Genomic DNA, 121729 nt, shown 5'->3' on the forward strand with positions numbered 1-121729 from the left:
TCACCACTCTCACAGCTGTGCCGGGACAATGGCACAGACCCACCCATTCTAAAGTTACCATCTGATATGTGTGGGCTCATCCAGAAAGTATGCTATAATGTGAAGACATAAATCAGATGGAAAAACACATTGATGCCAACCTTTTTTTTTTTTTTTTTGAGACAGAGTCTTGCTCTGTCACCCTGGCTGGAGTGCAATGATGTGATCTCGGCTCACTGCAACCTCCACCTCCCGAGTTCAAACGATTCCCCTGCCTCACCCTCCTGAGTAGCTGGGATTACAGGTGCCCACTACCATGCCCAGCTAATTTTTGTGTTTTTAGTAGAGATGGGGTTTCACCATATTGGCCAGGCTGCTCTTGAACTCCTGATCTTAGGTGATCCACCCGCCTTGACCTCCCAAAGTGCTGGGGTACAGGCTTGAGCCACTGTGTCCAATGCCAACTTTTTAAAAATGCACACTCCCTCAAAGGGTTAACAGCACAGGAGAGGTTGTTGCTGAAGGTTTGCAAGACAATTGCTCTGAAATCATATTAGAAACCAAAGCAGTAGGTGTGCTTCCCCAGTAGAGAGTGTTGACAGGGACTTGGGTTTAGAATAAGAAGGGAAGAGTTTCCAGCATGTCAATGGGCACGGTGGTAATGGTTCATGATGGGTCATTGAGTCTAGGCTGACAGAGGGCAAAGGGCTGAAATATAGGGAGGAGTGGCGCTGAGGAGCTGTGGAGACTCCAGGAGCAGGAGGCAGGGAGCTGGGAGGGCCATCACACACAGCTGTCCCCCTTAACCACAAGGATGTGTTCCAAGATCCCAATGGATGCCTGAATCCGTGAGTAGTACCAAGCACTATATATACAATGCTCTTCCCTATACATCCATACTTATGAGCAAGGTTAATGTGGCCGGGCACGGTGGCTCATGCCTGTAATCCCAGCACTTTGGGAGGCCGAGGCAGGTGGATCACTTGAGGTCAGGAGTTCGAGATCAGCCTGGGCAACATGGTGAAACCCTGTCTCTACTAAAAATAAAAAACTTAGCTGGGTGTGGTGGCGTGTGCCTGTAGTCCCAGCTACTCGGAAGACTGAGGCATGAGAATAACTTGAATCCAAGAGGCGAAGACTGAAGTGAGCCGAGATGGTGCCATTGCACTCCAGCCTGGGCGACAGAGGGAGGCCGTGTCTCAAAAAAAACAAAAAACACACACACACACAAAAACATGGTTAATGTATAAATTAGGCACGGCAACAGACTAACAATAACAACCAATGGTAAAATAGAACAATCATATCAAGGTACTATAATAAAAGTTATGTGACTGTGGTCTCTATATATATACCTCTTTCTCAACTTATTATAGTTCTGAGCCGGGCACGGTATGGCTCACACCTGTAATCCCAGCACTTTGGGAGGTCAAGGTGAGGGATTGCTTGAAGCCAGGAGTTCAAGATCAGCCTGGGCAACATAGTGAAACCGACCTCATCTTTACAAAAAAATACAGAAAATTAGCCAGGCATGATGGTTTGTGCCTGTGGTCCAGCGACTTGGGAGGCTGAGGTGAGACGATCTTTGCAGCCCAGGAGGTCAAGGCTGCAGTGAGTGCTACACCACAGGTAGTTACCCTGTGGAAAGTGAAACCACAGGTAAGCCAGGGGGGCCACTCTAACATGGAGCAGAGAAGGAAGCAGCAGTGAGGAAATGAAAGTATTCTGAGTCATCAAGGAAGGTGACAGTGATTCCTGATTCTGCATGGCGTGGCCCTCCAAGTCATCATACCACCACCACGATACCTCAAGGATGGTAAGGATTTGGAGAGAAGAGGGAGAGAGGAAGGAGAATCGAACAAGGAGAAGCAAGAGAATTCCCCCAAGAGCCTGCCTTGCAGACCCCAGTGAGCCTAAGGACCAATTTTGTAAGTGCATCGCCTTTCACAAAACTCCTTCATGCGCACCACCACATCTGCTCTTCACAAGTGTCATATCCTGAGAAACAGATAGAGATGGTGTCACACCCAATGCACAGAACAGGAAACCAAGGCCCAGAGAGGTCAGGTGACTTGCCTATGGCCACAGGTTTGCTCATTGGTACATAAGGGAAACCAACAAGGCCAACCACAGTGGAATCTGGGTTCCAGGCAGGGCGCCATGCACAGAGACACTCCATGCCTTTGGGCCACCTGTCAGCCTCCTAGAAGGCAGCTCAAGTGAGGACGGAGTTTGTTGATGTTTTGTCTGCTGCGCTGCATGCAGAGCCCACACCAGAGGAGAAACACCGACGACAGCGTGCTGGCCAGGAGGGATTGTGGTGGCAGTTGCATGTCCTGTGGCTTCCTGGAGCTCAGGCCGCCCCTGCAGATGCTGCGGCTGGTCCCCAAGGCAGAAGGGGCAAGTGGGGCTCCTGTCTCCGCAGAACATTCCTGAGACTTTGCATGATATTTCCTCCTGCTTGCTCACTCATAATGGGAACAGAGACCCCTTTCTGAGTCCCACAACTGCCCCTTGTCTCCTCTGGGGCCTTCTGTGCCCATGTCCCAGTCAGGAGCCCCCGGCTGAGCACAGAAAACATTGGTCTCAGTGGCTGCAGCCTCCTAGCCGGAGGGCAGGCGCCAATCCGGAAAGCTGCAGCTGCGGTGGCACTTTGCCCTCACAGCAGACTCCACCCTGCGGGGCCAGGACAGGTGGCCCATTTTCCATCCCCACAGATGCCAAAGGCATCCCCTGGCCAGAGTCTTTAAGTTGTCCCTGCAGATGTTGGCAGCCTCCTGGCCTGCGCTCAGCCACTAGGATGTCAGAGCAGCAGGAGGTTGTGCTCCGGAAGGGCAGAGCTGTCCTGGCTGTGCCACAGGGCCAGGAGGGGAAGCCATTTTCCAGCTGAACGAGGCTGGAGGAGGCCAGTGGGGGAACAGGCCCACACGTGGAACACATCTACCCAAAGGCCCTGGCATCCCGCACTAACATGAACATGATCCAGAGGTCAAACCACACCCGAGACCATCTGCCGTGAGCCACTGAGCAAGCCACTTCGCTTCTTGGACCGAGTTTCCTCATCTGTAAAATGGGAATGTGAGCGGGGCACAGTGGCTCCTGCCTATGACCCCAGGACTTTGAGAGGCTGAAGCAGAGGGATCACTTGAGCTCAGGAGTTTGAGACCAGCCTGAGCAACACAGTGAGATCTCATCTCTACAAAACATTTTAGAAAATTAGCCTGGCTTGGTGTGTGCCTGTGCTAACAGTGACTTGAGAGGCTGAGGGTGAGGTGGGAGAACTGTTTGCTTGAGTCCAGAAGGTTGAGGCTGCAGTGAGCCATGTTCATGTGACTACACTCCAGGCTGGGTGACAGAACAAGACCCTGTCTCTTAAATAAATAAATAAAACAAAATTAAATAAAATGGGAATGCACCTGACACTGTCTACCCTAAAGGGGGTTTAGAGGATCAAAGGAGATTTTGTGCAACATTGCTATAATCAAGCATACATTAAATTATTATTCCCTAATAAGTAACTTTGTAAAGTGCACAGACCAGAAAGGAGGATCGGGAGCAGAGACGGTGGGAAGGAATGCAGCTACCTCTGCAGCTCCGCCTGGGAGCCCAGCTGCATGGGATGTTGTTCAGGCTGCCCTGGGGTCCTCCAGTTGTGCTAGTGGAAGCCCTGGGGGTTTAGGGGATCAACAGTGCAGGGAGAAAAGCACTCAATGGCTGAACGGCACCATTTTCCTGAAGCACTCCTGTCTCCCCTAAAAAGGAAGTGGTGCCTGACTGCCAAATTCCTATAAACGATTCAAGGTAAAGGAATAAACAAAAATACATCTGAAGTGCTCCTATACGGCAGCCAGGAGTTGGATAAAAAGTCAGACTCAAGTGTTTATTAATATATTAAGTCACCTACCCTCCCAAGCTGAAAGGAGAATGTGTTTCAGTGGATGGTCCAAACTTCCTCAATTGTGACAGAAGACATCAAAGGACCATGGCTCCCCTGTTGGTGTGTGCTGGCATGCCCACTGCAGAGAACGTTTTGGGAACCCAGGAACCTGCATGGTGGTTTCAGGTCCCTGGGAGAGGCTGTGTTCCTGAGAGTGACTGCCATTAGCAAATAAATGCATGTCTCTGTGATTCTGTGTGGCTCTCTTGTGCCCCCGACAAGATTATCCAGCATGCAGGGGAGGCCTCTGGGGTCTTGCCTCTTGCTGTAACCAACAGTGACCACTGGCACTCCTGTTGTCAAGGTTTCAAACATTTCACCACCATCGGTTCCCTTGACCTGACTATAATTTTAAAAACAGGCCAGGTGTAGTGACTCCCGGCTACAATCCCAGAGCTTTGGGAGGCCAAGGTGGGAGGATTGCTTGAAGCCAGGAGTTTCAGACCAGCTTGGGCAACATAGCAAGACCCCATCTCTACAAAAAAAAAAAAAAAAAAATTAAAAACTAGCCAGGCATGGTGGCACACACCTGTAGTCTCAGCTACTCAGGAAGCTGAGGTAGGAGGATTGCTTGAGCCCGGAAGATTGAGGCTGCATTGAGCTATGATTGCTCCACTGCACTCCAGCCTGGGCGACAGAGCAAGACCATGTCTCTTGAAGAAAAAGGGTAGGGAGAGGCGCAGTGGCTCACTCCTGTAATCCCAGCACTTTGAGAGAGTGAGGCAGGAGAATTGCTTGAGCTCAGGAGTTTGAGGCCAGCCTGGGCAACATAGGGAGATCCCATCTCTACACACACAAAAAAAGTCTCAGCCAGTTTAATGTCATCATCACTTCCTAAGAAGCTGATTTGATCATTTGTCAAAATCTGACATTTATAAAATCTGACTGTATAACACTTCCTTGGACAGAACTTCTGCCAGGTTTCCCTGCTGTTCTCCTGTCCCCAGAGTCTTCTCTCTGGTTCTGGGACGTCCTGGAAGCTGTCCTCAGGAGCACTGTGACAGGAGGGGAATCTGTCCTTACGGAGCTTTTCCTGATCCAGAGAGGCTGCTTCACATGACAGTTCACTCTGGTCTACTTATTAGGACCCAGGAAGCCTCGCTTCCATCAGACAGAACCTATGCCTCTAATTCAAGGCACAGGAGGGGCCTTCACTCCCCTAGGAATGAGAAGGACAAAGATGAAAACACGCATATGATTATGTGCTCAGCCTTCTCCTCCTCAGCGCTGGGTTCTGCTAGGCCAGGTAGTGTGCTGCAGAAGCTAGTGACATTTGTTCTCGGCCCTCAGAACAAATGTCTCAGAAGTCTAGGGAAAGGAGACAAGGAAGTACTAGAGCTGGCGGGTGGAAACACTTTCCTGGGAAGGGTCGGGTGGTGAATAGTGTAAGCTTTACAGGCCGCATAGTCTCTGTCGTAACTACACAATTGTGCCCTTGCAGTGTGAAAACAGCCAGGGACCCTATGCAATGAGTGTAGCTGTGTTCTATAAAACACATTTCATTTTATAAAAAATAAAATGTTATTTCTAGGCCAGACACAGTGGCTCATGCCTGTAATCCCAGCATTTTGGGAGGCTGAGGCAGGTGGATCACTTGAGGTCAGAAGTTGGAGACCAGCCTGGCCAACATGGTGAAACCCCATCTCTACTAAAAATGCAAAAATTAGCCAGGAGTGCTGTCGTGCACCTGTAATCCCAGCTATGCAGGAGGCTGAGGGAGGAGAATCACTTAAACCCGGGAGGCAGAGGTTACAGTTAGCTGAGATCGTGCCACTGCACTCCAGCCTGGGTGACAGAGTGAGAGGTTATTTACAAAATCGGGTGGTGATTTGGATTTGGTCCGTAGGCTGTTGTTTGCCACCTTACACTAGAGAGGAGACACACAGGACAGAAGCAGCTCAAAGGAGAGACTGGTCGCTTTTACTGAGCAGGGGGTTAGAATGGGACAGGCTTCGTAGGACAGGCATTGCTGTGCAGACCTGAATAAGGGAAGTAGGCATTTGCCAAGCAGCCTGGGGCGAGGGGCACTGCTGGAAAGGGGGGCATAGGTGGGAGCCCAAGCCCTGCAGCATGGCATCGTGGCGGCCATGGCAGTCTCAGCCCATCAGTGTGGCTGGAGTCGGGGGAGGTGAAAGCCAGAGATTAGGCTAGACAGGGAGGTGGGGCCAGTTCTGAGAGGCACTGGGAGCCATGCTAAGGGCTTTGGTCTTATCCTCAGGGCAGGGAGAATAGGAACTAACGGAGCCTCTGGGTTTCATCGCTGTTCCAGATAGTTTACATAAACGATTAATGATCTCATTCATTCTCACGAAATTCGATGAGGTGGGTGTTACACATCCCATTTTGCAACAGCAACACTAGCTCAACGTTCACTGCTTCCCCTAAGTGGCAGAGTCCGGTCCAACCCGGATCCTCCAGGAGCTGGACCCCTGCTCTCTCCACAGTGCAGCCTCCAACGGAGCCTGAGACCCAGGACGCTTTTCCTCCCTCATCCTATTGCCAGGAACCACCCCCCTCCTCACCCCACCAGCAGGAAGGGTTCAGAGAATGCCACGATTTCCCAGAGTTGGACCCTGGAACCTGGGGTGGTACAGGGTGGGGACCTCAAGGCGTTGGCCACTCACCCCGGGAAGCTGCCTGGGGATGCAAAAGCCTGGCTCCCTTGGGGAGAAGGGAGTGGAGTGTTTGTCTGCTCTGCTCCCTTCATCCTGGCTGAGACCCACCCGGAGCCCACCCAAGGGGTCATGGCTCCACAGCTCTGTGACTGAGGTCACCAGGCGAGAGGAATTCCAGAGATTCCTGCTGAGGCGTCAGCTCCAGCTCATCTCCTCTCTGCACCCAGTTTACTCGGTTGCTTAGTTGCAGAACATTTTGGTTCTTTTCATTCCACTCTCTGAAAGTTGGAGCCATTTGCAAGAACAGGTCCCTTTTCCTCTGTCATATGCACCAGGCATTTGGGGAATCCTCACCGAATATCTGTTGAGTTAAACCATTAATACTGAAGTGCATCATTTGTACAAATGCCTTTTATTTACTCCTTCACATTTACTCCACACCAAGCAAGACCTTCTGCCACCATTTTACAGAGATTTGTCCTTAAAGAAGTCTGGTTCAGCCAAGTGCGGTGGCTCATACCTGTAATCCAGGCATTTTGGGAGGCCGAAGTGGGTGGATCACCTGAGGTCAGGAGTGTGAGACCAGCCTGGCCAATATGGCAAAACCCTGTCTTTACTAAAAATACAAAATTAGCTAGGCATGGTGGCAGGTGCCTGTAATCCCAGCTACTCGGGAGGCTGAGGCAGGAGAATAGCTTGAGCCCAGAAGGTGGATGTTGCAGTGAGCTGAGATAGCACCACTGCACTCCAGCCTGGGTGACAGACTGAGACTCTCTCTCTCTTTCTCTCTCTCTCTCATATGTATATATACACACACACACACACACACACACACACACACACACATATATAAAATAAAAAAAAAAAAGCAAAGAAATCTGGCTCCTTGCAACTCAAAGTGTGGACTCGGGACCAGCAGCAACTGGGAGCTTGTGAGAAATGCAGATTCTTCACCCCAGACCTGTTGAACTAGAAGCTTTATTACAAAAAGATCCTCCAGTGTTTCACGTGCACGTTAATATCTGAGAAGCAATGGAGACGTAACTTTGCACTTGTACCCCGAAACAATCACTAACCCCAATTCCATTCCTTTGATAACTTCTAAAGTGATATTCTTTATATATTCAGAATCAAGTTACATTCCGAGTTCAGAAAACATCATGAGCCCCTACAAATTTCCTCTTCCAAATTCTTCCCCTTGAGTGTACCTGCCCCATCTCTGCTTTTGGCAACAATAATGGTTTTAAGTAGGTAAGAAGGAAGTGCGAGTAGAAAAATGTTGAAATGACACATTTGAGGGTGACAGCCGAACACCTCGTCTCTGAAATTGCCACTCTGCATAGGGTGTGTACATCCTGTGCCCTGTTAATTCATTCCTTTGCCAAGTCTTTAGCCATCTAAAGAGAAGATAAGGTGGTTTTTCCAAGGTCACACACATAGCAGCAGGGATGGGGAGGGGAGAGGGACACGTAAGCCCAGAGGATGCCCTGGTTGTGCCAATGTCCCTGGAAAGACAGGAGAAACCCACGTGCCAGGCCAGTGCTCTCCCTTGCTGCGGCAGGCAGGATTTCTACATTTCTGGCTGCAGCAGCTGCTTCTTCACGGCCACTGCCTGTGGTGGAAGGAAGAATGCCAGCTTCCACATCAGACACCTGTTTTAAATCTTAGTTCCACAATTTACCAGTAGTGTGGCCTTCAGCGAGACACATGCTCTCTGAGCCTGTTCTGACAGGGACAATATTCACTTTGCAGAATAGCTCTGATGACTGAAGAAAGCATGTCAGCTGGGCCTGCAGTGTTTAGCTTGTATTAGATGCTATTTCTCAGAGAGGTGCCCCTAGTTATCTCCCAACCACATGTTGTACACATTGCCACCTCGTTCCACAACCTTCACTCACAGTCTGCTACCTGTGGGAAAATGTGCAGACTCTAGAACTCAAGGCCTCCCCGATCTGGTCCCCATCTCACCCTTCTAGCCTACTTCTATCCTACTTCTCCATTAAATGAAGGTGTGCTAACAAATCTGATTTTCTTATTTCTAATTTACATAATATTATTTCTTCTAGAAATATATAGACAAGTCCAATGGCACAGGAATCCCCAACCTCCGGGCCATGGACTGGTACCGGTCCATGGCCTGTTAGGAACCGGGCCACATAGCAGGAGGTGAGTGGCAGGCCAGCTAGCATTGCCACCTGAGCTCTGCTTCCTGTTGGATCAGCAGCAGCATTAGATTCCCACAGGAGTGTGAGCCCTATTGTGAACTGCGCCTGCGGGGGATCTAGGTTGTGTGTGTGCTCCTTATCAGAATCTAATGCCTGATGATCTGTCACTGTCTCCCATCACCCCCAGACGGGACTGTCTAGATGCAGGAAAACAAGTGCAGGGCTCCCACTGATTCTACACATTATGCTGAGTCGTACCATTATTTCATTATATATTACAATGTAATAATAATAGAAATAAAGTGCATAATAAATGTAATCCTCTTATATCTTCCTGAAACCATGCCCCACAACCCTGGTTCATAGAAAAATTGTCTTCTACAAAACCAGTCCCTGGTGCCAAAAAGGTTGGGGAATTCTTCAACAGACTGTTAAGAGTGCTGGTTGAGACTGGGCTCAGTAGCTCACACCTGTAATCCTTTGGGAGGCTGAGGTGGGCGGATTGCTTGAAGTCAGGAGTTCAAGACCAGCCTGGTCAAGATGGTGGAACCCCATCTCTACTAAAAATACAAAAATTAGCCGGGCATGGTGGCACATGCCTGTAGTCCCAGCTACTGGGGAGGCTGAGGCAGGAGAATCGCATGAACTTGAGAGGTAGAGGTTGCAGTGAGCAGAGATCATGTCACTGCACTTCAGCCTGGGCAACAGAGTGAAACTCCGTCTCAAAAAAAAAAAAAAAGTGCTGGTTGATTATAGGACTTAAGCCACTTAATTGATGACTTCTCTTATGCCTGCTAGGGAATTTTGGTGTTTTTCTTCATGGACGAATAATATTCCTTATTTCCAAATAGCTGTACCTCCTTTTTCTATTAAAATAATCCTAAGGTTATTATTGGTAAAAGTGTATTTAAAGTTTAACCCAAGTTCCATTTAAACAACTATGTCAAAGAGAAGTTGGCCTCTCCCACTATTAATAAATCTTCTCACTATTTTGCAACATAGATGACTTCATTCTGTTAACTGTTAATGAGTTGTTCATTTAGTTATGGGATTTTAAACTGATAAGAGTTGGGTGTATAGTTCCAGTTAATTATTTATGCTGACGATGTAACTTTTTGTCTTTGCTCACTTTTATTATTACTTTGTTATTTTCTTTTGTTGTTGTTGTTTTTTGTTTTGTTTTGTTTTGTTTTGTTTTTCTTGAGAAGGAGTCTCATTCTGTCGCCCAGGCCGGAGTACAGTGGCGCAATCTCAGCTCACTGCAACCTCCGCCTCCCAGGTTCAAGCAATTCTCCTGCCTCAGCCTTGCGAGTAGCTGGGATTACAGGCTCATGCCACCATGCCCGGCTAACTTTTGTATTTTTAGTAGAGATGGGGTTTTACCATATTGGTCAGGCTGGTCCTAAACTCCTGACCTCAGGTGATCCCCCCACCTCGGCCTCCTAAAGTGTTGAGATTACAGGTGTGAGTCACCGCACCCGGCCTACTTTGTTATTTTCATACAGCACTGTTTCTTTTTTTCCTTTTTAAAAATTTACATCACACAGGTAGTGTGCCTACATCTTGATAAGTTTTGAGGGAGGCACATCCACCCATGAGCGTGAAAACTCAACCATCTGCTTATGAGCTACGAAAGGATTATGTAGCACTTCTTCTAGATTCCCAGTGTTGTTCATGTCAATGACTGAATACGAATATTTTGGGAAATGTTAAACACAATTTAATTAGACTCGGGAAAGGACTAGGGTGAATTCAGAGTAATCAGATGTCCCCAAAACTACCCCTAGTAAATTAGTTTCTTGGACTGAGCTATAATTTGATCATCGAAACCTTTTAGCATTCTTACCGTGTTCTGACTCATGTCCTTTAGAAGTTCCAATAAAATGCATCATATTATGAATTACAGATTTTTCATTGAGGAGAGAGAGGGGTGGTGTATGAGCACTTTATGGACCGTTTTATTAATTGTCAAATTCTCCTTTGGACTATTTAACCATGGAGACCTTCATTAACATTGTAGTCTAAGCAAGTGAATGTAGCCTGCTGATTTAAATTTAAAGTCTGCGCTTTTCCTAACAGTTTTTTATTTTTTTCTTTTGTGAGATGGAGTCTCACTCTGTCACTCAGGCTGGAGTGCAGTGGTGCGATCTGTGCTCGCTGCAAATTCCGCCTCCCGGGTTCAAGCAATTAACCTGCCTCAGCCTTCCAAGTAGCTGGGATTACAGGTACATGCCACCATGCCAGGCTAACTTTTGTATTTTTACTAGAGACGGGGTTTCACCATGCTGGTCAGGCTGATCTCGAACTCCTAACCTCATGATCTGCCCGCCTTGGCCTCTCAAAGTGCTGAGATTACAGGTGTGAGCCACTGCACCTGGCCTTCCTAACAGTTTTATAACTACACTTGTACTGACTCTTCTATTCAACCAAGGCTTTGCTGATATGGTGGGCAAATAAGCTGAGGTTATAGGAGAATATCATTTCTAGAAGAGGTTCTCAGAGAGATATTAGCACCACACATTTAATGTTAAGCCATTACTTGTAGTTCTCTGGTAAAAAAAATTCTTTGTCTGTATTTAGGACAAAGCATGGTGAGATATCTACTTCTCGTCAGGGTCTCGACTTATGTATTCTCTAATATTAAAATCATTTTTGTAATATCACCTACTTACAAACCTAAATGTAATAATTTATTTAGTCAAGTCAACACATACTAAAACCATCAGGTGAAAGGTTATGGTAAACAGAATATTTTCATGGCACTAAATAATTATGCACAGATTCATTGCGAGTTGCAAAGAGAAAATGTAGTTTTACGATGGAGAGATCTGGCAGTCACCACTTTAATAAGGCAATCAAAGTTAGCCTCACAGATAGTGGAACAACCTCACCCAATGTGCCTCCTTATGTGATGCAAAAAGTACACCCTATCATTCATGAACTCTTTCTTGTCCACAATGTTTAATCTGAGTCTATTCAAGGTGATAAACGTAACTTCCAGGTCCCTGGAAGCAGAGGGGATAGAGAAAAACTTTAAAAAGCCATCAAGAGATCAATTACACAAATCTAGGCAACTTCAACCTGTGTAACATTCCACAAGACAACTGTCCCAGACTTACCGCAAATTCAAGGTCAACCAGATGCAGTGGCACACACCTGTAACCCTAGCACTTTGGGAGGCCAAGGCAGGAGGGCCACTTGAAGCTGGGAGTTCAAAACCAGCCTGGGCAAAATAGTGAGACCCTGTCTCTACAAAAAAATGTTTAAAAATTAAATGGATAGGGCACGGTGGCATGTGCCTGTGGTCCCAGCTACTCAGGAGGCTGAAGTGCTCCGGAGGATTGCTTGAGCCTGGGAATTCAAAGTGCAGTGAGCTGTGATTGCACCACTGTACTCTAGCCTGGGTGGCACAGCAAGAACCTGTCTCTAAAAAAGAAGAAAAAAAAATTAAAGTTATGGAGGGGAAAAAAAAGGGCTGGGTGTTTCAGGGCTAGGCTGAAAGAGATGATGGAAGAACACACAACTAGCGCTTGCAAACAATGAAAACTACGAAAGACATTCCTGGGATCATTTCAGAAATTGGAATACGGTTTGCATGTAGATGATCTTATGGAAATATGATTTGTTCTCATAGGTCTGATAATAGTACTGTACTTACATAGGAGATTATTCTTAGAAGATTAACACTGGAGGCTGGGAGCTGTGGCCAACACCTGTAATCCCAGCACTTTAAGAAGCCAAGGTGGGCAGATCACCCGAGGTCAGGAGTTTGAGAGCAGCCTGGCCAACATGGTAAAACCCCATCTCTACTAAAAATACAAAAATTAGCCAGGGGTGGTGGCTGGTGCCTGTAATCCCAGCTACTTGGGAGGCTGAGACAGAAGAATCGCTTGAACTTGGGAGGTGGAGGTTGCAGTGAGCCGAGACTGCGCCACTGCAGTCTAGCCTGGGTGATGAGAACGAAACTCTGTCTCAAAAAAAAAAAAAAAAAAAAAAAAAAAAGCCGGGCGAGGTGGTGGTGCCTGTAGTGCCAGGTTTTTGGGAAGCTGGGGCAGGAGCATCGCTTGAACCCAAGAAGGGGAGGTTGCAGTGAGTCAAGATCATACCACTACACTCTAGCCTGGGTCACAGAGTGAGACTCCATCTCGAAAAAAAAAAAGAATATTCACACTGTAATATTTAGGGATGACCTGTCATTCATAATAATGTCTACAGCTTATTTTCAAATGGCATAGCAAAATCTAAACATACATTTTCTATTTATCTATCTATCTATCTCTCATCTGTCTACCTAAGAGACAGGTTGAGAGAGAAAGAATGCACAAATATGATAATATGTCAGCAATTGTTTAATCTGGGTGGAAGGTGTATAGATTTTCATTGTACCATTCTTTCAACTTTTCTGTGTTGGAACCCCTCCCCTTCAAAAATAGAAAAATAATTTTCGCTTCATTTTTACTGCAGCTGGAGTTATCCATGATTTAGTTGAAACTTAACTTCACTTTGTAAATCTTAAACATACTATACATTGGTGAGTACTGGTTTAAGTGAATAGTATGAATTCAGTTACTATGCTAGAATGAAATTTACCATTCTGAGGATAGCTTAGTTAAACCCTCAGGTATCACTTGATTTTTAAAAATCACTGCTCATTTCCAGGTGACACAGTCGAACAAGATACGGTGAACTGCCTTATGGTGTGCTTGCTGCCAGGGCCCTTTAGCTTTTGTTGAATGAGGGGCCCTTATGATCAGTGTGCTCATGCTTCCGTGCATAGTTCTGCTCTATGCTTCTGGGCCTATAAAAGCCCATCTGTGGGTTTCCATTGCCTGGCTCTCATATAAGCTAAGTTAACTCGGGAAGCTTTTGTGTCCTGTGTCTGTATTATTATTACGTTTTGAGGCAGAGTCTCACTCTGTTGCCCAAGCTGGAGTGCAGTGGTGTGATCTTGGCTCACTGCAACCTACGTCTCCGGGGTTCAAGTGTTTCTCTGCCTCAGCCTCCCGAGTAGCTGGGACTACAGGCACCCGCCACCACGCCTGGCTAATTTTTTTTTTTTTTTTTTTTGAGACGGAGTCTCGCTCTGTCGCCCAGGCATTTTTAGTGGAGACAGGGTTTCATCATGTTAGCCAGGCTGGTCTCAAACTCTTGACCTCAAGTGATCCGCACACCTCGGCCTCCCAAAGTGCTGGGATTACAGGTCTGAGCCTCCATGCCCAGCCTGTGTTGTTATTAAAGCATAAAATCAAATAGTTTACATAAATGTAAATCCAATTTACAAGTATTATAGGACACATTAGTAATTTAAACATCGTTTATACTTAACAATTAGCCTTCTCATATAGTGTAATAGCTATTGCTGTTGTAGATACTAACCTTCTTTTAGAGGCTTAACAAGATAATAAAAGTAATAGGGTTAGTAATTCAGGGAGGTGGGAGGATTTGTGGTAAATTAATTAGATTAATTAAATTTTATATTTATTTCTACTTTCTACTTTTTTTTTTTTGAGATGGAGTCTTACTCTGTCACCTAGGCTGGAGTGCAGTGGCCTCAGCCTCCTGAAATGCTGGAGTTACAGGCGTGAGCCACCGCGCCTGACTACTCACAAACATTAAGTAAACAGATTGCACTTGGCAAGTTGTGATCCTATTTTTCGGTCTCCACGGCCATATCAGGATTGCAGCATCCTTCATATTTAATAAGATACCATGTGACCTGGGTGATGGCAAACTGTATCCATATGATTTGTGCACTTTTCTGTTTTTCTGCTAAGGTTTACATTAAAATAAAACAACACAAAAGATATCCAACAGATGAAACCAGTTATGCATGACTATAGACCTATTAGTTATGAATTCATTGTCATAATGTTTTATTTAAGAGAATGAAGGTTAATTTTGGGTTGCATGATCTTGAAGAAAGACTCAGATGCTAGCTGTCTATATTTCAGCCTAGAAATTGCTTTGAACAGTGGCCCAGTGCCAAGAAGAAGGATCCCCGGCCAAGTACCTTGGGGCATATCTGTGGTCCCAGTACTTTGGGAGGCTGAGGCAGGAAGACTATTTGAGCTCAAGAGTTGTAGACCAGCCTGGGCAACATAGTGAGACTTCACCTCTACTACAAATTTTTAAAAAATTAGCTGGGTTTAGTGACACATGCCTGTAGTCCCAGCTACTCAGAAGGCTGAGGCAGGAGGATCGCTTGAGCCTAGGCGAATTGAGGTTGCAGTGAGCTATGATTGTGTCACTGCACTCCAGCCTGGGTGACAGAGTAAGACACTGTCTTAATTAATTAATTGATATATAAATTTCCTACATTCTATTATAATGATTCCATACAATTAGAGAGCTGTAAATAGTTAATTTAGACTTACCAGTAAAACAGTAATGTTTACTTAGAGGAGGAAAGATCATTTTCTATTATTCACAGTTCTTAATTGGAACTGAGAAAATAACTTCTATGTGATGAAAGTGAGCCTTTTAAATTAGCATCCCCAGGCTGTAATCCCAGCACTTTGGGAGGCCTAGGCGGGCAAATCACTTGAGCCCAGAAGTTCAAGAACCAGCGTGGCCAATATGGCAAAACTCTACCTCTAACAAATATACCAAAAATTACCTGAGCATGGTAGCGGATGCCTGTAATCCCAGCTACTCTGGAGGCTGAGGAATGAGAATTGCTTGAACCCAGGAGGCAGAGGTTGCAGGGAGCCCAGATTGCACCACTGCATTCCAGCCTGGGCAACAGAGTGAGACTTTATTTCAGGAAAAAAAAAAAAAAGAAAAAAGAAAAGAAATTATTCAACCCCAGAGAGGCATAAAAATGAGCCAGCAATCATGTCCTGCTCCCCACTGAGCTGTGTTCATCTATTGAAACTACTTGCTAGTGCCACAAGTAGCTATGAATTAACCTAAGAATGGTGCACTGCACACTATGACACATACCCTATACCTTATAACAATATACGGCCAATCACAAATCAGTGCTATTTCTGTAAACAATGAGAATTCTGGACAAGAAACTTTGTATCCCCCTTTTATTGCCTTTAAAAACCCACTTGTAGCCAAGACCAGATGGAGCTCCTATTCGAGGTTGCTTGAGTCTGAGTCCTCCAGGCAGCTGTCCTCACGTTGGCTCAAGTAGACTCTTTAAATTATATTTTGTGTCTCAATCGCTTCCTTTTAGGTGGACAGGATAGACCCCTATAACAAAAGACAGATTAACAAGAGAAAAAGAAGCAGATGTTTAATTACATGTGTGCCTCATGTATACATGGGTGGTACCTAAAAAATGAGTAAATCCCAGGTGTGAATCACTGCATTCAGCTACTTTTTAAATTTTAAACATACTGCACACTGGGGAGTACTTGTTTAAGTCAATGACACCATTGACTTAAATTCAGTTGCTAGGATGAAATTTACCATTCTGAGGATAGCTTAGTCAAACCCTCATGTATCATTTGATTTTTAAAAATCACTGCTGATTCCGGGGTGACATGGTCAAACAAGATGTGGTATGCCTTACGGTGTGCTTGCTGCTAAGGCCCTTTAGCTTTTGGTGAATGAGGGGATCTTATAATCAGTGTGCTGACAGCAATTACATTCTACATATTCTACTCCCCCTCCGTTGAGCTATGTATTCATCTCTTGAACCTGTTGCTATTACCACAGGTAGCTATAAATTAACACAACAATGCTATAACAGACACTATAACCCACACTCTCAGTTTAACGATGTATAGCCAATCAATAACTCATGTTGTTTTAATGTAAATTATTGGTAAACAACTCAGAAACTGCCTCTTCTCTCCCATAAAAATCCACTTGTAATTGCTGCTAAGCAGAGTACATATTCAGGGCAACTTGAATCTGTGTTCCTGGGTTGCAATCCTCAAGTGTGAGTCAAATAAACATTTTACTTGTACTAATTTTGCCACAGCTTCTTCCTTTTAGGTTGACACCATAAGGCCAGGAGCCCTTTTGAGCCAGGTACCAAGTCAATTCTTCCAAAAGGCTTTATTGGTTCCTTAAAGTCCTCTTTAGTTCCCAAAAACAGTCAGGTCATATCTGATTCTGTGCATGTTCTTCCCATGTACGGCTCGGTGAAATAATTGGTAATATCACCAGTGTTTCCAGTTGTGTTCTATTATACAGAGAACAGATTCTTATTGAACCTATGCAAAAAATGACATTGCCATGAAAATAAGACTGCTTCGTAAGAGTTCTGAATTCCAGACGGAACAGGTAGAGAGAAAAAAATAAATGTTTCAATTCTGCTTACAAACGTATAATTTACCAGATTGCTGTAAATTATAGTTAGCTTAAGAAAAAGAAAAAAAAAACATTTCCTTAAATCAGGAAAAACAAAACATTTAAAAAAGCAATGTTTCAAACAAAGAGTCATAAAAATTATAATCAGCCTCCTCAGTTTATTTAGTCCCAGGTAATTAATTCTTGTTCTGCTTTATCCTGGTTAGCAGTTTTAAGAACCCACCAGTTTCATTATCAGAATTCTGGACTGAGGGGCATAAGGCAGAAGAAGAGTCCAAGGCAAGTTTCAGAGCAGGAGTGAAAGTTTATTAAAACGCTTTAAAGCAGTAATGAAAATAAAGCACACTTGGAAGAGAGCCATGTGGACATCTTGGAGGTCAAGTGTGGGGTTTGACCTTTTCATTTTTTTATTTTTTTTATATGATGGAGTTTTGCTCTTGACCAGGGTGGAGTGCAATGGCTTGATCTCAGCTCACTGAAGCCTCCACGTCCTGAGTTCAAGAAATTCTCCTGCCTCAGCCTCCCAAGTGAGTAGCTGGGATTATGGGTGTACACCACCATACACAGCTAATTTTGTATTTTTAGTAGAGACAAGGTTTCACCATGTTGGCCAGGCTGGTCTCAAGCTTCTGACCTCAAGTGATCTGCCTGCCTTGGCCTCCCAAAGTGCTAGGATTACAGGTGTGAGCCACCATGCCCAGCCAGGTTTGACCTTTTGACTTGGGGCTTTATATGTTGGCATACTTCCGGCATCTTGCATTCCTTTTCCAGTGGAATACCCCAAGAAGGTCATATACCAGTTAAACTCCGCCATTTTGCCTCTTAATGTGCATGCTTGAACTCACTTGCCCAACTCCTGAGATCTTATCAGGAAGATGCTGATCACCAGTTTCAGGGTTTTTTTAATCTATAGGGAGACTGCCTTTCCCTGGCAGTGGCTGAGACCAATTATTATTTTAGAGAGGCAGTGTGACAACTGCCTGATTGTAACCACCCAAGGGGTTCACCTTGTTCGCCTCCTAGAGAGAGCCAATTCATCAACACAGGGGAACTGCAATAGAGAAAGACTAATTCACACAGAGCTGGCTGTGCAGGAGACCGGAGTTTTATTATCACTCAAATCAGTCTCTCCCAGTGAGAGGTGATAACATGCTAGCAGCCCTCTCTCGCTCTCTGTGCCTCCTCAGCCTCGGCGTCCATTCTGGCTGTGCTTGAGGAGCACTTCAGCCCACCACTGCACTGTGGGAGCCCCTCTCTGGGCTGGCCGAGGCCGGAGCCAGCTTCTTCTGCTTGCAAGGAGGTGTGGAGGGAGAGGCGTGGGTGAGAACTAGGGCTGTGTGCAGCGCTCGCGGGCCAGCCTGAGTTCTGGGTGGGCATGGGTTCGGTGGGCCCCGCACTTGGATTGGTTGGCCGGCCAGCACCACTGGCACCAGCAGTGAGGGGCTTAGCAGCTGGGTCAGCAGCTGTGGAGGGTGCGCCAGGTCCCCCAGCACTGGTGGCCCACCCACGGGAGTTCTCGCAGGGCCTCAGCCGCCTCCCGGCAGGACAGGGCTGGGGACCTGCAGCCCACCATGCCCAAGCCTCCCCACCGGTGGGCTCCCACGCTGCCCGAACCTCCCCAACGGGCACCACCCGCTGCTTCGCGTGGCGCCTGGTCCCACTGACCACCCAAGGGCTGAGGAGTGCAGGCACGTGGCACAGGACTGGCGGGCAACTCCACCCACAGCCCTGGCATGAGATCCACTAGGTGAAGCCAGCTGGGCTCCTGAGTCTAGTGGGGACTTGGAGAACATTTATGTCTAGCTCAGGGATTGTAAACGCACCAATCAGTACTCTGCATCTAGCTCAAGGTTTGTAAATACACCAATCAGAATTCTGTATCCAGCTAATCTAGTGGGGACTTGGAAAACTTTTCTGTCTAGCACTCTGTGTCTAGCTAAAGGATTGTAAATGCACCCATCAGCATTCTGTCAAAACGGGCCAATCAGCTCTCTGTAAAATGGACCAATCAGTAGGATGTGGGTGGGGCCAGATAAGGGAATAAAAGCAGGCTGCCCAAGACAGCAACGGAAATCTGGTTGCCTCTCCTTCCATGGTGTGGAAGATTTATGCTTTTGCTTTTTGGGTCCGCACTGCCTTTATGAGCTGTAACACTCATGGGGAAGGTCTGTAGCTTCACTCCTGAGGCCAGCAGGACTATGAACCCACCGGGAGAAATGAGCAACTCCAGACGTGCTGCCTTAAGAACTGTAACATTCACTGTGAAGGTCTGCAACTTCACTCCTGAGGCTCAGCGAGACCACGAACCCACCAGAAGGAAGAAACTCCAAACACGTCTGAACATCAGAAGGAACAACCTCCGAACACACAATCTTTAAGAACTGTAACATTCACCATGAGGGTCTGTGGCTTCATTCTTGAAGTCAATGAGACCAGGAACCCACCAATTCTGGACACACCAGAAGACGGGGAGCAGAGTTTTTAAGGACAACTTGGTGGGTGGGAGGAAGCCAGTGAGCCAGGAGAGCTGATTGGTCAGGGATGAAATCACAGGGAGTTGAAGCTGTCTTTCACTGAGTCAGTTCCTAGGTGCGGGCTGCAAGATCAGATGAGTCAGTTTATTGAACTGGGTGGTGCCAGCTGATCCATCAAGTACAGGGTCTGCAAAATATCAAGCACTGATCTTGGGAACGGTTTAGGGAGGGTCAGAATCTTGTAGCCTCCAGCTGCATGACTCCTAAACCATAATTTCTACTCTTGTGGCTAGTGTCAGTCCTACAAAGGTAATCTAGTTCCCAGGCAAGAAGCAGATCTGCTTTGGGAAAGGGCTGCTATCATCTTTGTTTTAAACTATAAGCTATAAACTGAGTTTCTTCCAAAGTTAGTTCAACCTATGCCCAGGAATGAATAAGGACAGCTTGGAGGTTAGAAGCAAGATGGAGTCGGTTAAGTTAGACCTCTTTCACTGTCTCAGTCATTTTGCAAAGGCAATTTCATGACCATCACGTGATGGTCGCCTGGTGAGGTGTGAGGCCCGCTCCTGCCCTGTTCCTGCCCGACTAGCTTCCCACTGTAACAAAAATAAAACAATTAACTGTGGATGATGAAATTCTTAAAATGGTCATGATTAAGATTTTATGAGAGTTCATTATAATGTAATTGATAAGAAAATGTGATTATTTCCATGATACACATTTTAAGGCAATAATGAAATCACCTTTGCAAAATTAAGACAGGAAGATAAATCTGATGTGTCTGACTGCATTTGTCTGTAGCTGCAGAGATTGGCTGTCTGTTCATTCTTGGGCATGGGCCAAGCTAACTTTGGGAGAAATTTATTTTATACTTTATTTTATTTTATTTTATTTTATTTTTTGAGACGGAGCCTCACTCCATCACCCAGGCTGGAGTGCAGTGGTGCAATCTTGGCTCACTGCAACCTCCACCTCCCAAGTTCAAGCAATTCTCATGCCTCAGCCTCCTAAGTAGCTGAGATTACGGGCGTTCACCACCTTACCCGATTAATTTTTGTACTTTCAATAGAGATGGGGTTTCACCATGTTGGCAAGGCTGGTCTCAAACTCCTGACCTCAGGTGATATGCTTACCTTGGCCTCCCAAAGTGCTGAGATTACAGGCATGAGCAATTGTGCTGGCCTATTTTATAGTTTAAATGATGATGGTCCTTCCCCAAAACTAAACTGTTATAAAACTAATGAAAGGCCACCAAGTTAAGAGAAAGAGAAAGGCTCGAATTTCAAATAAAATTACCTGCCGTTATTCCGGAGGTCATAAGATTTGCAACTTCTCCAATTACTCGTGACGATAACATCACTACTCTAGAACCTAACATTGGCTTTTTGATGGCAAAATGTTTTTCTTTTTCTTTTTGATTTTTTTCTTTTTACTTTAGTTACTGTGGATTCTTTCTCCTTCCTTCCTTCCTTCCTTCCTTCCTTTCCTTTCTTTTCTGTCTTTCCTTCTTTCTTTCTCTTTCTTTCTCTCTTTTTTGACAGAGTCTTCCTCTGTCGCCCAGGCTGGAGTGCAGTGACACAATCTCAGCTCACTGCAACCTCTGCTTTCCAGGTTCAAGCGATTCTCGTGCCTCAGTCTCCCAAGTAGCTGGGATTACAGGTGTATACCACCACACCCAGCTAATTTTTTGTATTTTTACTAGAGTCAGGGTTTCTCTATGTTGACCGGGGTGGTCTCAAACTCCTGGCCTCAAGTGATCCGCCCACCATGGTGCCCCATATTGCTGAGATTACAGGCATGAGCCACCGCACATGGCCTGATTGACCTTTTGAGATGACTTTTCAAGTTTTTGCATTTCTGACAACCAGATGGCCCCACTAACCAGTCTTGTGGCCCCCACCTAGGAACTGACTCAGCATAAGAGGACAGCTTCACTTTCCTGTGATTTCATCTCCACCCCAAACAATCAGCATTCCCCCTACTTTACTGGCCTGCCCACCAAACTATCTTTGAAAACCCGCTAACCTCCAAGCCTCTGGGGAGATTGATTTGAGTAATAACTTCATCTCCCATGTGGCATGGCCAGCCTCATATCAATTAAACTGTCTTTACTGCAATGCCATGGTCTGAGTGACTTGATTTCGTTTGTGCAGTGGGCAGTAAGAACCCATTGGCTCAGCCTGGCCAACATGGTGAAACCCCATCTCCACTAAAAATACAAAAATTAGCTAGCCATGGTGGCAGGCGCCTGTTGAGGCAGGAGAATTGCTTGAACCAGGTAGGGGTTGGGGGGCGGAGGTTGCAGTGAGCTGAGATCACATGACTGCACTCCAGCCTGGTGACAGAGTGAGACTCCATCTCAAGAAACAACAACAAAAAAAACCCAAAAAGCTAGAATTATGACTGATAGCATTATACTGGGACATAGCATGGAACATTCATATTAATAACATATATCCATACAAAGGAAACTTTTAAAAGATTAAGCATCACTTCTCTCTCTCTCTTTTTCTTTCTTTCTTTCTTTCTTTCTTTCTTTCTTTCTCTCTCTCTCTCTCTCTCTCTTTCTCTCTCTCTTTCTTTCTTTTTATTTATTTTTTAATATTTAGAGATGGGGTCTTGCCATGTTGCAAAGGCTGGTCTTGAACTCCTGGCCTCAAGCAATCCCCCCACCTTGACCTCCCAAAATGCTGGGATTCCAGGTGTGAGCCACCGTGCCTGGCTACTGCTTTTTCAGTCATGCTTCCTATGTAATTTAACATATCAAATAAGCCTAATTAGTTTAATACCTCTCTGTAAAATCTCAAAGTGAGTTCTAGGTCAAAAAGACTTCATTTAGATTTTAATTTGGGAAAGTTGTCAAAACTGTCAAAACGTTTAAAATTCTTGATTAAAATAAATCACAGGGGCTGGGTGCAGTGGCTCACGCCTGTAATCCCAGCAGTTTGGAAGGCCGAGGCAGGTGGATCACGTGAGGCTGGGAGTTCGAGACCAGCCTGACCAACATGGAGAAACCTCGTCTCTACTAAAAATTAGCCGGGCGTGGTGACACATGCCTGTAATCCCAACTACTTCGGAGGCTGAGACGAGAATTGCTTGAACCTAGGAGGTGGAGGTTGCGGTGAGCTGAGATTGTGCCATTGCACTCCAGCCTGGGCAAAAAGAGCGAAACTCCATCTCTCTCTCTCACACACACACACACAAAGAAATCACAGGTAACTGTGAAGCAATACTTAGTTATCCATATAACCAAAGTGAAAAAAAATTTCAAGAGCAAATACAAAAACTAACATAGCTTTTTAAAAATATTTCAAAATTTTAATTTAAAATATTTTTAAAATTGGAGACAAGGTCTCACCATGTTGCCCAGGCTGGTCTTGAGCTCTTGAGCTCAAGCAATCCTTCCACCTCGGCCTCCCGAAGTGCTGAGATTACAGGCATGAATGACCACACCCAGCCAATGTTTTTTAAAAAAACACCCCAAATCTTACCTCTTTTATGAGAGAAGGCTCAGGTTTTTTGTTTGTTTGTTTTTTGAGATGGAGACTCACTGTTGCCCACGATGGAGTGGAATGGTGCAATCTCGGCTTACTGCAACCTCCACCTCCCGGGTTCATGCAATCCTCCTGCCTTAGCCTCCCGAGTGGCTGGGATTACAGGTGCTCACCACCATGCCCAGCTAATTTTTGTATTTTTAGTAGAGATAGGGTTTCATCATGTTAGCCAGGCTGGTCTCGAACTCCTGAGCTTAGGTGATCCTGCTGCCTTGGCCTCCCAAAGTGCTGGGATTACAGGCATGAGCCACCGTGCCCGGTCTAGTCTTATAATCTCTATTTTAACATTAATACTCATCAGTTGTTGCACCTAAACTCTGAAAGGGAGGGATATAATGGGGCATATCTGACCTGCCTTCCCGTAGTGCCTGGGAATTCAGTTTTTAAGGTTTTTCTAGGGTTCCCTTGGTCAAGAGGGGGCCCATTCAGTTGATGTGGGCCTTAGGATCTTATTTTTAGTTTATACCTTGCCAAACATCGAAGAAAAAATTCTGGACTGACACCCACCCCTACCAGTAAAGGCCAAGTGGGGGACTCTCTCTCTTCTCAGGTTATGATGAGGGGGATCTGCTCCTCTCTTCTGGGGGTTACAGAAGAGCCTGGTGAAAAATAAGGACTGGCCAGGTGCAGTAGCTCACACCTGTAATCCCAGCATTTTGGGAGGCCAAGGCAGGAGGATTGCTTGAATGTAGAAGTTCAACATCATCTTGGGCAACAGAGTAAGACCCCCTTTCTACAAAAATTAGCTAGGTGTGGTAGTGCATGCCTATAGTCCCAGCTACTCCAGAGGCTGAGGTGGGAGGACCACTCGAGCCCAGGAGGTCAAGGTTGCAGTTAGCTGAGATGGTACCACTGCACTTCAGTTTGGGCAACAGAGCAAGGCCCTGTCTCAAAAAAAAAAAAAAAAAAAAAAAGAATAAGGACTTTCACCAAGACCCAGGGGTAACAAGGCTGCCCCACGACTCAGTATCAGTAGAGACCAAGTGGGGAGCAGTAACTAGGAATTCCAATCCCTGCCAGCCAGAGAAGTGTTTGTGGAAACCATTGTCCCTGCCTAGCAGTAAAGAGTCCCCACCCTTGAGAACCAACATTGGCTGAGTGGGGAGCATGTGAAATCATCTTTGCAGAAGTTATGAGAGTGAGAGAAATCTAGCCTGGCTGGGTCCATCTTGCTTCTAGTCTTACAGGCTGGCTGTCCTCACTCATTCCTGAGTGCAAGCCAAGCTAGCCATGGGAGGAATTTAGTTTACAGTTTAACTTCAAAGCAAGGATGATAATAGCCCCTCCATAAAACTGACGCCCTCCTTGTTCAGGGACTGAAACAGCCTTTGTAAGACTAATGAAAGTCCACAAGATGAAGATGATGGGAGGGGCCTGAATTTTGCTAAGATGCAGGTGTAGTTAAATGATAACCAACATGGTTCCTTAGGTGGCTTTCCTATAATCCTTTACTAGTTGGGAGTCATGGCGCCAGAGGTCACAAGATGTGTGACTTCCCCAATCACTTCTATAGATAACATCCCTGTTGTAGAACCTAAGATTGATCTTTTGTGATATTTTTCAGGCTTTTTTTTTTTTTTTTTTTTTTTTTTTGAGATGGAGTCTCGCTCTGTCGCCCAGGCTGGAGTGTAGTGGCCAGATCTCAGCTCACTGCAAGCTCTGCCTCCCGGGTTCACGCCATTCTCCTGCCTCAGCCTCCCAAGTAGCTGGGACTACAGGCACCCGCCACCTTGCCCGGCTAGTTTTTTGTATTTTTTAGTAGAGACAGGGTTTCACCAGGTTAGCCAGGATGGTCTCAATCTCCTGACCTCGTGATCCACCCATCTCGGCCTCCCAAAGTGCTGGGATTGTAGGCTTGAGCCACCGCGCCCGGCCTCATTTTTCAGGCTTTTTAATTCTGGGACCAACTGACTCCACCTGGACCCAAGAGTCATGACTCACACAGTCCTGTGGCCACCACCCAGAGGCTGACTTAGCACGAGGACTCATTTTCACACCCCTGTGATTTCATCCCCTACCAATCAGCAGCACCCATTCCCTAGCCTCTGCTTGCTAAATTAGCCATAAAATCCCTAGCCTCTGAATTCTTCAGGAGACTTACTTGAGTAATAAACTCCCATCCTTCTGCTTGGCGAGCTTTGCATTAATTAAACTCTTTCTCTACTGCAACACTGCTGTCTCTGTGATTTGGTTTTGTCTGTGCAGAACACAAGAAGAATCTCTCTAGTGATTACACCTGGACATGTACCCCCATCTGGCTGTGATGAGGCTGCTCCTCCTCCTCTGTCAGAGTGGTATCAGAGGAAGCAAGCTAAAACACATGCTTTAAGTAAGATCCAGAGACTCATAGTCTAATGCCCCAAATGTCCATGGGTCAATCAAAAAACACTCATCACAGTTCCTTTGGCTGGAGGCTTCATGTCAGCAGCCACAGCCATGGGGCCTCCCCTGTGAGCTGGGGGTGACTGTCCTCGAAGCCCAACAGCATGGCCCTCATCCCCCTTCCCATCTCCTTCTTGCTCCCTTTAGCTGCCCTCCGGGCGACTGCCTCTGTCATTCCTCAGGTGGCCTAGCCCGACCTCCTTGGCTCTCCCCACCAGCCCAGCCTAATTTAACATGTTTTTAAATTGGACCTCCTTTATATTGTATTAAGAGTCAGCATCCAAAATTGACAAATTACCAATTTAAGGCCCAACAACAGTGTATTTGTTTTCCCAAAACAAATACTTTCTTTTGAATGGTTTCAAATGAGCCAACCATTTTTGTAAAAGGCGATTTTTATTTATTTATTTATTTTTGAGACAGAGTTTTGCTCTTCTCGTCGAGGCTGGAGTGCAATGGCGCAATCTCGGCTCACTGTAATCTCTGCCTCCCAGGTTCAAGTGATTCTCCCTCCTCAGCCTCCCAAGTAGCTGGGATCACAGGCACCCACCACCATGTGCAGCCAATTTTTGTATTTTTAGTAGAGACAGGGCTTTGCCATGTTGGCCAGGCTGGTCTCGAACTCCTGACCTTAGGTGATCCACCCACCTCAGCCTCCCAAAGTGTTGGGATTATAGGCATGAGCCACCATGCCCAACTGTAAAAGGCAATTTTTTAAAACCATAAATACAAGATTTTAAACTGAATGATGATATGCTTTCCAGGAAAAACCTTTTTGAATTTCTGTTTTCCTTTATAACAAACTGATTTTTGGATTCCCAAGTCATTTGCATGTTAACAGAATACTTAAATTTGCTTGTTCTGTACATAAACTATGATACAGCCTCTAGACATAAGAAAATTTGAAAAATTAAAGATGGTTGCACAAGATGCTTTCATAATCAAACACGTGACACCACTTGACAATTTGTTAGCCAAATACTGGTTGTTTTGTTTTTTTTTTTTTTTTGAGGAATCACTTTGGTTTTTTTGTTCCCCCATTATTTATAACCTTCTTAGAAGTGTTCATTCTTAGCCTGTCTCTTAAGTTTATTTAGAAACAGCAAGTAATTGGGGCCAGGCATGGTGGCTCACACCTGTAATCCTAGCACTTTGGGAGGCCGAGGTCAGGAGATTGAGACCATCCTGGCTAACATGGTGAAACCCTGTCTCTACTAAAAATACAAAAAAATTAGCCAGGTGTGGTGGTGGGCACCTGTGGTCCCAGCTACTCGGGAGGCCGAGGCAGGAGAATGGTCTGAACCCAGGAGGCGGAGGTTGCAGTGAGCCGAGATCGCACCACTGCACTCCAGCCTGGGGGACAGAGAGAGACTGTCTCAAAAAAAAAAAAAAAAGAAACAGCAAGTAATCTATATTGCCACACACCTTGAAAACAGAATGTGGGCCAGACACTGTGGCTCATGCCTTGTAATCCCAGCACTTTGGGAGGCTGAGGCGGGTGGACCACGAGGTCAGGAGTTCGAGGCCAGCCTGGCCAATATGGTGAAACCCCATCTCTACTAAAAATACAAAAATTAGCTGGGCATGGTGGCACGCGCCTTTAGTCCCAGCTACTTGGGAGGCTGAGGGAGAAGAATTGCTTGAACCTGGGAAGCAGAGTTGCAGTGAGCCGAGGTTGTGCCATTGCACTCCAGTCTGGGTGACAGAGCAAGACTCTGTCCCCGCCAAAAAAAAAAAAAATATATATATATATATATAGTGTGGTACATTTAGGACACCCACAAAATGAATTTTTTCTTATTCCAATTCAACCTTCTTTTCTGTCTGGCTGTGCTAGGAAAACAGATATTACATGATCTTTATCATTTTTGCCATTATAGTCAAATGTTAAAAGAAAAAATCAGATGCTTTTAATCTTTGTTTCCATTGTCTGTCAGGGTTGAATTAAGAAGCTACTGGTTTATTCCCAACTATTGATGCCTTTAGATATGTTGGAATCTTTTTTTTTTTCTTTTTCTTTTTCTTTTCTGTTTTTTTTTTTTTTTTTTTTTTTTTTTTTTTGCTTAGGAAGGGCCAGTTGAAAATCTGTGGCCCGGGAGGCAGAGAATGTAATACCGTTTTCTGGGGAAAAACTGGTTGGCTACTTGATGTTAATTATGGCACAGTAATAGGAAAAGGCTGTGTCTGTGTTTTTAAGCTTTCTTTATTCTGCTTTTTTGTTGCTGTAAGAGTTTTCTGAAATTTATATTTTAAACTTTTCATACACTTTACTGCTTCTAGTTTCAAAATGTGACATTCTTAATAAACAAGGACTTTTCCTTTAAAAAAACACTCATCACAGCAAGAAACAGGAAGATCTCAAACTGAATGAAAAAAGACAATCAACAGAGGCCAATGCTGAGATGTTAGAACTATCTGACAAAGATTTTAAAGCAGTCATCCTAAAAATGCTTCAATGAGCAATTACAAACCTACTGGAAACAAATGAAAACCTAGAAAGCTTCAACCCTTTGTGGTAGAATAGAGTGGAATTGATAGGGATCTATTGGTCCACCTGCTTATAAGTAGCAGTGGTAAAAGTCATGTTAATGCTGGCAGGAGAACACAAAGAGAATGGGTAGAACTGGTTAGTATGAAACTCAAGCTTCAGTTAGATGGTCGAACTAATATCAGAGGAGAGAGATCAGTTAATATGAAAAAAGGTACCCATTTGAAGTAAGCAGATGGCCTGGCGTGGTGGCTTACACCTGTAATCCCAACACTTTGGGAGGCTGAAGCAGGCGGATCACTTGAGGTCAGGAGTTTGAAGTTGGCCTGGCCAACATGGTGAAACCCCATCTCTACTAAAAATACAAAATTTATCCAGGCATGTTGGTGCATGCCTGTAATCCCAGCTACTCAGGAGGCTGATGCATGAGAATCGCCTGAACCCAGGAGGCAGAGGTTGCAGTGAGCTGAGATTGCACCACTGCACTCCAGCCTGGGTGACAAAGCGAGACTCTGTCTCAAAAATAAATAAATAAATATATATATATACATAAGTGAATAAATAAATAAAGTAAGCATATTACGGCATCATCCCTATGGTTAGGATAAAGATTCCTAGCATTGAAAAATAGGATTTTGAATACAACTAGTATTGTGGGGTTTAGATGCTGTTATTAGCAGAGCTCACCTTATAGCAGTATTTTACACTAAAAGTAAATTAGAGATATTAAGGTGGATGTTGTCAAGTGGATGTATCAAGGAAGTAGGATCTCTAACCCATAATTAAGGTATAATGAGAATTCTATGTATGTGGTTGATAGATTAATTGTAGCTGAGTCCTGCAGAGGGTGGGGAGTAGTACTGGTCCACACTATCTTCCGCCACCCTGTACAGCAATGTCCTCCATTTGGCCTGGTTGCTGGTCATTGACCTCACTTGCTGCAGCATCTGCCACTGATGCCTACAGTCCTTCCACGGCCTCTGGCTTGTATAGCCAGTGTCACCTCTGCCCAGTGTCCCCTCATCCATGCTGAGAAGTTGCTGCTGGTGCTCTGAGCCTCCCCCAGTCCCTTCTGATGCTCTACAGGCAGCTGAGGGACACTGGCTCTGGCCACATCCAGTGCCATTTCCACATGATGGCTGTAGGACCAGATTTTACAGTAATGAGCAGGCCACTTGACGAAGGCCCAGATTGTAACCAAAATGCAGGTTCTATTGGTTGCTACTTGCAGAATCCAATTCACAGGTATTCACAGAATACTTCACAGAATCCAAGAGCAAGGTCTGGTATAAAGTGGCTTTTATTCCAAAGCCAGTTTAGGGGAAGAAGTACAGGTTTCCTGGCTTAAGGGTACTGCTTTGCTCTTGGAGCAGAAAGTGGGCACTTTTGAAAGGCAGGGGAGGAGGTGAGCAGGTGGGGGGTGGTCCTCATGCCAGCTTAGTATCTTACCTACTGGGCAGTCGGACTGGCATTTTCATGGGCAGAAATGGGTTGTAAAACTGGCCTAAAACTCTCCAGTAGGGGAGAGAGTTCTGTAGTGGGACTTTGGATTGTAAATCACTGTTATCTCTTGAGGCAGCCTCGTGGTGGGTGAGCGTTCTGCTCGCGTCTAAGCACAAAGTTAGATGAATTTGCGCTCTAAGAAATGTCTGATGAAGAGGCAGTAATAGGCTATTATTGCATTTTAAAGAGCTAAAGTAGGAGGTGGGGAAAAGGAGGAAAAAGAAGAAAGAGAAAAAAATAATTAAACTATTTCTTAGAAAAATTGGAGTACCTGGTTACAGATCTGTGTTCTCAGAGCCCCAAAACATCTCTGGAGGTTTTATATCCCACCACTTTCCTGAGTTTTGGTTAGGATTCATCATAATCTCAACTATTAATTGACCTCATGGACAGTAGAAGAATAACTAGCGTAACTTCACATGAAAGTGTTGGTGCTACTGCTTATAGCACTCCATAAAGCCACTTCGGTTTGAAGTTTGGTCAGATGGTAGAATTGAGTTTAATTTAAACAAACGGTATTCACAGGAAGCCAGTTTGTAACTGGTAGTGAGTAGGGTCATGTTGTTCAGAACATTAAAATAAGGATAAACAGTCCTAGATTCTGGGTTAATCATTTTAAGAGTCTATGTATTTGGACAAGCTCATTTATTGGGTCACATAATATTTGAGGTTTTGCAATTGCACATAGTCTAGAATTTTGTTCATACTGGAAAAATTAGAATATAGGTAGAAACTGGCTGAACTCAGATGATATAGGATCATCTAGGCAGATGTGGATTAATCTACAGCTACCCCATTAGGGAATTCTAATCTAATTCCAAGCCTGTATGCCTGATTGTCCATACAAACTGCAAAACAAGTTCCTACTATCCTTAGGGTAACTGTTTCTGGAAACCAAGTTTTGGTTCTGTCAATTATATTTATGAACATGTTTCACAAAATGCATTCCTTATTTTATTTGGAAGTTTTGCCATGCTTTGAGGTCACCCACCCAAAATGAGAAAATCCAGGCCCATGTGTTTGTCGCACAGGTCAGGTAATTTTATTTGAAAGGATTAATTATTTTTAAATCCTCAGAGTCTTCCAGTCTTACTTGACATAGGGTAGTCAATTATCCTATTTGGGAGAAGAAGATCATGGAACAGAGCTCATTCCGTTTCCCCTTTAGAAAATAAGGGAAGGGGCTTCCCAGGCAGTCCCAGCACTGTGTCATTGATGGAGATGGTTAACAAACAGACACATATGGAGCTATTGGTTATATTTTGGGTAAACAGACCTGATTTAAGTATGCCACATTCCTTTTACTTCTTTTAATCTCCCTTGAGGTATTCCTGTGCTAATTAATAATAATTTGAAAAAGTAATTGAATTTTTTTAATTTTTAGAGATGGGATCTTGCTCTGTCACCCAGGCTGGAGTGCACTGGTGCGATCACAGCTCATTGCAGCCTTGACCTCCTGGGCCTACGTGATCCTTCTGACTCAGTCTCCCAGTTAGAATTTCATTTTATATGTGAAATTGTTGGCTATCAATAGATTATCTATCTACATTGGGATGCCATCTATAATTGGGTCAGGGTTTGGAAAGACCCAATGTCCAAACTGACCACACACAAAAGTGCTGTTTCCTATGCCCTACCAGGCTGAACTGCACTTCAGTGCTATCTCTGTACTCTAGTTTATGACCTATGGAAAAAGCTCTTCTGTGGCATTTGAGAGACTGGTCTGAGAGCATGTTGTTGCCAAAATGATTTACTTTCCAAGGGCTTTTGGGCCCTTTCTTTAGAAAGTCTAGTTTGGGCCGGGCGTGGTGGCTCACGCCTGTAATCCCAGCACTTTGGGAGGCCGAGGCAGGAGGATCACGAGGTCAGGAGATCAAGACTATCCTGGTCAACATGGTAAAACCCCATCTCTACTAAAATACAAAAAAAAAAAAAAAAGCCGGGCGCGGTGGCTCAAGCCTGTAATCCCAGCACTTTGGGAGGCCGAGACGGGCGGATCACGAGGTCAGGAGATCGAGACCATCCTGGCTAACACGGTGAAACCCCGTCTCTACTAAAATATACAAAAAATTAGCTGGGCGAGATGGCGGGCGCCTGTAGTCCCAGCTACTCGGGAGGCTGAGGCGAGAGAATGGCGTAAACCCGGGAGGCGGAGCTTGCAGTGAGCTGAGATCCGGCCACTGCACTCCAGCCTGGGCGACAGAGCGAGACTCCGTCTCAAAAAAAAAAAAAAAAAAAAAAAAAAAAAAATTAGCTGGGTGTGGTGGTGTGCACCTATAGTCCCAGCTACTCAGGAGGCTGAGGCAGGGGGAATTGCTTGAACCCAGGAGGTGGAGGTTGCAGTTAGCCAAGATCGTGCCACTGCACTCCAGCCTGGTGAAAGAGCAAGACTCCATCTCAAAAATTAAAATAATAATAATATTAATATTAATAATAAAAAAAATTCCAGTTTGATGATTCTTTACATGTTGGGAATACCTCTCCCTCACATCTCCAATGACACCATGAGTTTACAACTTCTGGTGTGATGGAAGCAGAAAATGGGTCAGGACACCTCACTCCCTCAGTTCTGCAAACTGATTGTGTTCACAAAGGCTCATTGACAGGCCCCAGGCCATCTGCCAGCAGCTCCCAGGGAGCCACACAGATATGTGTTGGAGAAGCCTTTGAGTGGTGGAGAATCACAGAGCCAGGCAGAGAGTAATGCAGGTTCTGTCTGAACACACTTGGCATGCATTTGACAGCAAGATAAAGAAAGAGTGAAATCCTGTCTTGAGGAGCTCATCGCTTCATCATTCTGTAATCATTATAGAATCAAGTACTCTAAAGCTCAGAAAGGAAAGACAGCCCTTAGTTTACAAGACCCAAGAGCCCTTATCTGGAAAATGTACTGAAAACATAAACATTCTGGAAAGCAGTTGGGCAAGAACTATTACAATATTTATATCTGCTTACTTTTTGAAGCAGCCATTTCACCTCTAGGAACTTCTCTGAAACTCTTGACATGTACAAGGATGTTTACTGCAGATACACGTAAAAGGATGTTTATTGCAGCACTTTTGCAGTAGCCAAAATTGGAAACAACCATAAACAGGGAAATGGTTAATTAAGAAGTGATACATCAATCCAATGGAATATGATCCTGCTGTTAAAAAAAATAAGATCTGATGCAGAGATATTTTCTTGTATGCTTTCTTTTATGTTTTGTTTTTTGTTTTGAGACAGGATCTTGCTCTGTCACCCAGGCTAGAGTGTGGTGGCACAATCACGGCTCACTGCAGCGTCAACCTCCCAGGCTCAGGCAATCCTCTCACCTCAACCTCCTGAGCAGCTGGGACTGCAGGGGCATGCCACCACACCAGGCTAATTTTTGTAGAGACAGGGTCTCGCTATGTTGTCCAGGGTGGTCTCAAATTTCTGAGCTCAAGCAATCCACCCCCCTTGGCCTCCCAAAGTGTTGGAATTACAGGTGTGAGTCACAGTGCTCAGCCCAGATATGGTTTCAAGATATAGTACTAAGTGAAAAAAAATTGCAGAAGAGTTTATCTCTGTGAATGGCTTTATCAGAGTTTAACTTTCTACAAGATTCTCTATTGCTCTGGCTCCCTTCTCCCCAAAATACATTGTCTCGCACTTTAAAAAGTATCAAAATGGGAAAGATATGTATAATAAAACTTCTATGTCAGGATCCAGTGAGATTTATCAGGCCCCTAGCACAGATCAGGCATCAAGCGATGCTCACTAAATCTTAGCTCTGCGATATCAGTAAACATCTATGTGCAATGATACCTTCTTGATCTTGTTGCATAAAACTACAGAATCTCAGGGAGAAGGACCAGGAGAAAACAGCTTCTTAAGCAGCTTTTCCACCCTTTGACTATCCCTACATGGCAATTTCAAATTTTCTGTCTAAGGAAGTTGGGACTGGTTTCTTACAGCAGCAGTCCCTTACCTTTTTGGCACCAGGGACCGGTTTTGTGGGAGACAATTTTTCCACGGACCTGGGGTTGGGGTGGGAGTGAGGGGGAACGGTTTTGGGATGAAATTATTCCACCTCAGATCATCAGGCATTAGTTAGAGTCCCATACGGAGCACACAACCTAGATCCCTCACATGTGCAGTTCACAATAGGGTTCCTGCTCCTAAGACAATCTGAGGCGGCCACTGATCTGACAGGAGGCAGAGCTCAGGCAGCCTAGTGGAGCTATGAGAAGAGGCCACCATCCTTCAGACCCCAGAATGGTAGATTTACTGACAACTTGCACCGTGCACCTGTAGAAGCCACAGATACGCCACAAACACTCAATGCCTGCTTGTGAAAGCAGCTGGTAGTCGGAGGGGGTGGGCTGTACCCTGCAAAGCCACAGGGGCGGAGCTGCCCAAGGCCATGCATCAGCACATTTTGGATGTGAGACATGGAGTCAAAGGATATTATTTTGGAGCTTTAAGATTTAATGACTGCCCTGCTGGATTTTGGACTTACATGAGACCCGTGGCCCCTTGGTTTTGGCCAATTTCTCCCATTTGGAATGGGAAAATTTGCCCAATGCATGTACCTCTGTATCTAGGAAGTAACTAACTTGCTTTTGACTTTACAGGCTCATAGGCAGAAGGGACTTGCCTAATCTCAGATGAGACTTTGGACTGAAACTTTGGGTTAATACCAGAGGGACTGTTGGGAAGACATGATTGGTTTTGAAATGTGAAGGGGCCATGAGATTTGGGAGGGGGCAGGGGCAGAATGATATGGTTAGGTTTTGTGTACCCATCCAAATCTCTTCTTGAATTGTAATCCTCAGGTGTTGAGGGAGAGACCAGGTGGGAGGTGATTGGATCATGGGGGCAGTTTCCCCATACTGTTCCCATGATAGTGAGGGAGTTCTCATGAGAGCTGATTGTTTTATAAGTGACAGTTTCCTCTGGGCTTTTCTCTATCTTTCCTGCTGCCTTGTGAAGAAAGTGCCTGCGCCAGGCGTGGTGGCTCATAGTGTAATCCCGGCACTTTGGGAGGCTGAGGCGAGTAGATCATAAGGTCAGGACCTCGAGATCAGCCTGGCCAACATGGTGAAACTCTGTCTCTACTAAAATTACAAAAATTAGCTGGGCACAGTAATGGGCGCCTATAATTCCAGCTACTCAGGAGGCTGAGGCAGGAGAATTGCTTGAACCCAGGAGGCGGAGGTTGTAGTGAGCCGAGATCTCACCACTGCACTCCAGCCTGGGTGACAGAGTGAGAGTCCGTCTCGAAAAAAAAAATGTGGGCCGGGCGCGGTGGCTCAAGCCTGTAATCCCAGCACTTTGGGAGGCCGAGACGGGCGGATCACGAGGTCAGGAGATCGAGACCATCCTGGCTAACACGGTGAAACCCCGTCTCTACTAAAAAATACAAAAAAAAAAAACTAGCCGGGTGAGGTGGCAGGCGCCTGTAGTCTCAGCTACTCGGGAGGCTGAGGCAGGAGAATGGCGTAAACCCGGGAGGCGGAGCTTGCAGTGAGCTGAGATCCGGCCACTGCACTCCAGCCTGGGTGACACAGCGAGACTCCGTCTCAAAAAAAAAAAAAAAAGAAAAAAAAAATGTGCCTCCACCAGTAAGTTTCCTGAGACCTTCCCAGCTATGTGGAACTGTGAATCAATTAAACCTCCTTCATTTATAAATTACTGTCTTAGGTATATCTTACAATTTATAGCAGTGTGAAAATGGACTAATACAGGTGGTAATGCTCACTTGCCCACCACTCACCTCCTGGTGTACAGCCTGGTTCCTAACAGGCCACAGACAGGGACCTGTCTTCGGTCCAGGGTTTGGAGACCCCTCTCTTGGAGTATTGATACTACCATTTGTCATTCTGGCCATTTTTGCCAAGCAACTGTTCAGTGTATATCAATTGCCGGTGATGTAGAAAGATAGATGTTTTCCAGCAAACACTGATCTTTACCTTAGAGTCCAGTGTTACTGCTCTTTTTACAGAGAGCTTTGATTTTCACAAACATTTTCCATAATGCAATTTGACTTTAATTGGGTGGGTATGCCTCTTTTAAAGAGACCGAAATAACGGGGCGCAGTGGCTCATGCCTGTAATCCCAGCGTTTTGGGAGGCCAAGGCGGGTGGATCATGAGGTCAGGAGTTCAAGACCAGCCTGGCCAACATGGTGAAACCCTGTCTCTACTGAAAATACAAAAAGTGGCCAGGTGTGGTGGCATGCACCTGTAGTCCCAGCCATTCGGGAGGCTGAAGCAGGAGAATCACTTGAACCCAGGAGGCGGAGGTTATAGTGAGCTGAGATCATGCCACTGTACTCCAGTCTGGCAACAGACACTCTGCCTGAAAAGCAAACAAACAAACAAACAAACAAACAAAGAGACCCAAATATCCCCTCCAAATTTGAATCACAAAACAGATAAGCAAAGGTGCAAATTTTACAATTGCAAAAGGACTCTGCTTTACTGGAAGTTCTTTCAAGAATTCTTTTACACTGGTTCATTTGAAAAGGGATTCACTTTACAAAAATTTGACAATACAACTTTTATTCAACATTTCTTACACAGAACAGGATTTTTTTTTATTGGGCTGGGCATAGTAGCTCACACCTATAATCCCAGTACTTTGGGAAACCAAGACAGAAGGATCACTTGAGCCCAGTAGTTTGAGACCAGCCTGGGCAACACAGGGAGACCCCATCTCTACAAAAATATTGAAAAATTGGCCAGGCATGATGGCACATGCCTGTGGTCCCAGTTTCTTGGGAGGCCGAGATGGGAGGGTTGCATAAGCCTGGGAGGTCAAGGCTGCAGTCGGCTGTGTTAGTGCCACTGAACTCCAGCCTGGGCGACAGAGCAGGCCCCTGTTTCAAAAAAAAAAAAAAGACAAAATATCCTTATAATTTATATATGTATGTGTGTGTATATGTGTGTGTGTGCGTGTGTATAGATATATATATTATTTTTCTATTAACTGGGACTATCTAAGACTAACAAGACCAACAAATTACAAGACTTTTGATTGTACCAGGGGAAACCTGACGGCCTTTCTGAGTCTTAGGATGACATGAGAAATCACAAAGCTCTACTAGAAGGCCATGCATTCAAAAAGGCTCTGGAGAGAAATGCAGAGGCCAGCGCAGGTCTCAGGGCTGCACTTAACGTCCCTGTGGTCAGGGACAAGTTGCTTCACTGCTCTTCCATTTCCTCATTTGCAATCATGGAAGAAGGATTTTACTCACTGAATTATTTTGAGGATTAAAGAAAACATGTATTATTCTCCAGATGTTAAGACATTATGGGATGGGCACAGTGGCTCACACCTGTCATTCTGGCATTTTGGGAGGTGGAGGTAGAAGGATCACTTGAGCTCAGGAGTCCAAGACCAGCTTGAGCAACACAGTGAGACCTCGTCTTCACTAAAAATAAATAAAAAAAAAATCCGCTGGGCGTGGTGGTGTAACTGCCCAGTGAATTCTTCTTGCCCCCTGCCCAGATGGAGCCGATTTATCAAGGCAGGGGAATTGCAGTGGAGAAAGAGTTTAATTCACACAGAGCTGGCTGAATGAAAAACTGGAGTTTTTTTTTTTTTTTTTTCCCTCAAATCAGTCTCCTAGAGCATTTGGGGGCTAGGGTTTTTCAAAGGTATTTGAGGAAAGGGGTTGGGGTGACTAGGTAATGAGTGCTTGCTGCTGGTTGGTTGGGAATGCAATCACAGGGGTGTGGAAATGGTCCTTCCCGGCACTGAGTCACTTCTGGGTGGAGCCATCCATATTAGACACGCAAAAAAACCTGAAAAGACATCTCAAAAAGCCAATCATTGGTTCTATGGTAGTGATGTTATCTGCAGGAGTAATTGGGGAAGTTGCATATTTTGTGACCTTCAGAATAATGGCTGGCAATCATTTACATCTACACCCTAGGAGAATTCAGGATCCTCTATCCTCCTAGCCTGGTGCTCTCTCATTAGTATTATAAAGGCAGTTGAGTTTGGGGAAGGGCTACTATTGTTTAAACTATAAACTAAATGTCTCCCAAAGTTATCTTGGCCTAAGCCCAGGAATAATTAAGGGCAGCCAGAAGGCCAAAGACAGGGTGGGGGATGGTGGTGAGAGGGCTTGGCAAGATCAGATCTTTCCCACTGCCATCATTTTCTCACTGATATGCTTTTTGTAATGGTGGTTTCAGTGGTGTGTGTCTGTAATTCCAGCTAGGAGGCTGAGGCAGGAGGATTGCTAGAACCTGGAAGATCAAGGCTGCAGGAAGCTATGATCACACCACTGTACTCCAGCCTGGGCTGGTTTGTCTCACAAACAAACAAACAAAAAACGTATTATGAAGTTACAGTAATTAAAATAGTTCCTAGAGAAACAAATGAAGAGCTGTATGCGGTGGCTCATGCCTGTAATCCCAGTACTTTGGGAGGCCAAGGTGGGTGGATCACTTGAGGTCAGGAACTTAAGACCAGCCTGGCCAACATGGTGAAACCCCACCTCTACTGTTAGAAATACCAAAATTGTTAGAAATAGATAATCAGTGCCACGAAGAAAAGTCAGCACAGAGACAAAAGATATCTCAGCAAGGCCATCTTTACTTTCTGCAGAAAGGGTACTCAATCGCAGATGGAAAAATGACGAGAGCACCCTTGAACAAAGGAAAAGCAGACATATTTATTCCTTACGCATTTGGGTCATCCTTACTGCTGTTTTCTGCATCCATTGGTTGGAGCAGGACATCACAATCTTAAACTGACACCTGATTTGCTAATACCCTAAAACTTTCCTAAATAGGTAAGTGCAGGGAAAAACAAAGAAGTTGCTTACGAAAGGTTTAAGGAAGCAGTAACGTTTCCAAATAAGGAAGGGGCATAGGCTGTGAGCTGGAACGTGCCTGTGAGCATGTCCAACAGTTACATAGGATAGGGCTTAACACAGGGTTATTAGCACAAAGCCAGGAGGCTTGAAGAAAGTTAGTCTTTAAAAGAAACTATTATTTCTAACACTTATGATTTATGCTTTAACAAGAAGGAAAACTTTGAAGAGGAAACTTTTTATTTTCTACATCTACTAAAAATACAAAAATTAGCCAGGCATGGTGGCAGATACTGCTAATCCCAGCTACTACGGAGGCTAAGATAGGAGAATCACTTGAACCTGGGGCAGAGGTTGCAGTGAGCTGAGATTGCGCCACTGCACTCCAACCCGGGTGATAGAGCAAGACTCCGTCTCAAAAAAAAAAAGAAAAGAAAAGAAACAAATGGAGAGATTGTTAGCAGTGACAAATCCATATGGGTTTGCAGCAACCACATTTCTTGCCTCCTCAGAGGAAAGAACTCATTCAAGGGGCATAATGCAGAGTGAGAGACTGAGGCAAGTTTTAGACCAGGAAGGAAAGGAAGTACACTTGGAAGAGGGCCAAGTAGGTGACTTGAGAGATCCAAGTGCACCATTTGAGCTTTGAGTTGGGGTCTCATACATGCACCGTGGCCTGCCAGCACTTAGGAGGGGCCACATGCGCAGTGTGTTTACTGCAGTTGTGTGCATGGTCATGTGGGGCATTCTTCCCTTACCAGTTGAACATTCCTAGAGGAAGGTCATATACCAGTTAAACTCCAGCCTTTTGCCTCTTAGTGTGCATGCTTGAGCCCACTCGCCCAACTCCTGAGATCTTAATGGGAAGCTGCCGATCACCAGCTTCAGGTGTTTCTATCCATTGGGAGACTGCCTTTTCCTGGCACCAGTTGTGACCAATGACTATTTCAGCAAGATGGTCACCTGATATTCCTGGGGTGGTTGTGGTGGAGCCGGGAGGTGGTTTGGGGGAGGTGCTCTCCTGCCCTGCTCATGTCTGACAAATTACCTACTCTAACAAAATGAGTTAAACAAAATAGAGTCAAAAAATAGATTAAAACAAGTGAGAATGAAGTTTATGATACAAGTGGCATTTCAATGTAGTGAGAAATAAGATACATTTTTAGGGTTTTTTTTTTGTCTTCTGTTTTTTTTTTTTTTTTTTTTTTTGAGACAGGGTCTGGCTCTGTCACCCAGGCTGGAGTGCAGTTGCATGTCAAGCTCACTGCAGCCTCGACCTCCCAGGCTCAAGGAAACCTCTCACCTCAGCCTCCTAATGATACAGGAGAGAAATAAATTATTTAGGCATTTAGTCAGGGTAAGAGAGTCCTTGGAAAGGTTTCCCTTTCAATAAAAAGCAGTCCCCAAATCATTTCTTTTCAAACAAAGAGCAGCCAGCAAAATAAAGCTGCAGACATAGATAAGCAAATGAATGCTGGCTGCTGCGCCAATAGGAAAAGGCTGCCTGGAGGCAAGGCACGTTCTACATGGAGGCTCCATCTTCCCTTTTCTTTGTCCCTACATATGCAGTAAAAAAGCAGGCAACATGGCATTGGACAGGTAGAGACCCCATCTACGTAATAAAAGATTAGGGTGGGATGGCCAGCTTCTTTGCACTGTGCAAACAGCACACTTGGTCCGACCAATCTCTTGTGCCATATGTAAATCAGACACCACCTCCTCAAGCTCCTCTATAAATCCCCATGTGTTCCACCACAAAACAGGATGACCCACTCAGGAGTCCCTCTCTCTCTGCAGGAGAGACAGCTATTCTATTTCTTTTGCCTATTAAACCTCTGCTCTTAAACTCATTCCTGCGTATGTCTGCATCCTCTATTTCCTTGGTGTAAGGCAATGAACCTCAGGTATTACCCCAGATGAGCAACACCACCTCACTAATAGCTGGGACTACAGGTGCGTGCCACCACACCCAGGTAATTTTTTAAAGTTTTGGTAAAGACCAAGTCTCACTAGGTTGATGAGGCTGGTCTTGACCTCCTGTGCTCAAGCAATCCTCCTGCCTTGGCCTCCCAATGTGCTGGGATTACAGGCATGAGCCACCGCACCCAGCCAAGACAGATTTTTAAATAAATGTCTGGAATAATAAGCTAGCCTGCTGGGGAAAAGAAATAGTGCTGAATCCCTTCCTCATTCCTCATACAAAGGGAAATTCCAAATGAATCATTACACCTTAACAGGTCATTCCTCTACAAACCATAAATTCTCATCCAATGGGTTTTATTTAACCCTATATATTGTGACTTACTTTCCAATCTGACCCTGGTATAATGTGACAAAGAAGAAAGTTAAAATATTTTAACCCAAAACATGTTTATTTGTCATATTTTGAAATGGCCCTGCTAAGCTGTCCTTCGTGGGGGAAAATTTGTGTCTGTAAAGAATCTCTATTAACAAAGCTAGATCTTTTTTTTCCAGGCCCTCTCAATCCTGAAGAGATTAACTAAGAGTCTAGCACTTTTTAAACATCTGAATAGGAAACATCTATCATCTATTGTCTCTAAGGGCAGCCACTATAAGACTTCAAAAGAACCTTGGTCTCCACAATCTTTTATTTTAACCTGAACATTTCCTTTCTATCATCGCAGGTCTTTAGACAAATTCAACCAATTTTCAACCAGAAAATATTTCAATTTACCTACAGCCTGAAAGCCCCTGCTTTCAGTTGTCTTGTCTTTCTGGACCAAACCAATGTATTTCTTAAATGTATTTGATTGATGATGAATACATTTGACATCAATCAAATGTTTGATTTGATCATCGATCAAAGAGTCTGACTCTTCATCGACACTCTGAAGTTAATATGAAGTCAAGCAGCTTCAGCTTTTGCAGCTTCATGAAAAGAGCAGCTTTTGTTCTTAGTGATTCCAAGTCAGAAGGGTTGGAAAAAAATTGGAATGTTAGTTTGGAGAGTCATAACCAGATATTGGAGGAAACTAGAATTGGGGATCCAGTCCAGTTTGCAGGTAAATAACAAAACTTCAAAGACAATGAACAGAACTAGAATCTAATCACGGTTGTGTTTGAAATGCCTGTTCCCTGGTGCCGTAAAGAAAAAGCACTTGAACATAAATTTAATTTACTCAGCAAGGCCATTTTTATAATTTCTGCAGAAAGGGTACACTCGCCAGCAGTTTTGCCACAAGAATACACCGAACTAAGGAGACAGAGTCATTTACAACCTGCTGCATTCACCCTACTGCTGTGCCCGGTTTCCACTGGCTGCAACAGGACCTCACATTCTGTATTCTAGCAACTTAGAACTTTTTAAAAGAGGCAAAGGCAGAGGAGAACAAATGAAGGAGGAAGTAACATGTGGAATGCTGAGAAAGGTAAAAACACCTTCAAATAAGGAAGAGGAACAGGCTATGACCAATGCTTGCTTGGACCAGTATAACCATGCCAGTGCAAATATTTAGGCTAAATTGTGGGAGCTAAGAACATAAAGTACATTGATTTCTTTATTACAGTTAGCAGATATTTAAGAATGTTAGCACAGGTCTTTGAATAAATTTTGCTTCTGAGAGAAGTTACCATTTATTCCTAATTAGACGGGGAGGAAAGTCTTTGAAGAGGAACCTCTACTTTACTTTCTACAGGTGCATGATAGTTTTTTTACTAAAACAATATTTCTCTCTTTCACTTCCATTTCTTCCAAAGATAGTCACAGTAAAGACAAATTTGCAAAATCAGTCTAGTCTCATTATACTTGCCCTGATTAAGTGCAACAAGAGTAATGATTAATCATATAGGCTCTTGGCCACCGCCCCATCTGGGAAGTGAGGAGCGTCTCTGCCCGGCCGCCTACCGTCTGGGAAGTGAGGATCACATCTGCCCAGCCACCCACCATCTGGGAAGTGAGGATCACCTCTGCCTGGCCGCCCACCGTCGGCAATGTGAGGAGCGCCTCTGCCCAGCTGCCAACCGTCTGGGAAGTGAGGAGTGCCTCTACCCAGCTGCCAACCATATGGGAAGTGAGGAACCCCTCGGCCCCGCCGCCACCGCGTCTGGGAAGTGAGGAGTGCCCCTGCCCGGCTCCCCACCATCTGGGAAGTGATGAGGGCCTCTGCCCAGCCACTGCCCCATCTGGAAAGTGAGGAGCACCTCTGCCTGGCCACCACCCTGTCTGGGAAGTTAGGAGCGCCTCTGCCCGGACAACCCGTCTGGGAAGTGATGAGGGCCTCTGCCCGGCCGCCGTCCCATTTGGGATGTCAGGAGCGCCACTGCCCAGCTGCCCAACTGTCTGGGAAATAAGGAGCGCCTCTGCCCGGCCACCCCGTCTGGGAAGTGAAGTGCCCCTCTGCCCGGCTGCCCACTGTCTGGCAAGTGAGGAGCGCCTCTGCCCGGCTGCCCACAATCTGGGAAGTGAGGAGCACCTCTGCCCAGCTGCCGTCCCATCTGGGATGTGAGGAGGGCTCTGCCCAGTCGCCCCACCGTCTGGGAAGTGTGGAGCGACTCTACCCAGCTGCCCACTGTCTGGGAAGTGAGGAGGCCTCTGCCCGACTTCCGCCCTGTCTGGGAAGTGAGGAGCATCTTTGCCCAGCTGCCCACTGTCTGGGATATGAGGAGTACCCCTGCCCGGCCGCTGCCCCCTCTGGGATATGAGGAGTACCTCTGCCTAGCTGCTGCCCTGTCTGGCAAGTGAAGAGCACCACTGCCCTGCCGCCACCATGTCTGGGAAGTGAGGAGTGCCTCTGTCTGGCTGCTGTGCAACCTTCCAAGTGTGAAGTGCAGTCTTGTGTGTGATCTTTTCTGTCTTCCCCAAGTTTGCATTTTTGACATTAAAGTTTACTTTTTAATTAAAAAAAAACAACAACATATAGGCTATTTTTAAGTCTGCTTTGCTGGAACTTTTAATAAGGAATCTCAGGTTAGACTTTCCTAGTCTCTCAAGAATACAAAGAGAACTTGTCTGGCTTGTTTCAACTTTGCCTGCAATATCCATAGACTTTGATGAATTATTCTTTTCTTGATGTCCCCAATATACCTGAGGTCTGCCAGGAAGTGACCTTTCTTATTCATCTGTAAGGTAACCACATAAAGAAACCACATAAGCAAAGCACAAGGTTGGCTTTTTGGCTCCATAAAGTCAACCTTAGTTCCTTAAAACTGTCTGATCATATCTGATTATATGTTCATTTTCATATTTGATATTCCAGTCAACGTCTTAGCAATATAATCAAGATTTCCAATTGTGTCCCTGTTATAAGGAGGCTAGATTCTTACTGAATTTATGAAAATAACTATATAGTGCCAAGCACGGTGGCTCACACCTGTAATCCCAGCACTTTGGGAGGCCAGCCTGGCCAACATAGTGAAACCCCATCTCTACTAAAAATACAAAAAAATTAGCCAGGCATGGTGGCAGGCACCTGTAATCCCAGGTACTCAGGAGGCTGAGGCAGGAGAATCGCTTGAACCCCAGAGGCGGAAGTTGCAGTGAGCTGAGATTGCACCATCGCACTCCAGCCTGGGCGACAAGTGTGAAACTCCATCTCAAAAAAAAAAAAAAAAAGAAAAGAAGAAAGAAAAGAAAAAGAAAAAGAAAGTAACTATATAGTCATGAAAATAAGAATAGCTAGTAAGAGTTTCTGAATTCTACAGGGATCAGGTAGAGAAAAAGGATAAATGTTTCAATTCTGTTTACGAAGTTATAATTTACCCAATTGCTGTAAATTTTAGTTTGCTTAAGAAAAAAGAGAAAAACCATTAAAGACCCAGAAATGTCCTAAAACAAGAAGTCCTAAGAATTACAACCATCAGTCGGGCATGGTGGCTCATGCCTGTAATCCCAGCACTTTGGCAGGCTGAGGCAGGTGGATCACCTGAGGTGAGGAGTTTGAGACCAGCCTGGCCAACACAGTGAAACCCCGTCTCTACCAAAAATACAAAAAATTAGTTGTGGGTGGTGGCAGGTGCCTATAATCCCAGCTACTAGGGAGGCTGAGGCAGGAGAATCACTTGAACCCAAGAGGCGGAGGTGGCAGTGAGCCGAGATTGTGCCATTGCACTCCAGTCTGGGCAACAAGAGCAAAACTCCATCTCCAAAAAAATAATAATAATAATTAAAAAGAATTTTAATCATCATCAGGTCATCTAGTCCAATGTAATTGATTCTTGTTCTGCTTGATCTTTGGTTAGCAATTTCATGAATGAGTCAGTTTTTCCATTAGTGTTCAGGAAGTTCAGCGATATGATCTTAAATTCATCAGGAATGTGTACTTGTGTTTTCTCCATGAATCTCCTTAAATACAAATGCACTTTCTTGAGATTTCTGGGCCTACCAGGAAGTGACTTTTCTTACTCATTAGCACAGTCGCCATGCAAAGAAACCACATAAGCATGGTGGTTCATATTATAGTTGTTTGCAAAAGCTTTTAGGAATGCATCAAAATAAAACAATTAACTGTCTATGGATGACAAAATACTTTAAATGGCCATGGTTAAAGGATGAGAATTCATTGTAATGCAATTGAGAAAAAAATTCAGTTACTTCTGTCACATACATTTTAAGATAATAACTAGAATTATAACTGACAACATTATATCAGGACCCATCAGATTTCTAGGAACTTCACGCAATTTCTGGAACACATTATAACATAAATACATACAAATATAACATAAAGAAGGTTTAGCATCACTTCTTTTTTAACAATGCTTCCCATGTAATTTAACATACCAAATTAATTTAACAAGTTTGTTTTTATAAGAAGGAAGACAAGGTGCAGTGGCTCACACCTGTAATCTCAGCATTTTGGGAGGCAGAGGCAGGCGGATTACGAGGTCAACCAATTGAGACCATCTTGGCCAACATGGTGAAACCCCAGCTCTACTAAAAATACAAAGATTAGCTGGGTGTGGTGGTGCATGCCTGTAGTCCCAGCTACTCGGGAGGCTGAGGCAGGAGAATCTCTTGACCCCGGGGGCGGAGGTTACAGTGAGCCAAGATTATGCCACTGCACTCCAGCCTGGCAACAGAGTGAGACTCCATCTCAAAAAAAATAAAAAAGAAGGAAGACAAGTCCTTTGTGACTTTTTAGGGGTCTTCAGGAAAATTCCAAAGTTAGTTCAAGGTCAAAGACTTCATGTAGAGTTTGATTTTGCAAAGTTGTCAAAAATGCCAAAAGATGGCTGGGTTCAGTGGCTCATGCCTATAATCCCAGCACTTTGGGAAGCCAAGGCAGGAGGATCACCTGAGCCCAGGAGTTCGAGATCAGCCTGGGCAACATAGGAGGAGACCTCATCTCTAAACAAAGTTTTTAAAGGACAATTAAAAAAAAAAAGTTAAAAGACTAAATTTTTTGATTAAATAGGATCACAGGTCACTGTAAAACATTACTCAGTTATCCATTTAACCAAAGCACTGGAAAATTTCAGAGGTAATCACAGAAAGGTATATAGATTTTGTTTTTTTTAACTTAGCTCTTTTAATAGAGAAGACTGAGTCTTCTTAAGTAATCAAAGATCTGATAAAGACGATATGAAACACAGGAAATTATTCTGATAAGACACATATTTTTTTCCACCTAAGCAAATTCTAGATTTCCTACACAGATTACATAGATGGTAAAGAAAACCCTTCCATAGTATTTTATCAAGAGAAGTCCAATACTCCAATAAAACTTTGTAATTTCAAGAGAGAAGATGAAACTCTAGTTTTGGATTGTACTTTTGATATTAAAGCTCATCTTTGAGATCCTTATAATAAATTGATTCAATTTCAGCCAACTTAATCACACAAGAATCTCTCTCTCTTTCTAACTTTCTAAATCTATTCAGGGTTTATTTTTATTTTTATTTTTGTTTTGAGACAGTCTTGCTATGTTGCCTCAACTGGTCTTAAACTCCTGGGCTCAAGCAATACTCTTGCCTTGGCCTCTTGAGTAGCTACAACTACAGGCATGTGCCACCATGCCTGGCTCCATTCAGTTTTTGTCTTCCTTTTTTTTTTTTTTTTTTTTTTGAGATGGAGTCTCGCTCTGTCGCCCAGCCTGGATGGAGTGCAGTGGCGTGATCTCCGCTCACTGCAAGTTCCACCTCCTGGGTTCACGCCATTCTCCTGCTTCAGCTTCCCGAGTAGCTGGGACTACAGACACCCGCCACCACTCCCAGCTAATATTTTGTATTTTTAGTAGAGACGGGGTTTCACCATTTTAGCCAGGATGGTCTCAATCTCCTGACCTCGCGATCTGCCCACCTCGGCCTCCCAAAGTGCTAGGATTACAGGTGTGAGCCACCATGCCTGGCCTTAATTTTTGTCTTTCATTCATTCTCCTTTTTCATTCTGAAACTGCCTTTATATAAACTCTAAACATGAACCAAATTACTCTCCTTTTTTCTCAACAGAAACACATATTAATGCTTCATGCTTTTTTTTTTTTTCCTGAGATGGAATCTCGCTCTGTTACCCAGGCTAGAGTGTAGTGGCACCATCTCGGCTCACTGCAAGCCTCTACCTCCCAGGTTCAAGTGAGTCTCCTTCCTCAGCCTCCTGAGTAGCTGGGACTACAGGCGCGTGCCACCACACCCAGCTAATTTTTTATTTTTAGTAGAGATGGGGTTTTACCATATTGGCCAGGTTCGTCTTGAATTCCTGACCTCAGGTGATCTGCTTGCCTCGGCCTCCCAAAGTGCTGGGATTACAGGCTTGAGCCACCGCGCCCAACTGCTTCATACTTTATCTTACAGAAATCCCATATCCTATTTTCCTTGCATACAACTTTTGTTCTTTACACTTTCCGGTTTTCACTTGAAACTAAGCAATCATTAAGAAATTAAGCAATCATTAAGAAGTTTCGGCCGGGCGCGGTGGCTCAAGCCTGTAATCCCAGCACTTTGGGAGGCCGAGATGGGCGGATCACGAGGTCAGGAGATCGAGATCATCCTGGCTAACACGGTGAAATCCCGTCTCTACTAAAAATACAAAAAAATTAGCCGGGCGAGGTGGCGGGCGCCTGTAGTCCCAGCTACTCCGGAGGCTGAGGCAGGAGAATGGCCTAAACCCGGGAGGCGGAGCTTGCAGTGAGCTGAGATCCGGCCACAGCACTCCAGCCTGGGCGACAGAGCGAGACTCCTTCTCAAAAAAAAAAAAAAAAAAAGAAGTTTCTAGTTTTCACTAGAAATTAAGCAATTATGAACTGTCACAGTAGCATTCTGTAGACAAGCAAATTTATGAATATACCGTTTTATAATTTTTAGAAACATATATTTTTTCATAGCAGTTTTTCTTTTTTTCTTTTTTTTTTTCGAGATGGAGTTTCACTCTCGTTGCCCAGGCTGGAGTGCAATGGCGCGATCTCGGTTCACCGCAACCTCTGCCTCTCAGGTTCAAGTGATTCTCCTACCTCAGCCTCCTGAGCAGCTGGGATTACAGGCATGCGCCATGTCTGGCTAATTTTGTATTTTTAGTAGAGACAGAGTTTCTCCACGTTGGTCAGGCTGGTCTCAAACTCCCGACCTCAGGTGATCTGCTCCCCTTGGCCTCCCAAAGTGCTGGGATTACAGGCATGAGCTACCATGCCCAGTCTGTAGTGCCCAGCCTGTGTCCACAGTTTTTCAGTGTGGCATGGGACATGTTTACTAACACACTCAAACATCTGGAGTCTCTCGTACTAAGAAGCCAAGAGTAGACAGACATACATTCAGCAATTAACGCTTCAATGTTTTATTATATTTGGAAAATATCCAGGTATGCAGTGAATATTTATCATTTAATTTAACTTAACTTAGCAAAACCCTGAATATAAGTTACCAAAGAGATTTGGGAAACTATTTTTGGTAGACACGTTATAAACCAAAATCATTGTTAAAAGCTCATTTATATACTTTTATCCTATTTTTATAACTTCCTGACAGGTTCTTCCTGCCTGCTGCACAAACGAAGAGCACGGCATTGCAGTAAAGTAAGAGTTTAACTGGCCGGTCTCAGTGGCTCACGCCTGTAATCCTAGTGCTTTGGGAGGCCAAGGTGGGTGGATTGCCTGAGCTCAGGAGCTCGAGACCACCTGAACAACACGGCGAAACCCTGTCTCTTCGAAAATACAAAAAATTAGCCAGGCATGGTGGCAGGAGTCTGCAATCCCAGCTACTCGGGAGGCCAAGGCAGGAGAATTGCTTGAACCCCAGAGGCGGAGGTTGCAGTGAGCTGAGATTGTGCCACTGCACTCCAGCCTGGGCAACAGAGTAAGACTCTGTCTCAAAAAAAAAAAAAAAGAGAGAGAGCGAACTGGAGAGAAGATGAGAGAAGGGAGGAGAAACAGGAGCAACAGGAAGGAAGAGGTTGTCGGGGAGCCGGGGTCGGGAGATCTCAAGTTCTCCAAAGAAGCCAATAAAGTCCCGTATTTATTGGCTCAGCAAAACTGCGCCAGCCAAAGGTAGGCGACAGAGTTGGTTGAACACATAGACAGCGGGGCTTCAGGAAGGGAGTTTCAGGCGATGGAGACATTCCCATGGGAGCTGCAGGATTAGCTCGACAGAACAGAGAGGACTTAAAACAGTAACTCCTACTGGGGTCTGAATATTGGCTTCTAGTCAGGCCACCTTCTGACCATAGAGCTCCTTTAAAAAAAAAGGCTTTCAAGCCTGGGTGCGGTGGCTCATGCCTATAATCCCAGCACTTTGGGAGGCCGAGTTGGGTGGATCAGGAGGTCAGGAGTTTGAGACTGGCCTGACCAATATGTTGAAACCCCATTTTAAATCCTACTTAAAATACAAAAATTAGCCGGGCGTGGTAGCACGTGTCTGTAATCCCAGCTACTCGGGAGGCTGAGGCAGGGGAATCGCTTGAACCTGGGAGGCGGAGGTTGCAGTGAGCCGAGATGCACCACTGCACTCCAGCCTGGGTGACAGAGCGAGACTCCGTCTCAAAAAAAAAAAAAAAAAATCTTATTATCAAATTCTCCTGGACTAACACTAAGTATTCCTGGCAATATTGAACCCCTATTTGAATAGTTTTTCTTTTTTTTCTTTTATAGAAAATGTGCACTTAGCAAATGACTGAAAACCAAAGTCATAAGCCTCTTAGGACTTAAAACCAATGAGACTTTTATGGCTTAACCACAGAAATAAGAGGCCTCTCCAAACAGGATGCAAAGATACAGCCCTTTCCATAGACTATGGGAGCCATTCCCATAGGCAGTCAAGGGAAGAAAGTCTTAGATAACACCCTTAGAGCTGGCAATGGTTGGTAGGATATGAGAAAAAGAAAAATCATTTCATCTGGCTAGATGTTATGGCCTACACCTGTAATCCCAGCACTTTGGGAGGCCGGGGCAGGTGGATCACTTGAGCTCAAGGGTTTGAGACCAGCCTGGGCAACATGGTGAGACCCCGCCTCTGCAAAAAAAAAAAAAACAAATATTAGCTCGATGTGCTGGTATACACCTGTAGTCCCAGTTACTCAGGAGGCTGAGATGGGAGGATTGCTTAAACCTGGGGAGGTCGAGGCTGCAGTGAGCCATGATCACGCCACAGCACTCCAGCCTGGGTGACAGTGAGACCCTATTCACCTCCCCTTCCAAGAAATATACTTCATTTGAGGAATGCGAGCCCCTTTAAATTATGAGACCCAGAAAGGCACTTAAAATGTAATACCAGTCACGTCCCTCTCCCCCTTGAGTGAAATAATTACCTCTAGCAGCCACTTGCTATAGGGGCTCTAGACTAACTGTCACCAAGTAGCCATAAAATGCCATACACCCTGTAGTTCAACAATGCACAGCCAATCACCAATGTTATTTATAAAAATAACCAAAGTTATTTCTGTAAACCAATGAGAATTCCTGACAAACAACTTTTGTAAATCTCCCTCTCCTGATTTGTTATTTTTCTCCTTTAAAAACTTGAGCCTCTCTTTTGTTGTCTGGAGCAGTCCCCAAGGCAACTTGGAAGTGTGTCCTGGGCTGCAGTCCTCAACTTTGTGCTGATGACCTCTCTTTGAACTAGATTCTGACCATTTGATGACTTTAGGTTGACAGACACTGGTCACAGATGGGATGCAGCCCATGCTTCTCTTTCTGTCTGGTTACATTCCTGGGTGTCCCTGACCTGGTGGTTGGCTGGCTATATTCTGGGGTGTCCCTAGCCTGGCAGTTGGTAGCTAGGACAGGTAGCCTGGATAATCTGGGTACCCCAGCAGTTGGATAGCCACGCTATGTTTTTAGGACACAAACAGGAAAGCAATAACTGTCCCTGGGAGTGAAAGGATCAATAACCAACGGTTACCCCAAACCACATTTCACCAGAGTCACTGTCCAAAAAAATTAATTCTTACAAATGATTTCTCCTGCTAATGTGAATTTGAGATAGAAGGCACAAAAGAGAAACTTGTACCTTCCTCCCTTGACTGGTACCACACAGATCCAGAAGTGCTAACTACCACGTTATTTTGCTTATCTATTTACGTATTTATTTATTTTATTTTTAATTTTTTAACTTTTTTTTTTTGAGACGGAGTCTTGCTCTGTTGCCCAGGCTGGAGTACAGTGGCACAATCTTGGCTCACTGCAAGCTCCGCCTCCTGGCTTCACGCCATTCTCCTGCCTCAGTCTCCTGAGTAACTGAGACTACAGGTGCCCACCACCACACACGGCTAATTTTTTTGAATTTTTAGTAGAGATGGGGTTTCACCTTGTTAGCCTGGATGGTCTCGATCTCCTGACCTCGTGATCCGCCTACCTTGGCCTCCCAAAGTGCTGGGATTACAGGCGTGAGCCACTGCGCCCGGCCTACTTTTTATTTTTTTGAGACAGGGTCTCATGCTCATCGCCCAGGCTGGAGTGCAGTGGTGTAATCACCGCTCACTGCAGCCTCAATTTCCTGGGCTCAAGTGATCCTCCTGCCTCACGAGTAGCTGGGACTACAGGTGCACACCACCATGCCTGGTTAATTTTTTGTATTTTTAGTAGAGACGGGGACTTGCCATGTTGACCAGGCTGATCTCAAACTCCTGGACTCAAGTGATCCACCAGCCTCGGCCTCCCGAAGTGCTGAGATTACAGGCAGGAGCCACTACGCCTGGCTAATTTTTTGTATTTTTAGTAGAGACAGGGTCTTGCCATCTTGCCCAGGGTGGTCTCAAACTCCTGGGCTCAAGTGATGCACCTACCTTGTCCTCCCAAAGTGCTGGGATTACAGGTGTGAGTCACTATGCCTGGCTAATTTTTTGTATTTTTAGTAGAGATGGGGTCTTGCCATCTTGCCCAGGCTGGTCCCAAACTCCTGGGCTAAAGTGGTCCACCTGCCTTGGCCTCCCAAAATACTGGGATTACAGGTGTGAGCCACCACAACCGGCCAACACCACATTCTTACCCATTGCCAAATTCTGTCACTTTTCCAGGGATCCCAATTGTAGAGCAGGCAGGGTGTCCCAGAGATCCCATCTGGGTCACCAAAACTGTAGGGGCAGAACAATAATTTTCTCTATATCCTTCCTGTGTTCCCGGCTGAGACCTCCTGTAACAAAATGGCAGATTAACAAGAGAAAAACAAACGGAAGTTTAACAACATGTATATTTCAAGTATTCATAGGAGATTCCCAGAGAAATGAGTAAAATCTAGAAGGGTGACTTAGAATTCGGACTTAAATACCATCTCCAGATGAAACAAAGCAAGAACAGTTTTGGGGTGGACAGTTATGGGGTGGTGTCCTGAAAAGCCTGGTAAGCAAAGCTAAGGTCTGTAGTGCAGATTTATGTTGATGTCTTCTCTAATGATTAGAGTTTCTGGTGAATTAGAGCACACTTCTCTTCCTGGTATAGGGACAGAGAAACCCTTACAAATGGAGATGCGTTTTTCTGTTTGTTTTTTGAGATGGAGTTTCACTTCTGTTGCCCAGGCTGGAATGCAGTGGCATGATTTTGGCTCACTGCAAACTCTGCCTCCCGGGTTCAAGCGATTCTCCTGCCTCAGTCTCCCGAGGAGCTGGGATTACAGGCGCCTGCCTGTAATCTGGCTAATTTTTTTTATTTTTAGTAGAGATGGGATTTCACCATGTTGGCCAGGCTGGTTTCGAACTCCTGACCTAAGGTGATCCACCTGCCTTGGCCTCCCAAAGTCCTGGGATTACAAGTGTGAACCACCATGGCCAGCTGGGTTTTTTTGGTATTTAAGTATATATAGAGAGTTATATTTTATTTTTAAATTAATTTAATTTTATTTTTTATAATTAATTATAAAATTTTATTTTTAATTATATATTTTTAAATTAATTAGAGATAAGGTCTTGCTGGTCTCAAACTCCTGATTTCAAGTGACCCTCCTACCTCAGCCTCCCCAGTAGCTGGGACTACAGGCACGACACCACACCCAGCTACTATTTTGATTTTTTTGTAGAGATGGGGTCTCCCTATATTGCCCAGGCTGGTCTCAAACTCCTGGGCTCAAGTGATCCTCCTGCCTGGGCTTCCCAATGTGCTGGGATTATAGGCATGTGCCGCTATGCCTGGCAAGAGACGTTTTTTGTTGTTTCTGAGACTATCAGAAAACATCAGAGAGATGGTTTCTATAGATGTAAATTTCCCTTACAAAAGGGTAGCTTTTACAATATTTAATTTAATTTTTTGAGATGAGTCTCACTCTGTCACCCAGGCTGGAGTGCAGTAGCATGATCTCAGCTCACTGCAGCCTCCGCCTCCCTAGTTCAAGTGACTCTCCTGCCTCAGCCTCCCAAGTAGCTGGGATTACAGGCGCCCAACACCATGCCCGGCTAATTTTTGTATTTTTAGTAGAGACAGGGTTTCACCATGTTGGTCAGGCTGGTCTTGAACTCCTGACATCAGGTGATCCACCTGTCTCAGCCTCCCAAAGTGCTGGGACTACAGGTGTGAGCCACCATGCCCGGCCTTAAATTTTTTTTTTTTTTTTTTTTTTTTTTTGAGATGGAGTTTTACTCTTGTCACCCAAGCTGGAGTGCAATGGCGCCATCTCTGTTTACTGCAACCTCTGCCTCCTGGGTTCAAGTGATTCTCCTGCCTCAGCCTCCCGAATAGCCGGGATTATAGGCACCCGCCACAATGCCCAGGCAAAAGGGTCATTTTTACTCTGCTTTCAGAGCTGCTTCTTCAGTTGCTGTTTCTCAGAATAATCCATATGCACAAAAGGCCTATCTTGGATGGCATATTCCAGTCTCCTACAGTGATCTGGCCTCCCAGATAGTCACCAGCAGACTCCTGCAGAAAGGAAAAGTTGGGACAGGCAGGTAGGGCCAGGCACTAATGACAAGGGGAAGTGCAGAGAGAGGCGTGAGCCCAGGAGGGACTGGGGTCTGTAGCTGAGTTGCAACACAGCCCAGGGTTTGGTTAAAGTTCCCATCTCCACTGCCTAGTGACCCTTTCCACCATGCTCCCTCCAAACCAGCTTCTTTTTTTTCTTCTGTTCTCTCTTCCTCATTCTTTTTTTTTTTTTTTTTTTTGAGACAGAGTCTTGCTCTGTCCCCCAGGCTGAAGTGCAGTGGTGTGATCCCGGCTCACTGCAAGCTCCACTTCCCAGACTCATGCCATTCTTCTGCCTCAGCCTCCCAAGCAGCTGGGACTACAGGCACCTGCCACCACAACCAGCTAATTTTTTGTATTTTTAGTAGAGACGTGGTTTCACCGTGTTAGCCAGGATGGTCTCGATCTCCTGACCCTGCGATCTGCCTGCCTTGGCCTCCCAAAGTGTTGGGATTACAGGTGTGAGCCACTGCGCCTAGCCTCTCTTCCTCTTTCTCGGCACAGGCTCTGCAGTCTCAGTGATGAGCGGTCCTTTCGCACCATAGCCCAGCCAGCCTCGTGTTGTTCTGGGGTCACTAAGCCTGGATTAACCCAGTTGGGTCAGTCATTTGGTCACCTCTGGCCTCTGATTCCTCAGACAGGAGAAATCCAGCCCAACCCAGCAGTCTGCCCACACCTTAGAAATTCTCTAGAAAGGATATTAAGAAATTATTACATCAAAAACCTCAATAACTCTTGTACCAACCTAATAAATCAAAATTGGCCTTTATCCTGAGGGGAGATGCCATGCTCACGAAGGTGGTTCTCCCAGAGTGAGGCTTATCCATTGCACTCCAGATGTGCTGACCCCTGCCACTTCCCCAAATGTAGATCTTTTTATTTATTTACTTTTTTGAGACAGAGTCTTGCTCTGTCACCCAGGCTCAAGTGCAGTGGCACGATCTTGGCTCACTACAGCCTCTGTCTCCCAAGTTCAAGTGATTCTGCTGCCTCAGCCTCTTCAGTAGTTGTGATTACAGGCACCCGCCACCATGCCTGGCTAATTTTTGTATTTTTAGTAGAGACAAGGTTTTGCCATGTTGCCCAGGCTGGTCTCAAACTCCTGGGCTCAATTGATCCACTTGCCTTGGCCTCCCAAAGTGCTGGGATTACAGGTGTGAGCCATAGTACCCAGGCCAAATGTGGAGTCTTGGCCCTATATTTGGTGGTAGTGGAGAATGACCTTCATGCTAAAAAGTAAACAAATGGAATTGAACCAAGCAGGGTGGCTCCCACCTGAAATTCCAGCACATTGGGAGGCCAAGGCAGGAGGACTGCTTGAGCCCAGGAGTTCCAGATCAGCCTGGGCAACATAGTGAGACCCTGTCTTTTAAAAAGTAGAGCAAATTAGCTGGGAGTGGTGGCACACACCTGTGGTCCCCGCTACTGGGGAGGCTGAGGTGGGAGCATCACTTGAACCCAGGACTTCAAGGCTGCATGAGCTATGATCATGCCACTGCACTCCAAGATGGATGACAGAGTAGGACCTAGACTCCAAAAAAAAAAAAGGCAAAGGCAGTTAAGAGTTTAGCAAAAGTAGAAGGTCAGAGGCAGAGGTGACTAAAAAACATCCAACTGCCTCAACCACCAGTGCACACTGCCACCTCTGACACCAAGGTCCCGGGGAGAGGGGAGAGGTGAAAGGATAGGGGCCTTGCACTGCAAGGGGAGTGGGGAAGATGTGGAGCTTGGAGCCCATTTCATTTTTTAAAAATTATTTTTTGAGACAGAGTTTCACTCTTGTTGCCTAGCCTGGAGTGCAATGGCCTGATCTTGGCTCACCACAACCTCTGCCTCCTGAGTTCAAGTGAGTCTCCTCCCTCAGCCTCCTGAGTAGCTGGGATTACAGGCATGTGCCACTATGCCCGGCAAATTTTCTATTTTCAGTAGAGCCGGGCTTTCTTCATGTTGGTCAGGCTGGTCTCAAACTCCTGACCTCATGTGATCTGCCTGCCTTGGCCTCCCAAAGTGCTGGGATTACAGGCATGAGCTATACCATGCCTGGCCCTTTTTTTTCTTTTTTGAGATGGACTCTTGCTCTGTCACCCAGGCTGGAATGCAGTGGTACAATCAGTACACTGCAACCTCCGCCTCCCGGGTTCAAGTAATTCTCCTGCCTCAGCCTCCCAAGTAGCTGGGATTACAGGCACGTGCCACCACCACGCCTGGCTAATTTTTTTGTATTTTTTAATGTAGAGACGGGGTTTCACCATGTTGCCTAGGCTGGTCTCAAACTCCTGACCTCAGGTGATCTGCCAGTCTCGGCCTCCCAAAGTGCTGGGATTACAGGCGTGAGCCACCGCGCCCAGCCAGAGCCCATTTCACTTGAATCACAGAACAAGAATATCAGCCAACTTCTCGGTTACCGCATTAAAAAAGTAACACATTAATAACTAATATTCAAAGGGGGCTTCACGAGCATCAGGCTCTGCACTTTTATGTATATTATCTCCATGAAGAGTAGGTTTTATTCACCCCTACTTCATGGAAGAGAAAACTCAGGCTCCGTGAGGGTCAGTAAACCACCTGAGTTCACAAAGCCAAGAAAAGACAGAGCCAGGATTGGAACTCCCATCTCTCAAGCTCCAAAGACAATGCATAGCCCAAGGCTAAAGAGTGCTGTTTCACTCTTAGTATTGGCCAGTCTTTGTATTGGCCATTTCTCTCATTCATTTTGTAAAATTTGTATTGAGTACCTATGATGTACCAGGTGCTGGGAATGGAGCAGTGAACAATATCGTTGATCCCATGGGTCAAAAGTAGGCACTCAGAACCAAGGTAAGCCGAAAAGCATACCTGTTGGTTTCTTAGACATCTACATCCAGCCCATATCCTTTGTCTCGGCCACCACGGCCTGAGGTGGCAGCTGCCCTTTCATGACTTTTTCCTCTTTAGTTTGAATTTACTGGAATAAACACATGTGTGTATAAAAGCAAATGGAGCTCAAAAAGTGATTTCCTCCTCCAAGCTCTCTTTTCTCCAGAGAGGGTGACTCAGAGCCCCAAATCCTTGCCTTCTCTTGTTTCTACCTAAGTTTGAGGCACAACAGCCTGGCTGGCCCTGCTCCTCTCAGTTTCTTCATTGGCCCAAGTCCGGTCACAGAGACAGCAGCTGGCCAATTTCCTTCCCTTCCTCTTCTGCAGCCAGCTCTTCATGGAGCCCAAAGGGTCTGCGGCAAGGTTCGTTCTCACCCTCGTCTCCACCAGCCCACCCTCATCTCCCACCAAGGTCCCCAGAACAAAGGCAGACTTCTTCACATCCTCTGACTAAACTAGTTTCTCCAACTTTTCTGGCAGAGGAGTTTTTGTTTGTTGAAGAAGCAAGTCCTGACCTGCAGAGTCCTTTCTCTGCAGGGCTGGGATAAAACAAAATCAGATGGGTCAAGAGTTGCTGAAATTGCTGAACCAGAGCTGACTGTGGGGGTTGGGGTGCTGGGGAAATCCTCCCCATCCTCTGTGGTCTGCCTTACGGCCTCTTATCTTTCAAGCTGTCTTCTCCTTCTATGATTCAGCTCCAGGTTGTGCAGAAAACAATTATTTCTTCACTCGGAGGAGCTCAGTGTTGCTGCGCTTCATTGCCATCAGGTGCGAGAGCAGAGTTTGATCAGTGGATGACATAAAAGACTGAGTAAGAAGACAGTTATCTTTGACTTACTCTGGGAACAAGATTTCATTTTAAATTTAACAGTGCTCAGAAACCTTATCCTTATCACTAGTACTGTCAGAAGCATTTGAACCAGAGCAACTCCATCTTGAATAGGAGCTGGGTAAAATGAGGCTGAGACCCACTGGGCTGCATTCCCAGACAGTTAAGGCATTCTAAGTCACGGAATGAGATAGGAGGTCAGCACAAGATATAGGTCATAAAGACCCTGCAGATAAAACAGGTTTTAGTAAAGAAGCCGGCTCTAACCCACCAAAACCAAGATGGTCACGAGAGTGACCTCTGGTTGTCCTCACTGTTATACTCCCACCAGCGCCATGACAGTTTACAAATGCCATGGTAACGTTAGGAAGTTACCCTATATGGTCTAAAAAAGGGAGGCATGAATAATTCACCCCTTGTTTAGCGTATCATCAAGAAATAAACATAAAAATGGGCAACCAGCAGCCCTCGGGGGCTGCTCTGTCTGCGGAGTAGCCGTTCTGTTATTCCTTTACTTTCTTAATAAACTTGCTTTCACTTTACTGACTCACTGTGAATTCTTTCTTGCACGAGATCCAAGAACCCTGTCTTGGGGTCTGGATCAGGACCCCTTTCCTATAACGGTACTGTACTGTGGTACTAATTACTGCAGAACAAATTCGTGTGTGATTTTATATTGCCTGGCCTTTGTCTGTCCTTACTTGATGGCTCTCTGTGGGTCTTAAAAACCCAATAAGATTCTAAGTGCTTCTGATGAGATCTCATTCCATTGCTTGGATCCCCTGGGTCAGTAATGCCCTGGGCTAAGCTAGGCACTCTGGCTGGTCAGTATTTCTTGATTTCCCTATAGCACAGCTAAATAGTACAGTCAGCCTCAAAGCAGGAAGAAAAAGGGACCTTTTTCTGCTGAATCTGAAAATATCTTTTGTAAACAGTCTGCTCATGTCTCCAGAGCAGGACAGAAACCAGATGCAGGCAGAGATATCTAAACATGTCTTATCTGGATAGAAAATTGAGCTTAAGATAATAAATATCTTGGAATATGATAAAACCCAGAGGCCCCTTCCTGGGCCATGATTAACTGAAGAAAAAAAAAGTCTACTAATACGTGACCTTATCAGAGAGATTTATGTTCAGTTGAAAGCCAAGTTATTTTGAGCTGAGCAAAATGAGGATTCAAATTACAGGAGTGCAGAGTAAACTTTTGGCATATTAGCGGATGTCTCGGTAAGTTTCTCAGGGACAGTGTTTTTCAGAGATGACAGGATTAAGGAGAGAACCTTTTTATGACATTGTACTGGAAATAGACTCTCCACATTGCCCAGCACATACAGATGCTGAATAATATTTTTTCTTTTTTTTTTTTTGAGACGGAGTTTCCCTCATCGCCCAGGCTAGAGTGCAATGGCACAATCTCAGCTCACAGTAACCTCTGCTTTCTGGGTTCAAGCGATTCTCCTACCTCAGCCTCCCAAGTAGCTTGGATTATAGGCACGCACCAGCACGCCCAGCTAATTTTTTTTTTGTATTTTTAGTAGAGACGGGGTTTCACCATGTCAGCCAGGAAGGTCTTGATCTCTTGACCTCATGATCCACCCGCCTCGGCCTCCCAAAGTGCTGGCATTGCAGGCGTAAGCCACTGTGCCCGGCCTAATTTTTGTATTTTTAGTAGAGACGGGGTTTCACTATGTTGGCCAGGCTAGTCTTGAACTCATGACCTCAGGTGATCTGCCTGCCTCGGCCTACCAAAATGCTGGGATTACAGGGGTGAGTCACCGCACCCGGCCTAATTTTTTTTTTTTTTCCGAGATGGAGTCTCGCTCTGTTGCCCATGCTATAGCGCACTGGTGCGATCTCCACTTACAGCAACGTCCAACTCCTGGGTTCAAGCAATTCTTCTGCCTCAGTCTCCCAAGTAGCTGGGATTACGGGCACTTGCCACCACGCCCAGCTAATTTTTGTATTTTTCATAGAGACGGGGTTTCACCATGTTGGCCAGGCTGATCTCAAATTCCTGACTTCAAGTGATCTGCCTACCTCAGCCTCCCAAAGTGCTGGGATTACAGGCATGAGCCACCTCACCTGGCCAATAAATATTTTATTTAAAAAATTTACTTATTAAGCAAACGCTTATATTGCATTTAGACAATGCAGGCACTATTCTACTTGTGTTACAACTATTTACTCATGTTCCTGTTGCTTCCAGCCTCGAGGCTGAGCTTGCCATTTAGCTGGGAGTAATCAAGAAATGCCAGGTCAGGAGCAGTGGCTCGCACCTGTAATCCCTGCACTTTGGGAGGCCAAGGTGGGATGATTGCTTTGAGGCCAGGAGTTTGAGCCGACTCTGAGCAACATAGTGAGACCAAAATAAAATTTAAAAATTAGCTGGTCATGGTGGCGTGTGCCTGTAATCCCAGATAGTGGGGAGGCTGAGGTGGGAGGACCCCTTGAACCCAAGACGTCAAGGCTGCAGTGAGCATCCTGCCACTACACTCCAAAGTGGGCGATAGAGAGAGGCCCTGTCAAGAAAGAAAAAATAAAGAAAAGAAAAGGAAAGGAAAGGAAGAAAGAAAGGAAAGAAAAGAAAGAAATCGAGCAGCCAGGAAGGGAAGGGGAGGGGAGGGGAAGGGAAGAGAGGGGAGGGGAGGGGAAGGGAGGAAAGGAAAGGAAAGAAGAAAGGAAGGAGAAAGAAAGAGAAAGAGAAAGAAAGAGAGAAAGGAAGGAAGGAAAGGTAAGGGAAGGAAAGAAAAGAAAGAAACTAAGTAGCCAGGAAGGGAAGAGAAGGGAAGGGGAGGGGAGGGGAGGGGGGAGGAGGAAGGCAGGCAGGCATGCATACAGGAAGGAAGGAAAAGAGAGAACAAGAAAGAAAAAAAAGAGAAAGGAGAGGAGAGAAGAGGGGAGGGGAGGGGAGGAAAGGAAAGGAAAGGAAGAAAGGAGAAAGAGAGAGGGAGGGGGGAGAAAGAAGGGAAGGGGAAGGAAGGAAGGGAAGGGGAAGGGGAAGGGGAAGGGAGAAAGAAACTAAGTAGCCTGGAAGGGAGGGGAGGGGATGGGAGGGAGGGGAGGGGAAGGAAGGAGGGAGGGGGAAGGAGGAAGGAAGGAAGGAAGGAAGGAAGGAAGGAAGGAAGGAAAAGGAAAGGAGAGAGAGAAAGAAGAAGAAGAGGAGAGGGGAGGGGAGGGGAGGGGAGGGGAGGGGGAGGGAAAAGAAACAGTGTAGCAGCCAGCCTGCCTAGCACAGCCCTGGACACCACTGACCCCTATGTTTGGGTTGAGATCTGTCCCTGAGTTAACTTCAACCCCAGGGCTGTCAGGCACTGCTGCTATCAATACCTCAATACCTCATTTGTCCCTCACAACAACTCTGGGGTGGCCTCCTTTCTATGACTTTCTATGAGCTCGCCTGTCCCTCTGCTATTACAGTGAAGCAGATGAAACTGCTGATCTTTGTCACTGATGTTTTGGCTGTTTTCAATTTCCAAAAACGACAATTAAATGCAATTCAACCTAACACTGCCTAAATTTTAAAAGAGGAAATAGATGCTCAGAGTGTTTAACAAACCAGCCCCAGTGCCTCAGAGGTAGTCAACAGCAGTATCTGAATTCAAAATCCAGTTTGCCTCCCTCTGAACTTCTTAACATGCTACTTTTAACCACCCATTAAGAACCCGGGAACCAGTTGCTAGGGTTTGAGTATCAGTTCATCTACATGGCAGCCCTGTGCCTCGGAAATAATAATAATGCAGACCAGGTGCGGTGGCTCACACCTGTAATTCCAACACTTTGGGAGGTCCAGGCGGCTGGATCCCTTGAGCCCAGGAGTTCGAGACTAGCCTGGGCAACTCAGTGAGTGAGACCTCCGCCACCAGGTATGGCGGCCGCGCACCTGTAGTCAGGAGAATCATTTGAGCCCAAGAGTTGGAGGCTGCAGTGAGCTGTGATCACACCACTGCACTCCAGCCTGGGTGACAGAGCGAAATAATAATAATAATGATGATGATGATGGTGCAGTATTGTCCAATTTACAGGGTTGCCCTGAGGATTGAGTAAGGAAATCTAAGTTCAGAGATTTAGAACAGAGCCCTGCACTGTGTAAGCACTCTATAGATGTGAGCTACTATTATCATCTTCAGGTTCCTTTGGTAGTTTTTTCCTGCTTGAATAAAATATAGCAACACACACACACCTCCTTTGTCCACTAATATAATCCCACAAAACGGAGGAGCTCAGCAGTGAGGACATTCTGACTCCAAGCAGGAAGGAGATGAACGATGAACCTTAGGCTGTGCGCCTCGCGGTTTCCTCCTGTCACCGGGGGTGGGGCTGCAGTCTGGCTTCACACTTCCAGGTCTTTTCTTGTTTTTAAGGGGGCGGGGGCTGTCACCTCTGCGGAGTCAGCTGTGATTGATCCTTCTCCACACCCAGCCAAGCACCCCCCCACAGGGGAGCGCCCGCAGTAGGGCGGGCGGCAAGGGCAGTTCTAGCCAACAGTCCCTAAATCATCCCAGCAGGGGCGCGGGAAATTCCACCGAGGTGAAAGCCTAGGCGGCCGGGTGAGGAAAGCCCCATGCCCGGGCCCAGAAACCGCTCCAGGTGGAAGTCACTCGTCTAAAGAGAACAGGGCGTAACAGGGGTCATTTCAGGGCTGTTCTTTTAAATCGGTGAGCACGGTCTACTTTCCCTCAGTTTATTCTAGAGGCCACACGCCACCCCCGCCCCCCGGGAAGTTGCCCGGTTGCGGGTCCCGGGACAGGCCCACCTGGCCCGCGGCGCTCGCAGCATCCGGACCTGGTCAGCCTCGCGCCCCTCGCGGCCACTTTAAGAGCGGCCGCGGCCCACGTGCTCAGTGATGTCAGAGCAGGAAGTGTTTGAGGAAGTCGCGCCGCGCTGCCCGCGTTAAGATTCCCACATTTTAATGTTTTCAGAGGGGTATCAGAGCCCCGGGTTCGGCCGCCCCAGTCCCGCCTCCCCCGCCCCGGGGAGCCCTCCCCCTGCCCCGCGTCCCTGCCGACAGGTGAGTCCCACTCGCAGTTGCGGCCCGGGTGCCACCTGCAGGCCCCGCCGCTCCGCTGCCTGCAAGGCCCAGAAGAGCCCTCTGTGCCGCTGGAAAGTCGCAGCTTGCGGACTGGGGAGCGTTTCACTCGTGCGGATTGGAGTTCCGGAAGCCGGGAGAAACAGCCCTGGCTGGGGTGGCTTCTTGGGGGTGGGTGGCTTTGAGGGAAACCTGCGATTTATGGGAACATTGTAAAGAAACACGTGACCGAGGGGACGCCCAGAAGTAGGTTCTGTCCCTGCCACCTCGGGCAGAAGGCGGGCAGGCCCGGGCGCCCCTGGTGGAGTCAGCTGGGGATCCCCTCGCTGGGGCAAGGGCGTGGACATCGCCTCCCTCGGTGACTTTCTTCCCTGCCTGATGCCACAGCAACCGGATGGGGGAGGGTGAGAGGGACAAAAGTTTGCCACAAAGTTTGGACAAACCAAACACATTGGTTTCTTTACAAAGTAAAAAACCAGTTGTATTTTTCTTCTCTCCCATTCAAGAGCAGTGGTATCTCTTGCCTTCTCCATCCCTTTGAGCTCCATTTTTTTTCTTAATCCTAACTTTTTTTTCCCCATCCCAAATTGCTTACAGACTTAGCACGACATCAGTATGAGCTGGTCACCTTCCCTGACAACCCAGACATGTGGGGCCTGGGAAATGAAAGAGCGCCTTGGGACAGGGGGATTTGGAAATGTCATCCGATGGCACAATCAGGTAGGCCCTCTGTGCAGCTTGGGGAGGGGCGGGAAGCCAGGCTCCCTCTTCACTGCCTCCACTTTCTCTGATCCTACTGGGCCAAGGGCTCACCTTTGGCTTTGGTCATCTTGGGACAGTGAATAGGGGACTGGGAAGAGGGCTTCAGGACTTCTGAGCTGACTCCAGGTTAGTGGTCTCCAAGCTTTATTGACTATGTCACCTAAATAAACAGTAAAAAAAAAAAAGTTAAGCTCTTAGTCTGTATTATATATATATGGTTACAGTAGAATATCATGTACTAATATATACTGATATATGTTATAAAACATACAGAAATAGGAAAATTTAAAGGATGAAGCTAATTAAATAGTTTAAAATATTTTAATTCCTTGATGCCAGGAGTTCAAGAGCAGCCTGGGCAACATAGCAAGACCTCGTCTCTACAAAAAAGTTTTAAAAATTAGGCAGCCAGCTGGGCGTGGTGGCTTACACCTGTAATCTCAGCACTTTGGGAGGCTGAGGCAGGCGGATCATGTGGTCAGGAGATCGAGACCATCTTGGCTAACACCATGAAACCGCATCTCTACTAAAAATACAAAGAATTAGCCAGGCTTGGTGGAACGTGCCTGTAGTCCCAGCTACTTAGGAGGCTGAGGCAGGAGAATCGCTTGAACCCAGGAGGCGGAAGTTGCAGTGAGCGGAGATTGCGCTGCTGCGCTCCAGCCTGGGCAACAGATTGAGACTCCGTCTCAAAAAAAAAAAAATTAGGCAACCATGGTGCGTACCTGTAGTCCCACTACATTGGAGGCTGATGTGGGAAGATTTCTTGCCCAGGAGTTTGAGGCTGTAGTGAGCTATGTATGATTGTGCCACTGCACTCTAGCCTGGGTGACAGAGGGAGACCTTGTTTCAAAACCATTTTTTAGAAATTATTTAAAACGTCGGGTGCATTGGCTCATGCCTGTAATCCCAGCACTTTGGGAGGCCGAGGAGGGAGGATCACTTGAGGTCAGGAGTTTGAGGCCAGCCTGGCCAACATGGTGAAACCTCATCTCTACTAAAAATACAAAATTAGCTGCTGTGGTGGTACGTGCCTGTAACTTCAGCTACTCAGGAGGCTGAGGCAGGAGAATCGCTTGAACCCAGGAGGCGGAGGTTTCAGTGAGCTGAGACAGTGTCACTGCATTCCAGCCTGGGCTACAAAATGAGACCCTGTCTCAAAAAAAAAAAAAAGTATTTATAATATTTGCTAATTATGATGTCTTCCCAGTATTGCTTGCAATACTGCACGGTACAAAATAAGCAGATCCACATGAAAGTGAGAATTATTTTAATTTTGTAGAGATGGGGTCTTGCTATGTTGCCCAGGCTTGTCTGAAATCGCGTCCTCAGGCAGCCTTCCCGCCTTTGCCTCCCAAAATGTTGGGATTACAGGCCTGAGCCATGGGACATGGCCTCAGCTGAGGTTGTTTTTTTTTTTATTTTTTGTAGTGATGGTGGTCTCTCAATGTCCAGGCTAGTCTAGAACTCCTGGCCTCAACTGATCTTCCTGCCTTGGCCTCTCAAAGTGCTAGAATTACAGCCATGAGTCATTGAACCTGGCCTGTTTTTATTTTTAATTGACACATAATAATTGTACATATTTATGGGGGACAGTGTGATATTTTGATACATAATGTGTAATGATCAAATCAGGGTAATTGGCATATTCATCACTTGAAACACTTATCCTTTTTGTTGGAAACAGTCAAAATTCTTTCTTCTGGCTATTTTGAAATATACAATAATTTTTTTTTTTTTTTTTCCCGGAGATGGAGTCTAGCACTGTTGCCCAGGCTGGAGTGCAGTGGTGCGATCTTGGCTCACTGCAACCTCCACCTCTCGAGTTCAAGTGATTCTCCTGCCTCAGCCTCCTGAGTACCTGGAATTACAGGTGTGCACCACCACGCCCAGCTAATTTTTGTATTTTTAGTAGAAATGGGGTTTCACCATGTTGGCCGGGCTGGTCTTGAACTCCTGATCTCAGGTGTTCTGCCCACCTCAGCCACCCAAAGTGCTTGGATTACAAGCGTGAGCCACTGCGTCCAGCCTGAAATGTATAATAAAGTTTTATTCACTGTAGTCACCCTGTTGTTCTATAGAATACTATAACTTATTCTACCTGACTATAATTTTGTACCCATTAACCAGTCTCTCCCTATTCCCCTCCACACCCCACCCCCAACACCCTCACCCTTTCCTGCCTCTGGTGACCACTGTTCTACTTTCTACTTCTGTGAGATCAGTTTTTTGTTGTTGTTGTTGTGTTTTTGAGATGGAGTTTTGCTCTTGTCATCCAGGCTGGAGTGCAATGGCGCGATCTTGGCTCACTGCAACCTCTGCCTCCCAGGTTCAAGCGATTCTCCTGCCTCAGACTCCTGAGTAGCTGAGATTACAGGTGCCTGCCACCACACCTGGCTAATTTTTGTATTTTTAGTAGAGATGGGGTTTCACCATGTTGGCCAGGCTGGTCTTGAACTCCTGAACTTAGGTGATCCCCCCGCCTCAGCCTCCCGAAGTATTGGGATTACAGGTGTGAACCACCGAGCCTGGCTGAGATCAGTTTTTTTTTTTTTTTGAGATGGAGTCTCGCTCTGTTGCCCAAGCTGAGGTGCAGTGGCACAATCTCGGCTCACTGCAACCGGCGTATCCTGGGTTCAAGTGATTCTCCAGTCTCAGCCTCCCAAGTAGCTGGGATTACAGCCGTGCACCACCACACCTGGCTAATTTTTGTATTTTTAGTAGAGATAGGGTTTCACCATGTTGGCCAGGCTGGTCTCGAACTCCTGACTTCAGGCAATCTGCCTGCCTCGGCCTCCCAAAGTGCTGGGATTACAGGCATGAGGCACCATGCCTGGCCTTTTTTTTTTTTTTTTTTTTAATTTTTAATTTCTTTGGAGATAGGGTCTCAATCTGTCATCCAGGCTGAGAGCAGTGGTGCCATCATGGGTCACTGCAGCCTTGACCTCCTGGGCTCAAATGATCCTTCTGCCTCAACCTCCTGAGTAGCTGGGACTGCAGGTATATGTCACCATGCCCAGCTAATTTTTTGGTTTTTTGTAAATAGGAGGTCTCTGTTGCCCAGGCTGGTCTCGAATTCCTGGACACAAGTGATCCTTCCACCTCAGCCTCTCAAAGTGCTGGTGAACCCAGGTGTCAGCCTACTGATTTTAACCAACTGAGATCTGTTTTTTATTAGCTCCCACGGATAAGTGAGAACATGTGGTATTTACCTCTCTGGGCCTGGCTTAATTCCCTTAATGTAATGACCTCCAGGCTCATCCATGTTGCCACAGATGACAGGACTTCATTCTTTTTTATGGCTGAATAAGAGAGTCCATTGTGTCTATGTACCACATTTTCTTTATTCATTTGTTCATTGATGGACATTTAGGTTGATTTCATATTTTGGCCATTGTGAATAGTGCTGCAGTAAACATGAGGGTGCCAATATCTCTTTGATAAACTGATTTCCTTTCCTTTGGATAGATACCCAGTAGTGGGATTGCTGGATCATATGGTAATTCTGTTATAGTTTTTCTTTTTTTTTTTTGAGACGGAGGCTGGTCTCAGGCTCTGTCACCCAGGCTGGAGTGCAGTGACATGATCTCGGCTCACTGCAACCTCCGCCTCCTGGGTTCAAGCAGTTCTCCTGCTTCAGCCTCCAAGTAGCTGGGATTATAGGTGTGTGCCACCACCTGGCTAATTTTTGTATTTTTAGTAGAGATGGGGTTTCACCATGTTGGCCAGGCTGGTCTTGAACTCCTGAACTTAGGTGATCCCCCCGCCTCAGCCTCCCGAAGTATTGGGATTACAGGTGTGAACCACCGAGCCTGGCTGAGATCAGTTTTTTTTTTTTTTTGAGATGGAGTCTCGCTCTGTTGCCCAAGCTGAGGTGCAGTGGCACAATCTCGGCTCACTGCAACCGGCGTATCCTGGGTCAAGTGATTCTCCAGTCTCAGCCTCCAAGTAGCTGGGATTACAGCCGTGCACCACCACACCTGGCTAATTTTTGTATTTTTAGTAGAGATAGGGTTTCACCATGTTGGCCAGGCTGGTCTCGAACTCCTGACTTCAGGCAATCTGCCTGCCTCGGCCTCCCAAAGTGCTGGGATTACAGGCATGAGGCACCATGCCTGGCCTTTTTTTTTTTTTTTTTTTAATTTTTAATTTCTTTGGAGATAGGGTCTCAATCTGTCATCCAGGCTGAGAGCAGTGGTGCCATCATGGGTCACTGCAGCCTTGACCTCCTGGGCTCAAATGATCCTTCTGCCTCAACCTCCTGAGTAGCTGGGACTGCAGGTATATGTCACCATGCCCAGCTAATTTTTTGGTTTTTTGTAAATAGGAGGTCTCTGTTGCCCAGGCTGGTCTCGAATTCCTGGACACAAGTGATCCTTCCACCTCAGCCTCTCAAAGTGCTGGTGAACCCAGGTGTCAGCCTACTGATTTTAACCAACTGAGATCTGTTTTTTATTAGCTCCCACGGATAAGTGAGAACATGTGGTATTTACCTCTCTGGGCCTGGCTTAATTCCCTTAATGTAATGACCTCCAGGCTCATCCATGTTGCCACAGATGACAGGACTTCATTCTTTTTTATGGCTGAATAAGAGAGTCCATTGTGTCTATGTACCACATTTTCTTTATTCATTTGTTCATTGATGGACATTTAGGTTGATTTCATATTTTGGCCATTGTGAATAGTGCTGCAGTAAACATGAGGGTGCCAATATCTCTTTGATAAACTGATTTCCTTTCCTTTGGATAGATACCCAGTAGTGGGATTGCTGGATCATATGGTAATTCTGTTTATAGTTTTTCTTTTTTTTTTTTGAGACGGAGGCTGGTCTCAGGCTCTGTCACCCAGGCTGGAGTGCAGTGACATGATCTCGGCTCACTGCAACCTCCGCCTCCTGGGTTCAAGCAGTTCTCCTGCTTCAGCCTCCAAGTAGCTGGGATTATAGGTGTGTGCCACCACACCTGGCTAATTTTTATGTTTTTAGTAGAGACAGGGTTTTGCCATTTTGGCCAGGCTGGTCTTGAACTCCTGACCTCAGGTGATCTGCCTGCCTCAGCCTCTCAACCTGTTGAAACTACAGACGTGAGCCACTGCGCTAGCCTTATTTGTAGTTTTTCAAGAAATCTCCATACTATTTTCCATAATGGCTATGCTAATTTACATTCCCACCAATAGTGTATAGAGTTTCCCTTTCTCCACATCCTTGCCTTCATTTGTTCTTTTTTGTCTTTCTGATAATAGCCATTTTAACTGTGGTGAGATGACATCTCATTGTGGTTTTGATTTGCATTTGTCTGATGATTAGTGATATTGAACATTTTATCATATACTTGTTGACCATCTGTCTTTGAGAAATTCCTCTTCAAATCATTTGCCCATTTTAAAAATTGGATGATTTATTATTTTGCTGTTGAGTTGTTTGAGTTCCTTGCATATTCTTGATATTAATCCCTTGTTGGATGGATAGTTTGCAAACAATTTCTCCTATTTCATAGGTTGTCTCCACAGGTTCCATAGGTTTACTCTGTTTTTTCTTTTGCTGTGCAGAAGCTTTTTAGTTTGATGTAATCTCATTTGTCTACTTTTGCCTCTGTTAACTGTGCTTATCCATAAAATCTTTTCCCAGACTCTGAAGCACTTCCCATGTTTTCTTTTTTCTTTTTTGTTTTTTTTTTTTGAGACAGTCTCACTCTCAGCTGAGACAGGTGTGATCTCAGGTCACTACAGCCTCCATCTCCTGGGTTCAAGCGATTCTCCTGTCTCAGCCTCCTGAGTAGCTGGGATTACAGGCAGTGCCATCATGCCTGGCTAATTTTTTTTTTGAGACGGAGTCTTGCTCTATCACCCAGGCTGGAGTGCGGTAGCGTGATCTTGGCTCATTGCAAGCTCCATCTCCCGGGATCATGCCATTCTCCTGCTGCAGCCTCCCGAGTAGCTGGGACTACAGGTGCCTGCCACCATGCCCGGCTACTTTTTTGTGTATTTTTGGTAGAGATGGGGTTTCACTGTGTTAGCCAGGATGGTCTCGATCTCGTGACCTTGCGATTTGCCCACCTTGGCCTCCCAAAGTGCTAGGATTACAGGCATAAGCCACCGCACCCGGCTACACCCAGCTAATTTTTCTTTTTTGTGTGTGTGACGGAGTCACAAACTGTTGCCCAGGCTGGAGTGCGTTGGCACGATCTTGGCTCACTGCAACCTCCACCTCCCGGGTTCAAGCGATTTTCCTGCTTCAGCTTCCCAAGTAGTTGGGATTACAGGCACCTGCCACCACACCTGGCTAGTTTTTATATTTTTAGTAGACACAGGGTTTCACCATGCTGTCCAGGCTGGTCTTGAACTCCCAACCTCAGGCGATCCACCCGCCTCAGCCTCCCAAAATGCTGGAATTACAGGCATGAGCCACTGTGTCCAGCCTAGTTTTTGTATTTTTAGTAGAGACGGGGTTTCACCATGTTGGCCATGCTGTTCTCAAACTCTTGACCTCAAGTGATCTGTCCATGTTAGCCTCCCAAAGTGTTGGGATTACAGGCATGAGCCACTAACAGGCGCCTGGCCTGTTATTTACTTTCAAAAAGCCAAAAGCCAGCTTCCTCCTCCTGCCGGCTGAACCCCATGCAGTCTGTCTGCACCTGCCTCTCTGTCATTCCTCCCCGTGGCTGCCCCTGGTTTGGGTGCTGAGCCCTCTCGTCGGACAGGCCTCCCTCTCCTCCACATTCATCCAGGATGAACTCTAGGCTACCTCCTCCACAAACCTGTTTGGGATGACTTTGTTCTGTGGGAACTGGTTCTCCCAGTGAGTTCCTCCAGGCCGGCTCCTGTGCCGCCCTTCCCGTCTGACGAGAGTAAGTGTCGTCAGGACCCTGCATTCCTGGTCAGCCAGGGTTGGATCTGGCCTTGGAGTTCCTTCAGTTCTCCTGTAGCAAGTGCCTGACGTTGTATATGTGCTAGGTGCCCCAAATCATCCACTCTGCCAGTCCACAAATATTTATCTAATGTCTATTATGTGTACAGTGGTGATTAAAGCGCATCTTTGGAGAAGGGAAAGAGCCATTAGTCAACTAATTATAAATGTAAGCTCCTAAGTATTATCAAGTGTGAGTTGGGAGAAGGACCCAGTGCACTGAGACCTTCCGTTGGAGTGGGATCAGTCAGTGTCAGGGGAGGTTCCCCAAGGAAGTGGCACTTGAACTGAGATCTTAGTAGAAGTCAGCTTGGCAGAGAAGGCGGGAGGAGAGTTCCAGGCCAAGGGAGAGGCTGAGGGCCCCTGTGGAGGGCAGGTGTGGCAAGTGGGCAGGACCGAAGGCCAGTGTGGCCCGAAGGGAGGATGGGGTACAAGTGCCTGGGTGGCTGAGGGTGGACTGTGTGAGTCAGACCCTGTGGTATTTTTTGGGCAGTTTCAGCTGAAGAGGTTTTGTTTTTATGGAGGAGCTGTGGAACGATGTTAGAGGGAGGTGCTGTGCCCATGGGAACAGATTGGGAGGGCCCAAGCAGTGGGCGGTGTGCTAGGAAAAAATCAGCTCTGGGAAGAAATGCCCTGATCCATAGTGCGCAGCAGTTCTTATGGGGTAGCTACTCCCACCAGGGCTGACTTCAAGCCACCAGCAGTTTAACAGCCCGCTCCGGCCAGATTCCTGAATAGTTAACAACCAGCTCTCGGTGGCTGCTACTACAGTGTCACTGGCACCGTCCCAGTGATGCAGGCAGACCAGGTCTGAATGTTTTGGAGTCATCCAGGTGAGAGATGGGGAGGGGTGGGCAGACTTAAACGATATTTAGACCTGGTGCAGTGGCTTATGCCTGTAATCCCAGCACTTTGGGAGCAGAGGCAGGCGGATCACCTGAGGTTGGGAGTTCGAGACCAGCCTGACCAACATAGAGAAACCCTGTCTCTACTAAAAATACAAAATTAGCCAGGCATGGTGGCACATGCCTGTAATACCAGCTACTCAGGAGGCTGAGGCAGGAGAATTGCTTGAACCCAGGAGGCGGAGGTTGCAGTGAGCCGAGATCGTGCTACTACACTCCAGCCTGGGCAACAAGAGCGAAACTCTGTCTAAGAAAAAAAAAAAAGAGAGAGAGAGAACTATATTTAAGGGGTGGAATCAACAGGGCTTAGTGGTGGAGTAGAGGTGGAGGGGAGCAGGAGGAGCGTAGTACCTGCAGGTCCTCAGTGGATGCCTACCCGTGAGCGGCCCAGGCCAGGAAGCTCTCTACCTTCCTTCCCCATGGGTTCTCCCTAAGTTTGGGAAATCTCTAGGGCTGCTTTGGGTGCTAAGGAGAGGTCTTTGGTCATTGTCCAAGTTCAGAAGGTGAGCGTTTGTGTTCTCTGTTGTGGACCCCTCTGTTCACAGCCTCTTAAAAGAAGCAGCTGGGCTATAGTGGTGTTGGTTCCTTAACTCTCATGGTTTTACTCCACATAACAAGTGTGCACTTTCCTGACACTCCATGCACTGTATCTTGTCTGCAGAAGAGGGAATGTTTTAGTTATCACAATAGAAGTTACATGAAAAAGCCCCTACGCATGGGTATCCTCAGTCAGAGAAGTGGCCTGATAATCAGAGGCATCATTTACTGAGAACCTGCTATGCGCCAGCATCAGACTACGTATTTATGTGCTTTCTCTCCAGCCCTCACATCTCTAAAAGGAAGTACTGTTGTCTTTGTTCCCATTTTGTAGTTGAGGAGACTGAAGCACAGTCTCTGTGACTCACCCACAGAGGCTGAGCTTGCAAGCAAAGAGGCTAGGATTGGAACCTGCGTCTGTTCAGAACCCAACCTCATGTTTTTCCATTGTGCCTGTGGCCTCTCTGTGGTGGGGACTCGGGGTGGGGCCTCGGTGTTCCTTAGGCTTTCCTTGTTCCCTACAGTCTGAACCTCTTTGAAGCAGGAAGGGGAAAACATTTCTTTATTGGTTTTTTGTTGTTTGTTTTTTGAGACAGGGTCTCCCTCTGTCACCCAGACTGGAGTGCAGTGGCTCAAAGGGCTCACTGCAGCCTTGAACTCCTAGGCTCAAGGAGTCCTCCCACTTCGGCCTCTTGAGTAGCTGGGACTACAGGCGTGAGACCCCATGCCTGGCTAATTTTTTTTATTTTTGTAGAGATGAGGTCTTTCTATGTTGCCCAGGCTGGTCTCGAACTCCTGGGCTCAAGCAGTCCTCCTACCTTGGCCTCCCAAAGTGCTGGGATTTCAGGCATGAGCCACTGTGCTTGGTTGAAAAACACTTCTTTGGAGAACAAAACACTTATAAGTCTTCCTTGTTAGACAAAGGACCCCACACTGAGTGTTTCCCAGGGAGGGAGGGCAGTTAACAAGCAAGCCCCACCAACCTGCTTCTCCTGTTCTTGTGGTTCTCCTGCCATGCGTGGGCCTCACCATTCCACACTGTGTTGGAACTTGCTAAGACCTCCAGCTCAGGGTCAGCACAAACCACTTCCCAGTACGGTTTAGACAGGCTGACATTTTCAGTGAGACCTCTGTTTAATACAAAGGAAGAGGAGGAGGAGGTAACCAAGTGCCCCCACGTGGCAACATGGTTTGGGATTAGGGGTGGGAACACAAGACTCAGTCACACAGACCTGGGTTCAGATCCTGGCTCTGTCAGCATCTTGGCTGTGGGTCCCCACTTTTCGCATGGATGATGGGAATTCTCCAATATTGATCCCCTCATTGCTGGGTCCCTAATATGGCTGGGCAGGAGGTAGGTCAGCTGCCTTCTGGAAGCGACCCAGAGTACCTTGCGATATCGTCATGTTCTGTGTGCACTTGGCTGTGAGGAGGGCCAGGAAGTGCTGCCTGGAGCCCTGCGGTATGCTTGTTGGGGTGGAGGAGGCAGTGTGTGCACTGGATGTTAGAAGGCAGAATGTTAACAATCCCTTCTGTGAAGCAGCATGGACCTAAACTCGTCCCTTCACGGGACAAGACAAAGCTCACCCCAGCTTATCTCTGTGCTTGGAAGCCTTAAAGCCTCTGCTCCATTCAGTCACTTCTCTAGGGATTTATAGAGCCTGGGCCCAAGCTCTGTCGGGGATACCAGGAAAAAAGGGGCCCTGCTCTTTGTGTGCTTACTCTCTGATCACAGTGATCCAGGGAGCATTTAGGAACGCATTAAGTGAGTCTAAATCTAAGCACCCAACTGCATGGATAACAATGGCTGCTGTTTCTCCAGGGCAGCATATGGCAGCCGAGCTGGGTTCCCTGTCCGCATGATCTCTCCTGAATGCTGGGGGAGGGAGGCTTCTTGGGGTGAATGGAGCTTTAGCAGGATCTGGAAAGGAGGCAGACTTTCGAGTGCCTCGCAGGAAAACAGAGGCCGACTCAAGTGGGCAGAGCAGCATCTCCACAGGGCCAGAAAAGGAAGTGAGGCTGTGGTCGTTTATTCCCGGCTCCCTGTGTTCGGATGCTGTGTTTCATTTTAGCTGACATCCCTGGAGCAGATGGAGCCATCCCCATCTTATGGATAAGGACCCAGGGCTTATACCATGGGCTCCTATCACACCTTTACCATGTGGTGGGGGAGGGAGTTACACCTGGACCTGCTTGTCTCCGGAGCCCGAGCGCCTAGCTCCCATGGGTGAGGCGGGAGGCCACTGTGCCCAGTGGGGGTCTGCACTATAGGGAGTAGGGTGAAGAAGTTATGGCCCTCATAGCGTAGACCAGGCAATGCTGGGGCCCAGGGTGTGTCCAGTCGACTACCTGCTGAGTCGGGTGAAATTGCAGCTGGATCCCGGACCTTTTGCCTTCCAACTCTGGGTCCTCCTGCCCAGTCTCTCTGCCCCTAGCCTTGTGCCTCCTTTCTGAAGCACTCATCTCAGGGGGTGGGGTCTGAGAAGGAGGAGGAGGTTGTTACTAATTGTCCCCGTGTCCACAGTGGCCTGGTTGGATGCTTGCCATGATAACAGGACACTGGGCTTTCTGTGCTAAGGGTCTAAACGTAGCTTTTGGCCTCTGTGAATTTCCCCTGAGTCATTGAAAGAGGTGAACTTCAGGAAGCTGGGCCAGCCCCTTGTGTTTCTTCTGTGACTGGTCTTCAGCTCGCATCTGCCAGGCACCTTTTGGTCTGAGGATGTGCTTCCCCTCCGCCTTTTTTACACCTTATGACACACATGCTTATACACAAGTTTTATGTTTTCATGCATGAAAGGCAAGGAATTGCAAACTCTGAGGACCTTCATAATCACTACATTCAATCTGGACATACAGGGGAACTTTTCTCCCTTTTCTCAAAATACAGACCAGTTTTCTGTTGTTGTTTTGTGTGTGTTTATTTTTCGAGACAGGGTCTCACTCCAGTAGCCCAGGCTGGAGTGCAGCAGCGCGATCACAGCTCAATGCAGGTCTCACTGTATTGTCCAGCCTTGACTTCCCAGGCTCAGGAGATTCTCCCACCTCGGCCTCCCAAGTAGCTGGAACTACAGGCATCTACGAGTATGCCTGGCTAGTTTTTAAAAAATATTTTTAGTAGAGACGGAGTCTTGCCATGTTGCCCAGGCTGGTCTCAAACCCCCTGGCTGTAGTGATCTACCTGCCTTGGTCTCCCAAAGTGCTGGGATTATAGGCATGAGCCACCACGCCCGGCCACAAAGCAGTTTTGAGTTTTGTCCTTCACGAGGAGTTCATGTACCAGAAGTTGGGTACTGACATGGCTCAGGCCTAGTCTGGGTTTCCACAGAACTAAGCTAAGACTCAGTAGATTCCAGGAAAAATAAAGTAAGCCATCCTTCTTACCTTACATCTGTTCGAATTCCACTGCTAGCGAAGAACAAACACCCCGCGGTTTCAGAACCGGTGTTCGTAGCCTGCTTCTGTGCTGTTTTAATTGAATTTCGCTTTCTAGAGCAGGTATGTTTTTAATAACAAAGTAATTCTGTTTGCATTTCTGTTTCAAATGAAACATTACTCATGGAAAAACTGGGAATATTTCAGAATACTTCCTAGAGGCAGATGAAGGCCACTGTGTTAGGAAAAGTTTGTGTCTGTATCTACAGCAGACCTTCCTAGGCCCAGGAAGTTAGGATTTCGCCTCAACTCTAGGGCGAAGCTGAGCTGTCTGTGAGTAGAAAGTTAGTTTTGGTCTCTATGCCCAGATATTTAAAGACTTGTTCAGTGTTCACATTGCTGAGTTCAGTCTTTTTAGTTTGCATTTGGATATTTAAGACCAATTTCAAGTCTTCAGTATCAAAATCTCTTCGAGATTCTGGGTTGGGCCAAGTGACAGCTGTGTATCAGGTCCAGTGTTTGTGTTGGGCAAAAGACTGCAATTATCCAATTTGTAGCTAGACAGATTACCTAAAATCACTTAATAAACTGAGTCATCCAATCTACTTTTTGAATCTGATTATCTGTCCTGTTTCATTTGTGGTAGGTAGAATAATCCCCCCCAACCCCACCAAGAAATCTGCATCCTAATCTCTGAACCTATGACTGGGTGGGGCAGCATGGCAAAAGGAAATTAAGGTTGCAGATGAAATTAGGTTTCCTAATCAGCTGATCTGAGATGGGGAGATTGACCTGGCTTCCCTGGGGGTCCCAGTGTAATCCCAAGGGTTCTTAAATGTGGGAGAGGGAGGTAGCAGAGCCAGTGTCAGCTGATGCATGTGAGGAAAATGGCGGGCCATGGCTGACGCCAGGATGGGCTAAGGGGCCACAAGCTGAAGAAAGTGGCGCTTCTAGAAGATGCAGAGGGAAAAGCAGGGAAGCAGACTCTCCCCTAGAGCCTCTGGATGGAGCACAGCCCCACCAACATCCTAGCTCTGGCAGATGCACGTCAGGCTTCAGCAGATAGAACTGCAAGGAAATAAGGTGTATTATTTTAAGCCACCAAGTTTGTGGTAATTTGTTACGGCAGCAATAGAAAACAAGTGCACTCTTCCGTGTATTGAAGTTAAGTTGCTGCAGATTTTTTGGTATCTTGGTTTAGTCTCAGTCATTCTGAGGTAGCGAACCATGAGTTACAGTCTCTTTTAGTCTCTTTGGCTAAACCATTGCTTGGAATACTGTCCATGGAAATGTTGCAGGGTGGATGGAGGTGGATAGATGCTCTTGGCAACGGCACCTCACACTGCAGCGGGGCCATCAGTCTCTGTTTGTGGAACCCTGTGTTCCCCATGTCTAAGCTCCTCTGCAAACTCCGCCTAACTGGAGGCAAGTGTCTGTAGCAGTGTCTCAGTGCTGCTATCACAGAGTAACTGAGAATGCGTAATTTATAACAATTTTATTTCTTATAGTCCTAGAGGCTAGGAAGTCCAAGATCAAGGCAGGGTGAAGGCGAAAGGGCAAGATACAAAAAGGGCCAAACTTGTCCTTTTATAACCATCAGTCCCACCTGGGGTACAGAGCCATCAAGTTTGTATCTTCATAAACTGAGAAAACAGAAATTGGCCTAACAGGGCCTCTAGGACATCCTTCAAGTAAGCCACAGTAGAGTCTGGTACAGTTCTGAAATCTTCTCCTACTGTTGGGTACCCTGTGCCACACTGCAGGCGCGGCTCTTGCCCAGGTGTGTGTGCGGGTTGGGAGTTTTGTGCTGTAGGTACACAGGAGGTGCAGGATGTTGGTGCAGGTCAGCTTGTTTAGCGGTGGCAGGATTGGCTCTCAAGCTGGGGCTCTGGGAGCTGCTGCCTGGGGCAGCTGCTGCCCCGCAGTTGTCCTGGAGACCCCCCATGGCCAAAAGAGGTGACGGTGCAGTGGTGACTTCCTTGTGGCAGCTGGAGTGCCTGAGGCCAGAGCTGCTCTCCCTGCTGCTTGTGCCACAGCCTCAGGGCCTGCCTGTCTCCGGCGTCCCCACTCATGCACCAGGGAGAAGAGGGGAGGCCGCCAGGAGCCAGTGGCTCAGTTCATGATTCGCCAGGTGCAGGAGCCACTGTTGAGGATGCTGCTGGTTACCTGGGTAGAGGTTAAAGCCCATGAAGATGGACAAGTCTATCATTTGACAAAGAGAAGAGAAAACAGCCCATTACTCTGCAGAAAGTAACTCTTTGGCATGTGCACTGAAGGAATTAGCTGTTACAGGAGTATAGTGGAGGGCGAGACCCTCTTGAGCTGGGCAGACCGTGGTGCCCATGCACCTGTACTGGCAAGTGTAGAGGAGCAGGGCCAAGCGCCAGGGTGGGTGGTGCCATCTGGCTGCAGTGTCGTGGGAGAGTGGCTGGAAATGCAGGTGGGAGCCAATCTCTGCAGGATTTTAAACAGGAGTACTCGGATGACCTGGGTTCCCTGCTCTGCGGGGTTACCAATACCTGTTAGAGGCTTGTTTTCAAGCCTTGAAATATGGGTGTCAGTATTCCCATTTTACAGAAGAAACTGAGTCAGACCAAGTGGTTTACCCAAGGCCACATAGCTAGTAAATGGCACAGTTAGATTTTGAACTAGCCAGTGTTTCATCTGCTATATTATGCTACATTATGCTTGCATTCTGAAAGGACAAAACTCACATGAAACAATGAAGACACTCAACGTGGTGTTCACTATTAGGTTGAACCACATGCAGGTGCTATTTTTGTAGGTCAATGTGGTCAATTAGCAGTGTCCCATGGGTCAGCCTAATACAGCAGCAGCCAGGTTCGGACAGAGAAACCTCCCTGGGCAGGAATGGTCAGCAGAGGTTTCATGGTGGGGCTGGGAATGGAGCAGGGCCTTGAAGCCTCTGTAGTCTCTGGATGGATAGAAGTGAGGTGGGAGAGGCTGGGTGCGGTGGCTCACGTCTGTAATCCCAGCACATTGAGAGGGCGAGGCAGGCAGATCACTTGAGGTCAGGAGTTCAAGACCTGCCTCACCAACATGACGAAACCTGTGTCTACTAAAAATACAAAAATTTGCCAGGCATGGTTGCACATGCCTGTAATCCCAGCTACTCAGGAGGCTGAGGCACAAGAATCACTTGAACATGGGAAGTGGAGGTTGCAGTGAGCTGAGATTGTGCCAGTGTACTTCAGCTTGGGCGACAGAGCAAGGCTCTATCTCAAAAAAAAAGAAAAAGAAATGAGGCTGGAGCAGTTGGGTGAGAGGTGGGGTGGTAAGGAGACAGCCCGAAGGGCAGGTGCTACGTGGCTGTCGATCGGTGTGTACATGTGACCTTGGAGCGCCAGGAGGTGATTGCAGGTGACGCCTAAGGACTGGAGATCCCTCCCACGCAGCAGACAGGGTGGGATTTGGCCTGCAGCTCGCTCTGCTGGTCCCCACTGTGCTGTTTCTGTAGGAAACAGGTGAGCAGATTGCCATCAAGCAGTGCCGGCAGGAGCTCAGCCCCCGGAACCGAGAGCGGTGGTGCCTGGAGATCCAGATCATGAGAAGGTGAGGGCCTTGCGCACCCCAAGGGAAAGCTGGAGCAGCAGCCCCTGGTGTGTCTAGAAAGGAGAGTCTTGCTGGGCGCGGTGGCTCACGCCTGTAATCCCAGCACTTTGGGAGGCTGAGGCAGGTGGATCACGAGGTCAGGAGATTGAGACCATCCTGGCTAACACAATGAAACCCCATCTCTACTAAAAATACCAAAAATTAGCCAGGCTTGGTAGCGGGTGCCTGTAGTCTCAGCTAATTGGGATGCTGAGGCAGGAGCATGACGTGAACCCGGGAGGCAGAGCTTGCAGTGAGCCAGGATCGCACCACTGCACTCCAGCCTGGGCGACAGAGCAAGACTCCGTCTAATTTAAAAAAAAAAAAAAAAAAAAAGAAGAGAGTCTTAAATCTCTGCCCCTCCATCAGGGCGCCAGCCCGACAGTCTCCACGGTGACTCTGCTGCTTCTAAAGATGCCAGAGGAAGAGCAGCTAAAGTCCACACTGGGCCTTGTCAGGGACTTTTCATCAGTTTCATTATATTAAATAAGTTAACACAGTTATCACAGTGACTTTTCCTTTGTCAGCAAAAACAAAAGCCTTCTTTCTTCCTGTATTTCCAGTTCCAAGGTGGTACGTGACCGTTCTCTGCTGTCATGCTGCCGCTGACATTTATTCCTCTAGCGTGGAGACTGGGCCGTACATCTGCCCGGTGGCTGCTGACCCCCTAGCTAGTGAGGTGGGCTCCGAAAGAGCCAGCGAGGAGGACACCAAGCAGGGGCTCCTCTGCCAGCCTCTTAAAAAGAGGAAGTGCCATTTGGTTACATCATGGTTCCATCTGGTTACATGAGTTCCTTCTCAGATCCCTCTCTGTGTGTCTACCTTGGGGTGATGTGTGTGGGTGAATCAACCTGCCGAAAAATAAACAGAGAAAAGAAAAAAAAATACGAAAACAAAAAGAGCAGGCACCACCTTGTTTGCCTGCTTGCATGTGTGACACATCCCCCCCATGTGGAGGGCATGAGATTGGAAGGACCTCAAAGGAGCAGTTTGGCAGCACGATGAGGACTTGGGATGTAGCACGCACAGAAAATGGAAGTTACACGCAGTGCGCCCTCAGCGTCTGAGTTCTGGTGCTGCGGGTGGGGCTGGGTGCATGCCACTGACCGGGGCATTGCAGTTGGCCACCCATCCTGGGCTCTGTCTTCCTCTGTTTCGAAGCCCTGGGTTATCCTGGGCCTTTGTTGCTGAGACCTGATGGGGGTGGTAGGGATGGGTCTGGGCAGGAGTCTGGCTCTACTCTCATTGGTTTTCCTCCTTCCTAGGCTGACCCACCCCAATGTGGTGGCTGCCCGAGATGTCCCTGAGGGGATGCAGAACTTGGCGCCCAATGACTTGCCCCTGCTGGCCATGGAGTATTGCCAAGGAGGAGATCTCCGGAAGGTGAGGCTCCCGCGGCTGCCAGGCATACAGCCTGTCTGGGCACGTGGGACACCAGGAAGGGGGATGGGGAGACCTTTCACTTCTGTCATCATCAGGAAGCTTGGGGACCCCCAGCAAATCCAGCAGGGCTGCTTTGCCTCTCAGATCCTCTGTTCCCTGTCCACCTGGGGCTGGTGTGTGTGTGTAAGTCAAAGGCACTTCCGAGAACACCAGGGAAGGGGGAAGGGCATGCTGCACACTCTGCTGGAATTACTCCAATGACAAGGAAAACTCATTACAGGTCTGGGCGTGGGGAAGGACTGGGCAAGTTCCAAAACACATGCTTCCTCCCTGGGCGTGTTAGGGCCACATTAGGCCTTTGGTGCCAGCGCCACTACTCTCCTTATTAGGAGGGATCTTATTCCAGAGATGGGATAGCACCACACACGGGGGCAGGGAGCATAGCGGAGAGGGAGTGGGATTCATCATCAGAGAGCTGGGCCAGGACTGCAGACCTGCTCCAACCCATCCGACCCACCCAACCTACCTGACCCACTTGGACTCATCTGTGGGGTCTGCTCTCCACCTTCTCACCACACCACCTCCTCTTCCCTAGAATGTTCACTTCTGGTGGGTAGACGGCAGCCCCTTCTGGTTTCAGGGGCAGTTGGGTGCCCTCCTCCCCATTGTTCCCTGTGACAGTACCACACAGCCTGCTAGTACATGTTACCTCATTTGATTTCCAACAGCTTACACATGAGTGCACAGGTATGGTTCCCACATCACGGGTGGATTTCACGGCCCAGAGAGGTTGGGCCTCACACAACTGTAGCAGCAGAGCCTGGGTCCCAGTCCACACAGACCTAGCCACAGGCCACCTCTCCATCTCTAAGACTGAATAGGGCCATATAACATTATGATAACTGGAAGCTCTGAACAAAATAATTTTTTTTTTGAGACAGAGTCTCACTCTATTGCCCAGGCTGGAGTGCAGTGGCGTGATCTCGACTCACTGCAGCCTCTGCCTTCTAGGTCCAAGTGATTCTCCTGCCTCAGCCTCCCGAGTAGCTGGGATTATAGGTGCCCACCCCCATGCCCGGCTAACTTTTGTATTTTTGGTAGAGGCAGGGTTTTGCCACATAAGCCAGGCTGGTCTCGAACTCCTGACCTCAAATGATCACCCCCCTCAGCCTCCCAAGGTGCTGGGACTACAGGTGTGAGCCACTGTGCCCAGCCAAAAACATTTTTATTTTAATTGAAAAGGAGGTCGGTTACTCTGCGAGTGCACCTCTTTACTTTGGAAGGGTCACGACAGTGAGGGTGGGAGCCCAGGCGTTTATTCCCTTTCAGTGGCCATTCCCAGACACACTTCAGGTGCTACTCTTACTGTTCCTCCAGGCCCTTGTGCCTCTTGAAAAAAAAAACACAAAACCTTTCCACTTTGGGAAGCTGAGACAGGAGGATAGCTTGAGGCCAGGAGTTTGAGACCAGCCTGGCAACATACCAAGGCCCTATCTCCTCAAAAAATAAAAAATGAAAAATTAGCCAGGTGTGGTAGTGTGCACTTGTAGTCCCCACTATTTTGGAGGCAGGACTGGGAGGATGGCTTGAGCCTGGGAGGTTGAGGCTACAGTGAGCTATGATTGTGCCACTGCATGCCAGCCTAGGCGACAGAGCAAGACTTAGTCTCAAGAAAAAAGATAATCCTGTCTCAGAAGAAATAGACAGATAAATAAAATAAAAGGAAACTTTCCATGGGGCTTGGCCTGCCAGAGTGGCTCTCCCCGGAGATAGGCATGTCCTGGGAGTGGCACTCACAGCAGGATATGAACACAGCCCTTGGCATGACCCACAGTGAGAGATGGGGGAACTTGACAGCACTTTGATTTTTTCCTTATTTTTCTAACCTTTGACAGTCACCCATTACTGACTGCAGCTGTGTAGAGATAAAGCCATGTTGCAGTCAAGTGGAGACTTCTCAGAGGGCAGCCAGGAAGTAGGTGGGATGTGGCCAGATTACAGAGGGCTCTGAAGTGAGGCAGAGGCTTTTAGACTTGGTCTTTTAGGTGGCAAAGAGCCAATGAGCCAGGGAAGAAGAGATGGAAAGTTTAACATGACTGACCTGGCGTGGGTTGCAGGATGATTGAGGGGGAGGCAGGAACGACTCGCATCCTAAGGAACCCCTGTCCTTGCTGTCACCCAGTGGGGTTAGGGGAGGACACTGTTGCCCAGTGTCTTGTTATCTGTTGTTTCCTTTTTTCCCCTCTAAAAAGTTCAAATCTATAATACAACCGTGGGCAAGGAGAGGCAGGCTTGGCCAGCAAGTGGGGACATGTAAGAGTCGATGTTAAAAGTCTACATGCTAGGTACGTGAACAGACTCTTGAGGGTTTATGAACATGATGTGAGTTCCTGACAGTGAGACTCAGCTGGGAAGCTCCTCTCTCTGCCTTCTTCGGAGGCCAGCTCCCAGCAGCACACGGAGCCTCTTGACAGTCAAGGGGGCCAGGAAGGCAGGGGATTAAGGGCCTGGGCTTGAGTTTCAGATTGACCTGGCGCCGCATTCCAGCACTGCCCTCTTACAGCTGTGTGAGCTGACAGGTATTCGACCGTGTAACCTCAGTTTCCTCCTCCAACATGGGGATTCCACCCGTACTTACTCAGTGGTGGTGGTTAGTATTAAATGAGATCACGCAGGGAAGGCTTTGCCGAGCTAGTCCGTGCAGAGCTCTTCCAGCCCCTGGCACGTAGTCAGTGCTCAGTAACCATTCCCTACTGTTACTATCACCTACGTGGCTAGGAGATGGCAGGGCAGTGGTCAGAGGGTGGTTTCCAGTGATGCCCTCCCAGCCTGGCCCATCTCTAGGACTCTCAGGCACAGAGAATTCCTATTTCCTGTGCTTAGACTTCGTCCTGCCTTGCTCAGAACTGCAGCAGCCAGTGAAAATCGAACTTTCCTCGCCCCAGGGGCCCCTTGCTGTGAGGATGTGAGAGCCCTGGGGTGGTCAGGACTGCTTCATCCTCCTCTTCTTCCTCCTCCTCCTCCGGCCAATCCCTGCTAGTCCTGCTGCCCTAGCTTCCTCAAAAGCAGGTCCCCTAAAGACCAGGGCCCAGGGTCAGCACTTCCATCACATGGGCTGGTAAGAGACACGTGTGGATTTCTGGTGGTTTGTGACCACCAGCTCTGATGCCACTTCTCACTTTCTTGACAGTACCTGAACCAGTTTGAGAATTGCTGTGGTCTGCGGGAAGGTGCCATCCTCACCTTGCTGAGTGACATTGGTAAATCCCAGCCCCAGAAGTCAGGCCATGTCCTTCAGGGAGAGTGTGGTGCCCCATGAGTCCCTGCGGAGCACTGCAGGCAAACACTTCAATCCTTTGGTCTCTGTGGAGGGGTAATGGGAGCCCGGGGAGGGGAGACTGTGGTGGAGTAGGGAGGTCAAAAAGGAGTCATCCAGACAGACGCTGAACTCAAATAGGTTTCCCTTCCTTCCTGATTAACTCATCAGGTGAATTATGATGTGTAGGGAATAACAGATTTCCTTTCCCATTATAAAGCTCCCCTCCCTCCTTTCCTGGAATGGCCAGCACTGGAATAGGTTGTCATTCGAATGAGTTTTGTCCCTTGGCAGTGAATTTTTCCGCTCCCACGTTGGTAGTTCTTTGCCAACAAGAGGCGTAGGAAAAACTGTCCTTGTTTAATCCCATGGGTACTGTTGGCATCCCCAAATGAGGGCATCTGCGGCACCCTCTGAGAAGGCCAAGTTGGCCATTCATTGAGAAGAGTGACCTCAGCCTGCAGAGGCCAATGGAGCCTCCTGGACCCTGGCGCCCACTCAGTAGGGGCTTGAGGGCTGGGGGCTGAAGGTCAGCACCTGGCCCCAGCCTGGGGAGACAGACGTCACAAGGGAGAGGGACTTGCTCAGGGTTTTTTGTTTTTTAAAAAAATAATCTCCAAGATTGTTGGTGCAAGTTGATAGTTGGAGTCTAAGGTTTAGAGTTATCGATAATTTATCTTTGACTCTTTGCTCCCAGATTTGGAGAATGATGCCATTTTCATGCTTCCCCTACCTCAACCTTTCAAAGCTGTATATATTTTTTCTTTTTGTTTGCTCAAGCTTTTTTTGGAAAATTGTCAAATATATAAAAAATTAAAAGAGTACTACAGCGAAAATCACATACCATTCCCCTCAGTTCACCGGATGTTAACATTCTCCCTCATTTGTAAAGCTGTGTTCTCTAAGCCAGGGCCTGGAAGGGTTGATGGTCCAACACTTTGTCTTGCTAGTGTGGATCTGGTCTCTTCCTGACTGCTGCTTTTGACAGAGGAGAAGCAAGAAGAAAAGGAAGGGGAAAAGTCAAGCAATGACATATTTAAGGTTAAGATCCAAATAGTCTGACATAGAAAATTCCCATCTCGCTCTATGCTATGTCTTCGTCCCTTTGGGTGGATTTCACATGGAGGATAAGTTGACATTACACCAGTTTTATCTGACTCGAGTGAGCACCCAGTGCTGGCCCAAGGGACCCCCTGTGCATGGCCTGCATGAATCTTGTCTGTCTTCCTAGAGCATAATCCATCAGTTAGAAATTCCACTTGTTTTCTTGACTGCCTGACCCAAGGCTCACCCATCCATGTTTTGCTTGGAGGCTTACTCGATTGTATTTTTTACATCAGTGGCCAGATTCTTCATTTGTTCTCTGTCGAACTGGGTTGAAGGCAGGTTAGCAGGTTGGGGAATATTCTCTTGCTTTTCATGGGTGACTTTTATTTTGTTTCTCTTTGGTTAGAGCTTTGTCAAGTTATTATTATTATTATTTTGATGTTTTTCTCTCAGATAGTTTTCTTTCACTCCTTAGGCTATTGATGATTTAGCAAGTAGTTATTACGAAAGTCTTTTTTTTTTTTTTTTTTTTGAGACGGTGGTTCACTCTGTTGCCCAGGCTGGAGTGCAGTAGGCGACCTTGGCTCACTGCAACCTCTGCCTCCCAAATCCAAGTGATTCTCCTCTGCGAGCCTCCTGAGTAGCTGGGATTACAGGTGCGTGCCACCACACCTGGCTAATTGTTGTATTTTTAGTAGAGACAGGGTTTCACCATGTTGGCCAGGATGGTCTCGAACTCTTGACCTCAAGTGATCCACCCATCTCAGCCTCCCAAAGTGCTGGGATTATAGGCATAAGCCACCATGCCCTGCCAAAAGTCTTTAAATTATTGGCACAAGTGCAGGGTGCGGTGGCTCATGCCTGCAATCCCAGCACTTTGTGGGGCTGAGGTGGGTGGATCACAAGGTCAGGAGTTCAAGACCAGTCTGGCCAAGATGGTGAAACCCCATCTCTACTAAAAACACAAAAATTAGCTGGGCGTGGTGACGGGCGCCTGTGATTCCAGCTACTTGGGAGGCTGAGGCAGAGAATTGCTTGAACCAAGGAGGCGGAGAGGTTGCAGTAAGCTGAGATCGAGCCATTGCACTCCAGTCTGGTGACAGAGTGAGACTCCATCTTGGAAAAAATATATATATATATTGGCACAAGTGCACATAACTCTCAGCTTCCTTACATGGTTGTTTATTCTGCAGGTGCTTTGCTGCTGATATTCACAGAACCTCTCTGGTTACATATTCTTTTGGTCTGAGTCCACTTTTGAATTCAGTTACCATTGACTTGTGTGGTAGCTTTTATATTATTGTATTCAAATTGTGTATGTCTATGTATTTAAGTTACACATAAATTAGAATAATGAAAACAGGTGAGTTCTTAAGTGCTTGTGTGCTACAAGTCTCCTACAGATAGATAGGTAGGTGAATATTAAATTCTGTAGGTTGCTGATTCTCTGTCTTCTCTGTGACCCCTGAGTTGGAAATAATTCGACTTTGAAGTACTAACTAGTACACTACAGTTAAACTTCTTAAGGGCACAAACTTCAGTCACTGCTGTATCTCCAGCATCCAGAATAGCAGTATATCAGCTTCTCTATAAATATTTGTCAAATGAGGGCCGAGTGCGGTGGCTCATGCCTGTAATCCCAGCACTTTGGGAGGTGGAAGCAGGCTGATCGCCTGAGGTCAGGAGTTTGAGACCAGCCTGACCAACATGGAGAAACCCTGTCTCTACTAAAAATACTAAATTAGGCTGGATGCGGTAGCTCACACCTGTAATCCCAGCACTTTGGGAGGCCAAGGTGGGCGGATCATGAGGTCAGTTTGAGGCCAGCCTGGCCAACATGGTGAAACCCTGTCTCTACTAAAAGTACGAAAAACAAAAACAAAAACTAAATTAGCCAGGTGTGGTGCTGCATGCCTGTGATCCCAGCCACTTATTGGGGGCTGAGGCAGGAGAATCACTTGAACCTGGGAGGTGGAGGTTGCAGTGAGCCAAGATGGCTCCATTGCACTCCAGCCTGGGCAATAAGAGTAAAGCTCCATCTCAAAAAAAAAAAGAAAAAAAAAATTTGTCAAATGAATGAAATAAATCCTAAAGGAAATTAAAATAAGTAAGGACCTAGTTTATTTTTTTATTATTATTATTTAAATCAGATGTCCACACATCATGAACAGCTCCAGGTCCAATACTAGCTCCTCTGCGTATTAGCAGTGTGACTGTGGGCACGTTACTTACACCCTTTTATTAGCGGTAAAATGGGAGTGTTACTTACCTTGTTAGAATTGTTGTGGAATAAAATGAGGTGATACAAATAAAGCTTCTAGCACAGTGCTCTGTTTCTGCAGAATATGCAGTCAGCAAGTGTTAGTTCCTTGCTCATTTCCTTCCCGCTCTGGATTTTGATTTTTGGCCTCCCCATTTTGGAAACCCTCAGTGCCTTCTTTAGGGCATGCATGATCTGAGGCTGGATCCAGGGAACCACATGGGTGGGTGCCTTCTGAGACTCCCATCCTGGAAGAGGCTGGCCTTCCTCAGACCCATTCCCATCTCCACCACCTTTTGGGTGCAGTACAGCCCCGGTTTTGTGGTTGAGGCTGCTGATGAGCTCGTATTTTAATTTTATCCCTGTTTCTGATTTGTGTACCAAATCCATTAAATTTCTTTTTGCAAGGATCTGGTGACTGAGCCAGAGTTCATCTAACATAGCTCTTTTGTATTTTGGAGCATTTCCTGAGCATATTTTGTTCCAGTTTGTTCCAAGTGCTGGCCCCACATTTCCTTTGTTGGAGTTGCCAGTGCTGTTCTCTGCCAGGTTGACTTAAGATAAGTGGCAGAGCCACACCCTTGACCCCTGGGTCCGGGATTCATTTCCTGCTCTTCTGGATTAAACTGTTGGCCCCTACTCTCTTCTGTGCCACTAACCTCCCAGAGACACCTGCTCAGAACAGTGTCAAGATAATAGACATGGATAGGATTTTTCCACTGAATTTCAAATTGCCCAAGAAGATGCTGCAGAGTGCCTGTGAGAAATGAGCAGATGGCCAGGCGCGGTGGCTCATGCCTAGAATCCCAGTACTGTGGGAGGCCGAGGCAGGTGGATAACCTGAGGTCAAGAGTTTGAGACCAGCCTGGCCAACATGGTGAAACCCCATCTCTACTAAAAATACAAAAATTAGCTGGGTGTGGTGGTGTGTGCCTGTAGTTCCAGCTACTCAGGAGACTGAGGCAGGAGAATCACTTGAACTTGGGAGGCAGAGGTTGCAGTGAGCTGGGATCACGCCATTGTACTCCAGCCTGGACAAGAGCGAGACCCTGTCTCAAAAAAAAAAAAAGGAACTGAGCAGCTGCCTGGCGGGCACAGAGGTGAGCCCCCTGTGTCCTGGCCAGGACTCTTCTGCCAGACCATCACTCCATGCTGATAGGAGACCCGGGACCTATGTGGAGCAGCTGGAAATGATGTGGACTGCCACATAATATGACCCTAAAATAGCTCAAGGAAGTTATATGTGAGTGGACTCTATTTAAACAGTCTTGCTCATTATCCTTTGGAAAACATTGGCGTGTATTTTCTTTTGGTAACAGAGGTGCCAAATTCTGAGCACTCGAGATTGTGGGGCAGGCTGTAGCACTCTCTCCTGCCTGGTGGGGTGTGACTCTGCTGGGCCCGCCTGGGCCTTACCAGATCTTAGATTGGAATCAGCCTTCCTGGATTCTGCAGGTGGCCAGTCTGCTGTGGTGACACCATCCTGTGCCCCAAGCCTTCGGGAACCCACCCCTCTGTTGCTGTCCCTGCTTCCTTCTCTGAGCCCCACCTCTGTTCCTGCTGGAGCTGCTCCTAGCAGGTGTCCAGGACTTCAGTGTTAAAGAGCGGAGGGTTGCAGAGAAAACACTTGGCTTTGGGGAAGATAACTCCATTCCGGGAACTGCACATCAGGTGCACCGTCTAGCACTGTGGATCTTCTGACTGGTTCTGTTGAATGCATCCATCTGACTGAAGTGTGGATTATAACAAAAGATGATGACCTGACCACAGATCATTTGCACAGAAAGCTTTTTGGAAAGCATAAGTAACCAGGTTAATAAATACAGTAACAGTGAGAGAGATGACAGCCAGCCCTCAGTCATGGCTCCTCCACTTTACAGCTCTAGAGCCTTGGGCGAGGCACGGAATGTCGTGGCCACAGCGTCCCCTACTTTAGGATGAGGGGTTTGGACCTCTGAGTGCTCTCTAGGGTCCCATCTCCCTCTAACAACTCCATTTCACTGTCCAGGAATCTGGCTTTCGGAATGGTGACCCCGGGACATCTCTGACATCCCCTAACTGGTGGCCTAACTGCTTCCCACAGGCTCTGTGTCTCATCTCCACTGCCTGCCCCTGTGTTGGCCTGTCCATCCTTCCCTCCCTGCCCCTGCGCCAGCTGGCCGCTGCTCCTTGACTTTCTGTTTGCCTGGCTGTTCTCGTGGCCTGTTTCTCACCATATTGTTCCCAGAATCTGGAATTCAACCCTGAACTCATCCTAAAGTCATATCCACGTCTGCTGGGTCTTTCTTCCAAAGTCACTTCCAGTAGAAGCCCTGGTCATCGTCTTCAGCCAGGTCCCTCCTGCCATCCTGTCTCTTGTGTCACGGTGCCATTTTCTGCCTGCTGCCCAGGACCGAGTGTCCCTGTCGAACCTGGTCCCTCAGAGTCAGCCTCTGCTCCTGCTCATAGCCTTGCATTACGGAGGCCGCAGACCACTGCTTCCACTGATTCAATATCAGAGCAAATCCCTGCAGCGACCTCCTCCCTGGCCTCCTTAACCCTGTGTACTAATCTACTCTTCTGTCTTGGAAGGGCACTTCCATCACAGTCCGCTCTTAGATAAAGGCCCAGTCCCTTCACTGTGCCTTTCTCCCACCCATGGCAGCCAGCCCTGGGCATGACCCACGGGACCCACCCATCAACCTGTGTGTGACCCTTGGAACCCACCTGTCAGCCTCCGGGTGTGACCCTCGGAACCCACCTGCCAGCCTCCAGGTGTGACCCTCGGAACCCACTTGCCAACCTCTGTGTATGACCCGCGGAACCCACCTGCCAGCCTCTGTGTGTGACCCACAGAACCCACCCGCCAGCTTCTAGGCATGATCCTCGGAACCCACCTGCCAACCTTTGCACGTGACCCACGGAACACATTCACCAGCTTCTGTGCATGATTCCAAACCCACCTGTCAGCCCTTTGCTGGTCTCGCACGCGTTGCCCCTTGTGGAAGCTGTTCTCACACCTCGCAGAGACCCTGAACCTGCCCGTCCTTTGCACACAGCTGCAGACCTGCCCCTCTGTGGGGACTGCCTGGCCTGGGGCCACGGGGATTCTCCTGTGGGTCCTTCTGCTGGTGTCACCTCATTTGCTCCTTTGACACTTGGCATTGCCATTACTGCTCTGTGATTTCTGTCTGTGCCTTGGCAGTGAGGGCTGACCTCTGGGTTTGGGGACCCAGTTGTCCAGACTGTGCAGGAAGTTAGGAAAAGGCTTTGATTCAGTGACAACATTTCCCATTGTGTGTAGATAGTGGACACTTGATAGAGTCTTGTTAAATGAATTAGTGAAGTTGTCACACTTTCTCCTCAGCACCCAGCATTACTGCCTTGCTGCCTCACTGATTAATCAAAGGCTATTTTAGCCAAGTAACCTAGTTAGCCAGACTCAGTCTCTCTCCATGTGTCCACAGCTGGCCTTCCAGTCTGTTTTGTTTGGGAAGCCCAGTGACATTGAAGTGGCTGGCACAGTAGGACCCAAGCAGGCGGTTTTACCGAGGGAACGGACATACCGTTGCCTTTCTTACTTAGTGGTGACTTGGATGATCAGCCAGTGACAGCCATCTTTTTACCCTTCTAACCTCTATCTCAGCCTTTTGGACCATTTATCTTTCCACCTGTTCTCTATGGAATGTTGCTCAAACAAAAATGTTCTGAAGGGACTTAGTCATCCCTCTAAACTTGTGATAAATAGAGATTCATGGACCCACTCTTATAAAACTACTTTTTCCTTGGAAGTCTAACTGCCCTTATCTGTTCCCCAGTTTGTGGTTTGTCATCTGAAAAAAATACATAGGGCTGTTATTTGGAGCTGTGATTCATCAATAAGACCCACAGGATTGTCATGTTCTTCAGTTGTGTGTTTGTGCCTTCCTCATGAGCCAGGGAAAGGCTGGGGTGACCACTGGGGCACGGCTCCTGAGGAGGGTGAGAGAAGGAGGCTGTTATCTTCCTATGGCAAGTCCGCCACGTGGACCCGCTCTGTGGAAATGCACTGTGTCGTTTATCTTAGTTTTTGGGTTTTTCCTGCATACACTGTACTGTGTCGTTTATTTTAGTTTTTGCGTTTTTCTAGAGGCAGGGTCTTGCTGTGTTGTCCAGGCTAGAGTGCAGTGGCATGATCCTGTTTCACTGCAGCCTTGACCTCCTGGGCTCCAGCGACCGACCCTCTCACCTCAGCCTCCCACGTAGCTGGGATGAAGGCGGGCACCACCATGCCTGGCTAATTAAAAAAACTTTTTGTAGAGACAGGGTCTTGCTATATTGCCCAGGCTGGTCTCAAACTCTTGGCCTCAAGGGATCCTCCTACCTCGACCTCCAAAAGTGCTGGGATTACAGGCGTGAGCCACCACGCCTGGCCTCACTGTGTAGTTGTGAATAGCTTAACAGTTTGCAATGTGGTGCTTCTCACAGCTCTTCTCTGTAATGGGAACATGAGAAATAACCTGGTACACTTTTATGCTTTGTGGTGTGGCTTTCAATTTTTATAAACATGTCTTATTGCTATTGCCAGGCACTTAGATTTTTAATAAACTTCCAGATACAACAGTATTTTTCTTTATCTCAATATCTCATTTTCCATTGAATTTAAACAAAGTTAGATTCTCTGGGCTTGAGACAATTTTGATTCATTTCACTTCAGCTCTGAAGTACTGTTTTGTAAAATGTAGCACAGTGATACTGAACCAAGCGTTTTGAAAGTTTATTCTCTGCAGGGTACATTTAAGAGGACTTGCCTATCAGAATTTTTACATTTCAGTCCCAGAAACTTTGTGTAACAATACCTGTTGGATTCTTTAAATCTGGACTTTATTAAGTTGACAGAGGTATTTGAGAATAGATGACCACCCCGAAATGAGGAATAAAGTTTGTTTTATACAGTTGTTTAAGCATAAAAATAGACAGATATTAATAGTAGTCAGAGTATTCAGTTACCAACCTCCTGCCCCTCCTCACTGAAGATCTGGTGACAACTCTAATCCGTGTGGCATAGAGAGTGGTGCCTTCGGTCTGATCTGAATGCTTCTCCTTTACACTGGGGGGTCCTGGGGACATCTCACCTGCTTCTGCCCTGGGTTTTGCCTTGAGATGTTATGCCTCCAGCTCTGGGGGCCTTGTCTTAGTCTGGGCTTGTGTACTTGCACAAATTACAGTATCTTAACTTCCATACATTCTGCTTTGGAAAAAACGAACCTACACTTTTATATATTATATCCTGATACACTTCAGCAGCCTGACATATACCAACACAGGTCTTTTATGAACCTATCAGTTAACAGACACTTTGAGTTATCGCATGGCCTTGCTCTCTGCCAGCCAGTAGTTCATATTCAACAGCAGTGCCATCCCCGTCACAAGGCTGTGTTAGTGCAGCTATTTTTTATACTTCATTTACTTCATTATGCTTTGCTTTGATTTTAAATAAAAACTAGTAAAACAAAAATAGAAGTGCTGATAAGAAGCATTGATCTTTAAACATTAACACAATTGAGAACAAGATGAAATAAAATTTTTTAGGCCCGTGGAAAGCAGTGAGTCTTTCACCTCATCTGGATATTAATTGGACCTAAGCTAATCTACTCTGTCACTTAGGAAGGAGATGAAAAATAAGGAACAGTATGAAATGCTGGAACCACATGGTCGAAGCCTGGACTTAAAAGAGCAGATGTAAGGAGAGATCTGGCACCACAGATTGAGCATCCCTAATCCCAAAGTCCAAAATCTAAAGGGCTGTAAAATCTGAAGGTTTTTGAACACTGACATGATGCCAAAAGTAGAAAGTTCCACACTTAAGTACTTAACACAAACTTTGTTCCATGCACAAAATTATTAAAACTGTTGTATAAAATTACCATCAGACTATAAAATCATTTATAAAAATTCAGTTGTTTCATATAAGGTATATATGAAACAAATGAATTTTGTGTTTAAGCTTGGGTTCATTAGGAATATGCCAGTATTCCAAAATCAAAAAAAAAAAAAAAACCAAAAAAAAAAAACCAAACTGAAAAACTTCTGATCCCAAGGATTTTGGATAAGAGATACTCACCATATATAGCTTAATGTTCTGAGCTGGAGCTCCTTTAATAAGGTGGAAGTTAGTTGTTCAGCTCTCAGTTTGACTCTTAAATATGTTTTCAGGAAATGTTCAGCTTAGAGCGTTTGCAGAGCGTGTTTGCTCATTCAGTTTCTGTGGAAGGCTTTTCCGCTGCCCTGCACAGAGGTCCATGCCCATGACAGCAGACAGGATCGCTGCCTGGGCCTCAGGGGTCTTCCCTTCCCTGGTTTGCCGAGAGAGAGGGGGGGGGGAGAGGGGAGAGGGGAGAGGGGAGAGGGGAGAGGGGAGGGGGAGAGGGGAGAGGGAATGAATGAGAATGGTGGTGGCAGCGGCAGCATAGAGAGGGCTCATTGTTAAACCTCTCAGTATTAGTGGTTTTGACTTTTTAAGTTTTAAACAAGAAACAGATCATACCATTGACTATCCCTCTGAGTCAGAACATACAAACCCAAGAGTTGCCTGTTCTAATGTGGCACTACCATAATTTGTTCTACCATTTCCTAATGACTTTCTGTTTGTTTCTAATGATTTCATTCAAGATATGCAGTAAGTATCCTTGGGCTACCAGTGAAATGAAGCAACTTTTCATATAATTGTCACCATTTGTATCTCTTCTGTGCGTTCTCACCACTTGACATTCTTTGCCCATTTTTCTTTCTTTCTTTTTTTTTTAGATGGAGTCTTACTCTGTTACCCAGGCTGGAGTGCAGTGGCCATGATCTTGGCTCACTGCAACCTCTGCCTCCTGGGTTCAAGCAATTCTCTTGCCTCAGCCTCCCGAGTAGCTGGGATTACAGGGGCCCGCCACCACACCCAGCTCATTTTTTTGTATTTTTAGTAGATACAGGGTCTCACCATGTTGGCCAAGCTGGTCTTGAACACCTGACCTCAGGTGATTCACTTGCCTTGGCCTCCCAAAGTGTTGGGATTACGGGCATGAGCCACCGCACCCAGCCCCATTTTTCTTCTGAGTTGCTCTCTTACTGATTTGTGAGTGCTTTTTATCTATTAGGTATCTTTACTCTTTGGCATATGCGTTGTGGATATTGTTTCTCCACCTCTCTTGTCTTTTGGCTTTGCTTATAATATCTTTTACATAAACTTTGAAAACCTTTTAATGTTATTTGCACTGTTTCATTTATACCATATGGCTTTCCTACATACACTGCTCTTTTTGCTACATGTATCCCATGGTGTTTTAGAGTTTTTGTTGCTAATGTAAATGGGATATTTTTTCTTTTCCACTGCAACTGGATATAGCTAACATAGAGAAAAGCTATAGACTTGTTGGTTTCCAGACAACCGGCTAAATTTTTTCTGGTGTTTAGTCTGTTGAGCTCTCTAGGCTACAGTCATAGCATCTCCAAATAAAAGTAATTTTATCTCATTTCAATAGTATTTATTTCATTTCTTTCTTTTATAGTGCAGTGAGCTAGGATGTCTATCAAAGTTATTCACCCTCTCTTGAGAGTAAAATCATGTCCTTCTTGCTGTCTGAGCTGCAAGCTGCTCCTTCCTTGTGTGATATCATCATGTTGCCTCCTCACAGCAGAAGCTCTTGGTATCAAATGCCTCCGTAGCCAGTGTTGTGCAGTCTGCTTTCTTCCAACTAGATTCTGAGCTCTTTAAAGTTGGGGATCGACGCCCCTTATTTTATATCCTTCATAGAATCTCCCAGAGAACTGGGCACATAGTAAATCTGTGTTGAGGTGTCCCTGTTCTCCTCTTCTGCCTCCCTGCTGCTTCCTGGAAGCCGGTTCTGACCTCTTGGGACTGTCAATCATATGACCATAGGATTCTGTCCCCAAGGGCCCTTCTTCCTTGCCTACCCTATAGAATTTAGATTTTTGAGCCCCTAGACCAAAGACGCTTCCCTTCTCAAAACTTTATTGGCGTCAGCATCACCTGGAGAGTTTGTTAACACAGATGGTGGGGTCATCCCCTGAGACTCGAATCCAGAGGTCTCAGGTGGGGCCCGAGAATTTCACATTTTGAACAAGCATGTTTGCTGCTGGTCCAGGTAGTATAGTTTGAGAAGCACTGCTCTAGGCTGCAGTTGGTGACCTCATGGATGCAAGGCAAAGAGTGCTTTGCTCAAGTAAGCTGGATTCCGATGGAAGTTTAAGCTTCATGTGGCAGAGCCCCTGCCCTCCACCCTGAGGTGTTGCGCTACAAGTCAGAGTATGTTTCAGGGGCACGCAGCGTTTATCTTTTGCAGGAGAGGCGATTCTGTCATGAAAAGCATTTTTTAGGCTTAAGAAAAACTCACTCCCCACACCGCCTTCCTCAGCCTCTGCACTTAGATACCTTCATGAAAACAGAATCATCCATCGGGATCTAAAGCCAGAAAACATCGTCCTGCAGCAAGGAGAACAGAGGGTGAGTGACGCTCCTGGGACTTGGAAAGCCTCAGGTGGGTGCGCCGGGAAGTGGCCTGGGAGGAAAGGAGCACACTCTGCATATTTGTGTGTATTTGCATTTCCTTGCCTGTGCTTTGATTCTCCGGGAATGCTGTTTGATTTGAAACAAAATTCAGCAAAAAAGTTGTTGCAGATTGAGGCAGGTTTGAATGGATTACATTGTTAGTCGCTCAAGTTGCAGGAATCTGATAAGGAAAATAATGTTTGCCTTCCTACCTCCACCCCTAGCCTCTGGGACTAGCGCTTCTTGGAAATCAACTTCTTGTTTTCCATCTGCCTTAAGAGCCTCGCCTCTCAATGCTAAATGGAAACCAGTGATCAGTTGGTTGTGTATGTGGCTGGGAAGAGGTACTGGGACTGGCGTCTGCTGCCGAGCCTGGTCCAGCCTATAGTTTCCCCAGAGCTCTTTGTGGCCTCCTCAGTGGCTACATGGCTCGGACATGGTGTTGACTGCCCCGCGAGCTTGACATTGCGGCTTTTACCCACTCTATGTGTTTAGCTGGGGTGGTGAGCACAGGCTCAGCTGAGTGGAATGCCGTGACTGAGTTCTTAGATCACCTAATCCCTTCATACAGCTGCCCTCAGCATCTAGGCCTAGTCTGTGACTACCACAGGGCTCGCCCTTGTTCCAGTTCACACTCACTCCTGTCAGTGGTGCTCAGATTTGAGAACTGAGGGTATTTACTGAGAAGAGGCTGGCGCGGTCCTTCCTGTTTCAAGTCTGGGTTTAGCCATCTTGAGGGCTGGTGCCTGTTCTGTTCATTCAGCTTCCCTCTGATGATGCGTGGCAGAGTGTGGGAGGACACGTGCCTAGCATTTTTACAATATGCCTTTTCTTTTGCCTTGAATCTACCATGTCGAGGACATTCCTTTGTGTATCTGGCAGCTCCTTGGGAGTTTGGGATCTAATAGTACCTGGGAATTCAGAAATACCTCTGCTCTAACACCAGGCAGTCAGGTTCCTTGTAGAAGGACATTGTGTTCTTGTAACCCTCAGATTTCTCCTTCCTTTTGTTTTAGTTAATACACAAAATTATTGACCTAGGATATGCCAAGGAGCTGGATCAGGGCAGTCTTTGTACATCATTTGTGGGGACCCTGCAGTACCTGGTAAGAAGTGGGCCTTGCCTGTTTGCCTGTCGGCTCCTCCCTGCTTCTGCATTTGTGGGGCTCCTCTCCCACCTTACTCCCAGCACCTGAATCCCACCTGCTCTCTGAATGTTTCGGAGATGCATAAGGTCACACTCATAACCTGGTCGGGTCAGCATTTTTTGCCACCAGATGCCCTGTGAAGGGATGTGGTCATCTTCTCTGACGTCCGGAGGGCTCTGCTTATGTACCTTGCACCATCTCCTAGCCTCTCTGTGCTTCAGCGTCTTCCCTGAAAGGAAAGGCTTTTAAACAGATCCATGCTGGTCTCGAGTGGTCCTCCCACCTCAGCCTCCTGAGCAGCTAAGACTACAGGCAGGAGCCACTAAGTCTGGCTGAGACCACAGTTTCTATGAGGTATCTCAGGGGCCACTGAGGAGGGGTCAGAGCTTTGAGCTCCCCACTCTTTGTTTACATTATTTGGTCTGAATATTAGGTTTCTGTTTGAGTCACTAATTCAAGAATATTGTGTCAGGCACTGTGCTCAGGGCTGGTGGCGCAATGGGGAAAAAAGAGAAGCCCTTTTCTGCCTTCAGACCTTAGAGTTTAGGAGGAAAGCAGGCATTACTGTGATGCTTATGCAGATAACTAAGAAATTACAGTTGCGGTGAATGTTACAAAGCAAGAGTGCAGGGTGTTGTGAAATTATGTATTGGGTGGCCTCAGCCTGGTCTGGGACTTGAAGGGTGAGGGGGTGAAAAGGGCTGGAGGTGGGGGACAGGAGGGGGAATTCCATGCAAAGGGATCACACACAGGAAGACCTGAAGGTGTGGCTGAAACCGAGCACAAAAGGAAAAGAGAGTCTTGAGTTGAAGCTGAGAGCGAGGTAGGGCACAGATTATGAAGGGCCTTAAGGGCTGGGCTAAAGTTCTAGACTTTATCTTAAAACCTCTGCAGAGATTGATAGGTTTTAAGTGGGAGAAAGAGCAACTCTTTGGAAAGCCCACTCCTGATACTGTGTAGAGAAGGAATCACACCAAACAGGAGTGAATAGCGGGCGAGGTAGGGGCAGTGAAGAGGCAGAGGGCAGTTAGATTCCAGGAGAGCTTAGCACAGCTGCCCAGCAAGACCTGTCTTAGGTTGCTTGCTGATGGCAGTAGCCTCCACAATTGGGATTGACTTAAGGAGTCTGCAGCTTTCAGAGCAGGACTCGCAGGGGGCTGTGATTCAGGTGCCTGTGTTCATATGATGTGTGATTCGGTAGGTCCTTCTGGAGTCCTCCTCAGCTCAGCAGCAGTTGAGCAAGGGGGACCCCATGCTCTAACCAGGAGCTGAGTCAAGTCATGTACTCACATGAGCTAAAACATCTGTCCTTAACCAGACATAGAGGTTGACCTACCCATCCCGGAATGTCTTCTCTTGGTTTGGTCTTCTAGGCCCTTCCTTAAGCTTCACATTTCCAACCAGACCGTGCACCACCCTGTCTCTGTGCTTTTGCTTGCCCTGGTCCTTTCTGTCTCCACCCACCGGCTGAGCCCAGTCTGCACCCCCAGCACGCCTATGCTGTGTTCCCTTCCTCGGTCGCCCCAGCTCTCTGCCTTACCAGCAGCCATGCATCACATTTTCCCTGCCTGTTTCTAAATATCCTGGCCTTTTCTGCAACCACATGGTACCTGGTTCAGGGGTTCAGCCAGCACTTAATGTGTGTATTTGGTGTGGATACCCTGGCATCATTTTCCTTTACCATTTGTAGCCTCTCTTCCCATGTCTACACAGCGCCCACGACTGCATCCTGCCTTAAGCTAATTTTCAATAAGTGCCTGAAATGCTGCAACCCTCTTTTTTTTCTTCCTTTTTTCTTTCTTCTTTCTTTCTTTCTTTCTTTCTTCTTTCTTCTTTTCTTCTTTCTTTTTTTTTTTTTTTTGAGATGGGGGCTCACTCTGTTGCCCAGGCTGGAGTGCAGTGGCACGGTCTCGGCTCACTGGAACCTCCACTTCCCAGGTTCAAGCAATTCTTGTGCCTCAGCCTCCTGAGTAGCTGGGACTAAAGGTGCATGCCACCATGCCCAGCTAATTTTTGTATTTTTAGTAGAGATGGGGTTTCACCATGTTGGCCAGGCTGATCTCAAACTCCCGACCTCAAGTAATCTGCCTGGCTTGGACTCCCAAAGTGCTGGAATTACAGGTGTGAGCCACTGCGCCTGGCCTGCAACTCTCATTTTTAAAGGGGAGAAGTTAAAGCCCGGTGAGGGGTGTGTGATGTACTCTGGCCCTGAATCTTTAGCCCCTCCATCAGGACTTACTGGAGTGAGTGGGGCATAGAAAGGTCTTAGAAATGGTAGCATGACATACCCGCTAAACATACCTGGAGTGCCCTCCTCGCCCTGCATGCATGTGCCAGTGCCCCCTGGGATGGAGCCAGGAAAGCCTGGGGTGAAAGCAGTTGGCTGGCCGCCCCCTCCTGCCGTGGTCCCCCATGAGAGGAGCAGCTCAGGTGTGCCCCCTCGTGTCGCTGCAGGCCCCAGAGCTGCTGGAGCAGCAGAAGTACACGGTGACTGTCGACTACTGGAGCTTTGGCACCCTGGCCTTCGAGTGCATCACGGGCTTCCGGCCCTTCCTCCCCAACTGGCAGCCCGTGCAGTGGTGAGTGGAGCCGGGGCACCTGGATGGAGGAGGGAGCCCGTCTGCTCTTTTCTCTTCACATACCCTGTTTCCCTGGCGCCCCATCACCGGGCCTGGGAGATCTGTGTTGTGTCTCTTCCGAGAGGAAGGCCTGTCAGGATCTAGCACGAGTAGGGGGACGGTCTGTGCTCCAAGGACCTGTTAATAGATACAGAGTAGCTGTTAAGTGTTCATGTGGATTCTGAGCCTTCACATCTTTGAATACAATGCTGTGTCAATGTCATCTGCTCTGGGTTCAGAAGTAAGACTATTGTGCGAATATGTGCACTTACACTGAGAATGCTGTGTGTTAGTAAACAGAAATAAAACACATGTACTCATGACAAGTCAGGAGGAAATATGTGGAAAATTGTTGACAAATTTTACTACAACCTCAATATAAATTTTTGTTTTAAAGTGTAAGAACATGACCGGGTACAGTAATCCCAGCACTTTGGGAGGCCGAAGCAGGTGGATCACTTGAGACCAGGAGTTCCAGACCAGCCTGGCCAACATGGCAAAACCCCATCTCTACTAAAAACCCTAGCTGGGTGTGGTGGCTGGCGTCTGTAATCCCAGCTACTCGAAAGGCTGAGGTGGGAGAATTGCTTAAACCCAGGAGGCAGAGGTCGCACCACTGCACTCTAGCCTGGCCAACAGAGTGAGACTCTGTCTCAAAACAAACAAAGATTCAAAAAAAAAAAAAAAAAACTGAGCATAAAGCATAAGAATGTAGCTGAAATTGTGAACTTAATAAATTACACAAAAATTTTTCTAATAAATTAAAGGATACAATGAAGATTTGTAGAATTACTCTATATTCTTTAGCTTTTGTTTTACTGATTAAAGAAATAATGCATTGTTCAGGATATGTTTATATAAAAGTTAATTATTACCACCAAAAATGGTATGTGAGGTAATGCATATGGTAATTAGCTCAATATAGCCATTCCACAATGTGTACATCATGTTGTACATGATAAATATAGACCATTTTTATTTGTCAGTTTAAATAAGGAACTGGGGGCAGAAAAGAAGAGAAAAAAGTTAATTTTACTGAAAGGCATAATTTAAAAATGAATATTCCCCCAAATCAGTTAGATTTCATTTAGGATTTTTCCTTGAGAGGCCACACACTAGTTTAAATGATGCTACTGCTGCTCAAAATTTACTTATCTCAAGTTTTAATTTTTTTGGAACCATAGTAAGTTCATGCGGCTCAAATTTCCAGAATAAGGGAGTATGCAGTGAAAAGTCATACCAGCCTCCCAGGCACTCATTTCCCTCCCCACAGGCACCTGCTATCTTCCAAGAACGTTTTCATATCTTCCAGGATTTTCGTATCTTCCAGGGATGTTTGCTATGTGTTCCAGTAAACTGGCATATGTTTGTTTATTTGTACATTGATATTTCCCCTCTTTTTTACCCTAATGGTAGCATTATCTGAACACGGTCCTGCACATGCTTTCAAGCTTTTCACACCATGAGAATTTCTTTTTGAGTCAATTTATCTGCAACACAAAAAATTATTCTTTTGAACTTAAATAGTACTGCACAGTTTAATTACCCCTTAATTTTTGCTAGATTAACTTAGCTTCATTTTTGTGTTTTGGAAAATATGGAAACAGTAAAAAAGCAGGAATCAACTGTCATCCCATAATTGGAAAACAATCACTATGAACAGTTTTGTGTCTCCAGGCTCTTCAGTGTTATATTTTTGTACTTTTTAAACAAACAAAAATAGGTTACTATAATATCCTCATACAACCTGCCTTTCAAACTAGATGTCGAAAATGCTTTATGTTTTTCTGTATTATTTGTAATGTCTGTTATTTCATTGGATGGCTGTGCTGTGGGTCATTTAACTTATCCCCCGTTGTTGGAAGCACGTTGATAATTTTTATTTCTTAAAATAACACTAAGAATAACATCCTTGTAGGGAAATTCTTGCACACAGTTGTTTCCCTAGGATAATACCTAGAAAGGGAAATAACAGATTAAAGACTTTGCAAGTTGTAAAGGTTTTTGATATGTGTTAGTTAGCAAACTGCTCACCAGGAAGGTCATATAAATACACGTCTCCACCTGGAGTGTGGACACTGCCCCTTTCACCACATCCTTGCCAACGCTGGCTATTGTTACCTTCTGGAAGTAATGAAAACAAAACATGAATGTTTTCAGAGGACAAGTGTGTACATCATGAGAATATTTATTTATAAGAATAAAGTGGGCCGGGCATGGTGGCTCACACCTGTAATCCCAGCAGTTTGGGAGGCCGAGGCAGGTGGATCACCTGAGGTCAGAAATTTGAGACCAGCCTGGCCAACATGATGAAACCCCATCTCTACTAAAAATACAAAAATTAACTGGGCGTGGTGGCACACGCCTATAATCCCAGCTACTTGGGAGGCTGAAACAGGAGAATTGCTAGAACCTAGGAGGCGGGGATTGTGGTGATCCACGATCGCACTGCTGCACTCTAGTCTGGGCAACAGAGCAAGACTCCATGGTCTTACCAAAAAAAAAAGAAAGAAAGAAAGAAAGAAAAAAAAGAATAAAGTGTATCCTTTGAAATCAATTCCAGAAAAGTGGTCTTAGGTGATGGCAGTCTATTCAATTCCACGTTTACCTCCCAGTGAAGGAGGTCCCTGCCCTGAGTTTGGAGAAATGGCAAAGTTTGCCCCACTGTGGTGACTTATTTTAAAACAGGCATTGCTTCTTTAGCTACATAAGTTCTGGAATATTGAGGAATTTGTTCATTAATTTATAGTCACACTTTATAGTGTATGCATTATAAAAATCGCTTTAAATTACATGTACATCTATAGTGTTTTTTTGTTTTTGTTTTTGTTTTTGAGACAGAATCTCACTCTGTTGCCCAGGCTGGAGTGTAGTGGCATGATCTGGGCTCACTGCACATCTATAGTGGTTTTAACTAAAGGAATTATTACATTTCTTCTGGTCACTTGTTGAGCATTTCTCTTATTTATGACAAGATGAGTTAAAATCCATTAGAACTAGAAGAGCAGATGCTTTTTGAAAATACATTCCTAATGGCCCAGCATCCTCGTAGGAAATCTGTTGTCTGCAGAGCCATCTTCCTAGAGCTTCCCTCGTCAGTGCTGGAGGGCCAGGTGGCCAGTTTCAAGTAGATTTTTCTGAAACCCAATAAGGAGCTGTTTTGTGGACTAATCTAGTTTTTAATGCTTTGGGCAACTTTTAAAAAATTTCACTATCTTATCTCAGATGGCAGGTAAATAGTGATTTCCAGACAAGTGCAATTCGGGCTTTACAATTCTATTATAAAGCCACTTTGAAATACATTTTAGGACAAGCCCAAGCAATAAGCATCTTATTTTGGGTCCTTTTTAAATTTCCCATCAACAACTTAAGTTTTCTAGCAGAGGCTTATTCCACACTTAGATAATTAGAAAGTCTTGGAGCCCCCGACTTACAGCTGTCAGTTTCAGCTCAAGCGGTAAAGCACCAGCCTCTGCCATGCTCCGGCTCTTCTAGCTTTCCAGTGTGCTCCTGATAGGCTGGTTCACCACTTGCCAATGAAAATTGTTTGGAGCAAAGCATTTTTTATTTGAATTTCCCAGATGTTTTGAGAATAGTTGGACATTCAAACAGAATAGAAAGAACACCAGACATTGGGTTTGAGCCCCTGATTCTGCTACTCTGTTGTGTGACCTTGGAAAAATAATTTGATTATCATTTCCTTTGGTCCAAATTGGGGGACTAAAAATAATGTCTGCCACATGGGCCTGTCATAGCATTAAGTGAATAAATGATCTGTGTCAGAATACTTGGTTATCTATGAAGTATTATTCAAATTACTCTTCTTATTACCAAGATGTGAAGCCAGTTGCATGTAGATTATTTTTATTGGCCAGGCACTGTGGCTTACCCCTATAATCCTAGCACTCTGGGAGGCCAAAGTGGGTGGATTGCTTGAGTCCAGGAGTTTCAGACTAGCCTAGGCAACATGGCGAAACCCCATCTCTACAAAAAATACAGAAATTAACTGGGTGTGGTGGCACACACCTGTAGTCCCAGCTACTTAGGAGGCTGAGGAGGGATGATTGCTTGAGCCTACAAGGTTGAGGCTGCAGTAAGCTGTGATTGTGCCACTGCATTCCAGCCTGGGTGACAGAAAAAAAATTATTTTTACCTTCAAATACTACTTCAGATACCCCAAGAAGTTCCCTAAGTTGGGAAATGTATAAGTTCATTTATCCTTAGAAACAGTATTTAGCTGTGTACATTTAGAGGGAAGTATCTATGTGTGTGCGTAGGTTTTGCATATTTTATGTAAATGTTGTGTACATAGTGTAATCTAGGTTTGGAAGTCCCAGTTTTAACCTCTGTCAAAACACAAGAGTGTGTAGTAGATGAAACAGAAGATAGAGCAAATGAGAAGGAAAAACCAAGGATGAGATAAGGAGGCAGTAGTACTGTCTGCAGAACTCTGGGCACAAGATGGTCAGTGACTCTGCTAAAGGTTGCTTTTCAAAAACTCATTCAGGCCGGGCGCGGTGGCTCAAGCCTGTAATCCCAGCACTTTGGGAGGCCGAGACGGGCGGATCACGAGGTCAGGAGATCGAGACCATCCTGGCTAACACGGTGAAACCCCGTCTCTACTAAAAAATACAAAAAACTAGCCGGGTGAGGTGGCGGGCACCTGTAGTCCCAGCTACTCGGGAGGCTGAGGCAGGAGAATGGCGTAAACCCGGGAGGCGGAGCTTGCAGTGAGCTGAGATCCGGCCACTGTACTCCAGCCTGGGCGACAGAGCGAGACTCCGTCTCAAAAAAAAAACAAACAAACAAACAAAAAAAACCAAAAACTCATTCAGGCAGTCCTGACCAGTCTTAAACTCTCAAAGAATCCGCCTGACTCAATGTGAATGAACTGACTTATTCCAAAAGATTGGGGCTATAAATCTCCTGTATAGTTGTAAACTGATATTATAAATGTAAAGTGGCTCTTGAGTGCTAAGTGTCATAGGGATGTGTATAACTGTATATTTCATTGACATCCCAGTCAACAATTGACTGCTTAGATGAGAGTGGTCTCATGAGATTATAATACTGTATTTTTGCTGTACCTTTTCTGGGTTTAGATATGTTTAGATACACGAATATTTATCATTGTGTTACCCTGGCCTACAGTATTCAGTACTGGAGCATGCTGTACAGGTTTGTAGCCTAGGAGCAATAGGATGTCCTATATAGCCTAGGTGTGTAGTAGGCTAAAACATCTAGGTTTGTGTTAGGTTCACACAAGGACTAAATCACCTAATGATGAATTTCTTAGAATGTGTCCCTGTCATAGCAACGTGTGACTGCACCTAACAAGATGCATATTTGCAGGCATTCGAAAGTCCGGCAGAAGAGTGAGGTGGATATTGTTGTCAGCGAAGACTTGAATGGAACAGTGAAGTTTTCAAGCTCTTTACCCTACCCCAATAATCTTAACAGGTAAGGCACAGCAGCATTACACGAATACATATTTTTCTTCCCTTTTTTAGAAATACAAGTCTGGACTGGGCGCGGTGGCTCATGCTTGTAATCCTAACACTTTGGGAGGCCGAGGTGGGTGGATCACCTGAGGTCAGGAGTTCAAGACCAGCCTGGCCAACATGGTGAAACCCCATCTCTACTAAAAATGTGAAAATTAGGAGTGGTGGCACACACCTGTAATCCCAGCCACTCAGGAGGCTGAGGCAGGAGAATCGCTTGAACCCGGGAGGCAAAGGTTGCAGTGAGCTGAGATTGCGCCATTGCATTCCAGCCTGGGTGACAGAGTGAGACTCCATCTCAAAAAAAAAAAAGAAATTCAAGTCTGAAGTGACATCTGATAACTTTTAGACAGGTTATCAGGATATCGTCCTGTGAGTAAGCAATTGACATAGTCCTTCTTAATCTTAAATCTAGAATGGGTTTCCTTCCCTCATCTCCCTAGAAGTCATCTCTTTCCTAAGTTCACATAACAATTTATCTGTACCTCTTATTACCCTTAATAGCCTCTACCTTGTATCACATTTGGTTTTACATAGGGTTTGTCTCTGATTCAACAGCAGTCCTTTTAAGGGCAGGGAATTATACCTTATTTCTCTTTCCACCCCTTATGTGGCCCAATTCTGTGTCACAGTCAACAAATAAACCTTTGTCATTTGAATGGCATTACAATCTAGTCTCAGAGCCAGAATCTAAACAATTAATAATATTGTGTAATTGTACAGAATTGGGTAACAGTGCAAAAGAAAGCTACGAGGCAGTCACACATAATTGAGTGGCATGGATAATGATTACCATATTTAAAGGGTGGAAGAGAAGATTGGATGGACTAGTGCTATAAGGAATGACGTGGGATAAACTAGAACTTTTTGGAAGGGTCTAGACAGATGTGCAGGACGTGAACAAACGAGGAAGGAGGAAGGAAATTCTAAGGGGAAAGATTAAAGTGAGCAAGGCACGTTTGGGAGGTGGTGGGTAGCTGTTTTGGCCTCAGGAAAGGGTTTGAGTGCTCACAGGAGGCAGGCTCTGCAGGGCCAGGGGAAGGAGCTTGGAGTTTCTCATGTGAACCACTACATCTGGCAGCGTGGGATCTAGATTCTGTAGGGGTCACCTGAGCTAGGATGTGCCTATAAAGTGTATTTTAAAAACCTCATGGGTCATTCTTTTTCTTCCTTTTTTTTTTTTTCTTTTTTTGGAGACAGTCTCCCTCTGTCACCCAGGCTAGGGTACAGTGTGGCACAATCGCGGCTCACTGCAACCTTTGCCTCCCAGGTTCAACTGATTCTCCTGCCTCAGCCTCCTGAGTAGCTGGGATTATAGGCGTGCACCACCATGCCCGGCTGATTTTTGTATTTTTAGTGGAGACAGGGTTTCACCATGTTGGCCAGGCTGGTCTCAAACTCCTGACCTCAAGTGATCCACCCGCCTTGGCCTCCCAAAGTGCTAGGATTACAGGCATGAGCCACTGTGCCTGGCCCTCATGGGGCATTCTTATGCAGCCATTTAGAGGTCAGGAATCTCTGATTTCAGGGTATTTTAGAATTCAGGAGAGAGGTGTGAACACCTGAATAATTGATTGGAAATGTTTATACTGTTTCTGATAAACCCATTTTCATTTTCAATTACCATCTGTTGGCTGCCATCTGTGCATATACTGGGAGACACACACTGTAGCCCAACATTGGCTGGAAGTGTCTCCTCACACACTCTGCTCCTCTCCACAGTGTCCTGGCTGAGCGACTGGAGAAGTGGCTGCAACTGATGCTGATGTGGCACCCCCGACAGAGGGGCACAGATCCCACGTATGGGCCCAATGGCTGCTTCAAGGCCCTGGATGACATCTTAAACTTAAAGGTGAGCATGGAGCCAAGTTAGCCCTGAGGCAAAAGCTGGGGTCCCCAGCGGAACATGCACTTCTTAGGACAGAGCAGGGGATGGGGCCAGCTGACCTAGTGAGAAAATTTAGGCTCCTGCATCAGTCTTTCTGCATAAGTAAAGAAAGGACAGTTGTGCTATTTGACATTGGCTATGAGGTCATAGCCACAGACAGGATCATGAAAGACGAAAATATGCGAAACATGGCACCTGACCTCCCTCCCTCAAGCCAGGCCGTTGCTTTGTGTGGTTGGGAAATGTTGGGAGTAGCAGAGAGAGGACTAGGCAAATAGATGGGCATCTCCTTGAAGAAATTGGTTTTCCAGTAACATCTGGGTTGTGTTGCAGCTGGTTCATATCTTGAACATGGTCACAGGCACCATCCACACCTACCCTGTGACAGAGACCGAGAGTCTGCAGAGCTTGAAGGCCAGAATCCAGCAGGACACGGGCATCCCAGAGGAGGACCAGGAGCTGCTGCAGGAAGCGGGCCTGGCGTTGATCCCCGATAAACCTGCCACTCAGTGTATTTCAGATGGCAAGGTGAGCCCTGACTTCGTACACACCACCCTGTTTTCCTTGGCTGTGCCTCCTGGGAAACTCAACACACCTTCAGATTTCAATTCTGCTTTGTCATGTAGTCTGTTTATCACACAGTGTGGATACCTGCCTGGTGTTTAAGTTGGAGTATGGTGTCCTCTGTGTGGCCTGATAGGAAACACAAATCTCCTTGCTGGACTTGTTACTTCCAGACCCTCCAAGACCGTTCTCTTGCCTTTATTGCAAAAAATGATGCAGTAGCACTGGAATCTCTCAATTTGCCAACTTGGCCCTCTTCCAAGTATACTAGAAAAAAAAAAAAGATGCTGCACTGTCTTGAGTCAACTGAAACTATTTATGATGGCCTCTCTGTACAGAACTGTGAAACTATTTATGATGGCCTCTGTGTTAGGCACCTGTGTTAACTATAGCTGTGTAAGACATGGCCTCTGCTCAAAAAGAGCTTCTCAGCTGACTTGTGGAGATAAAGTTATCATATGAGAAATAATCATTGCATAGGGAAGTATATAGTGAATTTCTGAACTTCACAGGGATGACAGTAAAATAGAATGTAATAAGTTTGTAAATAAGGAGTGTGTTCCAACAGTAAGTGTAGGGTGGAAACATTGGGAGAAAGACTTCATGTATGCTTCGCACTTGCTGGCTGAAGATGATGCTCTTGCCAAACAGTGGGGAAAGCTCTGGAACCTCTTCATTATTAGTTAGAAAGAGAAGATTGGATCCACAAGATTCATTTTGTTCTTGTCCCTTTGCAGTTAAATGAGGGCCGCCCATTGGACATGGATCTTGTTTTTCTCTTTGACAACAGTAAAATCACCTATGAGACTCAGATCTCCCCACGGCCCCAACCTGAAAGTGTCAGCTGTATCCGTAAGAATTTGTTTTGTTTTGTTTTTCTAAATAATCAGTTATAATATGTGGGACAAGGCAGGGGAGGGAGACTGGACTAAGGAAGGGGGAGCCACATGAAGGAAGTTAGTATTGCCAGTCCTCAGGGCAGTCTTCCTTATTTAGGACATGCAAGGAGTAGCCAGGCAAGAGAGAGTACAGGAAACCATTAGTGAATTTCAACCTCCTAAGCTGGGCATGGTGGCTCACGCCTGTAATCCCAGGACTTTGGGAGGCTGAGGCAGGAGGATCGCTTGAGCCCAGGAGTTCAAGACCAGCCTGGGTAATATAGTAAGATCTCATCTCTACAAAAAATGTAGAAATTAGCCAGATGTGGTGGTGCATGCCTGTAGTCCAGCTATTCAGGAGGCTAAGGCAGAAGGATCACTTGAGCCTGAGAATTCAAGACTGCAGTGAGTCATGATCACTCCCACTGCATGCCAGCGTGGGTGACAAGAGTGAGACCTTCTCTCTTAAAAAAAAAACACAACAAATTTCTATTGAAAATGTATGGCCCTATATACATATGTGTCCAAATGGTTCATAAAGTGTTTCTTCAAATCAACAGCTACTTATTGACCACTGGTACATGCTGTTGGTACAAATACATGTATGTGACAGTAACCAGGCATAACACCCTCCAAAGTTACATGATCCTATAGTAGGTATAAAACGTGAAAGTGCCAGCAGTGTTGAAGGCAGGATGTGGTTAATTGTAGGAGAGTTATTGTGGTTATTTTTTGACAATTGCTTCTGTCTTTGTCTCCAGTTCAAGAGCCCAAGAGGAACCTCGCCTTCTTCCAGCTGAGGAAGGTGTGGGGCCAGGTCTGGCACAGCATCCAGACCCTGAAGGAGGATTGCAACCGGCTGCAGCAGGGACAGCGAGCCGCCATGTAGCGTGCCAGGCTTTTTTTTTTTTAAACTTAATTGATTTAAAATTGCTTGGTGGCTTTGGCCACAGGAAGGTGGCTGAGGCAGGGACCCAGAAGCAACTGTTAATGAGCAACAAAAGGGAGACACTGGTTTGGACAGACGGGAAGCAGTTGGGTGGGCTGGACTGAGGCAGGCCCCTTTAGACCTGATGAGGTGAGTGTGGTCGGCCCAGGGCGAGGAGTATGGAACTGAAGCTGGGCTGGCCGAGCTGTGGATGGGTTGGGAACCCAGAGGAGCTCACTGCCGTGTGGATTAGCAAAACTCCTCTGACTGTGCTGCTGGGGACTTATGGACTCTTTCCCCAATGTAACTCGTTTGCCAGCATCATTGGCCTTTTGTGTCTTCCTTTGCCTGATGCCAAGTTTGGTGCAGACCTCAGGCATTGCTGAGGGTGAGGAAATTGTCCTTGGGTTATAAGTGGCTGCTATAATAATAGTGATGATGATGATAATTATAGCAGGGATCTCCCTTGACATTTGAGGGGGTTTTGTTATTGTACAGGAAATGGAATTTGGATCCCAGAGATGCTCCTAGACTCTATTCCTTGTGGTCCCTGCAGGATGAATCTCCTCCGGAACAACAGCTGCCTCTCCAAGATGAAGAATTCCATGGCTTCCATGTCTCAGCAGCTCAAGGCCAAGTTGGATTTCTTCAAAACCAGCATCCAGATTGACCTGGAGAAGTACAGCGAGCAAACTGAGTTTGGGATCAGTGAGTGTGCACTTTGTAATGAGTTTAAAGACACCATTTTTTTTTTCTTTTTCTAAGGTTTCTTTTGTCCTATTATAATTGAGTTGCTTATTTCTGTTTCAGTTTTGTGGTGTTTTTATTTTGTTTTGTTTTGTTTTTCCTTCTCAATTTTTTTTCAGCATCAGATAAACTGCTGCTGGCCTGGAGGGAAATGGAGCAGGCCGTGGAGCTCTGTGGGCGGGTAGGAGACTCATTTGGGGTTTCTGAACTTACCGAGGGGGTGAGGTTTTGCTCCCACTTTTCACTTTCTCATCAAACACTGGGTCGATCTCTGTCAAAAATCAGGTGTTCCTCACCATGCTTTGAACTTGACTGGACCAGCTGGAAAGAGGCTAAGAGTAGCCAATAAAGGGAGCCCCTCTGTGGCCAGATGCAAGAGTTGCGTGAATGGATGGAGATGGTCCAGATTTAAATAAGAAGCGTTAGGTTCCCTTGGGGAAAAGGCAAGACCATTTCCTGTTAGGAAGTGCATTGGATGGATGATCAACACTGCCTCTTGTTGAAGGTTTTTGACTAATTTTGTTGGGACGCTAAATCCGTAGGAAGTAAAAGGTCCAGGCAGAAAGTCTCAGGACAACGTGAATCAGATGTCACCAAAAAATGCTAATTATGAAGGCAAAGGAAATACATGTGACTAAATGAACCTCACACGAACTGAAGATTGAAGTCAGGCTCTGGGGATTTTTCCTGGACGAATCCTCTGTTTTCCCCTGTGTGCTTGGGCAAAGCTCTTCCCCTGTGTCTTAGTATCGCTTTTTATCAATCAGTACTGATGGGGTGTATGTGTGTTTCATGTTGAATATTAACCATAGAAGGGGTGAGTGCTCCTCCCCATCTTGGGACTCATAATCTATGAAATAAAGCAGTCTGGGCCTCCCTGCCCAGTAGCATCGGGATAGACAGATGAAGAGAAGAGAAAGTAATGTGCCTTGGGCATCTTCTGTGTGCCAGGCACCATGCCAGAGGCTTTAAGTACTTCATCTTACTTCACTCCTCAAATAGCCCTGTTAGAAGCCTATTTTATGCAAAAGGAAACCGCAGCTGGGGGTAAGTAACTTGCCGAGGGGTCACATAGCTAGAAAGTGGTGGACCCTAGATGCAAGCGCAGCCATTCTGACCCCACAGTCCACATTCCTTTGAGCCAGTCCATTGAGAGTCCTCAGGCAATGTGCAGGGTCCCCAGGTCTTGCTCCTCCGCAGATCTTGCATCTCAGCATGCTCCTACCACATCAGTTGACATTAGCACAGCTTTTCCATTAGGAGAACGAAGTGAAACTCCTGGTAGAACGGATGATGGCTCTACAGACGGACATCGTGGACTTACAGAGGAGCCCCATGGGCCGGAAGCAGGGGGGAACGTTGGACGACCTGTGAGTACTGACTGGGGGGCCCCTCTATGCCTAACACATACAGATAACCCTGGAGCTTCAGTGTGTGTGTCCAGAGCACCCTCAGTGGCTGTGTGGGACCATTCTCTAGAGCATGCTCCCCTGTGGGGTCACCTCCAGCAAATCATCACTTGAGCCTCAGTTTCCAAATCTGTTCAGTGACAAGAAAAACAGTCTTACCTCATGAAGTTGTAAGGATGAATTCAGATAACGCATTTGAGATGGAGGCCATAATCTGTAAAGGCTGTAAAATGCAAGCAGCCTCTACCCCTGTATCAGACTCCCCTGATTTGTCTCACCCACCCTGACCCAGGCATAGCTCAGAACAGAAAGTAAGATAGAGAAGGAAGAACCTGACAAGGTGGAATTCGGACCTGTAAATCATTCGTTTGAGTCTTTGTCAGGTATTTGGCATTGACTCCAGGAGGGGAGGAGGGGTCTAGGCAGATCACTCCTACCTGAAGGAGATCACATGTGCTCCTGGCGTGCAGATGGAGGGAACCGGGCAGGCCGGGTCAGCCTCTTGAGGGCTGTGTCACCGTGAGCTCAGCAGTGTTCCCTGATTCTCTCACTAGGATTCTTAGGACAGGAGCTCCAAATGTCAGAACTTTGATTCTGTCTTTTCTCTAATCAACCCTTTATTCTCCTCCAGTTCTTTTATTTATATTTGTATTATTTAAGAGACAGGGTCTTGCCCTGTTGCCCAGGCAGGAGTGCAGTGGCACAATCATAGCTCACTGCAGCCTCAACCTCCCAGGGTCACGCAGTCCTCCCACCTCAGCCTCCCAAGTAACTGGGACTACAGGCGCATGCCACCGTGCTCAGCTAATTCAAATATATATATATATATATATTTTTGGCTGGGCACAGTGGTTCACACCTGTAATCTCAGCACTTTGGGAGGCCAAGGTAAGAAGATTGCTTGTGAGCCCAGAAGTTCGAGATCAGCCTGGGCAATGTGGTGAAACTCTGTCTCTACCAAAAAAATATAAAAATTAGCCATATTTGACCTCAAATCTAGACAGAACTTCTTTGCATATTTTAGAGAGGAGCAAGCAAGGGAGCTGTACAGGAGACTAAGGGAAAAGCCTCGAGGTAAGTGGGGTTCTATATCTGCCTTGGGCTTCTCCTTATTTCATTTACGGGGCATCACTACTCTCTGCTGGCTTCCTTGAGGAACTATGCTACCCTCCCCTCTCCAGACCAGCGAACTGAGGGTGACAGTCAGGAAATGGTACGGCTGCTGCTTCAGGCAATTCAGAGCTTCGAGAAGAAAGTGCGAGTGATCTATACACAGCTCAGGTATGAGCCCCGACCTTCCTACTCTGGAGTAAGGACTGGGAGATGCAGGCTGGGTGTGAGGTCACCTTCCTCCCTCCTCTCTGATTCACTGGACCTCATGAAGAGACTTTCTGCAGCTGCTGACTGGATGCACAGCTGCCATGGGTTCCGTTTTCTCCAGCCCAAATGCCATTAGAGTTTGTCATGTTTATTCTTTGCAGTAAAACTGTGGTTTGCAAGCAGAAGGCACTGGAACTGTTGCCCAAGGTGGAAGAGGTGGTGAGCTTAATGAATGAGGATGAGAAGACTGTTGTCCGGCTGCAGGAGAAGCGGCAGAAGGAGCTCTGGAATCTCCTGAAGATTGCTTGTGTGAGTGAGTGCTGTGGCCCCAGGCCCTTGGCCCATCAGCCTCCTGTGCCTTTCCACCTCTGTGTACTGCCGCCATCCCACACGGGATGCCACAGAGCCACCAGCAGTCCACTTGGCTGCTGCTCAGGTTTCACTTCGCTGTTATTTGACTTGGTGTGAGCAGGGAGGTCAGAGGAAGGGCCTGTGCTAATCATTTTCATTCATCTGTGTATTACTTTCCAATGGCTACTGTAAAGATTAGCACAAACTGAGGGGCTAAAACAACAGAAATTTGGGCTAGGCAAGGTGACTCATGCCTGTAACCCCAGCAATTTGGGGAGGCCAAAGTGGGAGGATTGCTTGAGCCCAGGAGTTCAAGGCTGCAGTGAGCTGTGATTATGCCCCTGCCCTCCAACCTGGGCAATAGAGCTGTCTCTACTAAAAACAAAAACAAATGTGTTATCTGAGCTCTAGAGCCCAGAAGTCCCGTGTGAGCAGGGTTGAGCTCCCTCTGAGGGCTCTTGGGGAGGGACCGTCCTTGCTTCTTCCAGCTCCCGGTGGCTCCAGGTGTTCTTTGGTGTGTGACTCCAGTCTCTGTTTCTGTCTTCCTGTGACCCCTGTGTCCCTTATCTGGGTGACTCTTACAAGAACACTTGTCATTGGATTTGGGAACCACCCAAATAGCCCAGAGTGATGTCATCTCAGGATCTCTAAAGACGTTTTCTCCAAGTACTATCACACTCACATGCTCCAGGAGTTGGGATGTGGGTATATCCTTTTTAGGGCCACCAATTCAGCCCACCATCATGCACAGCAGTGCAACTTGGTTGACCATCATCTGCATCTATGCTGCCCTCAGTGCCATAAGCCAGGCTTTCTGTGCACACCATCTTAACGTAGCTGTGAGTCCACAGAATGCCACAGGGTGAGGAAATGGGAAACAAAACAGCCAAGAACTAAGACGGGCAGACCTGGCTGTGTTGTGGGAGCCAGAGCTGCTGGGAGTGCAAGCCCCATTGTGAAAGGCTGCAGAGAAGGTGACATGAATGGAAGACTGATTTAGGCATCAGTTGCCTTTAAGAGCAAAGGGAAGGAGAGAGGGAGATCGTTGCTCATGGTGGAAGCAGGATGTGGTGCATTAGGAGATTCTCATTGTCAAAGGCAGAGGGGACAATCCACACACAGTGCAGAGAACAGAGGGGCTGGGGTCATGTGCCAGAGCGCTGGGCATGCCTTGGGAGTGGGAGTGACACATCCTCCTGTAAGAAGAGAGGAAAGGGAGAAAGCAGGATGACAAGGTAGAGAGGATCTGAAGAGAAGAGGGAGGTGCAGGTGTGCACAGGTGATAGCGTGATATGCCATCTATATCCATTGAGCATTTATTGAGTGCTAACTGTATGCCCAGCAAGACACACAGGTGAGAAGGCATGGCACCTGTTCCAAGGAGGGCCTGACCCTTTGAGGGGCACAGACAGAGGCATGAGTGAGAGCCGTTCAGGGCAGGAAGGGCTAGGAAGCAGCTCCAGGAGGCATGAGCTGTAGTTTCCATGCATAGGGGGAGCTCCAGTTTGTCTTAGAGGAGAGGGAGCAACAAGAAGGTTCACAAGGAGCTGTTCCAGCTGAAGAGTGAGGATGTTCCAAGACAGAGGCCTTGCTTTATCAAAGGCAGAGAGCCTGGGGAGTCAGTGTGTTCCGAGTGGGGACAGGCTGGTGTGTGTGGGGAAGGTTACGATGGAGGATGAAGCTGCTGAGGTAGGCAAGGGTGAGCTTACGCGGGCCACGCTTTGTTTTCCTTTTTTTTTTTTTTTTTCGAGACAAAGTCTTGCTCTGTTTCCCATGCTGAAGTGTAGCTGTGCAATCTCAGTTCACTGCAACCTCCACCTCTCTACCTCTCAGATTCAAGTGATTCTCCTGCCTCAGCCTCCCAAGTAGCTGGGACTATAGGCTCATCCCACCACACCTGGCTAATTTTTGTATTTTTAGTAGAGATGGGGTTTCACCGTGTTGGCCAGGCTGGTCTCGAACTCCTGGCCTCAAGAGATCCACCTGCCTTGGCCTCCCAAAGTGCTGGGATTAATGGCGTGAGCTACTGCGCCTGGCCCATGTCCATTTTCAAAGCACACAGGACACATCACAGTATCTGTCTTTTCCCTTGATATTAAAGGAATTGAGTGTGGGGACATGATCATATCTGGGATTTGGGGAAGTCCCTCTCCAGGCAGCTGGAGAATCTGAGCCCTTGGCCAACCTCAGTACTGAGAAGGGTCCCTCAGCGGGGCTGGAGTTGAGCAGCACAGGACGGGGTGGGACAGGAGCTGGGGCAGGGCCTGGCTGGGAGGGAGCCAGGCAGCGCAGGAGCCATCCCCTGCCGCACTTTCGGTCAAGGGCAGAAGCACAGGAGGTCAATGCTGGGCCTCCCCCAGGCACAGTCAGCAGGGAAGGTGCAGCAGGAGGACCAGGAATGGAGGCTTGGGCGCTTGCATGTCTCCTTGACTTGTGGGCCTTGAAGTTTCGCTGGAGGGAAGGATGTGGAGCCAGGAGGGTTCCACGGCCTGAGAGACACTTGAGGGGATGAAGGACTGCAGGCCGCAGTGAGTGCCAGGAGCGGGGGTTGGGGGACTACACAGGTGGGTTGGGGAGCATGCAGGGCAGAGATCAGTGGAGGGGTGACCTGAAGGTTGGCCAGCGGTCGTGGGCTGTGAGCTGAGGAGGCTCAGGTAGCTGGAAGAGGAGCCCCTGCTTGACCTTTTGGGCTGGGAGGAGCAGTGGCTGCAGCCCCTTCGGAGTCAGGGCATCCTGGTTTCTTCTCAGCCAGGTCATAGAGGATGTGAGCCACAGGAACTCCCATAGCCTTTGTGTGTGTGTCTGTCTTCTACCTGGAAAAGAGTAAAAATACTTTGCTGTTCTTTTCTTGTAAAAGTTCCTTAAGGGGCCGGACGCAGTGGATCATGAATCCTAGAACTTTGGGAGGCTGAGGCAGATCACCTGAGGTCAGGAGTTTGAGACCAGCCTGGTCAATATGGTGAAACACTGTCTCTACTAAAAATACAAAAATTAGCTGGGTGTAGTAGCACATGCCTGTAGTCCCAGCTACTTGGGAAGCTGAGGCAGGAGAATTGCTTGAACCCAGGAGGTGGAGGTTACAGTGAGCCAAGATCGCTCATTGCACTCCACCTGGGTGAGAGAGCGAGACTCTCAATCATTATCAATCAATCAAGCAATAAAGCCGATGAAAATTAAAAAACCTGCAATAAATGTAGGCCCCCAGGTCTCCTTAAATTTAGAATCCTTTCCTCAAAAGTCCCCCTGTTGATACAGAAACACTTTTGAAGCCAGATGTGAAGCACCAGCTGCCCCCCAGGTGGGGGTGCCGACTGGTAGGCTGTAGGGTTAGCTCTGGCATCTGGCAGTCAGTTGTCTCCTGAGAAAATACTGTGGCGTGAATGCAAAATGTGATTCATCACTTGGCTCCTAATTTCTTTTGATTTTGTCCCCTAGAGCAAGGTCCGTGGTCCTGTCAGTGGAAGCCCGGATAGCATGAATGCCTCTCGACTTAGCCAGCCTGGGCAGCTGATGTCTCAGCCCTCCACGGCCTCCAACAGCTTACCTGAGCCAGCCAAGAAGAGGTAGGTCCGCCTTAGCAGTGCCAAGTGTGACCATCGAGGGCACGTCAGGAGATTGGGGATGGAGGCGTTTGTCACTGGTAAATGTCTGTCCAATGATATCACTACCTCTCTGGATATTTGTTGCATCTGCTAGGTCCTGTGGGGACAAAAGTTACATGTTTTGCTCTCATAGTCCCTTGAAACTTACTAACTAGTTTCTTTGTCCAAGGCTTGGATGACTAACTGCTTAATGAGAACATTGGAAATGCTGGTTGGGCACATGCTGCTACCTTTTATCCATAGGAAGCCACATTCCCTTCAGGGAGGCCCACTTCATCTCCCCTGAGCCATCTGCCCCCACTCACCCTACCACTACCTTGAGTTACCGAGTCACCACCCTCCTTCCGGTGCTACTGACCTTCACGTTCTTCCCATCCTCTGCCTCCTCTTGCCTGAACCATGGCGGCAGAGGTCGGGGCAGGGCTTTCTGCCTCCTGCCTCCTGCCTTTCTGCTGCCAAGCCCTGTATGGTTGAATTAATCTTCCCAAAATACCACTCTGACCAAGGTATTCCTTAGTCAGTCATGAATAACAGCTTCCCCCTCCGTTATAGATGCTCAGGTCTGAGCTTTCTTCAAGTCTCATCTGGGCCAGCAGCACAGCATCAAATTCTCAGGTCCTGCCAGAGACCTCACTTGGGAGCTCAGGGTTGGGGCCCAGCAGTCTGTGTCTAGCAGCCCTACGCCCATTCTCCAGCACACTGCAGGCCACCTCTGTTCCCACAGTCGTCTCTTCCTGTGGTTTGTTTTGTTTGACACTTTCTATGTGCAGGGCTCTATGGGTTTCTGCAGGAACTAATCTCTAGGCATGGGAAACACTGATGATTGCCTGGGGCAGGGGAGGAGGATGGGAGTGACTGATAATGCAAGATTTCTTCTGAGGATGAAGAAAACATTCTGAAACTAGACATGGTGATGGTTGCACAACTCTGTAAATATGTGAAAACCCTTGAATTGTACACTTTAAATGGGTGAGCTTTATGGTATGTAAATTATATCCCAATACAGTCTGCTTTGAAGAATCTTGTTCTTATCCTTGAGGACTTTGTAGCCTATTTTGATATTTATGTGACCTTGGATACTTAATTTTCTCTCAGCCGTATGGCACATTCTTGTAATCCTAACACTTTGGGAGGCCGAGGCAGGAGGTTTGCAGGAGTTTGAGGCAAGCCTGGGCAACATGGTGAGACTGTTTCTCTTTTTTTTTTTTTTTTTTTGAGACGGAGTTTCACTCTTGTTGCCCAGGCTGGAGTGCAACGGCGCGATCTCAGCTCACCTCAAACTCAGCCTCCTGGGTTCACGCAATTCTCCTGCCTCAGCCTCCCGAGTAGCTGGGATTACAGGCATGAGCCACCAGGCCTTGCTAAATTTGTGTTTTTATTAGAGACAGGGTTTCTCCAGCCTGTTGGTCTGGCTGGTCTCAAACTCCCAACCTCAGGTGATCCGTCCGCCTCAGTCTCCCAAAGTGCTGGGATTACAGGCGTGAGCCACCGCATCCGGCCCTTTTTTTTTGTTAAATAAAAAGTACTTCCCCAACCTCTCATGAGCTCCTATTAGTAGCTAGGCCAGGAGCCTCTTCCATTCCCTTCTAGGGTAGGCACTGAGCCTTTAGCCTAGCTAGAGGCCCCGTAGCTGAGGTTTGGCAAAAATGTACTCTGAGCTCCTGCCATCAGATTGTCACATTTTGCAGAGTGAGAGGAGTTCCGGGGCACCGTCTTCCCTTATGTGGCTTATTCCCTTCAATGATGTCCTCAAAGCTCTAGAAAGGTAGACCTGGGTATATAGGATGTCTCTTGTCTCCCCACAGCATAGAGCTGAGGTTAGAAAAAGATGTTTTATTACATGCTGCTCTTTCTCAATGTGGCCCAGTCCTCAGAGGAAACATGGGTTTCTTATTATAGAAAAGAGAGAGATCAGATTAGATGAAACCAAATCCCAGAACTGCTTTTCAACAGATTCCAAGGAACTACGGAACCCTGATAAATTGGTTGGCCTTTTTTTTTTTTTTGTCTACTTCATAAATTGGAAAACAGGTGATTTGGAGAATATCTTTAGATTTGGGCAGTTTGAGAATTAAATTTCAGCTATCTAGTAAGTCAGAAAGCAGAAAGAGCTCTTTTTACTTCTGACTTTTTAATGAGATCTGTTTGCCTTTTTGGCAGTAATGCTCATGTGTGGAAAGTGCATAACAAGATGAAAGTATTAGTCAATGGGTTGGTGTTTTAAGACACTCAGGATCAAAATAATTGTTACTTCATTTAAAAAGTATTATCAAAACTCTTTAGCATATTTTAAAATAGCAGTGTTAGCTCTGATAACTAATAATGACCGCTTTCTAATAATTTGATCATTTTCTTTAGTGAAGAACTGGTGGCCGAAGCACATAACCTGTGTACCCTGCTAGAAAATGCCATACAGGACACCGTGAGGGAGCAAGACCAGAGTTTCACGGTAACAGCCTGTGTGAGCCCCCTGCGATTCCATGTCCTTTCATTCTATAGCAAAAGAGAAAAGAAAATGGAAACGCAATCTGGCATTATCCCCAACCTCAGTATTTGTTTGTTTGTTTATGACAGGGTCTTTCCCTGTCACCCAGGCTGGAGTGCAGTGGCATGATCTTGGCTCACTGCAACCTCCGCTTCCCGGGTTCAAGTGATTCTCATGCCTCAGCCTCCTGAGTAGCTGGGACTACAGGCGTGCGTCACCATACCCAGCTGATTTTTTCAGTGTATATTTATAATTTTCCAGTACACATTTTTTATTATTCATAATAATAGTGATAACTAACAATTATTGAAGGCTTACAACTACGTATATGCATTATCTTATTTAATCCTTGCAACACTTAATTCCTATGATGAGGAGGAAGGTAGCATTTTTCCCAGAAGTCTGTCCCCACCTGCACCGTTGGTACTACTGCTGAGGATTTGTGTGTTGAGTGATGGGCTGGGAGCAGGAACCAGCCATGGCCTTGTCCTCAGGGCCTTGGAGCTTAGCAGTAGGTAGTACTAGTTATGAGAACACTAGTCAAGATATAGGTACATTAAGACAAATCTTTATTGTTGAGAGAATCCTGCATCATTTGCTTAGATCTTTACATGGTCTTTACCTGCTAATCACTTGCTAACCTCCCCTAACTTTAAGCTTTTCAGAAGAATTGCAGGGGGTACCACTGTGAATTGCAGCCTTTGCTGATGTAGTCACGTGTCCTCCTCCAGTCTGTGGGCATTCTGTATTTCTTGCTGCTCTCTTCCTCCTGGCACGATAATGTTTTGATCAGTTCATTGCTTACTTGCACATCTGTGGGAGGAAGAGGAAGTCTCATCAGGCCGAGTCATGTGGTGAGGCTGGAAATCCATAGCTGAGATTAGCTGCCCACAGTGAGCACGGGAGTGAGTGCTGTGAGCCACAGTGGTACTGATATTCGCCTTTCTAATTCCCACAGTCACAGAATCTCAAGGACTCTGAGCCAATCCAAAGAAAAGATCCTGTACAGTTTGAATATGTAACTTAGCTCAAGAGTGCCCTGCAGTCACCAAACTTATTAATAAAAGGGTTTGGCTTTTTAATTTGTATTTGTTTAATTAATTAATTTATTTTATGCAGTCTGGGTCTTGCTATGTTGCCCAGGCTGGTCTTGAACTCCTGGCCTCAAGCAATCCACTCGCCTCTGCCTCCCAAAGTGCTGAGACCACAGGCATGAGCCACCATACCTAGCCAATAAAGGGGTTTCAATATATTTCTTTTTATTTTTGTTTGTTGTTTTTTTTTTGAGATGGAGTCTCGCTCTTTTGCCCAGGCTGGAATGCAATGGTATGATCTCAGCTCACTGCAACCCCTGCCTCCCAGGTTCAAGTGATTCTTCTGCCTCAGCCTCCTGAGTAGCTGGGACTATAGGAGCTTGCCACCACGCCAGGCTAATTTTTGTATTTTTAGTAGAAACAGGGTTTCACCATTTTGGCCAGGCTGGTCTCGAACTCCTGACGTCATGATCTGCCCACCTTGGCCTCCCAAAGTGTTGGGATTACACGCATGAGCCACTGCACCCGGCCGGGTTTCAGTATATTTCTAAATTGTCCTGATTGCCTCCTGAAGAGGAACAATAACCTGAAATGTGTTGGTGGCTGTTGTATTTTTAACATGTCTGTTGACTTTCAGGCCCTAGACTGGAGCTGGTTACAGACGGAAGAAGAAGAGCACAACTGCCTGGAGCAGGCCTCCTGATGTGGAGGAACTTGACCCCTTGACATGGGGCTGTCCATAGCAGGCCTTGTGCGGTGGGGGGACTCGACCCCCTGACATGTGGCTGCCTGGAGCAGGCCTCCTGACGTGGGACTGCCTGGCTGCGGCTCTCACATGGCAGTTCCTGCTGCACTGATGGCCCAGCAGTCTCTGGTATCCAGATGGAGCTCTCACTTCAGCAGCTGTGACTTTCACCCAGGAACCAGGGTGCAGCCTTCCGCAGGCACTGCCGGCGTCTTGTCTGCACACTGGAGGTCCTCCATTACAGAGGCCCAGCGCACGATGCCGGCCGCACGAGCGTTCAGGGCTACAGCCACAGCAGCTCCTTCCTCTGCCTTGAGAAAAGTGCTTGGAGTACGGTTTGCCACACACGTGACTGGACAGTGTCCAATTCAAATCTTTCAGGGCAGAGTCGGAGCAGTGCTTGGTGCCAGCCTGTCCTCTCCTGCTCTCCAATGGCCCTGCTCCCTGTCCTCTCTCACTTTACAGCTTGTGCTTCTTCTGGATTCAGCTTCTTTTAAACAGACAGTTTAATTATAGTTGTGGCCTGGCCCCATCCTCACTTCCTCTTATTATTTCACTGCTGCTAAAATTGTATTTTTACCTACTGCTTTGGTGGGTGTCCTCTTTTCGGCAAAGTTGGAGTGAGTGCCAAGCTCTCCATCTGTGGTCCTTTCAGCCACAGAGAGACTCACCGTAGTAAGGGTGGGAGAGCAGCTGCCTTATTCTGAGTCCCAAAGATTACTTGGGGGTGATTGTCACAGAGGAGGGACAGAAAGGATATCTGCTGACCACTGGCCTGCCCACGCCATGCCCACGTCTCCGTTCCTGCTCAAGAATGTGTGCGTGTGGCAGTGCTGGGCTGGGGAGTCCCTGTCTCTCACAGCATCTAGCAGTATTAAATGGATTCATTTTAAAAATAGCTTCTATATTTTGTGACATGTCTCAAACACTCATACTGGGTTCCACAATCCACTGTTAGAATACTGATGGTTAGGGTTTCTGAACTAAATAATGTATAGTGCCTGGATCATTACTAGTGCCATAACCCTGCTTCTTCAACATTTCACAGAACTTCTCTTTTATATAAAGGCAAGAGCATAAAATGAGTTCAGATGATCACAAACAGGTGAGATTTTTTGGAGACGAAAGTTGGAGTAGGAGACTTTCACAAGGGGTTTCCATGGAGATAGAATGAAGCGTTCTTTGGTCAAGTAAGTTTAGGGAATGATTAATGTTTCACTTGCTTTATGGAGATTCACACTATGCACTGGGAAAGTGTCTGAAAAGACTTAAAATAAAGAAACCTGCTTAACTTTGTATAAAAACACTGTTTACCAATGTCATTTGGCTATAGAAACATTTTCTCCTGTTGATTGTGTGTGTGAAACATGTATTAACATTCCAATGAACTAGCATTTAATAAAGCACGATTTTGGAAACCTGGTAAATGACAGTGGGAAATAACACCCAAAAGGCAAGGATGGGATCAGACTGGGGAGGGAAAGGATGTTGGGCTAAAGACTGTAAGCTTATGTTACAGGCAACTGAGCCACTGAAGAATTTTGACCAGGAAAATGCCAACCAAAGCAGTCATTTTAAAAGTTTATGGCTGTTCAGTTACAGGACAAGTTGTGAAAAGAAAGAAAGAAAAATGGAAAAAAAAAAAAAGTTTATGGCTGGAACAGTATAACTAATTAAAAAGTGAAAAGCCAGGCCAGGCACGGTGGCTCACGCCTGTATTTCCAATACTTTGGGAGGCTGAGGCAGGCAGATCACCTGAGGTCG

At 46.6% G+C, this 121729-nt stretch overlaps 1 protein-coding gene, 1 long non-coding RNA gene, 1 other non-coding gene and 1 pseudogene across 7 annotated transcripts; 2 read left to right on the forward strand and 2 right to left on the reverse strand.

Moving 5' to 3' along the window:
- Positions 1 to 10233: 10233 nt before the first annotated feature.
- LOC117096100 lies at positions 10234 to 10335 on the reverse strand. Its single transcript, XR_004442350.1, has one exon. It is a non-coding gene; the product is annotated as a small nucleolar RNA U13 (small nucleolar RNA).
- Positions 10336 to 42794: 32459 nt separating this feature from the next.
- On the reverse strand, positions 42795 to 61935 carry LOC117095655. Its single transcript, XR_004442128.1, has 4 exons — positions 61862 to 61935; positions 61289 to 61710; positions 51524 to 51667; positions 42795 to 43234 (listed from the first exon to the last, which is right to left on the reverse strand). It is a non-coding gene; the product is annotated as an uncharacterized LOC117095655 (long non-coding RNA).
- On the forward strand, positions 54191 to 54338 carry LOC117095956 (annotated as a pseudogene).
- A 3-nt stretch (positions 61936 to 61938) lies between the features above and the next one.
- On the forward strand, positions 61939 to 121392 carry IKBKB (inhibitor of nuclear factor kappa B kinase subunit beta). 5 transcript variants are annotated; one of them, XM_033232238.1, is made up of 22 exons: positions 61949 to 62116; positions 62732 to 62854; positions 78093 to 78187; positions 79492 to 79609; positions 82800 to 82869; positions 94614 to 94702; positions 95764 to 95853; positions 98350 to 98474; positions 103866 to 103973; positions 105737 to 105866; positions 106236 to 106430; positions 107204 to 107318; positions 108106 to 108229; positions 108829 to 108980; positions 109139 to 109200; positions 110280 to 110389; positions 111453 to 111502; positions 111610 to 111709; positions 111910 to 112057; positions 115535 to 115662; positions 118060 to 118150; positions 119858 to 121392. In XM_033232238.1, the coding sequence occupies exons 2-22, from the start codon at positions 62750 to 62752 to the stop codon at positions 119921 to 119923; spliced, it is 2271 nt and encodes a 756-aa protein (XP_033088129.1). In that variant the 5' UTR covers positions 61949 to 62116; positions 62732 to 62749; the 3' UTR covers positions 119924 to 121392. The 5 variants fall into 5 exon arrangements, 4 of the variants coding, with proteins under 4 accessions (XP_033088124.1, XP_033088135.1, XP_033088129.1 ...); XM_033232233.1 differs by lacking the exon at positions 119858 to 121392 and having other exon boundaries at positions 61939 to 62116; positions 118060 to 119524; XM_033232252.1 differs by lacking the exon at positions 78093 to 78187 and having other exon boundaries at positions 119858 to 121383.
- The last annotated feature ends 337 nt before the right edge of the window (positions 121393 to 121729 follow it).

The sequence above is a fragment of the Trachypithecus francoisi genome, unplaced genomic scaffold, assembly GCF_009764315.1.
Source record: "Trachypithecus francoisi isolate TF-2019V2 unplaced genomic scaffold, Tfra_2.0 Contig01440, whole genome shotgun sequence".
Lineage (NCBI taxonomy): Eukaryota > Metazoa > Chordata > Mammalia > Primates > Cercopithecidae > Trachypithecus > Trachypithecus francoisi.

Bases quoted from the DNA above. Each gene is read 5' to 3' on its own strand.
- IKBKB (XM_033232233.1), top strand. From the start codon at position 62,750: ATGAGCTGGTCACCTTCCCTGACAACCCAGACATGTGGGGCCTGGGAA. The intron at 110,390-111,452 runs GTGAGTACTGAC...TGCATATTTTAG, and splicing joins GGGGGAACGTTGGACGACCT to AGAGGAGCAAGCAAGGGAGC. The intron at 111,710-111,909 runs GTATGAGCCCCG...TATTCTTTGCAG, and splicing joins GTGATCTATACACAGCTCAG to TAAAACTGTGGTTTGCAAGC.